The 144,179-nt window shown below is 40.8% G+C and overlaps 1 protein-coding gene and 1 pseudogene across 1 annotated transcript; one reads left to right on the top strand and one right to left on the bottom strand.

The window, feature by feature from the left end:
* Positions 1-24,444: 24,444 nt before the first annotated feature.
* Positions 24,445-94,893, top strand: SLC27A6 (solute carrier family 27 member 6). Its single transcript, XM_012740373.3, has 10 exons — positions 24,445-25,223; positions 37,514-37,717; positions 40,955-41,113; positions 42,516-42,640; positions 64,994-65,188; positions 72,221-72,311; positions 81,908-82,103; positions 83,080-83,177; positions 84,292-84,422; positions 94,320-94,893. The coding sequence occupies exons 1-10, from the start codon at positions 24,743-24,745 to the stop codon at positions 94,494-94,496; spliced, it is 1,857 nt and encodes a 618-aa protein (XP_012595827.1). The 5' UTR covers positions 24,445-24,742; the 3' UTR covers positions 94,497-94,893.
* Positions 55,670-57,449, bottom strand: LOC105857751 (keratin, type II cytoskeletal 8 pseudogene; annotated as a pseudogene).
* Positions 94,894-144,179: the final 49,286 nt, after the last annotated feature.

A 144,179-nucleotide genomic window follows, 5' to 3' on the forward strand; every position in this document is an offset into this window, starting at 1 on the left:
AACTTTGGAAAAGCTTAACATTTCCTTGAAATGTTAAACATAGAGCAATTCCACTTCTAGGTAGATACCCAAGAGAAATAAAAACGTATGTCCACACAAAAACTTGTTCATGATTGTTAATAGCTGCAGCATCTATAATAGCCAAAAAGTAGAAACAATTCAAATGTCCATAAACTGATAAAATATGGTATATCAATATAATGGCATGTTACTCTGTAATAAAAAAGAAATAAAGTACTTATACATGTTGCAACAAGGTGAATCTTGAAAACATGCTTAGTGAAAGAAGCCAGACACAAAGGATCACATACTCTACGGGTCCATTGGTATGAAAAGCCGTTCTGTTTTGTCTGGTGATGGTGAGACAGCTGTGGTCAGAACAAGACTGTCTCAGGAGAGACTTCCTTAACTACCTATCCAAAGAAGTTTCCTAATCCTTTTCTGAACATTGCCCAATTCTAATCTTCTGCATAAAACCAATCAAAATCTGATATTTTCTTAATTTATTTATACTTTATTGCCCTAACACTGAGAAATAATTTATGCAAGCAAAGACCTAGTCTTGTTATTCATAGATGTATCTCTAAGACCAAGAATGGTGCCAGGCATAGAGTTGGCCACTTAATAAATATTTGTCATTTATTAGACATTCACCATAAAGTTATGGGAGAATCAAAGAAAAATATATTAAACAACAATGACTGTTTCTTCATACTGGTGCTTCGTTCTTTTAAAAAAAAAACTTGTGTATTAATTTGTTTAAATTGACAAATAAAAATTATATTTATTTATGGTTTATAACATGATGTTTTGAAATATATACAATGTGGAATGCTTAAGTTGAGATAATTAGCAAACACATTATCTCATATACTTATTCCTTTGTGATGAGAATATTTAAAATCTACTCTTAGAGATTTCCAAGTATATAGTACATTATTATTAACCATAGTCAGCATGCTGTACAATAGGTACTGATATTTTGAACGCCCTATTACACAATGCCTTGTGGAAACCTTACAGCAGCCCTCAGAGGTCAGCAGCATCATTTTCTATTTCTAGAGAGGTTAACAGTTTGCTTGAGATCACACAGTCTGTACCAGAGCCATTTCTAGTTGACATTTTCTCCCTACAAATGTCATGCCTTTAATGATTTCACTGTTCCATAGCCAGCTCTCAAACAAGCACTATTAGGATTTAGTGGTGTCTGGTAATGCTTCAAGAGGAGAGATATTTTTTTATTAAGATTTTTGTGTTTATTGAATTTACTTATCCCTTTTTATAAAGATGTAATTGGTCCCAGAATATCTACTCGTGGGCAAAAACTTGATTTAAACAATCATTAATCTCCATTATGATTAATATAATAGAATGAAAAGGTAAACTTCAGCATGTGTAATTATATACTACAAATTTGTAAACTTGTACTGTCAATAGATATTATTTCTCCAGTTAAATGTAGTAATTCCTAAAGCTTTACTAACAGTTATAACAACAGCATTCACTATTTTCTAAGTTGTTTGGAGACCCCTCAGATTAGCCTAGAGGGATATTTTTAACTGGGTTTTGAATGAGAAGACAGATCTTGTGCAGGTAACTGGGTGGCATGCTGCCCAAAAGCGTGGGCGAGGAGAGCACAGAGTGTTTGGAAAGCAGTGAGCGGTTCACTTTGACAGGAGTCCAGGATGAGCTATATACTGAGAAGAGGTTTGGAGAATGAGGTGAATATTATGATTAATTTTTTTTTTTTTTTTTGCAGAAATGGCTTGGCCAGACCTTCAGAGTGTTTATTTATTTACTTCTCTCCTTACACTCTAGCTAACTAAAGTTCTTCCTTATTCCTAGACAATATTTTAGATATCTCTTTGGGATGCATTCATTTATTCCACTATAGTTCTAATTTTTTCTTTCTGAGATTAGGAAATGTAAATGCACTTAATATAAAGTGGTGAGACTTTAACATGTTCTTAAAAGGTCCATAACTTATAAATAAATCATTAGGCTCCTGTGGCTATTAGAAATGGATAGCTGAGTAAAGAGAAAAAATTTAGGCTAAATAACAGTCTGTTAATAGACTTTCCACTTAATATTTCAAGAGATGATATTATGGCCATGTTGACAGAGCGAGGAGAATTGGAATAACTGCCTCAGGGTTTAAGCCAAGACAAAAAGGAAAGGAAAAGTCTACGATTTATAATGTATTTGAGAGCTGAACCAAATTCTCTTACTGAGTTGGAAAAATGTCACGTTTTTGTTGTTGACAACAACCTGATCAATGTAATTTATGTAATCAGTAATTTATGGTTTGGTTTTTCCATATTGAATGAAAGATACTGCTGACTACCTCTATTGTAATCTATTATGGAAAGCTATGCCATGGGCAAAGGACATGGACAGAAACTTTTCAAAAGAAGACAGAATGATGGCTAACAAACATATAAAAAAAGTGCTCAACATCTAAAATTGTCAGGGAAATGCAAATCAAAACCACAATGATATATCATCTAACTCCAGTGAAAATGGCTTTTATCAAAAAGTCCCCAAAACAACAAATGCTGGCGTGGATTGTAGAGAGATATAAACACTCTTACACTGCTGGTAGGACTGCAAATTAGTACAACCTTTGTGAAAAGTAATTTGGAGATATCTCAAAGATCTAAAAAGAGAAATACCCTTTTATCCAGCAATCCTACTACTAGGCATCTACCCATAGGAAAAAAACCTCTTTATTAAAAAGACCCCTACTCAAATGTTTATAGCAGCACATTCACAATTGCAAAGATGTGGAAACAACCCAAGTGCCCATCAATACATGAGTGGTTTAATAAAATATGGTACATGAGTACCATAGGATTCTATTCAGCTATAAGAAACAATGGTGATATAGCACCTCTTGTGTTTTCCTGGTTGGAGCTGGAGCCCATTCTACTAAGTGAAGTATCTCAAGAATGGAAAAGCCAGCACCACATGTACTCAGCAGCAAATTGGTATTAATGGATCAACACCTAAGTGGACATATAGGAGTAACATTTATCGGTTGTTGGGAGGGTGGTAGGGGGGAGGGGGGATGGATATATACAACGAGGCTATCAATTCAAGATGGCTTGTTGAGCGTCAGTTGTATGTTAAGCTCTGTATTCAATTTGGGGACAAAGAGGTAAATAAATCACATCCCTTGCCTTCAAGAAGTTCACAGTATAGTCCTCTGTGGAAAGCAACATATATCTGCATTTTGGGTGATGATTTTCTCGTAGCTGCATATCCTGTGGACCACATCAAACTAGTCTAAGTTAACGAACAATATTTAATCAGCATATAAACTATACAATTCAGTGCATCCTCTCATGTCAGGAAGAAGTATCCTGCCATGGGACACGAGAAGATCAACATGATAGTATCATGAGATCTTACCCCCACAAAAGGAAAAAACAGACTGGCTCTCAATATCTTCCAATGATATCTTCCAATCTCCTTAATGATAACTCAGTTTAGGGAGACCTGAAAATGAATAATAATGGAGTATGACAGCATTAAAAACGTCTGATATGACAGCAATTTGTGTAGGTGCCAAATTAAATTTCATAAAGTTTTTAAGAAAGAATTTTTGCACAATTGAAAAAATGACGATGCAATTTCCACATGGCTGCTTCTGCCTTTTCCTGTGTTTATAACTGAGAGATACTTCCTCTGTTGTCCACAGGGCTTTTCACCACTTCCACTTAGCAGAAGTGGCCAAATGAATCAGTTGTTTAGAAATTGAGCATTATTTTACATGGAGCCTACCTAACTCACAATGCGCCTAAACACAGCAGTAAGAACACTGACTGCAGCGTGTCAGCGTGAGTGTATAAGCTCTCAGAGGACATCTGAGTGGGTTCCGGCTTGATCGGACAGTTTCCATTAACGAAGCCCTTGCAACACGCTCTCCTCAGTCACTGGGAGTAATTATGGGAATCTGGATAAAGAGTTCCACCCAGCTAGGGATTGGGTAAAGGGAAACAGGAAGAGAAAAAGGAGCCCCCAGGGGGGTTTTGTTCTGCATCAGCTCCTTATTACATTTCTTACAGGTCCCTGAGAGAGGTCCACAGCTCCAGTTCCCCTCTCCAGGCCTGTCCTTCTGACTGGGATGGCTCCTTCCTTTCCCCGGCGTCTGCCCTGTGAAACGAAAGCCATTCTCTAGTCTCCAGTCCCTGAACCAAGGATACAGTCCTTTGGAGCGGTGGTTTTCAACATGTTTTCTTTTCTTTTTCTTTTCTTACTATGACCCATAGCAATAAACATTTGACATCGTAATACAATGAACTGAAACAAAAGTTTTAAGGAACAAAATTCACCCTGCTATGTGATACGCATATTGATATTTTCCATTAATTCTATTAAAAAATGTTAGCCACAGCTCACAGAACTGATTCTGTGGCTGATTTACAGATTATACCTCCACAGTTTGAAGAACTGTGCTTTGAAGGATTAAAAAAATTTTTTTTTAGTAATAAAGTTAAAAAAAGCTTAAAACTAACACAAAATTTTCACATCATTTTGAAAATGTCACTGTACTGGACATTTTGTTTATTTTGACTATTTAGGCTTTGACGCCCCTTCCTATGGAAAATTCTCCACCTCATAAAATTGGAGAGACACGGCCTGTTTCCTACTACAAAACGCCTACTGTCCAGACACCCTCTTTCTCTGGCTTCTTGAAGTCAGGGATGAGCATGTGACCCTTCTAGGCCCTTGGTCTGGAGCAAGAATTTGTTCTGGCAGCTTAAATTAATAGGACAGTGTCCACCATCCACTGGCAAGGGGACCTGGGTGCCGGCGGCTGCACCCAGCACGCAGCAGGAAAGAGACAGCAGTCTCTGCGTCCATGGGGTGTCTGGTGGTGGTGTTTTAGCTGTGGTCATCACGCCCAGCCTTCTTTCGCTTTTGCTTTGCTCATATCTGATTCTCCAGCCTTTCAAACAATTCTTTTTTTGTTTAACTCTTGTCACAGTGTAAGTTGGTTTCTTTGATTTGCACTCAGTTGCAATGAATTTCCGTAAGGTTTATGTAGACATTTAGGGATTTTAGCTTTGCTTTATGCAAAAGAAGACTCTCTTAGAGATTCCTTGCAGAATCCATATTAGAGGCCCAGTGAAGGGAAGGATAGGAAACTGACAGGTGAAAGTTGATTGGGGGATTGATAACATGGCTTTTTGGTGAGAAGTAAGTAGAAGAAGAACTCATCATGGGTTTTTTCACTTTCCTTTCTTAAATAACCTCCTCACTAAATCCTTTCTATTGTCAAAAACCCTGTTGGAGGAGGAGTGCCAGAAAACCGAGATTCCGTGGGGAGGAAAGGGAAGGTAGCCCTGGATGTATCATTGTGGCCACTCCCTTTCACACAAGAGGCCAGTCCCGGGTACGCACAATTAAGGAGCTACATGTGAAATAAAAATACATCTAATGCCATGAGCAGTCATCTAAAGACTAGTGTGAAAAAGCATGTATTTTTTCTCATCAATACCATCATCATTATTATTATTTGTTAATAGACTAGGATATCTAGTTTAATTCATTTATGTCACGGGCTAGATGGCCAGCATAAATTCTCCTGGTTGATTCATTCAGATGGCACCTTAATTTCTGTATAGTTTCTAGTCAATAGGATTGGAATGAGAGGTCCTCAAATACAAAGATGCAGGTTTGTTGATGTAAATGCTTATTAAATTTCACTGTTGCTTTCTTCTTTGGAACATTACGTTTTGACATTTCAACTGTCTGCACTGCACAAGAGAGTTCAGAATAAATGTTTTGTGTATAAAGCTATTACAATTATGTTGAAGATTTTAACTCATACTTAAAATGTCACCAGCCTACTAAATCTGCACTGGATTAACACAAACTTGTAAATGTGATGATCTCTTATGACTGCTTCTAAGTCAAGTGAACACAAATGTATTATTGTAGCAAATAAGCACTTGTGAAATATCTAATGAAACAAACATGAAATACCAGTAAGGCAATAAAAAAGCAGAAAAAGGTAACAATTTCATTTAGACTTTGATTTTTAATTTCTCTTAAGCAGTGGACATTTATATAAATTAATATAAATATTATTCTAATATCAAAAAATCAATTTTCATATTAAAAATTTAGAAAAGTGCTATTTACTTGTATTGAGCTCATGCATTTTCACTTAAAAATACAATCTAAGAAATGTTTCTTCTCTTCAGCTGCATTGTAATAATGAGAAACAGATGTAAGGTACAGATATTGTTCATAAAAATTCTTGTGCAGTAGGGATTTTAGACAAAATAATAAATACATAAAATGCCTATAATTTCAGGCGTGAGTATGGTTAAGGCTGAACTACCTACACTTGCAGAGTTCTGAGATGTGAAGGGACAGGATCTTTGGGGCATTATCTAGTTTATCTGATAAAGTATTACGTGTTGGGGAAACTATATAATTCCTGCTCGGGAGCCACGTGCAGGCGCGGCCCAACAGGGGGAGCAGGCCCGGGCGCGTGCGCACTGCGGGTAGCTCCCAGGAGCGGGAGATGAGCTTATTCTCACGATCTCCACGTTATCAACAAGGAGGAAAATGTTTACAACTTTTAAAGTATGAAGAAATAATTTTAATCTCTGATCTAATTGATTAAAAATAACAGAAGTGTATGAAGATGTTATTGTCTTATTCATTTTATCGTAAATTTCTAAGTGCTGCTGTGTCTAGGAATGGCAACCCCAGAATCTTAGCATGGACAGAGTCCGGAACGATGAAAAGTAGAGCGGATCCTCTTTCCAGGAGAGCCGGCAGTTAGCTCCGGGGACTCTGGGGCGACGCCCGCGCGGCCCCGCACCCGCGGTGGCCGACGTCCCGCGCACACAGCCAAGAGTACGTTATATTTAGGAGACGCTTATAATGTGTTAGTGTTTTCTTTATATTATTTCACAATAACTATGCATGATTAATAATTTAATGTCCACAATAGCGCTTGGTGGTAGGTGGTTAAAGTAAAATACTACGAGGTCAAGTCTCTTTGCCATTACCACAGCAAGGCCAGGTGAAACCCAGGTGAAACTCCTGAACCTGTGCCTGGCTTGCCTTTACTCTGGTTTGAGAAAACTCAAAAAGGCTCATTTCAAATAATATTTTCTTTAGAAAGATTTCTCTGACTCTTTCAAGAAACTCAAGGATTCCTTCCTTTAGGTGCTCAGTATACTTTGTTCATCCACTCATTATATAAACTGTCATACTGGTTGCCCTTTTTCTACCTCCCTTTCCTGAGAGAGGCAACTGTGATATTTCATGCTATATCCCCAGAATCTAGCAATAGCCACTACATAATAGGAACTAAATATATACACTAAAAATGAATGAATATTTAGCATGTTTCTATGGAAATGAAGACCAGCAGGTTTACCATCAGCATAAATAAAATAGGATTTACCATCACCCAATACGAACATCTTGGCTCTGCTTTAATGAGGACAATGTAAGCTAGACTTGGATTAAGTATTGATATGAGGAGTTGAACATGGTCACACTTGGCCAGTCCAAGCCATTACGTGGATGAAATATGGCATATTGCTCAGTGGCAGCATGCCAATGTGTTCCTCTTCACGAGAGCTGCCTGGTGCAACAAGATGTGGCCAGCCTGATCGCTCCCAGGGCAACACGCTGACAGGATGGACTTCTTTCTCGTGCAGGATAAAAGACTTGTTTGGAAATGTCTCCACTTGCTGAGCAAAATGGCCAATCAATGTCAAATGTCTCATTAATTCTCCTAGAAGTTATCCTCTCTTATAAATGTATCTTCTTCTAAAAGAGTAGCTCTTACTCCAATATATTAACACGATGGGATGCGTCTAAGCGAAACATGCAATATAGCTACTTCAGCGGAAACTGCTATTACTCGCAGAATTGCCAAAAAGGCCAATAAATAATAATGTTTAACTAAATTACTTTATCATGATAACATATTTATAAATAAGAACAATATTTAGGTGATAAATTAAACAGTATATAATACATTTTTTGTATAGTACTTCATGTTGCTTATTAATAGAATATATTTGGAACTATCTAGGAAGGAGAAAGGGGAAAAAACGTAAAATAATGACAAAGCTAAGGCTTTCATTGATTCAACGGACTCATATATAATAAACAGCTTTAAAGAATATGAAAAAGCTAATGGGCTTTTTTCTTCATTATTAACATTTCTGATCCTTAACTGAATACTTTATATTTTACAAAGCATATATTTTTTACATTAACTCCTTAAATCTTTACGACTTCCTCCTTTGGGAGTTTTATTCTTACTTTCCAGAAAAGAACATAGAGGTTCAGTGAAGATAGGTTTCTACCTTTTATTTCTATCTATCTATCCATCTAATCAGTTTCTCCATTGAATAATGGAGGTAGCATTGATGATACAGCATCATGCTGATATTCTTAAAAGCCAGAAAAAGAGAATTTTTATATAATGATATTTTTAAAAAGTGACAAGAAAAATAAATGTTATTAATATCATATATGTTAAATAATTATATTGCAAAAAGGAGCAGAACTAAGTATAAGTAGTTACAAAAATAATCTTGTTATACTATACTCAAAGATAAGAATATATCTAATTTATAGTAATAAGGAAACCCTGTGCATGAAGCCAGTTGCTTCTGGGAAAGATGTACTGATAGGATGGGATAAACCTCATGCCTGAGACAACTTAAAAACTGGACAAAACATATGAAAAAAAAAATGGTTCCCTAGGCTTTGGCAATGAAGAACAGTGATCCCCAAGAGATGAAGGAAACAAAGTGAGTGAACCTCAGAGCTGTCCCAGTTTACTGACTGGAGGATGTCAGGACATAAAACAGGAGAGAGGAGAATCTGACAGTTTCCCTGAATTGAGGGGATGCAGCCCAGAATCCAGGGAAGCCAACAAAGCTAGAGGTCGCAAGGCAAAGATAGTGTCAGAGGAGACAAGTGCCCAGAGAATGCTCTCGATCTGCAGAGAGTGCTATTTGCTTCTTCAGCTGAGTTCAGATGAGCGCATGCATGTGAGTACAAGTGTCCAAGGTAGAGGAAAGAGCCAACCAAAAGGATAAGGGAACAACACTCAAATCTCACACCGGGCCAGCAATGATTTCTTTTTCGGCCACACAGAGTGGAAGGCCTCCTCATTCACAGGGCACTAGCAGTCAGAAACATTTTACCACGGTATTAGGGGAAATTGGCCCTACGCTAATCATCACTCTGGTTCTGCCCAATAAAGATTACAAACAAGTCTCAAAAGGCTCAAACTATATCCATTTTTCCTGCAAACAGAAGAAGATACATTATTTACAAGAGCCATAGGAACATTTGTAGACCATATTCTGGGCCATAACACAAATCTCAATGAATTTCAAATGATTCAAATCGTACAAAGTATGTTCTCTGACCACAGCAGAATTAAATTAAGAATCAAAGAGAGAAAGATATCCGAAAAATTAGCAAATATTTATAAACTAAATGACATCTTTATAAAGAACCCATCAATCAAAGAAGAAAGAAAAAGGGGATCATAAAGTATTTTGAACAGAATGAAATTTATACAACATTTCAAAATGTGAAAGATGCACCTAAAGCAATTCTTAGCAGAAAATCAAAGCATTCGAGTTCCGCTTTAAGAAACTAGAAAAAGAAAACTAAATTAAACCCAAAATAAGCAAATAAAGGAAATAAACATCAGAGGAGAATTCAGTGAAACAGGAAGCAGAAAAATAGAATCAATGAAATTAAAAGTTGGTTTTTGAGGAGATCAGTAAAATGGGTAGATTAATAAAATCTAGACAGATTCGTCAAGAAAAGGAGACAGAAGAAACAAATCACTAGTCTCAAGGAGAAGTAATATCAGTTCAGATGCTACAGATACTCAAAATGCTAATGGGTGTATTCGTTTCCTAATTGGCTCTGTAACAGATTACATCATCACAAATTGAGTAGCTTATAACAACACAAATTATTCTCATGCAGTTCTGTAGGTCAGAAGTCAGAAATGGGTTTCCTTTGCTAAAATTAAAGTGTTGGCAGGATTGCATCCTGTCTAGAGACTCTTAGGGAGAATCTGTTTCTTACCTTTTCCAGGTTCTGGAGATTATTGAACTCTGTGGTTCATAGTCCCTTCCTTTGTCATCAAAATGAGCAGTGTAACATCTTTAAATCTCTCTCATTAAAACTCTTTTTGTGTCCCTCTTTCACTCTTAAGGGTTGATTACATTGGGCCTACTTGGATAATCAAAGATAATCTCCCTATCCCAAGATTCTTAATCACATCTGCAAAGTCCCTTTTTCTATGTAAAGTTACATATTCACAGGTTCTGGGGATTAGGAAGTGGATATGTTTGTTGGGCCATTATTATGTCTGGCAGAGTAGATAATACTATGAACAACTTTATGCCTACAAGTAAGACAGTTTAGCTGAACAAACTGGACAAATTCATTCAAAACAAAACAAAACAAAACAAAAAACTACAAAAGCACACAGAAGAAAAAATAGATAATCTAAAAACCCTCTTTATCTATTAAAGACATTTAATATGTAGTCATAAACGCTCTGACAAATAAAACTCCAGACCAAGATCACTTCCCTGATGAATTCTACCATTTAAGGAGAAAAAGAATACTGATTCTACAAAAACTCTACAGAAAATTGTAGAGGAAGAAATACTTCCTAACTCATTCTGTAATAGGGAATATTACCCTGATAACAAAACCAGAGAAACTGCAAGTAAAGAGAGATAAGTGGACACCAATATTGATCATGGACAGAGGTGAAAAAATTCATAACAAAATGTTAGCAAATAAAATTCAACAATATATAAAAAGGATAATATACCATGGTCAAGCAAAATTTATCCCAGGAGTGCAAGGTTTGTTTTTGTACTTGGAAATTAATGAATATGATTCACAATATTTTTAGACTGAAAAAAATGCTATTGATCATCTCAATAAATACAGAAAAAGCACTTGACAAAATCCAATGTTCATTCTAAATAAAAATTCTCACCAAGCTAGGTATAAATGAGAACTTCTTCAACTTGATTCAGGATATCTATCAAAAATTTACCATTAACATAACACTTAATGGCAAAAGATTAAATGTTAGCCTCCTAATATCAGGAATAAGGCAAGGATGTCCATTCTAACCACTTCTACTCAACATTATACTGGAAAATTTGCTAACACATTAAGAAAAAAGCCAAATAAACAATAAGAGCATTCAAGTTTAAAATGAAGAAGTATATCTTTTATTCACTAGTGGCAGGATCTGTGTAGAAAAACTTATAAAATGTGCAAAAAATTTAATACAATTAATAAGTGAGCTTAACAACAGTTGCAGGTTACAAGAGCAACTTACAGAAATTAACTGTATTTCTTTACACTAACAATAAAAAATCAGATATTGAATTTTTAAAAGTATTTATTGTAGGCCGGGCGCGGTGGCTCAAGCCTGTAATCCTAGCACTCTGGGAGGCCGAGGAGGGCAGATTGCTGGAGGTCAGGAGTTTGAAACCAGCCTGAGCAAGAGCGAGACCCCATCTCTACTATAAATAGAAAGAAATTAATTGGCCAACTAATATATATATATAAAAAAATTAGCCGGGCATGGTGGCGCATGCCTGTAGTCCCAGCTACTCGGGAGGCTGACGCAGAAGGATTGCTTGAGCCCAGGAGTTTGAGGTTGCTGTGAGCTAGGCTCACGCCACGGCACTCACTCTAGCCTGGGCAACAAGCGAGACTCTGTCTCAAAAAAAAAAAAATTTATTGTAGTATCAAGAATATGAAATACTTATATATCAATCTGACAAAACCTGTGCAAAATACCTGCAACCAAAAAAACAACAAAAATTATTGACAGAAATAAAAGACTAAATAAAGAGAGAGGTAGGCCGGGCGCGGTGGCTCACGCCTGTAATCCTAGCACTTTGGAGGCCGAGGCGGGCGGATTGCTCAAGGTCAGGAGTTCGAAACCAGCCTGAGCAAGAGCGAGACCTCGTCTCTACTATAAATAGAAAGAAATTAATTGGCCAACTAATATATATAGAAAAAATTAGCCGGGCATGGTGGCGCATGCCTGTAGTCCCAGCTACTCGGGAGGCTGAGGCAGGAGGATCGCTGAGCCCCGGAGATTGAGGTTGCTGTGAGCCAGGCTGACGCCACGGCACTCACTCTAGCCTGGGCAACAAAGTGAGACTCTGTCTCAAAAAAAAAAAAAAAAAAAAAAAAAAAAAGAGAGAGGTATATTTAAAAATCAATATTGGTAAGATTTAAATTTTTTCCAAATTGATCTACAGTTCTAATGAATTCTTTTTTTAATCTTTTTTTTTGTATTTCAGGATATTATGGGGGTACAAACATTTTGGTTATATGTTATGACTTTGCTTTACCCAAGCCAGGATTAGAGGCGTGCCCTTCCTCCATACAATGCTCACCACATTCTTTAGTTGTGAGTTTACCTGTCCCCATCCCCCTAACCCCCAATGAATCTTACTACCATGTGACCACCTTAGTGTTGATCAGTTGGTACCAATTTGATGGCAAGTACATGTAGTGCTTATTCTTCCATTCTTAATAAAAATTCTCCCAGGACTTTTTTTTTGGCAGAAATTGACAAAATTATTCTAAAATTCAAATGAAAATGCAGAGGACATAAAAGAGCTAAAACAGCTTTGAAAAAAAATATTAACATTGGAAGACTAATAATACCTTATTTCAAGACTTATTAGAAAGTTAGAGTAATGAGGACATTGAAAGATTGGTGTATAGGTAGACAAATAGATCAATGGAATAGAATAGGCAGCACAAAAGTAGAATCATAAATATATGGACAACTGATTTTTGATGAAGTTACAAAAGAAATACAGTGTAGAGTGTATAGCTTTGCAAGTGGTACTGGAACAATCAGATATCCATATTTAAAAAAAAGAAGTTATACCCATACCTTGTGCCATAAAAAATTAACTCAAAATAGGATCCTAGATATACATGAAAGACCTAAAACTATTAGTCTCTTAGAAGAAAGCATAAGAGAAAACGTTTGTAACTTTAGGTTAGGCAAAAGTCTCTTAATTGTGATACAAAAAGCATGAACCATAAAAGAAAAAAATGATAAAACTTTATTAAAATGGAAATATTGTGTTCTTTGAAAGACATTCTTAAGACAATGCTTTTTTTTAAAGCCACAGACTAAGAGAAAATATTTGTAAATCACCTATTGATAAAGGACTTTTATCCAGAATACATAAAAATATCTCTCAAAACTCAATAAGAAAACAAAAACACCCAATAAACAAATAGACAAATGGTTTAAGCAGACATTCACAAAGGAGGATATATGATGTATAGAAGCACTTTAAAAGTAGCTCAATATCATTACTTATTAGAGAAATAAAAATTAAAATCACAATATCACTACACAGATATTAGAATGTCTAAAATGAAAAAAATCTTAACATGCCAAGTGTCGATGACGTGTTGGTGAAGCATAGAGCAACTGGCATTGCTAGTGGGAATTCACTGCTGATAGGACTAAAGAACTGAGCACTCTGGAAACTATTCCTTACCCTATGGCCCAGACATATAATTCTAGATATTTATCTAAGAGAATTAAAGCCATGTATGCAGGAAAAGATGTGTACAGTAATGTTCATAGCAGCTTTATTCATAATAAGGCAAAAATTGGGAAACAATTCCTATGTCTATTGAAAGGTGAATGGATAAACAAATTATGGCATACCCCTCCAGTAGAATACTACTCACCTATATAAAGAGATAAACTATTTCAGTGGGCAATAAACAATATAGATGACTCTAAAAATAAATATGCTGAGCAAAAATAGGCAGGCCAAAAGAAAAGAGTGCATATTATATGATTCGTTTATATGGGATTCTTGAACATGCAAACTAATCTATAGTGACAGAAAGTGCTGCAAGAGGATTTGCTCGGGATAGGGCAGGGCAGATGTGGGAGGGATTGTAAAGTGAGGAAACTTCTAGAGCTGATGGATACATTATCTTGATCATGGTGATTATTTCTCATGTATATGCATATGTCAAAACTTACGTTGTACACTTTAAATATATGAAATTGTTTATATTATTATAACGTATTTTGTACCTCAATAAGGTTGTTTAAAAAACAGAACATTTACAAGAAACCTATTTAGTAACCTGAAGAACACTTCAATTTTATTAATAGTTTTCATTATTAGATATTAAAATATATATACATGCATATATATGCTAATTCTTAATTATTTACTTTGTGATGGAGTTAAAACAAACAAAATAATCCACACTACTACTGTGCATGCCTCTGTAGTAGATCCTTCTGTGTGTGTGTTGATGAATCTCTATTTTCAATCCAGTGAATAAGCACAAATTTTTCTGCAAAATCTTCTGCAATACAAGTCTGTACAGAAGCCAGATAGTTCATGAGAGCACATCAGAAAACAACCTACTAGCTTTGCTAAAAGTAGAAAAAGAACTGTGAAGCAAGTGGGATAGGAAGTTGGTGAGTGAGCCTCAGCTTAAGTAAAAAATCACAGCAAAAAAAAAATATATATATATGTAATTTGTATATTCCAACCCTTTTATTTTATCTTCCAAAATCTGTAAAGCCCATCTCATAACCCTCAACTACATTATTAAACAATTAAGAGCCTTCAAGGGAAAAAACAATTCTTCATGAAGACTTGTCAATTCCTTCCTCATTCTAGCTTCACAATGAATCTGAATAATCTGTAAACTTACTCCACCCTTCTCCAAACCCAATGTGAGGAAGTATTCCAAGCACCATGCCTGGGGAGAAAGTGTGGGACTACTTGGGAAGTCTCCATCTTGCCACACAAGGGCCCTCCTGTCTCCCACATCTTTTGCTTCACCGTCTGCCGTTGTCCCTACACTGTCCCTCCTGCTTTACACTCAGGTGGTAGGCTGACCCTTAAATTCTCTGTTTGCAGGACCCTGTTCCCACGTTTGGGAACCCCTTTCCTGCCTGTAGTGGCAGCACAGCCCAATTAATTTTCTTGCACCGATTTGGGAAGTTGACTGCCTCTGGGATATACAGGACCTGGCCTGGGACGTAGAGGAAGATGCTAAAGTAAAACTAAAGATTTAAAAAAGATCTCAGTAATTCAGCAAATCATCTTTTAGTGAATTAAATTTTGATGAATTTTTCATTCATTACATTGCTCTTCAGCACATTGGTGATTTAAAGATCGATCGAGTCTGTGAGGGATGGCTGGCTGCAAAAATTGTGAGACTGGCATACGCCGGTTTACAGACGTTGGGGCCGACAGTGCTTCTAGTGGAAAAGCCCAAGAATGGGTCCCAGCAGTGATATTTCTTTCACATGGGGCTAAGGGCATCTAAAGTGTCAGACAACATTGCTTATTAATCTTCCTGGAGGTATTTTATGCTAAAGAATGACAGGCTCGGACCCTTGGTACTCTGTTGATTACATGGAGCTAAGGAACAATAATGAGCTTGAAGTGGACCCACATCCTCCCATTCTACCTGATAATGCAGCTGGCCATGTGGTTATGTGAGAATATGCCGTACATCCCAGTTCTTTGCTCTTGGCACTGAGGCTGATGAAGAAAAAGGTGCAGCCAGGTAGGATTTGTGGGCCAGAGACAGGAGGGAATGGTGAGGCCAGGGCTCAAATCTTGGAAAAAGGGAAAAGAAGCTTTAAGCATATACTTTCCTGGTAGATTAGCTTGGCCACTGAGCATCAGCCAAGGAACCTCTTTTTTGCTTAGTGGAAGGGCGAAGTAGAATGACTATGGACAGATGAAAGCTTGCACCTGCCAAGGCTCTCTGGTACACATAGACCTGGAGATGGCATGCCTGTTGGCCATGGTTTTGTACATTTCCTTTACCTGCTTTGGGTCCTTTCATTTGTCATGCAGCTTCTCTAAATCCTAGCCTGATGTTGGGATAGCCACAACAACAGTGAGAGGAATAAAAGCTGTTATAATGAAGGCAGTGCACTGATTAAATGCCCGGAGAGAATTAGAGTATGGCAATTTTGTCTCAAAGAAGTGAGTGGCAGTCTAGTTGGTACCATTCTGGAGGTATCTCTCAGCTTTTAGTGTTCTCTGCATTTGCAGAGAGATCTGGACGTGGGTACTGTGTAGAACTATATAAGCACATAAAATTTTTTAAACTAGGGTCCACCAAGAGAAAATATGAATTAGAATTCATTGATCTTATCTCATGTGATCTTGGAAGCCTGAGGACAGGATGATCTGAGCGTGCAGAGCTGAGGAGGATTCATAGCAGGGGGTTGAACTGGGCAACTTTGGCTAATTTGAGTGTGAAGATCAATATGCAGGTCTACTGAGACCAGACCCCAGGGTACATGGGGGTCAAGAGCATGTATCGAAAATTCTTGATCCGCTTGGTCTAGATGCATATATTCTATACAATGTGGGTCATTATACCAGGTGGGCAAGATTAGATAACCCTGAAGCCCAGATTCTCTGTGCTCAGTGTCATCAGCAGTTTGCCAGCATTGTGCCAGAGCAGAGGTGGAGTGCCAGACATCAGCTTTTCTGGTGAGATGGGAATTAATTAACTAACATCCCCTCTGGAGCCTTGCAAGGATGGTCCTGAGTTGCATGCGGCACTCTAGTCCTAGCCTTTGACCGAATATATGGCCAGATGACAGCAGCCAGGTCTAGCTGTGCTTCTGCCCTCTCCAGATACCCCCCGCCTGAGGTGCTCCCTGCGTGTTACTGCTGGAAGGCATCCCCCTTCCACTCTGATTTTTAGAGAAGAGTGCCAGTTACTATGTTTATTCCAGTTTCAGTTTGTTGGAATAGGGTCACAGGATCTAGTGTTGACTATTTCTTGGAGATCCATGGCTGTGATGGAGTAGCAAGCTTTCTCCCTCTGTTTTTGGATATCTTTTATCAACAAAAGAATACATTATCTAATTTGTAGCTCTATTCATGACATTTCCACATTGAAAAGGGACCACATTAGGCCTTTTAAAATCTTTCTGTGAGTTCAGAATCTAATTCTAAAAGAGTTGACGAGTTCGTCCTGTTAGCAAACATCAGACATTCCTTGTCTGCAACCACCAGGTTTTCACTTGATACTATATTAGGCAGCTTGTGGACATCATTGATTCAATGAGCCAAACTTTCTATGTGCCTCCTGTGTCAAATCAGGACACACATTCTTAGAATGGTTTGGAGAACAACATCTCTTTGAAGTATGTGGCCTGGATTTTGAGGCCATATTGCTATTGTATTTCTCATCTCTGAAAAGATCTGTTTGTTTAGTTTAGCTTTTGTCTTACATGGTTTTCTAATTTGCTATGTAATACACACAGGAAATTTAGTATTGCAAGAAGCATAGAACTTATATGGATTTTGAATTATATAGTTTCATGTCAAATAAGACAAAAATTTATATTCAATAGGCATGAAACACAGAACCAAAACCTTTATAATAGATAACATGAACTAACTTGTATATATCTGTGAGAACATTTTATATAGTCTCTGGTATTTCCAATTTAATGAAAAGCAGTCTTATTATAAGAGACTTCTTTTGCACTTCCTCAATACTCTCATGCACCAATGGTATGCAACCCAACAGTACAACCAATATGGAGGGGAAATTGGCAATATCCAGAAAAATCATAGGTTTATTTGCTCTTTGATTTAGTAATCCTATTTCTAATAAGCTACCCTAAAGGTACAGCTACAATGCCATGTAACACATGTACAGACTCATTAATTGTAACACTATTTGTAATGGCAAAAGCCCAGAAACAAGCCTAAAGTCGCACTTTTCAGTAGGGAGTGAGCCAAAAAAGTTATGAAGTTGCCCCACAATGAAATATCTGCAATCATAAGAGAAAATGAAAAAGATGTCTGCATGATGATAGGTTGGGACCACCGGGGTACATTAAGTGAAAAAAGCAAGGCACAGATCACAGTATAAAGCAAGCCACATTCTGTAAAATAAAAGGGAGAAAAAATATTTATATATATATATGTATTTCTTATATTTGCAGAAACAGACATTAGCAGGATGAGCTGAAAACAAAGAAAAATGTATTACTATAAATGCACTGGTAATGAGAGTAGAAGGGCTGAGATGAAAGCCAGATTTTCTGAGATTTTCTTTTTATATAGTTCTTTCTTTTTAAACCAAATGTTTTACATATTTAAAATGTAATATATAGCTAAAACTAAATAAAAAAGCATTTTAAAATTTCAAGTTATTTTGTTAATAACAGGGGTTGTTGTTGCACAAAGTCCTCATTTTGAAAGTTGATTGTTGAGGAAAAAGAATTAAGCATTTATGTCACTTGCTTGTACAAACTCTATTTCAGAATAATCATACAGCTCTCATCAATGAAAGAAAGCTCTTCTTTTAGAAAAATATCAGATAGTATTGTGGAATTAATGATAGAATTTAGGAATTATCATTTTTCACCCTATGAAATAATTGATCTACTGATTAATGCTAAAATAATTGAGTGAAAGATTGAAAGAAAACTGCACATTCATAGGGGCGAAGCATTAACACCACTTGCTGGTACTTGTGCAGTAGCACACCACAGGGCAAACGCAGGACCAGACAGTGGCCCCTGAAACCAGTAGTCAGGGTTATCATCGTCAATGGGGATGTGTTATCTAATTCCCAACAGCCAGATTAGGCTCACCCCTACATACGATGCATAAAGTACATAGCATCATCTACCAAGTATTCTTGCCAAAAATGTTTAAGTCTCATCAAGTGCTAAGGTCTAATTACCAGTTTACATGAAACACAGGGGACAGAGGAACATGTTAAACAAGAGCAGGGAGAAGCAATCAGACTGAGGCAGAAGGTGCAGGTTCTCTTTTACAAGTAAATCTTGGAAAAAAGTAAAGAAGTTGTGATAGGAACCATTCTCCTTACTTTAAAGCTTGAAATAATTTTGGTTTAGACAAATAAATCCTAAAACATATTTTGAAAGGAATTAAATATGGACTAATATTAAATGGTATTAAAGAATTGTTAATTTTATCAGGAGTGATCCATGGTATTATGATTAGGTAGGAAAATATCTTTTTTTCAGAGACACAGCCTGAGATATTTAAGGGAACAATGCCATGTTGTCTGCAATTTATTTAAAATAACTCAAAAATATATAAAACAAATTGAATAAAATGTTAGTCTTTAAATCTACATAATGAGTATATGGTGGGGTGGATCAATATTTTATTTCTACTATTATGAGCATTGAATATTTTTTACTTAATAAAAAGCTAAAAAAAAAAAAAGTAAAATTGAAAGAAAGAACAGCAATTGGCACGACTTCCCTGGCCTCCTTCCTCTTCCTGATGGCCCAGAGAGAGTGACAGCTGGAGAACCTGTCTTGAATTCATAAGAAGAAACCACAAGCGGGTGGAGTCACGCCAGCTCTGGATCACCACTACTAAAATAATTATGATAACTAGTCATAACTAAGCAATTGGGGAAACATTTAAAAATGTTTAAGTGTTGTGATTTGCAGAATATATTGAGATAGGATTTACACTCTAAACCTCAGAAGTCCTACTTTCCCTCCTATATCTTCGAGACTAAATCTTAGACCTTACGGGACATGCAAAAGTAGGGGCCAATGAACAATTCGCTGCAACATTCGGAGCTTTGTTAATTCCTAACTAAAGTCACCAAAGCATTTCTTTGATTTATCTCACTAATGATCAATTGAACTGCCTCTGTGTAGGTGGTTTATATAATAAAATAGGAATGAAGCTGCCCTGAGGACTCAGGCAGTGGTAAAACTTTACACAAATATCTTTTCCCAACAGTAAATCTTACCAATACTAAGGAAGGGGTAATTGTCATAACCAGAAGTATCTGCATATAAGAAAGCTGTTTTAAAAAACCATGAATAAAGTATTAATACATGTATAAACTATCCTCTTGGCAGGATCCTGATTGGCATAAATTTCTAGGCACAGTTTCTAATAAATGGCAAAAATGATAGCTAAATATTTAATTTGCTTGAGAATTATTCTCAAGACTATTATTATAAGATCACTTATTTGGCACTATAAAAATTTTATATTTTAACAAGTGTTTGATGTGTCTGACATGCAGTAAGTTAATAGCACCCAACTCTCTAACCACCCACCTCATGTTTCATGTTGGCGTTGCTTCATGAGTCCTTGTGTGGAAAAATATTCTGGGCAATGGCTATTCATTAATGTAAGTAAACATTAGATTGCAGGGAGAGTAGGCTTCCCATTAAAACTCGTTATTATCAGATCCTAAAAGCAATGATTAAAACCTGAGCAGGACCCTGTTCTGGCAGAGCTGCAAACACATGTGCTGCGTGCAGCGCCTCCCGCGCCTTCGGAGCCCGCCTCGGCACCCACCCGCCCCGCCGCCCCGGCGCCCACCCGCCCCGCCGCCCCGGCGCCCACCCGCCCCGCCGCCCCGGCACCCACCCGCCCCGCCGCCCCGGCACCCACCCGCCCCGCCGCCCACCCGCCCCGCCGCCCCGGCGCCCGCCCCGCCGCCCACCCGCCCCGCCGCCCCGGCGCCCGCCCGCCCCGCCGCCCCGGCGCCCGCCCGCCCCGCCGCCCCGGCGCCCGCCCGCCCCGCCGCCCCGGCGCCCGCCCGCCCCGCCGCCCCGGCGCCCGCCCGCCCCGCCGCCCCGGCGCCCGCCCGCCCCGCCGCCCCGGCGCCCACCCGCCCCGCCGCCCCGGCGCCCACCCGCCCCGCCGCGGCCCTTCCCAGGCTCGCTGCGGTCCTGGCGCTCAGAGCCTCTCGGCCGTTGAAAGCGGCCATCCCGACGATCTGGCACCAACGTGGCATCACTTGGGGTCTCAGAGTCTCGCGCGCGTCACCCAACCTCTCCCGTCCAGGCGGTGCTCGCTGTGGCGGCGCATCGGACCCTCACCGCAGTCAGAACCCTGAGGACAGTGGCGGGGCCTGCGGCCACGCGCCGAATCGGTGTCCATCACATGTTGCTGTCTGTTCAATTTTACTTTAATCTACTCGCTAAATAATGCATCCGCCACAGAACTGAGGCTGCAGACGGGACTAGAAGCGGGTTAGAAGGGAAAGTCAAATCAGAAATGGAGAAGGGGTCGAGGAGAGCACGTGTAGATTGAAAATAAGCTTTTTCTTTTTGAATTGATTTGCATTTAGTCGCAGTATTTTTATTTTCAAATAACATTAAAGAAAAACATAAAATGTCTATGTCTCATACAGAGGGAACTTGAGAAAAAAGGCATTGTCCCTGTCAAAAGTAATGTTAACAGAAATGTGTGCACTATTATGTGTTTATTTCACTTTATTTTAGTTAAATGATACATTTACTCACTTGTAACTAACATTTGCTGTCTTTCCCCCATTTCACAATAATTAATTATTGTAACTAAAAATTATATCTATTTTACTTAGCTGTTTTTGGTAGTATTTAAAAGTGAATATAAAATTTCTGGACAAAATAGAAACAGACACATGGGCTGGTACAGGAACAGACACAAAACTGTTAATGGTCCCAAGATTTTCACCGAGTCCCTCTTCCATGGTGAGATTTCAGGCATGACACTGCTTTGGGCCAGTATAAATTTTGACAACATATATTTGAAGTTCTTCCTAATAAATCAAACTGTTTCTCATTTATGGTGCCAAATATATTTTAGACTCATTTCTATCCATAGTTGTTAAAAATTGAGTTCCACGCCTTGGGGATGGTGTTAGAAAGTCCATGTTAAGAAAAATAAGTGGAACATAATGAATTTTTCCTGAAGTGAATTTTATTCATTTTAAAGACTGTCCTTTATTATAATGGCATTTTCTTCCTTCTTTCTAATGTTGAAATAAATTCTTCCTTTATGAAACAATAGTGACAGTAGATGGTAAGTGTTGTGATGTGTGCGTAATGATTTTAATTTAGCCAAATAAAAAAGAGGCAAACCTGTATTTCTTTACCCATTTATTTTTCCTACCAGGGAGAACTGATTTTATTCATACTGGAAATCCAAGAGTCTGAGACCAACTGCTCCATATTCTGTTCTGTGCTTCAAATGTTGTTATTTAGGAAGTGACTGAATTAGATCAGAGCCAGGGTAGAAAATGATAGGGTTTCAGGGATGCTTTTCACATCGTGAACTTCTTGATACCAATAGTTTGTTCTTTACCTAAAAAGATATGTCTAAATTGAAAAGACCAGAGCTTCTGAGTAAATTTAGAAAGCATTTCCTCATCCACACAAAGAGGTTTTAAGAGTCTATGTTTCTTTGGGGTTCTTCACTATGACTCCAAAGTAATCATTTTCAAAATACTAGTTTTTCTTTTATTAGAGAATCTGAGGTCTGCTACAACCCAGCTGCAAACACAAGACAGAAGGGAGAAAACCCTGACGATGTGAAACAATGCTTAATTATTTCAACATATACAATTAATCATTTATACACACTTATAAGCAGAGAGCTGGGATGATGGTGTCTACTAGAAAAAAAATCTAATTAAATACTACTCAGTTTCTTCACTTTTAGTAAAATTTCATCATTACCCTTTCTATTACCTGTTACCTCTCCACTCTAGCCCCCTCTTTAGGTTTATTTATTTATTTATTATTTTTGATACAGGGGTTTGCTCTGTTGCCTAGGCTCGAGTGCAGTGGCCTCGTCATAGCTCACAGCAACCTCAAACCTCATACTTCTGGGCTCAAGCCATCCTCCGGTATCAGCCTCCCGAGTAGCTGGGACCACAGGTGCGCATTGCCATGCCCGCCAGCATTCTCATCGTGTCACAGAGACAGCGTCTCCCTGTTTGCCTGGCCTCACGTGGTCCTGCCGCCTCATCCGCCCCACGTGCGGGGAATGTAGGCGCCAGCTCTGTGCAACTTTTGGTTTGCAGTCCTGACAATTCTTTAAATCTGCGGTCTCAACGCCTGGGAGGCCGGGCGCCGCCCCCTCCGCCGGGCTCCGGCCCGCGCCCCCCGCCTGGCCAGGCTCCCGCCCACGCCCCCTGCGCCCCCTGGGTCCCCCGCCTGGCCGGGCTCCCGCCCGCGCCCCCCGCGCCCCCCGGGTCCCCCGCCTGGCCGGGCTCCCGCCCGCGCCCCCCGCGCCCCGCGGGTCCCCCGCCTGGCCGGGCTCCCGCCCGTGCCCCCTGCGCCCCCTGGGTCCCCCGCCTGGCCAGGCTCCCGCCCACGCCCCCTGCGCCCCCTGGGTCCCCCGCCTGGCCGGGCTCCCGCCCGCGCCCCCCGGGTCCCCCGCCTGGCCGGGCTCCCGCCCGCGCCCCCCGCGCCCCGCGGGTCCCCCGCCTGGCCGGGCTCCCGCCCGTGCCCCCCGCGCCCCCTGGGTCCCCCGCCTGGCCGGGCTCCCGCCCGTGCCCCCCGGGTCCCCCGCCTGGCCGGGCTCCTGCCCGCGCCCCCCGCGCCCCCCGGGTCCCCCGCCTGGCCGGGCTCCCGCCCGCGCCCCCCGCGCCCCGCGGGTCCCCCGCCTGGCCGGGCTCCCGCCCGTGCCCCCCGCGCCCCGCGGGTCCCCCGCCTGGCCGGGCTCCCGCCCGTGCCCCCCGCGCCCCGCGGGTCCCCCGCCTGGCCGGGCTCCCGCCCACGCCCCCTGCGCCCCCTGGGTCCCCCGCCTGGCCGGGCTCCCGCCCGCGCCCCCCGTGCCCCCCGGGTCCCCCGCCTGCGCCCCCCGCGCCCCGCGGGTCCCCCGCCTGGCAGGGCTCCGGCCCGCGCCCCCCGCGCCCGCCCTCGGCGGCGTCTCCGGGAAACCGCGTCCGCGCCAAACAGGTTGGGGGCCTGGAAGTGATCTAACTGGAAAAAAATCTTGTTATGTTTAAGGACAGAGGGTTTCTATACTTTGCTTTTATTTTTAAATATGGAACGAACATCGACGTAAGCTCCCGCATCGATCGCTGTTTCCGGAGTCTGCAGAGCGCGCGTCTGGGCGCTCCGAGGACGCCCGACACGGCTCGCAGACGCCCGCCCGCCCGCCCGCGCGCAAAACAGCCCTCGTGAAAGGGCGGCGGGGTCAGGGCCTGCCAGCACTCCTCCGCCCCGCAAGACGCCGCCGCGGCCGCGCCGCCCAGTCCTCGCCGGCCGGCCTCCTCTTCCCGCCCGCCGCGCCCGACTCCGGCCCTGCGGCCCGGCCCGGCCTCCTGGTCGCGGGCCGTGCCCCGCGGGACTGTCCCGAGCCCGTCGGAGCCCGTCGCGGGCGGCCGCGCAGGTGGCGCGGGGGGGAGGGGCGTGGCGCGGGGGGGAGGGGCGCGTCCCGGCGGGCGCGGGTCGCCCTGGGGCTGGCGTGTCCCAGGGGCGCGGGGCGTCCGGGGGGCGGGGCGGGCGTCCGAGGGGCGCGGGGCGTCTGGGGGCGGGGCGGGGCGGGGCGGGGGCGGGACGGGCGTCCGGGGGCGCGGCGCCAGGCCACCGGCCCAGGCGTGGCCCGAGCCCCGGCGGCTTCTGCGGGCAGACGCGGGCGCAGCTGCGCGGCTCAGTCGTGGGCACCGCGGTTCCTCGGCCCAGATCCAGCCTCCGAGTCGCCGCGCGGCCGAGCGGGCGGCGCTGCGGGACCCAGCGCGGGCGGAGCCGGTGCCCGCGGCCCTGAGAGCCGCCGCCGACCGACGCCCCAGGCACCGCGCTCCGCGCACGGCCGCCCGCCGGCCCGCCTCGCCCTCCGAGCGGCCCCGCGGTGCGCCCGACTCTGTTCTCGGGACCTCCGCCCGCGGCCCCGGGGCCCCCATGCTCTGGTCATGGCTGGCGGGGCTCGGGGCTGCAGTGGCCTTCCTGCACTTTGCGCAGAAACTCCTGTTCCCTTACTTTTGGGACGACTTCCGTTTCCTGGCGAAGGTGGTGCGCAATGGCATTCAGGTGGGGCTGTGCCAGCGGAGGGGGCAGCTGCTCACCGTGCTGGACGCCTTCCTGAGCCATGCCAAGAGGCAGCCCCGGAAACCTTTCATCATCTACGAAGGCGTCGTCCACACCTACCAGGATGTGGACCGGAGGAGTAGCAGAGTGGCCCGTGTCTTCCTGAACCACTCCTCTCTGGAAAAGGGGGACACGGTGGCTCTTCTGATGAGCAACGAGCCAGACTTCGTCCACGTGTGGTTCGGCCTGGCCAAGCTGGGCTGCGTGGTGGCCTTCCTCAACTCCAACGTCCGCTCCCACGCCCTCCTGAGCTGCATCCGCACCTGCGGGCCCAAGGCCCTGGTGGTGGGCGCAGGTAGAGTATGGGCTGTGGTCTGCGTGCGGAACCGCGCCCGGCTGCTTTTCTGGCCTCTTTTTTCTTTAGAGTCGATCATAACTAATACTTTGGGTGTGTGATCGAGTCTGTATGTTAAGGGCACAAAATAGTTTTGCGATTTATGACAGGGAGTTTAACACCCGCCTCCCTTTTCAAGCACGTTCTCTGTTGTGGATTAGTAATATCACACAGTTTCAGAAAACTTTTGTGAACTTTCTGCTTCCTACCATTTTGAGGGTGGGCGGTTTTACTGTTATTGGTACCTTCAGTGAATGCAAGAACATGGAGAGATAGAACTTGTTCAGTTCCAAATTTTATGAGCTCTGACAAAATGTTTGGTGAGTAGGAAGTTATCTTGACTGCATTGTGGAATACTTACATAGCTCACATTGTAGCTTTATCAAGGGTGACTACATTTACAGAACAGGAATGTTCAATCAGAAGCGCCTGAATTCCTGTCTTCACGTCTGCTCTTATTTGACACTGTCCGCACGCTAGGATTTGCTAGCGAGGTAGGGCTCCCGCCCCGGAGCCAGTAGGCAGGCTCTTGGCAGACGCTAGCGCCTTTCTGTCTTCCCCTGCCCCCATCTGTGCATCATTTTCTTTCTCTCAGTAAGTTCTGCCCTTCCTCTTCCCCCACTTTGGATAGGATGTCATTAGATACAAATATTTATGCAGAACTATGAAGAAAAGTCTTTGACTTAGTGCTGAATTAACAAAGAGCCTAGGAAGATGGGTTGCTTAACAAGACGGAATGGAAATGTGAAAAATGATATTTATTTGAGATAATCTAAAAGGTTTGTGCAGATTCACTATGCATGGGGGTGTGAAGGTACAGGAAGAGGAGGATCCATGGCAAGGACCTTAGTGAAAATATGGAAGTAGTTTAGATTAATAAATACATATTGATCCCTCATCTAGTGCTGCTACATTCACAGAGTGATATGGAAAAATACATTTACACACTGGTTGTCTCTAAAAGTATAGAACTTTCTAGGTAACCATTGTCATATAATATCGGCACGTCGCACAAAAATGGAGTAAGTGATGTACAGACAAAAGGCTAACCCCTCAAGGCTGTCACTCTTCCTAGTTCTCAGCACCCTTCCAGCTCAACTTGTGGCCTGATAAAGTGGCAAATGTTTGCTCTGAAACATTAATTTTATCTTATTTAGGCCACAGGAATAGAAGGTTCAGAGTGTTTCTTGTGTATTGTTTGTTCATTTTTACCACCTGTGCAGGGGCCAAAGTGTGAATTCTGAAGGAAAAATGATCACCATTCATTCTGGATAGACTCTCACAGCATGCCCCACTGCCCACGTGCTTGCTCTGTTTAACTAGATTGATGAATCTCTGGAGCAAGTGCAAACTCCAAATTATGCTCAAAATTGATGAAGCCTTAAATTTCCTTTACAGCAAACTAAGAGGGCCACAATATCCCTGAAAATATTTCTGTGGCCATGATGTTGAAGCCAAGCTGAGAAACATCCCAAGCCAGTCTCCTGAGGGATGCCTCTTAAAGTGCGCGGAGCTCCTTGCCTCTCAACATCCCGTTCAGACTTGGCTGTTGACTGAATTGTTGCTTATTTAGGACTAATTAATCTTGCAGCTTTACTTGTGCCAGCTTTGCTTTGCTTGCCAGTAACTAATTGCATTGTTTCCTTGTATTTGTTATTAACACCAGCAGTCAGTTTTTGTACATAAAAAAAGGCACTTTGGGATGCTGGAGTTTTATGCCAAGACCAGTTAGACAGTTGGTTCAGTAAGTAGGTCGCTGGAGAAATCAACCATAAATTTACTAACCATTCTTTTTGACATTCTTCCAAAACATGAAGTACATATGTTTTGTAAAGATGGTATAATTCTATTTTGATTAATTAATAGATTTTTTGATGAGATGTAGTCACTTTTCATAGTCACTTTTCTGCATTTAAAGCTCTTACCCTAAATACTGTATTCTCAGCATCTTGAGTCTGACCAGGGAACTTTATATATATTATTTTTAGGACTTTAAATTTCTGCATTCTTCGATTCTCACTGGATGTTTCTGTTGGAGATGTACTATTCAATCCTTATATCTCCAGAGAGAGTATATTGAGGTATAAAGAGGAATCAAGTGGTTTACACAGAGATAAGCTGATCTGAATTTCATGTATGGTCTGCCACTCCCTAGCTGTGTCATTTAAAATAACATCATCAGCTACTCTGAGCCTCACTTTTTATTTAGTTGTCAAATGGTGATACTGTTGTCTACTTGACAGTGTAATTCTGAGGATTAAATGATGTAGCTTATACAGTGGCTAGCTGAGTGCCTGATTTGTACTAATTATATCCTTAGTGAATTAAAATAGTTGCTATTAACATTATGATTATAGAGTCATACCAGGACTTGTAATAAGAGATTTCATTTGGATTTTGCTGCTACAACCCAATTCTGTAAGAAAGACTATTATATACACTCTTGTATCACTTAACATTGTGATACAATGTTATCATTGTATTGTTAGGTCTAAGAGAAATGCATTTTTATTATTTCATTGTGTGAACATCAAGAGTGGACTTACACAAACCTAGATGGTGTACCTACTACACCTAGGCCACATAGTGTGGCCTATTGCTCCGAGGCTACAAACTGGTACAGCATGTTACTCTACTGAATACTATAGGCGCTTGGGAAACAGCAGTAAGTATTTGTGTATTTAAATGTATCTAAACATGGAAAAGGCATAATAAAATACAATATTATAATCTTATGGGCCTACCATCATATATGCCTTCCATCACTGAACAAAATGCCGCTATCGCTAACCGCGCTAGCAGTCCATTAATGGCGGAAGCAGGACGCAAGCCCATGTGTGTCTGGCACCACAGTGTGCATTTCTCACACTCAGCCTTGCCGCCTCTCTGAGCAGGCACAGTCTCCCTTTCAATTGTTTTTGCTTCTGCCAGTATTCAAGCGTCACTCCCTTACAGTGAATACATGTTCGGCAGGTGTTAGAAATAAGAACTCCAGGCCCAGTGTCCCCATGGTCAATAAAGGAAAAAGATGGATGCATCAGTGTTTAGAGCACCGCCATTCCCAGCTACTGAGCTATGAAGCTGTTGAAATTTCCTGTTAAAGCCAATTGTTTTATTATGGGATGGAGGTAATCCTTGAGCTATCTGAGTCTAAGATGGAAAAAAATGCAAAATAGCTATTCTACAAATACAACTAAAAATTTAGAAGTGTCCTAAAAAGTAAAATAGATACAATGTAAGGATATCTTAGTATATAGGTAAGATAATAAAAGTTCACATGAGCCATTTTAAAAATCTATATGAATACATAATGCTTTCTATAAAACTTTTTTTAAAGGGTCTTTATTTTCCTCAAACTCTTCCTCTTGTCCTTGAAGAGCAGTTGCCTTTATGGTTGAAATCATTTGGAGAATTGCGGTGGCTTGATTATTAACCAGATCATTTGCCCTGCACTGTCTGAATGCAACAGTTCCTGAAAACTAACAGCTCAAGGCTGCATGCATTATTCTGTGTTTCTAGAGAAGGAGTGGGACTTTTACTTTTGTGTGAAGAGAAACCCCAAATCCTTCAAAGGAGGTTGAACCATAAAACACTATCAAATCTAAAGTAAAAGAGTTCAAGGGAATATGAATGTTGTTTTTTAGCTATCTATTCATAGTTATAATGATGTAATATGTTACATACTAGCAAAGGAGAGAGTGAAATGCGTACTACATGCATGTAAATCTGAAACTTCATGGATGCCTAGTTTGTAGCATTTTGGGAGTGGTGGCTCTAATGCTTAGCAACGTTGATATCGACACAACAAAGAAATCCCATGCTTATCTCTATCCTCAAAACCAGTTACCAAATGGACACTAGAGGTGGACATTTATTAGCAAAATATGCAAGTAAGTTAGAAGTTACCAAGTACTCATATGTACCTGATAGTTTTTTGTTAGGTCTTTCTTTCACTCATTCATTTAGAAAATAAATATTTATTGAATATGTCCTTTGTCCTAAGTCCTGAGAATTTCACCGTGAACAAAACAAACTTCCTCAACTCTAAGAGCCTGCAGTCTAGATCTTGACCTGTTCCTCAAGCCTGTGCCAATATCTGTCTGCGAATCGTCTAAGAGAACTGTATGATTCTCTCAGGTTGCTGTAAATAGCCGTAGTGTACCTGAGGCAGGTGAGTTCAGAGGACGAGATACTGAGAGAAGATAGATAGAGAGAAGGTTAGAGAAAAAAGGAAACGGATGGGGAAACAAAGGGGAATAGTGAGGGGATGGGAGAAGATGGAGACGATGGAATGAACAGGAGCAGAAAGGAGGACACAGTCAAAGTGAAACAGCAGATTTTTAGATTTAGCATCAGAAAATCTGGACTCCAGTCTCCATACTGCCTTGCCTAGATGTATGAGCTTGAGTGGTTTTTTGCCCATTATAACCATGCTTTCCTCATCCTTAAAGTAAGGCTAATTATCTACCTCTCATGGCTGTAGTGAGGATCACAAAAATAATGTGTAAAAACAGTTTGTAATCTATAAAGTACTTTAAAATGAAAGGGATTATTGTTTATCATAATCATTATTTTGGATAAAAATGTCAAAGGTTATACAGCTGCTTGCATATAATTTTTAAATGATATACAAGCACTCCAACATTTTTCTATTTGTACTAAGAAAAGCATAGATCAGTAGATGATAATCTTGGCAGCAGACATTATTGGAAATATTAGAGATGAAAAATTGAGGGGAAAAGTCTAAGTTTAATCTAAAACACCTTAATTTTCAATGAGTGCTAAAGTTTTCAGGGAAATTTGAGATGTCACTTGATACATCTTCTAACCCAAAATATATAGATATTAGGCTTCTTTGCAAGTATTTTTGAGTCTGCAGACCATGTGGGTGGGTAATAATAGTTTTATTAAAATTTTGATTTTTTTTCCTAATTATCTATGTATGAAAAACCTGATGGCAACTTTTATTTTCAGTTTATATAACCTGAATGCATTTTTAATAATTATATCAAAATGCAGTTGACCATCCCAGAAACAATTGAACTATATGGTACAGAATAGTCTTAAATCAGAGACCAGGTTCTGAGTCCTTGCTCTGCAACCTACTAAGCTGTGCTGCCCTAAACAAGTTACTTAATTTATTTGCATCTCTGTTTCCAAAATGTATCACTGCAACTGCTTCTCACAGCCTCCGGCAGTGCTTTATCATAGTCAGCCTTGTGTAAATGGCAACTGTTAATATTTCTGTTAAAGACAATAACATTGAGAATAGCATTTGTCTTGTGGCTATTGCCTTTGGCTTATTCCTGAAGACAGTTATCAGATACCAACCTTGATGGAAACTTCACCTATCACCATGGATGTTTTCTGGCCTGCCATATAAAACCTGTTTGAAATTGGTTCTATATAATTTATAAGAAACAGAATTTTTCTAAAACTTACCAAAGTACTGTGTTCAAGGTCCTGTTTCAAACAAATCACACTATTATTTGAAGCTATCTGGAAATGCTTAAATATATAATAAGTATCAGGAGGTATAACTTAAAAATATAAGGTGAAATAGTTAAAATGACATTTTGGTCAGTGACAGAATGCATATAAAGCATCCCATAAAATTATAATACTGTATTTTTATGTTTAAATATGTTTAGATATGCAAATACTTGCTATTGTGTTCCAATTGCCTACAGTTTTCAGTACTGTATTATAAGTGCTATATGGGTTTGTGGCCTAGGAGCAATAGGCTATACCATGTAACCTAGATGTGCAGAAGACTATACCATCTGGGTTTGATGATCCATGAGTATCATTGGGTCTTGTGTGAATTAAATGTTAAGGACCCAACAGAATACCGGGGCCATGATGTATATTTAACAAATGGTTGCAATCTTTATTCTTACTTGCACAGTGGCAGACAGACAAAGGTAGTTAGAGGTCAGTTTTGCCCAGGCCTCTTTGAGATTTGTCGTGGGTACAGGACAACTAGAAGGAGACCCAGGCAATGTGTTACACAACCCTAGTGAATAAGCCTTAAGCAGCTGTCTTGTTCTCCCCAGTAAGCAGTACAGTCATAACTACTTCCCAACCCTACAGGCCAAGGCTGGAGGAGGGAGGAGGGAGTGGGTATGTTCACACCTAATGGGTGTGATGCGCACCATCTGGGGGATGGACAAGCTTGAAGCTCTGACTCTGGTGGGGCAAAGGCGATATATGGAACCAAAACATTTGTGCCCCCATAGTATGCTGAAATAAAACATAAATAAATAAATTGCATGGTATAATCACAAAACCAGACAGAGAATTGAGTGGGACAGAATGACCTGTCACCTATCAATGGAAAAGGGAAGAATTATTCAACAAATTGTATTGCGATTACTAATTTTGAAAATGATAACAAGTGGCAATATAGTATGTGTCTTAAATTGAAGAGAATAGATTTTGGATTCCAGTGCATGTGAATTAAAATACAGGGTCTATCATTTATCTACTAAGGTAAATTTTTCTAACCTTCAATTGCCTTCATATTCCTTATGTTCAACATCCTTAAAATGGAGCTAAAACATAGTTCTTAGAGTTATCATGGTTATTAATAAACTAATATTTGTAAACATATCTGGTACATTATGATAAAATGAGTTTTATGGCCTTATATGAAGTATTAATATCTGTGTCTCAATATGAATTGCTTTAGAACATTGCTTATTTAACTGTCAATTTTCTTAGAAACCATGGCCTATCCATGCATTCTATGACAAGCTCGTTGAGCTGCTCTACATAGTAGGATGGTAGTTTTGTAGTGAGATCTATAATTTCACTTTGGATTATAGCATTATTTTGCAATATGGAAAGCTAAAGTTAACCATTTGTAGCTGAATTTTATATTAGATTTATTAATGCCTGAAAGTTTAAAGTTGATGTGTTTACCAATGTATTAAGAGCTATAATCAATTGATTCCCTTCCCATACTTTTGAAAGTATTAGCTTTTTTAAAAATGTAGAATAAGATAATATCAAGAATTGTTAGTGTAGCATGAATAGTATAATTCACAGTAATGGTATATTAGAGGGATATATGACATTTCTGCCCATTGATTTTACAGTCTCAGAAATGTGCATAAGAGATATGATATTTAATTTTATTATTATTCTTAGGTTTTTTTTTAGAGACAGGGTCTCACTCTGTTGCCCAGGCTAGAGTGCAGTAGTGTGATCACAGCTCACTGCAGCCTCATACTCCTGGGCTCAAGTGACCCTCCCCCCTCAGCCTTCCAAGTACGTAGGACTACAGGCAAGTGCCACCACTTGTCGCGCCCGCCTCGCCAGCAAGGAAGACGCGGCAACTGGAGTTCTTCTGACAGTGCTTTAATGGGGTTCCCTTTAGACTTACATGATGCGGAAGACCCAGCCCGGCAGCACGCAGGCTGCTATATACCCTAGAAGCACAACCCCTAAGCTGGGATAGGCCGCTCAGCTGTCGAGCCGCCAAAGCATTAGTCCACAGTAGGATCCTTCATTTGCATGCTTGCGCCACAGGGTAACCGACAATTGCGCGTGCGCTGAACTTGTTTACTGCTCTAGGCAAAGCCGGAAACAGGGGCCATCTTGTAATGGCGTTGACACCGCGCCCCACAACCACTCCTGGTGAATTTTTTAAAATATTTTTTAGAAATGGTGTCTCACTATGTTGCCCAGGCTGATCTCAAATTCCTGGCCTCAAGCAATCCTTCTGCCTCCACCTCCCAAAGTGCTGGGATTACAGGCATGAGCCACCGTACTCAGCCAAGAGGTATAAATATGTAGAAATAAGAAGTCAGTTTGTTCAAAAAGTGCCAACAGATCGTAGGGATCATAATTTACCCATTTTTGTACTCACAACCCCACCAAACGCAGTGCCTTGCATGTGGGAAAAAGAGATACATAATTTTTGTAAGAACATGTTGCTATGAAAAGAGAGATTCATTAGAGCATAGAAAATCCAGCTGTGTCATTGTCTTGCAGCGGTTCACCGCCAAGACACATGTCTACAGTAGGTCCCGTGGTGCAGAGCTGTCCCTGCGAGCGGCCCACCCGCAGGCACGGCGCCTGGCAGTGCAGTGAGCGAAGGGTGGAGCAGGGCAGGCGTCACTCTTTCGTGACATTCACAGTTCTAGAGGTAGCCACGGCAGTACATTTCACTAAAGCATAAATCCTCACGAAACGAAGTCAAGTTTCCCTAAAGTATTTAAACGAATGGTATTTTTTTTTGGTCAGAATTCAATATTCAGAATTCACTTTCAAAATGACATGAAAAGATTTCATTTGAATTGTCGTGGCCCGTTTACAGGATGGAGGGTGAACACAGAACACAAGACAAAAACACAGAACACAGAAACGCAGACACACATGCAGACGGTTGACTCGAGTAATAATACATGGGGTCAGTTTTATTTTTATACTCTAAAAAACTAAAGTTAGTTTTTGTATGTAACCACTCAGGCATTTTAGCAATGGCCATAAATCCCCTGGCTCAGAATTTTTAGGTGGTTGCTCTAGGTGCCAGGCATGGATCACCGACCAAGATTAGCAAGGATGAGCAAGGTAGCCACAGGGGGCATTTTTTTATCCCCAGCTTTTTTTAGGGTGATCCCCTAAGATCTTAGGCTGATCCCCGGTGGCTGTGCTTGGCTTGGGTCGCCCCTCTCTTGAGGGGTCTTACCCGTCATTGGCTAACCAGCCATCTTAGGGGGCTCAAGCAGCGATCACAGGAACAGTGTGTTTAGCGTTTGGCCTCCAGACCCCCACTGCCGTGGGGCTGGGCAAGTCAGGTCCTTTGTTATACCTCTTGGCAACAGCCTTGTTTATCACAAGGACCTTGTCCGGAGCACATTGCTTTTAAATGCTCTGGGCAAAACACGTACATTACTCACTAAATTGAATTTTTAAACTAAAAAAATATATGTTAGTCTCCTATAAGAATGGCTGGCGGTGATAAGTAAATCATGATTCTTTATTCCTACATGATTTTAAAATTTCTTTTTCAATTTTCACTATCTTCACCCACATTTCCTACAACTATGGAAGAGATAATTTGGTTGGGCAAAGTTGTATTTGAGAACTCTAAATATCTCAGCTAAACAAATTTAATTTTAGTATGTGAAGAAAATGAAATTATAATTTCTCTGATTCCTTGGAACCTGCTCACTTCCTTTTTTCTTGCCGTAAAAGTTGTCACCCTGTAAAAACTTGCTGTTGGTTTAGGCTCTACAATTCCAACAAAGATTTGGAGCCACAATTAATCACACTGTAACTTGCTTAATGCTTATTTTTTTCAATTGAAACATACTTATCATTAAGAATATATAGAAGTTTGTGCTGTTAGTTTATCATTCCAGATGAGAGATTGGAAATTAGAGTAATAAAATGAGTCCATTCAGTGACTTGTACTTGTAAGTTCAAAATGCCAGAAAGAATCACTAAAACAAAATCTAGAACTAACATTTACAAAGAGAAAGTCTAGATCCTTTTCTTGTCCTGCTTTTTTGTACTTATAACTTCTCTTCCCCTCTGCAGGCCTCCCCATCCCTTGTGGTTTTTCAGTCCTCCTTGCCAAAGTAATCTGTATACAGCAGCATACTGCATATTTTAAGGAGAATTAATTATTTTCTCCTGGATGCTTACATTTTATTTTATTTGGATGTGCTATAGAAATACAGATTAATAAAAAAATTTTAAACCTCCTATCCCCATCCCCTGCAACATATCAACTCCCCATTATTCTTGTGTTTCATTCTGGTTTCTTACAGGTTTTATTTTTGAATTGCCTAGTCCCATTTGATGTATTTCTCTTGTGACTTCTTAGCGATCAATCTAGGTTATAGATTTTGAGAAAGTAAATCATGAGTTTTCTCTCAATTTATTGCTTTGTAGTAGAACTAAACAATGATGGGCAGATGGTTTTTGAGAGAACCAGATGCTGATTTACATTTCCAGGAAAATGTTTAATGTAGTACTCTGAATTCAGATTCAAAGCAGAATATATCCTGTGATTATTTCTAAAGCTTTATTTAAAAAAAATAGAAAAATGTGATTGCTTTAGATGTCCATATTTGCATGTAGAGTACTTGAGCATTCTGATCTGCATTTATTTTACATTTAACAGCATTTTTTTTTACTATTGATTTCTGTTATGAGGTGGTGCATAGTTTCTGATTTAGACTTGTGTTAGATTGCCAACCCTGCCTTGCACCAGCTTGTGACCTTGGTGTATTAGTTTCCTAGGGGTACTATAATAAAGTACCGTAAACTAGGTAGATTAAAACAAGAGAAATTTCTTCTGTCTTAGTTCTGGGGGATTAGAAATCCAAAATAAAAGCGTCTGCAGGGCCATGCTCCCTCAGAAGAATCTAAGAGAATCTTCCTTGCCTTGTCTTAGCGTGTGGTGGCTGCCAAGTAACCCTTGGCTTTCCTTGCATTAACTCCCAAAGGCTAATGCAGTGTTATTGTTTAGTCTCACCAAGGATGTTACTGTATATTTTAAGTACTATAGTATTCAGAAATCCCTTATACCATATATAGCATATGACAGGAATAAGAACATAAAATTGGTGCAGCTATGTAGAATATAAAAGTTGGACTTCACTGTCAGAGATTCATGTTCGAAATTAAGAGAGTGGTAAATTTAAAAAGAATTTAAAGAATATAAATAACTGTGTCTCTCTAGGGAAAAAAAGTGATGCCTCATTTGATCACTCAACAGACTTTAGAAATGATGACTATTTATTTATTTTATGTCCCAATAGGGTACAGGGCACCTTAATACTGAATATTTCCTCACCAAGCACCCACTCACCCTTCTATCTCCCTGCCTTTCCACCGGTACTCTCCTCCACAGCATGTGACTCTTCTCCTACATTAATGGCCGAATTATTAATAAGAAGGTCTGGTCAATCTCACAGACTAACTCAACATAGTCTCACATCAACAGTTGCTCTTTTGTTATCCTTGCAACAGATACTTCCTGAGGAAAGTAACCCTTATCCTTTCTGAACCCTGAATTTCAATCCAGACCCTGGTCTTGTCAGGATTCCTACATCCTTTGGGCCTGAAGGCATCATTCTTCAGGCTATTCTAACTTCTCTTCTGTCATTTCTGCTTGACTTTGCGTCTGTCTGGGCCTTGGATCTTATTGCTACTGACAGTGGGCCCATTCTCATCAGCCACTCTCACATGCCCGCCACAACCTTCCTGCACCCTGGGTCTCACTGCCTTTGCTGGAAGGCATTCTTTTTTTTTTTTAATTCATATTATGGGAGTACAAATATTGTTAGGGTTGCATATCTTGCCCCTGCCCCCTCCCCCACCCTGCTATGCCAAGCTTCTAGCGTGTCCTGCCTCCAGGTGGTGCGCACTGCACCCCCCGTGTAAATGCGTACCCTTCCCTCCTCCCCCCTTCCCCCTGCCCACTTCCCCATTGCAGATTTTTTTCAGGCATTTTGGTTACAATGTATATCTTTATCTCTCCCTAAAAGGGATGGAGGTAATCCCTTCCCCCCACACACAATGTTCACCACTTCCTTAAGATGTGGGTCTCCCCCCCCAAATCCCTGTTGAACACTACCATTTTTTGAGCACCATAGTTTTAGTCAATCAGTACCAATTTGATGGCGAGTAGATGTACAGCCCCTTTGCTGGAAGGCATTCTTTTTCCTCTTTTATAATAGTTTCAGAGGCTTTTATCCTTATTTATTGTGATCCAGAAAAGAAAAGGCATCTCTTAATCTCCTCATGTAACCTTTGGACCACAATGACCTTGTGACCTCAGAGCAGTCGTGGGTTCTTCCAAACACACTGCGTTGCAGCAGAACTTACCGTTGTGACAGACAGACAGATGGATTTTTGGAATAACTAGCTACTGAGGAGCATTTCAAGAAAAATGTTTAGTGCAGTGTCCTGAATTTCTATTTAAAGTATGAAAATACTTTTATTTAAAAAATTGGAGAAAAAACATAATTTGGGTAATGAAGTTTCTAAAATTCAGTCTGAACTGACCTACTTGCATTGATCAATCAGGTGATGGATAACTAAATTTCCCTTTCAGTTTAGTCATGTTGAAACAGAAACATAAAATAGCTGTGATATTATTCATCTGACATGAGAAGGAAATCAGTGTTTTATTTATATTTTATCCCTGTTTCAACATGTAAAAGTAACCCCAAGGTGAATAGTTTGAAATTTAAATTTTATTTACCTATTTCTAATCTTTTGGCTTTCAGACTTGCTTGGAACTGTAGAAGAAATCCTTCCGGACCTCCCAAAAGATATCAGTGTTTGGGGGATGAAAGATTCTGTTCCACAAGGTGTAATTTCACTCAAAGAAAAACTGAGCACATCATCTGATGAGCCTATACCACGTAGCTACCATGTTGTCTCAAGCATCAGGTCTACTTGTCATTATATTTTTACCTCCGGAACCACAGGTATGACCCAGTTCTTTTTAAGAAGGATGCAACAAATTTGCAAAGCAACAGTATTGGGCAACTTTCTGCCAGGTAGTCACCAACCCTCTGAGAAATCATGCATGCAAGAAGACAAGGTTCTCAGACTCTTGAACTTTTAAACTTGGAAGAGAAAGTTAAATTGTTTTCACTTTAATTTGACAAGTCATCATGTTCCTTTGGCCTTTGTCTCATTTGAAAAGATTTTCTTAAAGTTTGGTAGTGCAAAGGTTCACTGGAACATCTGAACACCTTCCTATATCCCCGTGTTCAGTGCGTAATATTTGGCCGCCTTTTTTTTTTTTTTTTTTTGAGACAGAGCTTTGTTGCCCAGGCTAGAGTGAGTGCCGTAGCATCAGCCTAGCTCACAGCAACCTCAAACTCCTGGGCTCAAGCAATCCTCCTGCCTCGGCCTCTCGAGTAGCTGGGACTACAGGCATGCACCACCATGCCCGGCTAATTTTTTTCTATATATATTAGTTGGCCAATTAATTTCTTTCTATATTTATAGTAGAGATGGGGTCTCACTTTTGCTCAGGCTGGCTTCGAACTCCTGACCTCGAGCAATCTGCCCGCCTCGGCCTCCCAGAGTGCTAGGATTACAGGCGTGAGCCACCGCGCCCGGCCGGCCGCCTTTTTTAAGCAAGATCTTTGGTAGCATCTCTGATTCTCAGAGTTCTGATATCTTTAGATAGTGAAGAACTTAGTTTAGATAGTTTCTAGCTATCCCCCTGGATTAAAAAATCTATTAACCTACTTAAAAACAATTCTCTATATTCCTGTGTAAAATGTCAAATCCGAAGCATAATATAGCTATAGCTGCAATTTAAGCACCTGTAGTTTGCAATTCTGATTTTCCTCAGGGGAATTGGATCATGTGACAAACAGGAAGTCTTCAAGGCATCACAGGTTTGGCAGAAGATATAAAATAGAATCAAGTAACTAAACTTCCTCTTTTTAAGGTAAACAACAATAGCAACAACAAAAAAGAATGAAATTGTTTGGGAATTCAAAGAAATGTTATACTTAATTGGTTCCTAGGAAAAATCAAATGGTATTAATGGTGGGCTAAATAGGCTTTTGTAATTAGTTTGAAGATGGTTGGGGATTTGACTTAGACATATTTAAAATATTCTATTACTAATTTTTTGTGCATAGGTAGTATTGTGAGCAAACTACTATTGCATAGTACATTTTTTCTTATTTTTAAAAACTATTTGGTGCTTAATAATCTTTTAGACTGGAGAGTAGAATATATTTTATATACTAGGATTAGAACAGCTTTGTTAAATGAACCAGAAAATGCCGATAAGGGTGTGACTGCTCTGCCAGGCTCAGACAGCTTCTCCCTGAGATTCTTGAGGTCACCTAATCAAACAGGTCTAGAAGATTGAATAATGGTAGACTGAACATGTACATAGACCCTCAGGACTCACATAATGGAACTGGAGATGATAGCAATAAAATTGTAGAAAAGGTGATGATAAATTAATGCGGTGACTGACACAACAGGCCCAAGAAGGTGGAGCTTAAGGTGAAGCCCTGATGAAAGCTGATTTGCTCCCACAGAACCTCAAAACGGCTCTGTCACTTGGGTACCAGGTACCTCAAAGAGCATAAGATAAATGTGGAATTATAATCAGGAAGCTTTATAGGAAGTCGTGTTTAAGAATCAGTTGTAAACCTTGGATTGCTTTGTCCACCCTGGTAGAATGTCTGAGTTTTATTCTCTGGAGAAGCTGAACTTCTGGAAACCCCAGGAAGAACAGAGGTTGAAGAAATAGGGGGGCATAGAAGAAAGTCTGTATACATCTACAGCTAATCTTTAACAATTTGCTAATTTTACTTTTCAAGATTTTTGACTGAGGAATCTGAATAGACCACATGTAAAAATTGAAAAACATTGATAGCATTGGATCCCCCAACAAAATGCCCTGAACAATGAGACTAGTAAATATGTCCCACTCAGCACACAAAACTTCTAGTTAAGATTCTGTTTGTTTGTTTGTTTGTTTTGTGTTTTGGTGTCTTCACTTTTAAATATAAACTGACTATCAATACCTCAACCAGATATTTGAGGAAACCTCTAGGATTTCTCCTAGATTTCTCCAGTCTATCCTAGATCAAATTGAGAGCAATATAAACCAAAAGATAAAAAGGTGTTGGGAAAATCAGAGATAAGCTATATAGGAGAAATTTTCAAAAAAATTATTATCATTAATAACTTCTACAAAATATCAATAATACAAAAATAAGATACTACAAAAAGAAATAGAGAACACAAGGGTTGGAAGATAAATCTCTCAAAAAAGTAAATGAAAAGGTAAGAAAAGGAAAATAGGATAGAAAAATAATTAGAAAATAACTCAGTTCAGGAGGTCCAATCTTCAAAAACATGAATTCCAAAGATGAAAGAACAAACAAATGTCATCAAAGAAGAAAATGAGCAAAAAGAACAGAAATAAAAAAGGAAAGAGAAGAGGATGCAGAAATTATTTTTTTCAAATTTAAAAAGTACCTAGAACTATAAGACATGAGTTTCTAGACTGAAAAGGCCTACACATTTCCTAGAAAAATGGGTAAGTAAGACTAGTGCCAGTACAAATCATCATGTCATAGACCAATAAAAGATTCCAAAAGTTTCAATAAGAAAAAAATGAAAATACCAGGTTGCATGCAAAAGATAAGAAATCAGAAAGACAAAAGATTTCTCAACATGTATAATGGAAGTCAGAATGTTATATAGAGCAATGTCTTTAAAATCCTGCATAAAAATAATTTCTTATCTAGAATTCTATACCAACTATCATTTAAGTGCCAGGGTAAAAAAAAGATATTTTGAGACATGTGAGAACTTAAAAAAAACTTACCTTCTAAATACTCTTCATCAGACAGCTACTGAAAGAAAACATGAGCTCCTGCTATAATTAACTTCTAGAATCTTAGATTTACCCAGAAAGATCGAACTATAAGATTACATAGAATTTGAGATGCTGTCCTCCGCAGCAATGTGTCAAAGTGGTGTTACTAATGTCACCACAACCCCTTTTACAAAGCACATAAAGAATATTTGATGTATTCTGTGTCCAATGCTAGAGTAGTTGATACCAGCACAGCCTTCCTTTCTATTACACACACACACACACACACACACACACACACATACACATATATACATACATACACATGCATATTGCCTGTTCTTTTTTTTTCTTCCAGGTCTACCAAAAGCAGCTGTGGTTTCTCAGCTGCAGGCTATGCAGGGATCTGCTGGACTTTGGGCTTTTGGCTGTACTGCTGACGACATTATTTATATAACCCTTCCTCTATACCATAGTTCAGGAGCTCTCATGGGAATTGGTGGATGTGTTAAGTTAGGTGAGTTTTTATTTTTTTTTTAAATAAGTTTTCAAAATGCTTAATAATTTGGATGAGTGTTTATTAAAGTTTGATGCTCTCAGTAGAGTTGAGAGTGATTGCATGCATATTATGTAATTATAACACAGTATTTATTAAAAGGACACAATTTTATGGCATATTCAGAGTATTTTTTCTGTATGTTTGACGTGGAGGAAAAAAATAAAAGAAATAAAAAAAGCTAAAAAGTAAAAAAGAAAAAAAAAGAAAAAAGTGAAACAATATTTTTGAAGTGAAAAGAGCAGTCACCTGGGTATTTGGCTATATAGCTGGAGCTGGCCATTGACTGGCTTCTCTCCTTGTGGTCCCTCACCCTCAAACAGTCTGCCCCAGCGTCCTTCAATGGCTGTCAGAGTTCCGAGGGAGCACATGTGGAAGCTGCATGGCTCTTGAGGCCTAGTCTCGGGAGGCACATGAATTACCTCACCTGCATTTCACTGATCAAAGCAAGTCAAGGGCCAGCCCAGATCAAGATTCTAGGAATGGGGAAATAACCCCACCTCTTAAAGGGAGGAGGAGAAAATCTACATTGCAAATGTAAATGCTTAGAGGGAACTTTTGAGGCCATCTTTGTGAGCAGTCTCCCCGACACTCAGCCAGTCAGCTGGCAGAGCCTGTGACTCAGTAGACTCTATCCATGAGCATGCAAGGTCAGGGTGTGTGTCAGGCGCTAACCCTAAAATGTATGAATAGAGACCATTTGCTACTAGTCGTATATGTCTAAAGTACTATAAAATAACTTTTTAGAGGAGCATATTTAGAATATGATCAATATCTATGATAAGTAAAGGTAAAAGTCAAGACATTAAAATTTTCTGTGAACACACATTATTGTCAAAATTGTGTTGTTAAAATTAGGTTCTGTAGTTATCGATGGACTTTTTTGTTTATGCTACCATAATAACTCTATCTTACTAATTCCTCACCTTAAAGATATGTTGAGGCTGCCTTAAGCTTTTAAAAATACATAGTATGTATATATTCAAGGTCAAAAGTAACTGAATATTCTTGGTCTCTATGAGGAAGGAACATGACTTTCTACAGCCATGTTCTTATCCATGGCCCTTATCTATGGTCATGCTTTAATATTTGCAACTCTCCTACTTATTTTGACTGTTACTTTCATCTTGTATATTGCAATAAGCATATTTTCAGTCAAAATATAGAATTACAACATGATATTTTAAGGAGTTTATTAAAAAAAGATCAGTGTTTTTAAATGAGTTCGTTGTAAACGATCAATGATGAATTATAAACATTTGAAAGTGAGCAAGTATGTTCCAGAGTAACGTCATTTGTGTTTCACGATAATTCTGCCCTTGAATTTTTTCCCCCTAATGTCTGTGTTTGTCTTTTCTTACAGGTGCCACTTGTGTGTTAAAGAAGAAATTCTCAGCAAGCCAATTTTGGAGCGATTGCAAAAAGTACAATGTGACTGTGTTTCAGTATATTGGAGAACTTTGTCGCTATCTTTGCAAACAACCTAAGGTAAGAGTCATTGTTATCAGAGAAAAAAAGTATTTCAGAAAGAATAAGTATTGAGAGAGAAAAAGTAATTTTTTATTTCTTTGTTTATATTTCACCTTCTTGCAGAACATAATTTAGCTGACTTACAAAGATGCATGCAATACTCCAAGATAAAATAATATAAAACAAGTCAGAGAAAATAAAAGGAGAGTGATCCAGTTGTGCTTTGTATTGTAGATGGATAGGATAGACCCATAATCCAATCCAGTTTGATTTTAGGCTAATCAAAATTTCTATAAACATAACATGCTGATCAGATTATGGAATTAGACACATGCTATGTTTACAGAAAGCAGTTATTCCAAGGTTACAGTTACATTTTAAAATGCTGTTCTTAAGAAAAAAAACTAATGGCACTGATTATACTTGTTTTTATATTTTTTCTTTTGAAAAAGTTATTAGGATATTTCTTGTTTTGTTTTACTTTAAAAAGAAATTTTCTTTGATTTGCACTTGTCTCTACACTTAACGCAATCATTTCTACATTCTTTTGATCAGTTACCACCATCTGAAAAATAGATAAATAAGCAGAGAGCCTGAACTTTGTCTTTATTGGTTTGATTTTTTACCCTCTGAAGTTCTTCTGCTTTTCCTAGACTCATTTATCCCTCCAAATTCTTATTTTTTAACTTTATGATTTCCTTAGGCTATGATGGAGTGACTGTTTCTTTCATTAAATCCACACCAGCCCCTTCAAGAGAGGGCACAGGGGCCTTGGAGACCCACCTGCGGCAGGCTCGAGATCTCTCCCTTGTCACCTCTGCCATCACCACACCTGTGTGAGGTGTAGATGGTGGGCTGGGATGGCTTGTTCTCTCAGGCTAAAATGTGGACACATAATTCTTTTATTAATTGCACACCACTGAGACTGGGCTGGAGGTATTTACATAAGATCTATTAAGGATATGGGCTTACATAGGGAAGACGGACACAGAAAAGAATGTGAAATTGGATGATCTGACTTACAAAATGCTTTCTTTCATTTTGAGCTTGGAGTTTACCAGAGAGAGCCCGCTAGTCTACCTCCTAACCCTCATGCCAGAAGCCATTCGTTTTCATTCTTTGTCTAGAGTGCTAATAAGCAGAGATTCCATAGATCCACGGCCAAGAAATGGAGTTCCAGAAAAATGGTTTAGGTTTTTGAAACTTTTTTCTTTTCATGGAGATGTTACTTCAGATAAAGATTGTTACGTAAAGAGGCCAAATTGAAAAATAATATTGCTACAACTTCATATATTTTCTCTTCTAGTTTTCTTTGTATTCTTTGGTAATGTGATATGTGGATTAGGTTCATTTAAGCAATTGGTGCCCTCCATAAGACTAAAGCCACCTTCAGATGAAGTTCTGGCTTTAGTACAAGGTAGGCACTACCAAATGAAATTCTTCATCTTCTTTCTAACTTGTGAGCCCTGTCATTCCTGTTTCCTTTCATAGCGACATCAGCTTGTGCAAGGTCATTTACTCAGTAAGTGTGGTTGAATGCATGCATGTATTTCCTCCAAAATTTTACCAACTTAATTAATGCTGTAATTAGTATCTTAATGCAGTATAGCTAACACAAGGTCTCAGAAGTGAATGTAAATTATCAAAGTCAATGGATATTTTTGAGATTTTTTGTTATGGCATATTTCCAGATTGCTGTTGAAAGTGGTTTAAGTGATTTAGACTCTCACAATTCGGAGTATGCCCAGGGCCCAGTGTTTTATCAGTGCTGGGTATTAACAAAAATAGTACTTCATGGAAAGTTAGAAGTTCCTTTAAGCCCCCTCAAAAGTCCCTGAAAGGTGGAGATAGGAGAAAAAGCAGGCCAATCTCTAAGGCCTACCTATTTGCTTGGGCTTCTCAAAAACATTTTGTTTGAACAAAAGATACTTCCATTTTTTTTCTAATTTGGAAAATTATTATTTAATTTTATTTATAATTTTATAGACTGGAAACATTAATATTCCTTGTTAAGATTACTGGCAAGGTGAGATAGTTCTTAGCTGTATTTCCCCTTAGAAATATCTCTTCTGAGTCTTTTACTCATTTATCTGTTTGGCATATAATGTTTTACCTTATCTGTTTGAATTCTCACTTTATATAATAAAGGCATTAATAGTTTTTCATATTGGCTATACATTTTTCTCAGGATTTTAAAAATATTTTTTATTGAATAAAATATTCTTTTTACCTCTCTGAATTTATATTGCACTAATTTTAGGAAAATATAGCTTCAGAGAATTTGAGAGAGCTGACAATTTAAAACAATATTTGGTTGCTTTTTAATTATTAATAATTTAATTTTTAATTTTAACTTTTCACTAAATATCTTTGAAGAAAAGCGGAGGTTTAGGAAATAATCTCTAAATGCTTATGTGAATGCAAATTGAGGAGGAGAGAGGGAAATAACTATAGCTTTACCCGAATGACAGCTTAATTTTTTTTTTAAGGCAGATAGGCATTGTACCACCTCATCCCCTTTTGTTGACTTCACTCAAAATGAGCACATGCGGGTTTTGGCATTAAAAATTAAGAAAAGAAGGAAGTCATTCTGTCATGACATCTTGTCCCTTCAAGGACGCCTTGCTGTCCAGCATTTCTTCCCACGACCTGGCCTTGGAAGGAGGCAGGGCCTGCGCCCGGCGGGCTCAGAGGGCTCCAGGCGGCGGCGGTGCCGTCTTCACCCCCAGGGAACCACAACTGAAGGCCTCAGAAGCTATGGTGTGAAGCCCCACAGACAATTATTTAAAAGTAATCCTTAATTTAAATTTTTAAAAAAGCAAAACCACATTTTCTGTAAATAAATTCAGATTTGCTGTCAACTGCAGGGTAAGTAGTATTATATGTTCCAAAGGAGATTTACCTTTAGGTGAAAGTTCCAGTGTGAATTGAGAGTTTATAGGTAGTTGCATAAAAATCCCTAGAGTTGGCTTGCCTTGGCCAGAAGCACTTATCCATTCCCATCCCTCAAACCCTTCCTCCCTGCTGCTTTTTTCAAAACTCCAGTTACGAAAGTTCCTTTGGCATAAACGTTGGATGTGCCTCTTCAAACTGCTGGCAGCAGCACTACTCTTAAAAAGGCCAGAGAGACTGATTCCTTTTAGTCACAGAGAGATGAATAGTTCTTCTCTTCCCCTGAGACTAGGCAAGCAGCTCTTTCCCACTTTCCATCGTCTGAATTGTCTATGTTGCTGAAGTGCCTTTACACAGTCTCTGTTCTTAACACTCACACTGCCTTTGCTGTTGAGCAGGAGGAATGTGGTGGAACTCGGGACACCCGCGGCTCTGGGGGAGCCCTGCTGCCGCGTCTTACTCAGATATAGTGACTGCCTGCAGCGCAGCCAGCGTCCATAGCTGGGGATGTGCCCAGGGAGGGGTCGCACACGCCTCTCACTCACTCCTTCGGGTGGCAGTGTGGACTGGGGCGGCAGCACACACGGGGCAAATCAGGCTGCTTTGCGCGTGGAGCTTATCCACGGGGCGGGGAGGAAACAAACCAGCAAACACGTGAAGAAAAGCCATCACAGACAGTCACAAATGTCACGCAGAAACAAGACAGGACGAGGCGACGGCGAACGATGCGATGCGCACGGTGAGCGAGGGCGCGGCCAGCGGGCGCGGGGTCCGGGTCGGCTCCGCAGAGGCGCACGGTGAGCGAGGGCGCGGCCGGCGGGCGGGGTCCGGGGCGGCTCCGCAGAGGCGCACCGTGAGCGAGGGCGCGGCCAGCGGGCGGGGTCCGGGGCGGCTCCGCAGAGGCGCACTGTGAGTGAGGGCGCGGCCAGCGGGCGGGGTCCGGGCCGGCTCCGCAGAGGCGCACTGTGAGCGAGGGCGCGGCCAGCGGGCGGGGTCCGGGGCGGCTCCGCAGAGGCGCACCGTGAGCGAGGGCGCGGCCAGCGGGCGGGGTCCGGGGCGGCTCCGCAGAGGCGCACGGTGAGCGAGGGCGCGGCCAGCGGGCGGGGTCCGGGCCGGCTCCGCAGAGGCGCACGGTGAGCGAGGGCGCGGCCAGCGGGCGGGGTCCGGGCCGGCTCCGCAGAGGCGCACCGTGAGCGAGGGCGCGGCCGGCGGGCGGGGTCCGGGGCGGCTCCGCAGAGGCGCACCGTGAGCGAGGGCGCGGCCAGCGGGCGGGGTCCGGGCCGGCTCCGCAGAGGCGCACGGTGAGCGAGGGCGCGGCCGGCGGGCGGGGTCCGGGGCGGCTCCGCAGAGGCGCACCGTGAGCGAGGGCGCGGCCAGAGGGCGGGGTCCGGGCCGGCTCCGCAGAGGCGCACGGTGAGCGAGGGCGCGGCCAGCGGGCCGGACGGGGAGCTGGGGCCTGCAGTCGTGGCAGAGGGACTGAAAGGAAAGAGGCCCACAGGGGACACAGGCTGAATGTCTGAGGAGAAGGGGAGTGCAGCTGGGCCGCCCGCTGAGCAGGTCTCAGCATCTCTGTAGATGGATTTTATTCCCATCAGGGGATTTGATAAAAATGAAGAGCTGGAAACAATTATACTACTTTGGTGCCTATTTTGAAGGAAAGCCTACAAAACTCATTAGATTAGGGAGAGGGAGTGAAGGAATGAGTAGAATCAAGGATGAGTCCAATTTTTGAGTTCAAGTGTCCAGGCAAATTAGGAACCATTTGCTGAGACAAAGAAAGCTGAGGATTGAGGAATGAAAATTAAATTTTCTATGGAACTGTTAAGTTTGATATGTTAATTAGGCATCCAGGTGAAGAAGTAAAATAGGCAGTTGGATGTAGGAATCTGGAGCCGAAGGAGTACAGAAGACAGGACCTACTTAACAAAGCAAGGACCTATATTGTGATGTGTATGGATGATGCCTGTTTTTCAAGTTAATATTTATAGTATAACATTTAAACTATATCATTTTCCCATAGTTTGCAATGCAGAGCACCCACATTTTGACATTCTCAAGACATAGTGTATACTTTTTAGTAGTATATTTTCTTAAAATTATATCCCTTTTCTTATTTTGTTTTTATAAAAGGTAAGAAATTCACTGGAAGCCAGAAAACATCCTTAAGATTCTGAATACTTTTATTAAAGTATATTAAAATTTTGACAAAATGTATTATAATTGATTCCCATTATGAAAAGAGAAGCATTTTAAGGCATCTGTGTATTCAATAAATATTTGTTGTTCATTTAAAAACATACAAATTATATTAATTTTTCAATAGTAATGTTTAGACAATTCTGCATTGACCACCTAAAAGTTTGCTAGGTCCTTCATTTGTTTTGGTTTTTTGAGGGTAACAAAATGAAAATATTGAAAGACAAAAATCAAATGATGGTAGTGTGAGATTTTTTTAAGAGTTCAATTTGAAAGGATATCTGCTTTATTTTTTTCAAAAAAGTCTGTCATAATACCTTTCAAGAGATTTTTTTTTGTCATATATAGATAAGATATAGTGATAAGGAAGATGCAACAGTATCAGAGAATAAAATTCCATTAAAGGAGATTGCATGATGTTGCTTTGATCTTGGCATCTTGAACTTGTTCATTTGTTTCACCAGTTATCTTTCGAATGGGTCTGAAGAGAGTCTCAGGGTAACAGCTTAGCATCACCTGTGCCTATTTATTCTTTCTTTCCTATTGAACATGGATGTATTAAAAACATTTGATCTTTTATCATGTTTTCACTTTTGTAGTTTCTATACAACTTCAAGTGTTTTATCATCATGTTTTCTCTTTTCTATATCTTGTAAAAGATGTGGTCTATCAAATCATTAAATTTTAGAAAACTTTCCCCTCACACTTTAGTAACCTTGAAAGATGACAGTTTTAAGTAATATAAACTTTGTTATCAAGATGTCCTGATTTAGTTTCATTACAATTCTCTGTAGTACTAAAATAATTGATTTTGTGAGATCTAGTTATTAAAGTATATTTATACTTTTTTAATTATTTATTTTCCCCAAATACTTGAAGAACACTATTATATGGTATAAGGAAAACCCAGTTTTCCTTAAATAAATTAAAGATGTGTCTACTATTCTCATAGTATATATATGAAATCTTGACAAGGTATCAGAGCCAACTTTTCTCCTTAGAAATTACAAATGTAGAAATATGAGGGACTAAGATAAATAGCTGTTAGCAGCTTAAATAGAATTTAGTGGTCAAGAGTGGAGTTAAGAAGAGGCTATTGCAAAAATTTCTGGAGGGAAATAGTGCTTATTTAAATCAAACCAGCAGTATAGGTGGCAAGATGAGGTTTGATTGAGGATACATTTAAAGGTAGAATCTGTGGCATTTTCTCGTGGATTGGACAGGAGATGTGAGAGAAATGAAATCTTTAAGAGTGATTCCAGAGGTTTTTCTTTTTTTTCCTTTTTTTTTTTTTTTAATCGATCACCTGGAAGAATAGCATTATCATTGACTGAGACAGTCAAGATGGGGGCAAGAACCACATTTTGATGGGAGGAGGGGTTAAAAAGTTGGATTTTGGCCATATTTGAGATAAGATGTCAGATTTCTAAGTGTAAACATCAAGTAGGAATCGAAAGATATAAAACTTGAAATCAAGGGAGAAGACAGGACTGGAGACACAAATTTGAATTAAGTTGTGGATGATACTTGTAGCCAGGAATATGTCAAGGGAGTAAGAACAGAAAGAAAAGAGGAAAGTCTGAGTGTGAGTCCTGAGCGCTCTAATATTTAGAAGTCAGGAAGGTTGAGGAAGATTTAAAGCTATAAATTTGCATCTTGAGCCTGGTTTAGGTGAGTCTAATCTAAAGACATGTACTGATAAATTGGGTCTGACCCTATAAGCTGAAAACTAGATCCTCAATTTCGGCATATTCACTGTGATAACAAAAAACATCTTGTGAGGTCTCTTGAGAGAAGGCTGGGTCTCGGCTCCCAGAGAGCCCCCTCTATTGTGGTCGGTCTGTTTCTACTTGAATTTCCACACTTAAGCTAACTCATTAATCCTTATGTCAACTCTGGATTGTTGTTACATACATTTTATAGATGAAAAAACGGGTTGGGGCTGTTTAAGAAAGCAAGGTAACTGGCCCAAGATCCCAAAGCTTATATGACACGGTTGTTGGTAGGCTTGAATTTCACACTCCCCAACTCTAAGCAGCAAAGAAACCAAACAAATTGCCCCTATGTCACATGGTGAATTAATGGAAAAGCTAGAATTAAATCTTTGATCTTTTTATCTAAATTTACTGCATTTTTCCCCATTGGGAATAAATAATCTAAAATGAAAAATTCTAGTAGTTTGTCATTTGCTAACGATTCTCATGCTTTCTGGAAAGCCCTTATCACAGAGCTGAGACTGACCATTTCTGACCTTGACTTATGTGTCCACAGTCAGGAAGTGAAGAATGGACCATTTAAGGAGTAGGCACTGTGGAAAATAGCAAATAATTAAATAAATAATTCTGGATATAAATTTTCAAAATGCTAAATCAATTGTAAATATGGAAAAATCTTACATACTGTATCTACAATAACAAGATATAACTCTAAGAGAAGACAGGCATAATACTTTCAGAGTTTCTGATTTTATTTTTTTTAGTTATTTTGTGACAAGATACTATAAAATTGTCAATATTCTAATACTATTAAAGTTTTATTTTAAAATGATCATGATCTATTTAAATGAACTTTTACAACCTGTACTGTATGATTTTTATTGGTCAAAGAACAACTATTTTTCAACACCCACAAAAATTACTCTAATTTTTAATAACATTCATAGAAATATTCTCAAACTATTATTTATGCTTTAAAATGGTTTGTTAAACTGAAGGCTGTTATCTGTGAAGGCACCGCCTGCCCAAACCCAGGCTTGAGAAGCAACATTACAAAGACTTTTACTGCTGCTGGAGCCTGCGCTGTCCTTTTAAAGGTCTCTCCTTTTAAAGACTCTCCAATCCTTTCTTAAAAGAAGTCCTGCGCTCCCCCCACCATTCCTTTCCTGCTTCAGTACAAGAAAGTTCCCTCTCCTTATCCCTGTTTTTTCTGCCCCAGGATTTTCTGACATCCTGTTTGCTTTGAGTGTTACTTTGTGCTCCTTCTATAATGCCCATTTAACTTGCTGTCCCTATTGTTTCAATGTATAATAGTGGAGTGTCTTTGAAGAAATCAAATTGGTTTCTTCATTATTGTTCTTATTATTACATAGGGTGTGTGGCTGTGACACACCAGATGTATAATTATGAGTATATTTTAGGGGAAAAGGTCTTATATTTAATAGTCAAGATGGAAGAATCATAATCCCTAACATATGTTGTTTGTATTTTAAATGGTCTTTTAGGAATGAGACCACATTTTTGTGCATTAAATAGCTAGTTATGCAGGGCTAAAGGGAGAAATTATTTTCCCCTTTGTTGACATAATTTATTTTTCTTTTCTTTCTCTCCATCTATTAAAAAACACCTTACTTCCTGAAAAATTAAAGTTAATACACGATTACCTGGTTTTAAACTGAACCCCCAGAGTTTCACTTTTCTGAGGTGTATAAAGAGGTTATTCAGCCTGGATATATTTGAGATTCTCTAAGTAGGATTGAGCACATGCTCTGGAAGAAAGAGACTTTGTTTCCAGGAGGGCATTGTTAGAGGTCTGCATATTTCAGGAAATGAATAACTAAATTCTTGACCTGGTAGGAGGTAGCTACAGTTCAACCACTGTTCCAGCGCATAGCAGCTCGGGAGACCCCACTGGGAAAATAGCTCTCAAAGAACCTTTCAAAGAAACCAGAGCTTTCATTCAAGCTGATTTTACTCCTTTATTGGTATCAACATGTTAGGGACAGAAAAACAAGTGAGAGGTAATGGAAATCAGAAAAACAGAAAGGAGAAAGCAGTTATAGAAAAACAATAAGGAGGATATGGCTGCAGAAAAATAAAAAGAGGGAACGGTTATTTCAGTCTTGAAGAATGGGGTGATTAGGGCATGGGACACTGGCCACCAGTCAGAGAGTGGCAACAACACCATACGCAGGTTATGGCACGTTCCCCACCGTACATGTATTAAGAAAGAATGATGGAAACGTAACCTTTAAGTCATGTCCATACCTGGAAAGAATTCAGTCCCCAAAACAGTGATGTGTAGTTAATCTTTACCTAAACATAAAGCATATAAAAAGAGAAACATAGAAGTAAACAGTATCTTCTCCACTTGTGGAGGCAGACCCATTTCCCCTTAGGAGATGCACTTCACTTTGCGCCCTTAAGCCCTGCTCTCAATCAGTTCTTCACACACACTCGCTCAGTGTCGGGCATCACGGGCCAAGGCTTGTGATCCCTCCAAGCCGGGAGCCCAAGAACTGGAGCAACACTCCAAAGTTCAGCCGTGAACGGAACCCTGACCATCACATCAATTTGTTGCATGGTCCTGAAAGCCAGAAGGAAGTCTAAGACCTTGGGATCTCTGTGTTAAAAGCTGTGACCCACTCAGTAAATTCTCTTTTAAATTTTAAAAGGGATTTTAAAGGGCTGAAGATGGAGTATTTTCCATTGGAAAGTGGCTCACTCTGTGTGCAAACATGTAAGCACCCGACAAAACTGAAGTTTTCTATGTGCTTTTTCAGATTCAGTGAGTAAAGAGCGAAACTACTAAATTTGAAAAAAAATTCATGTTTTTTTGTTTTTGGGGTTTTTTTTTTTGTCCTTAGCTTTTCCTTGGTTTCTTTCTTTGTGTTGGGTGTTTATAGTGCCATTATATTCTTTATTATTGTTGTTTTTTGACAATTTATGTCCCCTGCATTAAACTTAGGTCTTCCTGTTTATCTTAAGAATTTTGTTTTGATGATTTCTTATTACTGAAATCATGGGACAGGCTTGTTAAAATAGAGCATGGGCTTTTGAGGCTTTTTGAGCTGGTTTTCTGCCTTCCTCTTCCCTCTCCCTCCTTCCTTCCCTCCCTCCCTCCTCTCTTCTTCCCACAAACATTATATGTTGTGAACACCTCTTATACACCTGTTGCAGGTAATGCTCTAGGCAATAGGCTACAGCAGAGGACAGACCCAGCCTTCATAGGGCTTACATTTCAATGAGTTCCAATTCTGTCTCTATTTGGCATGTGACCTTGGATCTGAACTTCATTGTCTCCATATGTGAAATGGGAATAATACCTCTCATTCTATAGGGTTATTGTGGTGATTAAAATGAGGCAGCACAGTACTCTTGGATATAGGGCTTCAGACTTGTTCCCACCCTTTTCTTTTCCTCACCTGGCTGCCAGTATGGGTTTTGCTCTTCTGCTGTGCTCTCTGCCTTGGTCTCTGTCTACTCTGGGGCTTGTTATTTGCGTGCGCCCCTGCTGGTGTCTGCGCCCCCCCCTCGTGTCCGCGCCACCACCCCCCGCCCCCGCCTGCCCGTGTCCGCGCCCCCCCCGCCCGTGTCCGCGCCCCCCCGCCCGTGTCCGCGCCCCCCCGCCCGTGTCTGCGCCCCCCCCGCCGCCCGTGTCCGCGCCCTCCTCGTGTCCGTGCCCCTGCTGGTGTCTGCGCCCCCCCTCGTGTCCATGCCCCCCCCGCCTGCCCGTGTCCGCGCCCCCCGCCCGTGTCCACGCCCTCCTCGTGTCCACACCCCCCTGCCCGTGTCCGCGCCCCCCCGTGTCCCCGCCCCCCCCGTGTCCGCACCCCCCCTCCGTGTCCGCAACCCCCCGTGTCCGCACACCCGGTGTCCGCGCCCCCCCCCGTGTCCGCGCCCCCCCGTGTCCGCGCCCCCCCTCCGTGTCCGCGCCCCCCCTCCGTGTCCGCGCCCCCCGTGTCCGCGCCCCCCCTCCGTGTCCACACCCCCCCGTGTCCGCACCCCCCTCCGTGTCCGCACCCCCCTCCGTGTCCGCAACCCCCCCGTGTCCGCACCCCCCTCCGTGTCCGCACCCCCCTCCGTGTCCGCAACCCCCCCGTGTCCGCACCCCCCGTGTCCACACCCCCCTCCGTGTCCGCACCCCCCCGTGTCCGCACCCCCCTCCGTGTCCGCACCCCCCTCCGTGTCCGCACCCCCGTGTCCGCACCCCCCTCCGTGTCCGCAACCCCCCCGTGTCCGCAACCCCCTCCGTGTCCGCACCCCCTCCGTGTCCGCAACCCCCCCGTGTCCGCAACCCCCTCCGTGTCCGCAACCCCCCCGTGTCCGCACCCCCCGTGTCCGCACCCCCCTCCGTGTCCGCACCCCCCTCCGTGTCCGCACCCCCTCCGTGTCCGCACACCCCCCCGTGTCCGCACCATCCCCGTGTCCGCACCCCCCGTGTCCGCGCCCCCCCGTGTCCGCGCCCCCCCGTGTCCGCGCCCCCCCTCCGTGTCCCGCCCCCCTCTGTGTCCGCACCCCCCTCCGTGTCCGCACCCCCCTCCGTGTCCGCGCCCCCCCTCCGTGTCCGCGCCCCCCCTCCGTGTCCGCGCCCCCCCTCCGTGTCCGCGCCCCCCCTCCGTGTCCGCGCCCCCCCCCGTGTCCGCGCCCCCCCTCCGTGTCCGCGCCCCCCCTCCGTGTCCGCACCCCCCTCCGTGTCCGCACCCCCCTCCGTGTCCGCGCCCCCCCTCCGTGTCCGCGCCCCCCCCCGTGTCCGCAACCCCCTCCGTGTCCGCGCCCCCCCTCCGTGTCCGCGCCCCCCCTCCGTGTCCGCGCCCCCCCCCGTGTCCGCGCCCCCCCTCCGTGTCCGCGCCCCCCCCGTGTCCGCGCCCCCCTCCGTGTCCGCGCCCCCCCCCCGTGTCCGCGCCCCCCCCCGTGTCCGCACCGCCCCCCCCCCAGACGCAGGGAGCGCTTGGTGTCTGGGGAGCGGCAGTCTGTCTCAGGGCGCCAGGGCTTACGGGTGGAGAAGCGGACTCCTCACACTGTGGGCGGACACCGCCGAGACCGGGCTTCTCGTCTCGGGACGCCGCGAACCTCACGGCGCTGCAGACCGACGTAGAGAGCCAGCGTGACGCGCAGCTCCCAGGGCGCAGCGCGCGCTCAGAGTCCCGGCGCTTGTCCGCCCGCCCGCCCCGCCGTCCTCCCGCAGGGCGCCGGCGCTGCCCCGGACCGCGGGCCTCCAGCCCGGCCGCGCGTGCTCGCCCGCCCGTCTCCTTTCGCGTCGGTGGAGCGCGCGGCGGCTGGGGCGGGCCGTGCGAAGGCGCGGGAGGCCGCGCCGCGCTGGGCCGGTCTGCGCTGCGCACTGTGCAGACAAGCTGAGCGCCACTTACGTGAGAGAAAACATGGAGCTGCTGTGGGGAGCTTGAGGACCCGGTGTTTGTGGCAGTAGTGTGTTGTGCAGCTAGCCAGATGGTGCTTAACTTGCATTGATACTAAGACGTTTTTGCGATTTGGGCTTTATTTATAATTTAGGGCAGAGGTCAGCAAGCTTTCTCTGTAAAGCATCAAGTTAGTAAATATTTGTGGGTCATACATCTCTATCGTAACTATTTAATTCTGCCTGTGTATCTCAAAAGCAGCCATAATGATGCATAAATAAATGGCTGGGGCTGTGTTTTAATAAAACTTTATTTACAAAAGCAGGAGGCAGGTCAGATTTGGCTCCTGCAGGGTGTAGTTTGCCAAGCGCTGATTAAGACTTTATAATAATATCTTATCATATACCCCTTTTAGGTAAAATTTTAATTCCTGTGCAAACTAGTTTTTTAAAGCTTCTTTTTTTCTCTCTCTGCCTCCATATATGTATATACGTGTGAGAATGTGTGTATCTGTGTGCGTACCAAAAGTACAGATACCTTTTGGGCTTGCTACAGGGCTTCATATAATTTTTGTATTATTATTATAAAGAAATCAGATTATTATTTACATTTATATGTATTTCCATGCCCATAATTTGAATCAAGGAAACAAAAATCTGACAATGTCTGATAATTATTCAATAATCATAAAATACCAGTAATTTATATCATATGTCTTATGTAAATTATGTCATTTATATTTAACTGACAAGTGTTTATATTTGGATTCTCAGTTCTCTTTTAAAGAAAGATTTTAGGGAATTATTTAAAAATATTTTGCAAACATGTGCCTACTGAGTCAGCTTAATGATGTTTGTAAAATTTTAGACTTTTATTAATTGGGGATCTTTTTTTTTTTTTTGGTTGGCAGAGCTAGCTGAGGCTTTATTTTGGAAACAGCAATTGAATTGGTTTTTAGTTGGGGGCACAAGTAAGAGGGGTACCCCGGGCAGTAAACTCCCCCCAAGGGTGGGATGTGGGATGAGGGCTGAGGCTGAGCCTTAGGTGGGTCTCCTGTCCCCTATATTCCCTGGCACAGCTGCCTCCCCCAACAGGCTTCTTGGCAGCCACTCGAGGGGTAGGCTGGAGGGGCCGCAGGGGCCGCTCGCTTGGGCAGGACATCAGAGGACTCGGACACCAGCTTCCCATCGCGGGTCTCGATCTTCTTCACAACCGCAGCCCTGGAGGAGCTGGTGCGGCGGGAGGAGCCGGAGCTCCCACCAGGGCCAAAGCTGGGCGGGAAGGAGCTCAGGCCGTAGCCGAGGCCGGGGCTCGTGAGGCCCCCGTGGGCCGAGCTCAGCCCCCTGAGTAGCCACTGGCGGTCTTCGCGCGGATGCTCGAGTTCGGCATCCCGGCCTCCAGCCGGCTCTCCTCGCCCCCAGCAGCTTGCGGTAGTGGCGACCTCGACGTCCAGGGCCAGCTCGACGTCCGTCAGCTCCCGGCACTCACGCAGCTGCCGCGCCGTCCTGCTTGGCCCGCGGCAGGGCGGCGCTCAGCTCGTCCCCCTTGGCCCTGGCGTCCTCGACGGCCAGCTCCCCTCGCTGCTCGGCGCCGCAGTGGCGGCCTCCAGGGAAGCCCTCTGGCCTTTGAGGCCCTGGGTCTCAGCCTGGGGCCGGCTGGTGTTCCGGTTCCTGTCGGAGAGCTCCGTCTTCGAGCGGCGCCGGCCATCCCGCGCTTCCCGGCCGGAACCTCCGGCTCCTGTGCCTGGTCTGCTGCGTGCCCTCAGCCCGGCTGCGGCTGGCGGCGCCCTCGTGCTGGGCGCGGACCTCGGCGATGGTGCTGTCCGTGTCCAGGGAGCGGCTGTCGTCCATGCACAGAACCGCAGACGTGTCCGAGGCCTGGGACTGCAGCTCACGGTCTCTTCATGTAGCTGCCTCCGGAAGTTGATCTCGTCGGCCCGCCCTTCAGGCGGGGCTCCAGCTCTACCTTGTTCGTGTGAGCTTCATCCACATCCTTCTCGATGAGGACAGATTCATTCTCCATCTCGGTACGCTTGTTGATCTCATCCTCATCCTCATCCTTGAAGTCCTCTGCCAGCCCCTGCGTGCTGCCAAGCTCTGCCTCCAGCTTCAGCTTATCCTGGCCCCGTGTGTCCGGCTGTCGCCGAAGGCTGCTGACGTGGTTTTCAAGCATGCCATCCTGTTGCTCCGAGCCGTCTTCCGCTGCCGCAGGAGGCGCCACTTGGCCGCCAGCGTCTTGTCCTGCTGCTCCAGGAACCGACCTTGTCGCTGAAGGAGGCAGACTTGTTGTTGAGGGTTTTGATCTCCTCCTTCTCCTGGGTGCGCGCGGCCTGGATGTTGGGGTCCACCTCCAGACTGAGGGGCTCAGCAGGCTCTGGTTCACCGCGACGGCTGTGCTGCCCCCGACCCCGCCGGCCCCGGCATAGCCCCCCCAGGCCCAGGCCCAGGCCGCTCCGGAAGCCGCTGCTGCTGCCCACTCGGGAGAAGCCCGAGGAGCTGACGCGGGCACTGGGCCCGCTGGTGCACGAGGGCTGCTGAAGGCCCGGGGGCCAGAGGGGGACATCCTGTAGGACTTGTGGGTCGCCCTGATGGACATGATGGAGGCTGGAGTGGAGGCAGGCGGGCCGAACCAGGAAGAGACTAGAGAAGGAGCGAGAAGCTGCTTCTAGGTGGGCAATTGGGGATCTTTTATTTGCAAGTTAATAAGTATCTTGAATAGATTTAAAATTAAACTTACATGAAATCTGAGTTGACCATAAAGAGGTAAATCATTATGCAGAATAAAAAAGGTTACATCTTTGTTATAAGTTCATTCTAGCTGAGTTGTAATAGTGAAATGTAAGGAAGAGAAAAAGAAAGTAATATAAGGATTTATTTGTTGTTGTTTATGAGATGGTAAAGGAGATTATAAATTACAAATTAGAATTTTTAACAAGAGCTGAGAATGATATATTTAATTATAAAGGTAAACATTGACTATAATATTAATAAAAATGAAATGAAAAGAAATACTTGTAACCATTAGAAAAAAGTGTTAATTTTCCTAATATATTATCAAATGACAAGTATTCAACTTGCTTAAAAACAAAGAAAAATAAATTAAATAAACAATACACTATATTTTTTAATCAAATTGACATATTAAATTAAATAAAAATTATTAGTCCTTGTGCATTGAGGAGGTAGCCACTTCACCCTCCTCAATAAGGTATAAATAGGAATGTCCTTTTTAGCCAACAATTTGGTAACAAAGTCAAAAAAATTTACAACTATTGACTTCTTCCAGGGATCTATCTATCTATTTATGAGGTGCAAAAATTTATAGATAATATTCACTCAGTATTGTTTATAATAGTGAACATTTAAAAACACTGTTGCAATCTAAAATAGGTTACAAAGAAATAAATTGTGGTATAATTATATGATAATCACATAAGCATGAAAAATCAGGTTTTTAAATGATAATAGTTAATGGTTTAAAATAATAGTCAGAATATATTAATAAATCAGAATGTAGAGCCATAATGCAGTGTGATTATAACTTTTAATGTATATATTTATAGATATATAAAAATAATATTGGCATAGTAGGATTATAGATTCTTTTTCTTTTTGAATTGTTCTGTGTTCTCTAATTTTCTATGATATATGTGTATTTCAACAAAAATATACATTTTCTTTTCCCCCACAACACCAAATAATAGATCAGTTGATATTTCTTCATACCTCTCAAAATATCTGCATTTTCTTTTAAAAGGACATAAAAATAGAATAAAAATATCTTGAGAGTTAGAGAATTGCATTTGATATATCTGGATAAAATTCTTGATCCTAGTTTTGATAATTTGATTTTTAATGTTAATTGAATTATTTAGGATGATTATTTGTTCTTATTAGTAAGCTTATATAACTATAGCCCACACAAATTAAACTCTCTGGAATTTGGTTCATAAGCCGTCTTCATATTGGTTTCCAGAGAATGTCAACACATTTTATAAATAATGATACTTGCTAAAACTCATCTATGAGACCTGAAAACTCATCTCTGAGACCAAGTGTTATCCATGTAAAAGATTATTCTCCGTTCAAGCAAAATGAATGCTAAGATTTGCAGTGTTACTGTTTTATACAGGAAAATAGTAGTGGAAAATCCCAGAGCTAGTTCTATGCCAGGTAGTCAATATCTAACATGACCATAGGAGGTGGAAACCAGGACAGAACTGCTCTGGGTTATTATATTTAGTGGTAGAAATGAATACTCTCATCTTGAAAGGAGCTGCTCTGATCTGATGAGTCTTTTAGAGAAAAGAATCATTCTGCAGAATGATTATCTTAAACCCCATTGATGTAGGCCTAAGGAAATCAACAAGTAAGGGTGTTCTTTCGGATGATTCTACAATCTTGGCCATCTCTTATTTTGTTTTTATTTTTATTGCATTTTTTTAATTAAAGTAACACCTTTATATAGCTACTAAAATGAAATAGTACTCTCAAGATACTCTACATTATCAATATTTGATCTCTAGAGGTAAGCACCTTTGATTCTCATAGGTATTTTTTGTTACTACTTATCGCTATATTTCTGACTAAAATATATATATTCTGCTATTTCTTCATTTTTCAATTTTACCTATCAACTACTTGGCTTCCTACTCACATATTCACACACATGTTTATTCTCTCTCTCTATAGCATCAATATAATTATGATAGTTTTAAAACATGTTCATAACCATTTTTTAAAACTATTATAAGAAATGATAATATATAAATTTTATTCCCAGCTGAGACATATAAAGTATTCACAATTATAACTTTTTTCAACTTTTTATTCCTTATAAATAATTGCCTTCTTTTTACTTTTTAATTTCATTTTCTAATGCCTATCACTAATACATATCAACCTTTCCATCATAGCTGAAATTTATCAGTAAGATTTAATAATACTTTTAGTAGTTTTAATATATTTTATTCACTTTTTTCTTGAAGGCTAGAGTGCTCTATCAGTTATTGTCCTTCTGAATATGAACAATATTCTGATTTCTACCACTATAAATCGGTTTTGCCTGTTTTTTAAAAGCTGGCAAAATAAATCCATTTAATCTATTATTAAATGGAATTATACATGTGTATTCTATTGGCCTTGCTTCTTTTATTCAACACTATGTCTATGATATTCATCTTTGTTTTGGGGTGTAGCAATAGTTCATTCTTTCTCATTGCTTTAGAGTTGTGGCAGGCACAAAATGGCCATGCCCTAACTCCTGGAACACGTGGGTATGTGTACAGTAGAGACATTCACAATAGGGGTGGATGCAGTCTAACTTATGAGCCTTTAAAGCAGAGCTCCTACTCTGGCAACAAGCAAGGGAGACCCAACAGAGGAGAAGTTGGAGATTTTTGAAGCATGGCAAGGATTCAATGTGTTATTTCTGGGTGTCCTATATAAAGACCCACATACTAGAGAGAGGTCTCTAGTATCTAAGAACAGCCCCTAGGGGATAACCAGCAAAGAAGGGTCTTAATCCCATACTCTCCAGAAACTAGGTTCTGGTAAGAACCTGAAGGAGCTTGGAAGTGCATATTTCCAAGAACCTCTCAGTAAGCGCCCCGCCAGACAATACCTTCATTTCACTTTGTGTCCTGGATCACAAATAAGTTGAACCAATGTGGACTTCTGACCTATAGGAATTATCAGATAATTAATTTGCATTATTTTAAGCTGCTAAGTATGTGGTAATTTGTGTGGCAGTAATATAAAACTAATACAAGACTGTTCCATTGCATCACTATAACACAATTTTTTTTAAAAAGTCTATTTTACTATTGACAAATTTGGATCACTTCCATTTGAGAGTAACTATAATTAATGATGCTGTGAACATTTTTGTATATGTCTCTTTGCAAATGTATGTAAATATTTCTTTCCATAGATACTCAGGAGTAGAATTGGTAGATCATACTTTATGAATATGTTCAGCATTAGTAGATATTGGCAAGCATTTTATCGAAGTGGCAGTACTAATATACACTCCTACCCTTGGTCGTGAGAGTCCCCATTGCTCCACATCCTTGCTAACATTTTGGTGGAAATTTTTTGATGGAAAATTTGTAGTGTTAAAGAAGAAATAGTTCGCTATTTTTGTAACTGTTTATTACTCATAGCATTTTGATTTGCATTTCTCTGATGATTAATGATTTTGAGAATATGTTCATATGCTTATTAGATACTTGGATATTTTCTTTGAAGAATACCTGCTCAACAGTTTGTCAAGTAGTCCCTGAATAGTAGCATAGATACTTGATTGGCTTGTCACACTTCCATAAAACCAGTTGGGAAGGAAACAGTGAGCCCACGTGGATTTGCACAGTTTATACTCGCAGCACAGAAGGCTTCCTAAGCTTCCGTTCACATCTCCTGTTTGCAACAGTTCCCCGTCCCCATATGTGCCGTGGGGTCCAAGGTGGCCCCAGGTGGTTGCTATGTTTGTGGCATAGGTGTGTGCCTCAGCTGAGAGACGCTGCCCTTAGGAATTCCCAGTCATTTGAGGGGCTGCTGGCAGAACTGCCCTTTCTTTTTTTTTTTTTTTCTAACTTGAATTTTTTTTTAATATCAGCATATTATGGGGGTACAAATTTTAAGGTTTTAAATAATGCCCTTCCCCCCTGCCCCCACAAGTCTGAGTCTCCAGCACAAGCATCCCCCAGACAGTGCACATCTCACTCATTATGTATGTATATACCCACCCCCCTCTCCCCCCCACCTGCCCAATACCCTATTACTGTAGTACCTATGTGTCCACTTAGGTGCTGCTCAGTTAATACCAGTTTGCTGGTGAGTATATGTCGTGCTTGTTTTTCCATTCTTGGGATACTTCACTTAGTAGTATGGGTTCCAGCTCTAACCAGGAAAATACAAGAGGTGCTATATCACTGTTGTTTCTTAGAGCTGAATAGTACTCCATGGTGTACATATACCACATTTTATTAATCCACTCTTGGATTGATGGGCACTTGGGTTGTTTCCACAGCTTTGCAATTATGAATTGTGCTGCTATAAACATTTGAGTGCAGGTGTCTTTTTTGTAGAGTGTCATTGGATCTTTTGGGTAGATGCCCAGTAATGGGATTGCTGGATCAAATGGTAGATCCACTTGTATCGCTTTGAGGTATCTCCATATTGCTTTCCACAGAGGTTGAACTAGTTTGCAGTCCCACCAGCAGTGTAGGAGTGTTCCTATCTCTCCGCATCCACGCCAGCATTTATTGTTTGGGGACTTTTTGATAAAGGCCATTCTCCCTGGAGTTAAGTGATATCTCATTGTGGTTTTGATTTGCATTTCCCTGATGATTAGAGATGATGAGCATTTTTTCATATGTTTGTTGGCCATTCTTCTGTCTTCTTTAGGAAAGTTTCTGTTCATGTCCTTTGCTCACTTTTTGATAGGGTTATTTGATTTTTTTATTGCTGTTTTTCGTGAGTTCTAAAAATATTCTAGGTATCAGCCCTTTATCAGATGTGTAGGATGCGAAAATTTTCTCCCATTCTGTAGGTTGTCTATTTACTTTCATGACTGTTTCTTTGGCTGTGCAGAAGCTTTTTAGTTTGATCATGTTCCATTTGTTTATTTTTGTTGCTGCTGTGATTGCCTTTGCCCTTTCTTTATATCTGAGAAAGAGTTAATAAAAATATGTAAGCACATCTTCTCCCAGAAGAGGAGGGAAGGTAAACAAATTTTCTATTTCTAATTATTCTTTTCTATCTTGAAAAGTAAATAAATTTTCTTTGTTATTCAAAAACTAACTCTAGCTTCCAAGGCTGTTTGCTACACAAATATCCTTGAAAAGATAGTCTGATATAGATATAAAATATATGGGCATAAACATATACATGTACATATTTATTATAGTTCTATGTATGCCTATGTACATATAAACATATATTACATAAATATACATATATCAGCCTATCATTTGTACATGTATAATTTTTAATACTATAATGTATATACTATTTGCTGTGTAAACATCTTTGAAAAGATAGTCTGATATAGTCAGATGCTGCATAACATAATTTTTCAAATCAACAACAGAACACTTTTACAACAGTGGTCTCATAAGATTGTAATAGTGTATTTTTGCTGTACTTTTTCTATGTTTAGATACACAAATACTCACCATTGTGTTACAATTTTCTGCAGTACTCAGTACAGTAACATGGTGTACAGGTTTGTAGCCTAGGACCAATAGTCTACACCACACAGCCTAGGTGCATACTAGGCTGTACCACCTAGGTTTGTGTAAGTACACTCTATGATGTTCACACAAAATGCCTAAAGATGCATTTTCCAGACCATATCTCTATTAAAGATGCATGACTGTATATATTAGAATATATATACATGTTAACGTGTATATATATGTGTGTGTGTGTGTGTATGTATGTCATGAAGAATTGTCTCCTAATAGACTTTTGCCTATTTTTCTATGTGGTATCTGCCTTTTTCTCATTAATTTTGAGAAATACACACACACACACACACCCCTACACATACATAAACATATGGAGCATAGCTTTTCAAATATTTCTTCTTTAACATGATAAATTTTCCTCAAAGCATTGCTTTTGCTGCATACCATGATTTTTATTATGTCTTATGTTTCTTATTCAGTTTCAAAATATTTTCTAATTTCCATTGTAATTTTTTATTTTATTTTGATTTGTTTAAAATAGTGTTGATTATCATGCATACATTTGGAGATTTCTAGTTTTTGTAATTGGTTTCTGATTTAATTTTATTGTGGTCAGAGAATGTACTTCTGAGTAAAGTTTAATGCTTTGAATTTTGTTAAGTCTTGCTATAAGACTCAATATGAGGTCGCTCTATTTTGATAAATGTTTCATGGGCACTTGAAATGAATATGTGTCCTTCAGTGATTCATTATACTGTTCTGTGTACATAAATTAGGTCAAGTTGGCTATTTTTCTTTAAACTTCTATATTCTTATAATTCTTTTACTGCTTATTCTATCAGTACCAAGAGAGATAAGTTAAAAATACATTTGTCTATTTCTCCTTTTAACTCTGTCAATTTTTGCTTCATATATTTGACTATGTTATTCTTTGAGTAGAAATTTAGGGCTGCTATCATTACAGTGAATCGATCCTTTTTTATTATTAATTGTTCCTTTTTATCTCCAGAAATGTAGACTTAAAGTCTACTTTGTTTGATATTAATATGATTATATTAGCTTCCTCTTGAGTGATGGTTGCATGATATATCTTTTTCCATTCAACTACCTTCAATTTTTGTGTCATCTAATCATTTACCATCACTATATTGATAATATAGTTTTACTCTAAGTTTAGGTCGGTATATAATTCATGTTAATTAACATAGTGGTTATTGAATATAGAATAAAGTGTAATCCTATTTTTCTTTTAATTCTAAAATATGAACTAGAAATAAAAATATGAAAATATTGCACATTCTAAAACAATATTTACATATAGTTGTCATAATTTTTTTGTTTGTTTTGAGATGGGGGTCTCACTATGTTGCCCAGGCTGATCTCAAACTCCTGGCCTCCATGGTCCTCCCACCTCAGCCTTCCCAGTAGCTGGGATTACTGGAACGTGCCACTGTGCTTGGCTTTTCATAGCATTTGAAAGACAAATGTTATATTGATTCTATGGCCTCAATGTATTGATAACTCTGTGCTAGGCACTGTGTATTACTATACACTGCAGTATATAAGTAGAATAGGTTATTATCTTTTTTTTTACAGATGAATAAACTGACAATCAAATTGAGAATCAATGTCTTGTTCAAAATTTTATAGCTAATAAATCATAAACCAGGGAGTATAAACTCAAATATTTTTTGTATTTTTAAAGTAATGCTTTTATTCCTGGAAAATGCTTTCTTCCTTAACTGACATCTACTGAAAAAAGGCTTCAGTAATCTGGAATTTAGAATGAGCTTCTCCCCAGATATAGGGAAACACAGACTGTATTACCCTTGGCCAGTGCTAACTTTCACTAGCTATTGGACATAGTTCTGCAACAGACTTACATGATTATCTTTTTTACTCCCCTTCTATTATTGCATGCAACTTACTTCTAGGATATTTGTCATTTAAGTAATAATAATGAAAAAAAAAAGAATTGGGAACTGACATTAATTACAAGTAAAACTTTTTCTTCTAACAGAGAGAAGGAGAGAAGGATCATCAAGTGCGTTTGGCAGTTGGAAATGGTATGCGGAGTGATGTATGGAGACAATTTTTAGACAGATTTGGAAATATTAAGATGTGTGAGCTTTATGGAGCTACTGAAGGAAACATTTATTTTATGAACCACACTGGGAAAATTGGATCAGTTGGGAGAACAAATTTCTTTTACAGAGTAAGTACAGTAATTTCTTTATAAAAGAAATACATCAAGGTCTGGTGACTTTCTTTGTTGTGCTTGTCAATTATGGTAAATATCACTTTTTTTTTAGTTGAGAACTTCTATAAATAAAGTAGTGGCCTCTAGGTGAGAGAAGGTGCTATGGGTTATGCAAAACTCAGTCATCTCCCACGGTTTCCCTCTATAATATGGGGATAACAATGTCTAATTTTTTGTTCAGTTTTTAAATATAATGATATATAATGTATTAATAGCATGCATAAGTCCTGATATGTATTGAGGATTTTCATTCCATTATTTCTAATTTTATCATTCATATCATTCAAAAATTCTGTACAGGTTCTTAATATATATATTTTCTTAAACTATTAATATTAATATGTCAAGATAACACTAAAATCCTAAAAGAAGCCAAAAAAACCACCTATTTATGAGTAAAAAACTAGTCGTTGGCTTCTCAATAAAAACCACAGAAGATAAAAGACAGTGGACAATATCTTCAACTGGCTTTGAGAAATTACTGGTAAACTAGAATTATATTCAACAGTAATATTTTTTAAATAATAAAGGTAAAAATAAAAATTCATAAAGCAAAATTGATATAACCTCAAGAGGAAACAAATCTTCAATAATGCAGACTTTTTCAGTATATAAAGGCCCCTGCATCTAACAACTTCAAAATACCCATTCTTTCAAGCACTTATGAAACATTTTATAAAAATTACTGGGCCACTTAAAGGAATTCCAACAAATTTCAAAGGATCAAATAAGCATAGATTATGTTCTTTGGCAACAGTTTGAGATAGAAATAATTTTTTTAAAAAAGAAAACTAAATAATCTCCTATGTATTTGGAAATAAAACATTTCTAAATTGCCATGGGTTGAAGAAAAAATCGTAATAGAAATTAGAAGATATTATGAGCTCATAATAAAAATGTTACATTTACAATCTTGTGGAATCAGCTAAGAACAGCTGAAAATTTGTTGGGTGGAGCTAAATATCCATATCTGTAAGTTAATTTAAAGAAACTAAAATAAACTCAAAAGGAAGGAAATAATAAAGAGCAGAAATTAATGAAATAGAAAAGAAACATTCAGTGAGGAATATCAAAAGAAATATCAATATAATATTTTTAAAAGTAAAGAAGTGCATTCTGATTGTTAGAACACATAGTATCAGAAATGGAAAGGGGGACATTGCTAGACGCTTTTGGCCAGGGGTCCTCAAACTTTTTAAACAGGGTGCTAGTTCACTGTCCCTCAGACTGTTGGAGAGTGCGGCGCACATTCCACACATGGCGCTGTGGGCCCCGGACCAGTCGGCTGCTAAGCAGAACAGGCAGCGGCAGCAAGAACACCCAGCGGGCCACATGTGGCCCATGGGCTGTAGTTCGAGAACCCCTGCTAGGCATTAAAACAATAAAATATGATTTTATTTAGTTTAATGAGTTGATTTTATTTAGTCGAATGAGTTCATATCAATAAAGTTGAAATTAAGAGATTACTTTGACAATTTTCTAGAAAATACAACTTACCAGTACTGACAAGAATTATCGCACTAAATAAAATAAACATACCCCAAAATTTTACCATAGCTCTAGATAGCTTCCCTGTTAAATGTCCTGAATATTAAAGAGCAAATAACTCTAATCTTACAGATTCTTTCAGAGAATACAAAAGGAGAGAAAACTCCCCAGCTCACTTTTTGACTCCCAAACCCGAAGTGATGGTACAAGAACAGAAGGTGACAGGCTGGTGCCAGTCACAGACATACATATATGAAGCAAGGCTTTGGGTGTTAATCTCTCTCCCCTCAGGTGTGTTTTCTCAGTGGCCTCACCGGTGCCCTGGTAGTGGCACTATACCATGACATTGCTGTTGATGTTTCCACAGAGCCATACTCAAACTTTTGAAAAGAGCTTTAAGAATTCTGTAGTGCAAACTTTGGTGCATTTGTATCACTTGCATTCCTAGCTTCTTTAGTTTTATAGATTAAGACTTCTGCATAATAAACTGCCCTACATCAAAGAACACCTGGAAGCAACAAAAAACAAGTGTTTGGTTTTCTACTCTGTGGAGATTTTCTTTTTAGTATCTGGAATTGACGCACATGTTTTCATCCGCAGTGGTTCCCTTTTTAGCTGAGCTGCCTAGTCATAGCTGTTGTAAATCACACTAATGTTCTAATCCTAAAGAAGGTGCGAACTGTTTTTATAATGCATTATTTTAAGATTTTGAGGGTCTAGTTGACATCTCAGAAATGTACTTGTATTCTGAACAAAAGTATTTCAGGGAAATTTAGTACTGACATTGCTGAGTTTTTCATTCCTTGCAGTTAATTTCTCAATTTCATTGCACTGATTCCATTACAGATTTGGTAATCACATTGAGCCCTCTTTGTACAGCTGAATCATACTAAAGTAACCTTTCAATAAGAGCACACGAAGATTTATTTTGTATTACTGATTTGACTTCATTATAATTTTCTAATGTTTTAAATTTTCTATCAGACAGTAATAATATCAATAATATAAAAAGTCATTTTTTTGTCTCTGATTTATTAGGAGAACTTGGTTTTCAACTCAGTTTTCTTTTTCAGTTTGGAAATGAAAAAAAAAAATCCTACCTAATACTATACATATGCTAGTCTTTTATCATTTTATTCACATGCTTTTTTGTTAGATGGCAGGTAGTCAGAAAAAGTTGCTCCAATAATTGTTTCATAATTAAGTGGAGAGATTGGCCAAGTGTGTCTCTCAGAAATGTCAGCCGGATGCGAGCTCATGCCTGCAGCCGCACAGGGAAAACTGCCTCCAGCACAGACGGAATGTCACAAGGGAAGGAGGAGAATAAGGCAGTGACACAGAGTTCGTGTGACCCCAGTGTTCTTTCCATGTGCTGCACTTAACTATTTAAATGCATAAAACTGAAGAGATAGTGTCCCACATGTGCCCCAAGGCAGATAATATAAAACTTTTGGTGACAATGTATTTGAGAGACAAACCCAAGTAAAATTATGAGCTTCCTTCTCTTTCCTACAGTATTTTTTCCTGGGGAAAATAATTAGGAAGGGACAGACATGAAATCCATAGATGAAATAAAGCTTGAAATAAGGAATAAAATCAGTCTAAATAAAAGCAACTGAAAAAATATAAATTCACTTCAAGATAGTAAGTCCTCTGAAATGGCCAAGAAATGTTTAGAAAAACAAATTCCTGCAGGCTCAAAAAAATTGCTATATTATTCTCTATAAAAATAAGAGCTCAAATGAGAGGAAGGATCAAGGAAAATATAAATCAACAAAAGGAATGCAAAAGTAAGCAGGATCAGCTCAAAGAAAAAATAGAATAAAGGATGAACATATCACAGGAGATGAACACAACAGTAAAGGACTTAAAAATCAGCAAGACCATAAGCCCTGCAGGGGCAAGCTGGGTAGGGTTGAGGAGTCACATAAATACAATAAAAAGAACAAACAAATGATAATTAAAAATTAAGAAAAAGGATTTTGAAAACATAGGTGGTGATCTGACGTGCTTAATTGGTGTTCCTGCAGAAAAGAACAGATCAAAAAGAAAAATAATTATTTCAGCCCTAATAAAAGAAAACCTCCTTAAAGTAAAGCACTATAGTCCTGCAAAAAAAATATGCGGTACAAAATGAACATCAGAAAAATATATCCTGGTGAAATTAATGAACAAAAATTAAAGAACTATAAGGAGATGATGAGGCAGAAAAAGCAAAGGATGTATAAGACGTAACATGGTAAAGATGGGAAATATCTCGGGCATCTCTCAAAATAAAAACGAAACACTCAATGCCAGGAAAAAAAAATGAGAGAAATGTCTGTACCTAACAATTTTAGTTCTGGCTAAATGGTTTCTCAAGTATAAAGGCATCCAAGATGTTTTCTGAAAATCTTAATATTTACAGGAATATAATACTTTATCAAATTCACTGAGAAATTCTGGTCAACCTGAAGATAAAACGGAACTTAGAAATGAAGGATCACCTCCAGTTAAAATGTTGATGGTGAACATCGAAACCATTTACATATAGAGGATTGAACAGCTCTGAATTATATTTACACAGGGAATAGGAATATAAAACCCAACAATATAAAAATAATATAACACTAAGAAATGGAAGTTGGGTGGGAGGAGAGGAGGCAGTATAAGTGGTCTTTCACAGTGGTAAATCCATGGACACACTGTAAAGACAAAATATAAGATTCATAAAAAGGCTCATTTCTTAAACATTTTCATAAGATTTTTTCTTGTCTTAAAAGTAGGCATCTTTTAGGGACAAGGAAAACTAGCCAACTATAAAGTAAGGGAACAGTCTGTACAAGACCACCCTCACTTCTCACGTTAGTTGGGATTTGGGGAGTCCCTGAGACCACTCTTTGGTTTCATAATTTGCTAGAAGGACTCACAGAACTCGCTGACAGCTGTTACATTTGGATTACAGCTTATGACAGCTAAAGGGTACAGGTTAAAATCAGCCCAGGAATGAGGTGCACGAGGCAAGATCGAGGAGGGTAGCAGGATAACACTCTCAGTCGTCCTTTCTTGGGGAGTCAGAACGTCATTGCACTCCTAGAGTTGATGTGAGACAATACACATGGAGTATTAGCAACTAAGGAAGCTCACCTGAGATTCTTGTCCAGAGTTCTTTGGGGCTTGGTCATGCAAATCTGGTTGACTTCTATTTCCTGCCCTCAGGAAGGCAAGCGGAGTGACCCAAAGCCCCTACTCTACATGGCATTGTTGGTGAGGCACAGAGATCCTTTTCCAAACCATGTTGTTACTATCTGCTTGGCCCTAAGACAAACAAAGACACTTCTATCAAAAATGACAATCCAAAGGCTGATAGATTACCTCCCAGAAGATGAGGTCAGACCTGTTTGTAGGCAAGGCTAAATTCTTTACTACACAGGGACGGATATCTCAGTTCTAGGCCCAAGTCTGCCACTACTTGACTTTGTAACTTTAACAAGTTACTTTCCTTTGGGTTCAAAGTCTCCTCATGTCATAATTGAGGAAATAATTTTGTGTTCCTTTTCCAACTCATAAAGTTACAAAGCTGCATATGCACATAAGGGTACATAGAGAAAGTCCCAGGGCTGACTGTCATGATGGGCCCACCTGTGGTTGTGCTCTGGAGATGTACACACATACGTGGACATGAGCATTTAGGGATTTTGAAGGTAAGAAATCTATTTTTTTATATGTGTTACTATAATGCAGCCATTTCTATAATCTTGTAGGTAGAGACCTCTTGAAACCAGGAAGAAGGGAAATACTTCTAACTGAGCATTAATGCTCTGATTCAGACTCCTTCTAGAGGTGCTGTGATATATTTAATTTCATTTGGATTATAAAATTATTCAATTTTTGACTGTCAAGTTCCCTATATCTGATAACAGACACACTGAACAGTAATTTAATGTGGAATTACTCTCACCCGTATATATGAAATAACACTAAAGCTGGTATCACAAGTTGCTGGGTGATGAAATAAAGCATGTTAACACAGGAGAGAAAGAATGGATAATGAACAGGACCATGTTCTCTTTGTTCGAGATGATAGAGGCAGCTCCTGAACTTCTGGAATCTTTCTTTCTACTAGTCCATAGGCAAGTGGCCAATATCCTATTGTCCCGATTATAGACAAAGACAGATCAACAAGGTATCAGCTTGCATTTCAATAAAGAATTTTTACGTCTAGAATAACAATGCATTTGCTTCACTGCCTCTTTCATTGGCCCTAATCTTAAAATGGGATAATATTAATTTCTACTTCCTTGAGGGTTTAGGGATTGCGTTAAATGTAGCTCTTGAGCTCTCAGCACAGTGCCGGCACACAGCAAGGGCTCAGCAGTATTAGTCGCTGTCATTTGTATTTTAATTCAAATTGTGGTTCTAGTTTCATGCTAATTCGACTAATATTAAAAACCATAAATGTTAGTGCTTAATTTTTCATAATAAATAACACTCTCACATTTATCTCACCAATATTATTCATCTTTCCCACTTACTTGCTCTATTAATAGATTTGTTCATTTCTCTCCTTCACTCTCTCTCGCCCTTTTCCCTTCCCTCTCTCTTTCTCCTATTCTTTCTTATTATTTTCTCTCACTTCATTTTATTACCTTTATGTTAGTTTACTATGTTCTAATTCAGCTTAATAAGATTACTGGTTTCATTGGTCAGTAAAACTTCAGTTTTCTTATAGAAAAAGTGAGGGGGTTAAACTAAACCCAACCTGAAATTCTTCCCCAGGGTCAAACTTTGGTGGACATGCGAATCTCCATAACATGGTAACAACATGGACATTACAGGGCAGGCAAGCTGGAGATACTTGTGATGGGGAGAGAGTTGATTAGCTTGGCTGCCAATGGGATGAGGATGCTCTAACAAATCTGTCATTTTACACCACAAAAACATAACTAAGTGTTAGTTTAAAGGCATTAAGGTGAAAAACCCAGGAGAAAAGGCCAAAGTAGTTTTCAAATAACTGTACTTTTTAGGCATTTGGTCACTTTTCTAAAGACTATAAGGAAAAAAATGAGCCACAAAAATCTTTGTATTCATATAGAGCTTACATTTTAGTTTTATTAAAACTTTCCATTTCAAGGGTGACTGCAAAAATGATCCTCTTACCTGTAGTTGGTAGAGCTTGTAACTGAATGCCTAGAGTGTGTCTATGTCTTGGCATCATTCATTCATGATTAAAATTAGTGGTGTTTGGCTAAGGGAAAGTGCAACACAATAGAAATGAAATTAAATGCCAGTAAGTGAATGTTGGTCACTGATACCTTCAGTTTTGATTTTCAGATAATTTGTTTGATTTTGTATCCATAAAAGTTATTTGTTGTAATTCTAATATTATAATTATTTAATTTAATTTAAATAGTGTAATTATTCATATTCTAATTATTTATTTCAATTGAGCATAAAATCTATTACCAGTAGATGTCATTACATAAATAACCAAATGCTTGTTTAATTTTATTTCTTCAGCTTTTTTTCAAATTTGAATTGATAAAGTATGATTTTCAGAAAGATGAACCCATGAGAAATGAACAGAATTGGTGTAGCTGTGTGAAAAAAGGTAAGACTTGTATGTAAAGAGGTCTCCTCAAGTGAAGTTTCTCAAATTCCACATAGAGTTGTCCCTCATTAGAGCAATTGGGTCCAGGACCTCTGGTGGGTATCAAAATCGACAGATTCTCAAGTTTCTTATATAAAACAACATAGTATTTACATATAGTTTACATACATCCTCCCAAATACTTTAAACAGATTACTTATAATAGCTAATATAATGTAAATGATATGTAAATAGTTGTACTGTATTTTTATTTTTATTTATTTTATATTTTTTATTTTAGTGTATTATGGGGGTACAAATGTTAAGGTTACATATATTGCCCATGCCCCCTCCCCCCTCGAATAAGAGCTTCAATCGTGTCCATCCCTCAAATGTTGCACATCTTACTCATTTGGTTGTATATATCCATCCCCTCCTCCCCCCACCACCCTCCCAACAACCGATAAATGTTACTCCTATATGTCCACTTAGGTGTTGATCCGTTAATACCAATTTGCTGCTAAGTACATGTGGTGCTGGTTTTTCCATTCTTGAGGTACTTCACTTAGTAGAATGGGTTCCAGCTGTATCCAGGAATATACAAGAGGTGCTATATCACCATTGTTTCTTAAAGCTGAGTAGCATTCCATGGTATACATATACCACATTTTATTAATCCACTCATGAATTGATGGGCACTTGGGTTGTTTCCACAGCTTTGCAGTTGTGAATTGTGCTGCTATAAACATTCGAGTGCAGGTGTCTTTTTCATAAAGTGACTTTTGATCTTTTGGGTAGATGCCCAGCAATGGGATTGCTGGATCAAATGGTAGATCTACTTGTATCGCTTTAAGGTATCTCCATATTGCTTTCCACAGAGGTTGAACTAGTTTGCAGTCCCACCAGCAGTGTAGGAATTTTCCTCTCTCTCTGCATCCATGCCAGCATTTGTTGTTTGGGACTATTTGATAAAGGCCATTCTCACTGGAGTTAAGTGATATCTCATTGTGGTTTTGATTTGCATTTCTCTGATGATTAGAGATGTTGAGCATTTTTTCATGTTTGTTGGCCATTATTCTGTCGTCTTTTGAGAAGTTTCTGGTCATGTCCTTTGCCCATTTTTTGTTAGGGTTATTTGATTTTTTCTTGCTGATTTTCCTGAGTTCTAAATAGATTCTAGTTATCAGCCCCTTATCAGATGTGTAGCTTGCAAAAATTTTCTCCCATTCTATGGTTTGTCTGTCTGCTCTCTTAACAGTTTCCTTGGCTGTGCAGAAGCTTTTTGATTTGATCAGGTCCCATTTGTTTATTTTTGTTGCTGTTGTGATTGCCTTTGGGGTCTTCTTCATAAATTCTTTGCCTAGGCCAAAGTCTAGAAGGGTATTTCCAACATTTTCCTCTAGAATTCTAATAGTTTCACACCTAAGGTTCAAGCCTATTACCCAGTGTGAGTGGATTTTGTGAGAGGTGAAAAGTGTGGATCTTGTTTCAGTCTTCTACATGTGGCTATTCATTTTTCCCAGCACCATTTATTGAATAAGGATTCTTTTCCCCAGTGTATGTTTTGTCTGCTTTGTTGAAGATTAGTTCGCTATATGAGGATGGTTTTATATCTGGGTTCTCTGTTCTGTTCCACTGGTCAATGTCCCTGTTCTTGTGCTAGTAAAAAGCTGTTTTAATGACTATACCCTTGTAGTATAGTTTGAAGTCTGGTAAATTGATACCTCCTATTTTGTTTTGATTGCCTAGAATTGATTTTGCTATACAGGGTCTTCTCTGGTTCCATACGAAGCATAAAATTATTTTTTCTATATCTGTGAAAAATGATGATGGTATTTTGATAGGGATTACTTTGACTCTGTAGGTCACTGTGGGTAGTATAGATATTTTAACAATGTTGATTCTGCCCACCCATGAGCATGGTATATTCTTTCATCTGTTTACATCCTCTACTATTTCCTTCTTCAGTGTTTCATAGTTCTCCCTGTAGAAGTCTTTTACCTCCTTAGTTAAATATATTCCAAGGTACTTTATTTTCTTTGTTGCTATTTTGAAGGGAATTGAGTCTTTGATTTGGTTCTCACTTTTACTGTTGTTGATTTTTATGAATGCCTCTGATTTCTGTGTATTGATTTTGTATCCTGAGACTTTACCAAATTCGTTTATCAGATCAAGGAATCTCATAGTTGAATCCTTGGGGTTTTCTAGGTATAATACCATGTCATCATCAAACAGTGAGAGTTTGATCTCTTCTGCTCCCATTTGGACACCCTTAATTCCACTTTCTTTTCTGATTGCTGTAGCGAGGACTTCCAGCACTACGTTGAACAGAAGTGGAGATAGTGGGCAACATTATCTTGTTCCAGTTCTAATTGGGAATGCTTTCAATTTTTCCCCATTCAGTATGATATTGGCTGTGGGTTTGTCATATACGGCTTGTATCATTTATAGGTATGCCCTGTCTATGCCTATTTTGTTGAGCGTTCTTATCATAAAAGGGTGTTGAATTTTGTCAAATGCTTTCTCTGCGCCTATTGAGAGGATCATATGATCTTTGTTTTTGCTTCTGTTTATATGGTGAATTACATTTATAGATTTGTGTATGTTGAACCATCCCTGCATCCCTGGGATGAAGCCCTCTTGGTTGTGATGAATTATTTTCGTGACAAGTACCTGGATTTGATTGGCTAGGATTTTGTTGAGAATTTTTGCATCTATATTCATAAGGGATATTCGTCTGTAGTTTTCTTTTTTTGTTGCATCCTTCCCTGGTTTTGGTATCAGGGTTATGTTCGCTTCATAAAATGTGTTGGGGAGGATTCCATCCTTCTCGATGTTGTAGAATAATTTCTGCAGGATAGGCACCAGTTCTTCTTTGTAGGTGTGGTAAAATTTGGGTGTGAAACCATCTGGTCCAGGACTTTTCTTTTTAGGAAGGTTTTTCTATTGCTGTTTTAATTTAAGTACTTGATATTGGTCTGTTCAGGACTTATATTTCTTCCTGGTTGAGCCTAGGGAAGCTGTGTGTTTCTAAGAAATTGTCCATTTCCTCCACATTTTCCAGTTTGTGTGCATAGAGGTTTTTGTAGTATTCATAAATGATATCTTGTATCTTCATGGCATCAGTTGTAATTTCTCCTTAATTTTTCCTGATGGAGCTTATTAGAGATTTTTCTTTTCTGCTTTTCGTTAGTCTACCAGTGGTGTGTCAATTTTGTTCATTTTTTTCAAAGAACCAACTTTTTGTTTTATTAAACTTCTGTATAGTTTCCCTGTTGTCAATTTCATTTAGTTCTGATTTTATCTTAATGATTTCACTTCTTCTGCTGGGTTTGGGGTTGGTCTGTTCTCTTTTTTCCAGATTTTGAGATGATTCATTAGGTTGTTTATTTGTGAACTTTTCGACTTTTGGATATAGGCATTTATGGAAATAAATTTTCCTCTCAGGACTGCTTTAGCTGTGTCCCACAGGTTTTGGTAAGTTGTGTCACCTTTGTCATTTAGTTCAAAGAATCTTTTTATTTCCATCTTGATTTCCTCATTTATGAAGTGATCATTCAGCAGAAGGTTGTTTAGTTTCCATGACTTTGTGTAGAAATCAGGACTCCTGTTAGGATCGATTTCTACATTTATTCCATTGTGGTCTCAAATGATACATGGTGTAATTTCTATTTTTTAAAATTATTTGAGATGTGCTCTGTGTCCTAAGATATGGTCAATCTTATAGAATGATCCATGAGCTCATAAGAAGAATGTATATTCAGTGGTTTTGGGGTAGAATGTCCTGTAAATGTCAGTCAGGCCCATTTGTTCTAGGGTTCTGTTTAAGTTCATTATTTCTTTGTTGATTTTCTGTTTGGAGGATCTGTCCTGTGCTGTCAGTGGGGTGTTAAAATCTCCAACTATTATGGGGTTGTTGTTTGTCCATTTGTTTAGATCAAGTAGAGTTTGATTTATGAATCTGGGTATACCAAGGTTGGGTGCATGTATATTTAGAATTGTTATGTCTTCTTGTTGAACTGTACCCTTCATTATTATATAGTGATCTTCTTTGTCTTTTATTACTTTTGTTGATTTAAAAACTAAGTTATCTGTAATCAGCACCACCACACCAGCTTTCTTTTGGCTTCGCTTGAAATATCGTTCTCCACCCCTTTACCTATAGTCTAATTGCATCCTTGCAGGTTAGATGTGTTTCCTAAAGGCAGCAGATACTTGGCTTGTGTTTTTTTTTTTTTTTTTTTTTCCCATTCGGCCAGCCTGTGTCTCTTGAGTGGGGAGTTCAAGCCATTCACATTTATTGAGATAACTGATAGGTGGGGCAGATTTCTGTTCATTATGTTGGGTTGAGCTTTGTTACTTTGTTTTTTCTCTTGAGCCATTGTAGTATCTGGGCTTTGATCTTTAGCTTTGAGTAGATTTACACTGTTTTGAGTACTTCTTGAAGGGCTGGTCTTGTCTTGGAGAATTCCCTCAGTCTTTGCTTATCTGAGAATATCTTGATTTCTCCTTCATATACAAAACTTAGTTTTGCAGGGAATGAGATTCAGGGCTGGGCATTGTTTTGTTTCAGAAGAGTGAGAATGGGTCCCCGGTCTTTCCTTGCTTGTCAAGTCTCAATAGAGAAGGCTGGTGTTATTTGAATTGGCTTTCCCTTATATGTCACTTGCTTCTTTCGTCTTATAGCTCTTAGAAGGTACTGTTTAGTTGATATTTTGGTCAGTCTAATGACTGCATGTTGTGACATCTTCGTATTTGCATTGAATCTTCCAGAGTTCCTCTGAGCTTCTTGAACTTGCATATCGAGATTTTGAGCAAGGCCTGGGAAATTTTCCTCTATTATATCTTCAAATAGCCTGTCCAACCCTTGAATGTTTTCTTCTTCCCCTTCTGGTAACCCTATGACCCTCACATTAGGTTTCTTCACATAATCCCACATCTCTTGTAGGCTTTGCTCTTTTCCCTTGTTTCTCTACTCCATCTCTGTGACTGAATTATTTAATTGGAAGGTGTTATCTTCAATCTCTGAGATTCTTTCTTCTGTTTGATATACCCTGTTCTTGAGGCTTTCCACTATATTTCGTAGTTCCATGAATTGATTCTTCATTTCCAGGAGTTTGGTTAAACTTTTCTTCATTGTATCTATTTCTTTAGTGAATTTTTGTTCCAAGTCCTGGAGGCTTTTTGTGGTTTCTTTGTGTTGGTTATCGAGTTGTTCTTGTAGGTCGTTGAATTTTCTTATGATCCATATTTGAAATTCCTCTTCTGTCATTTTGGTTGTCTGATTTTGGTTGGTGTCCATTTCTAGGGGGCTGGTGCTCCTCTTTGGGGGTGTGGTTTCCATTTGGTTCTTCATATTTCCAGAGTTCCTTCACTGATTTCTTCCCATGTTGATCTGTTGTTGCTTTTTTCCTTTAGGTTTTCATTTGGGTATTCATACGCCTTGTTTAGTTTCTGAGCTGGTTGGTGTAGTCTGTGGGTGAGGTTCGACCACTCCCTGTATGATGAGTCAGTAGGTGCCATGTAAAGGATGTGCAGGATGCCCTCCCTGTCAGTAGGTGGCGCTTGCTTGGAGGAACAGGCTATGCTGTTGTTTTTGTGTCCTGTAACCTCTCTTGTTCCTCTAGAGGGGCACTCTAGTGCCTCAGGTGGTGGGTGGGGCCCTGGGACTTCCAGGTGTGTCCTTTTCTCCCCCTCAGTGAGGACTGTTCTAGGAGAGAGTCTGGGCGGAGCTGGGTTGGGTAAGCCTGCCCTCAGGCACCACCAATGTCGTTAGCAGGGGTCAAAGTTCTGTTCTCTGCTTCCAGCAAAAGCTGTCAGGGAGGGGCTGGAATGGTCCAGCTCAGCCAGAAAGTCTTCGTGTGGGCGTGGGGCTGTCTGAGACCCGAAGTCTGGAGCGGGCCTCACTTCTTTCCATCCTCCCCAACTCCACAGCTACTCCTGGGCCTCTGCCAGCAGGCCAGACCACACGCCACCAGGCCTCCCCGGATTGTGATGCCGGCGGGGAGATTCCCTGCGGAGAAACGCTGCCTGGGCTGGGCGCACGGCCTCCCTTTGGGAGGAGGGTTGCCCTGTAAGATGCTGATCTGCCCCTGAAGGCACACACACCTCAGTAGGCTGTTCACGTATATCCCTTCTGTGTTCCGGGCAATGCGAGACCTCAGTGGACGGGATCTGGTCTGCAGGTCTGACCTCTGGGCCCCAGCATTCAAACTGTATCCACACCAGGGAGAGGAGTGCCGGTCTCAATTCACCCACAGGGAGCCCAAGCTGGGTCTATGTCTCTCAGCCTCAGGGTCTGCCCCATTCTCCTGGGATCACCAGGCCAGCAGCACCTGGGAGGGCTGGCAGGTAGGGAGCTCACTGCACGAGTTCCCCTCAGTCAGCAGTAGGGCCCCAAAAGGGAAGGTCCCATTCCCTGGAGGTGCCTCAAGCTGGTGGCTGTATTGTCCCTCTCAGCAGCCACGGATAAGTTCAGTGGAGGGGAGAATGAGGCAACATGGCGCCTGCCTTGCAGCTTGGGTCTGTGCACACAGAGGTGCCCGAGGGAGTTGGGAGCCTGGTGCCGTGTCCGCTACAGGCTTACCACTCACTGGCGGTGGCCGTCTCTGGGCTGGTGTCCGAAGGTCTCTCCACCCGCTGGGGAGCCCACCAGCTGTCTGAGATGCAGGGAGGGGAAAGTTAAGTGCTCCACCTACCCTTGCCACTGGTCTCCAGGCTACTCGGAAGTTCTCTGCTTCCGATTCTCCTCCCGTGGAGTCTCCCGTGGTCTCAGGTACCCCTCCTTCCATCCCTCGTCTGATGTATGCTTGTCTTCTTGCTTCTTTCTTCTAATTTCTGCAAGAATCTGTCTTTTCTGCAGAGACACTCTGTCTGGTGGTGCTTTTCCTCCGCCATCTTGATTATCCTCCTGTATTTTTAAATTCGTGTTATTTTTTATTGTTTTTTCCCAAATATTTTGGAGCCATATTTGGTTGAATCCATGGAGGCAGATATGCAGATACAGAGTACTGACTATAATACTAAATTAGCAGTAGTAGTATTTGCTGACGAAAAAGTGACTAGGTTCACTATATAATTTGTCTTCTTTGAATTTTGGTACTAATGGAATGGTTGAATTATTAGGTGTTAGAGCCCCAACTGGGTCACCAAGTTGATAAATTGTTAAAATTAAAAAGTGGTTACTATTTGGCTCATATTTTCTTTAATCCACCACTTATATTTTGTAACAATGACATATATCTAATGTCCTAGATCTCTTGGGAAAATATGATTGAGGAATTAATGAGATGTAGCTCATAAGACCATTATTTTATTATATCACCCTATACTACTATATTCAAGAAAGAAACAGGAATTTGCAGAGTTTTGCCCTGAAGGAATGTGTGGACTCAATGGTTCACTTATTAGAGGCTGCTATCATGGAGGAGCTCTCAAATCTCCGGTAGGGATTTTTCCAGGAAGGCTTCCCAGTATCTCAAAATCTGTGAGCTTCCCTGTATCTTGAAACACAAGGCAAGGCAAATATGACTCACAGGATGGAAGCCAGACACAATGAGTACACTTTGCCTAGAGGTACACCCCGGTGGTTATAAACAACCTGTTTTATAGAGATGGGTTTCTTGCTCTCTCCTTTTGGTCTACCTTTAAGTCCACAATACTAATCAAGGAAATATAGAGTCACTATACCTCTTTTGTTATACCTCTGTTAATTGACAACTACCTCTTAGAACTTAGAAGTTAGCCACTGAATGACTTTGTACCTATTTGTTCACCTAGATAGATTAGAAGCCCTTTGAGAGGACTTTTGACCCCTACCTACTACCTGTTTCCCCTAGCAACTGCATTCCCTGATATGCAAATATGTTACCCTGACAACCGATAATTGATGTCTGTGATTATAAAAACCTGTGTGAATCTAACCATATTGCTGGACATTCATGGGGATATGTCCAGTCTCCTGAGTGACCCTGCTGTTATATCTGATCTTTTTATATAAAGCTATATACCTTAGTCTCTGTGTATTCTTTTATTCTATTTCCTATCAATTTCCTTATCCTCTGTAGAGACCCCTATCTTAGGTACCTGGCTCTGTGGGAAGAAGTAGCTGATCTCCTAAGGGACCTGCCTCAAATACTGTCCCCCGCATAGATCACCAAAGTATAATATAAAAATTAATTTATGATTCTGGATATAGTAGAAAGTCAGGCCAACTTGAATTTTAACCTAAGCTCTGACACTTAAAAACTGAGCAACTTTGGGCAGGTTAGTCAACCAGAGTCTCATTTTCTTCATATGTAGAAAATAGGTGACAATATTTATTTTGTGGTTATCATTGACAAATGAGATTATGTAAATTCCTACAGAAGGCCTGGCATGGGACTTGGTTCCTTCCTCCCTCTCTTCTGCCTGTCTATCCCCTCCTCTACCAAGGTAGATTTTCTTACAATTTTGGGTTAGAAATTCCAATGAAAGCATGTGCCCGTATTAACTTGCTGTTATGTATAATCAAACTAGAAAATAAAATGTAGAGATGTACACTTAAAGTTCCAGTCTGAATAAATCTGGCCAAAATTACTTTTTACTGCTTCTGGATATGTTTAAATGACATTTTAATGAAAACTTTACTTCAAATGTATAGATGAAAGTTGCAGACCTGTTTTATTTTCTGGTAGCTGAAAGATTGAAAAAATATTACAAGCTTTATCTATCAAAAAACAAGTCTCCCAAATTTCTGTATTTGAAGCCTAAGGGCATTTAGCAAGTATCTTCTCTAATTCAACTCTATGGATACTGTCCAAGAAAAAAGCACTTTCTGAAGGTATTACAAAGAACTTAAACACACTTTTATAGTTTTTATTTATTATAATTACAATAATATCTGATATTGGAACTTGAATCTCAGAACTGTGCTTATACAGCCTCAGAGTTTCTTTAAAAACCAGTTGACCCCAAATATCTGCTTTACTATTTTCGAATTCTCATTATGAGCTACTCCAGTATTTTTGTTTCCCTTAAGGCCTTATGTCTTCACAATGTAAGACAAAGCAATAAGCTTTAATAAGTAAGCCCCCAAATCATAGAGATGTAATTTGAGTTGTATACTTCATTCCTCTGGGTGCTAGGTCCTTCCCTCTGAAATAGCGATTATAATATCAATTTCAAAGGATTTATATGAAGAACAAACAAGGTGACAGTTGCAAAGGGCTCATGTAAGTGCCCAATAAACATTGCTATCATCATTTTATTAAAATTGTAATTATGGTTGTTATTATGGTTGTTATTTATAGATGTCAGTGTTATCATGTACATAATCCAAAACAAAAACAGCCACTGGTCTATCCACCCAGGAAGTAAAAGAAATTTAATGCATCTTTTCTTTCCATTCAGTTCCCTTTTGGTTGGTTTTTCCAAAGTAGTTTGTGTTTGTGGTAATTGGTAAAAGGATGCACTAGGTGTAGGTACCAAGTATAAGTGACGTCAAATCTAGAAATACATTCAGAGGAAAGTGAGATGACCGATATTGGTTGTGTTGGCCAGATATAATTTAGATATGTGAGTGGTGTGTGTAATAATAATTTTAATCAGATAACTGCAAAGATGCCCTTCCCTTGCAGGAGAACCCGGACTTCTCATTTCTCCAGTGAATGCAAAGCATCCCTTTTTTGGTTATGCTGGGTCTTACAAACATACAAAAAACAAATTGCTTTTTGATGTTTTTAAGAAAGGAGATGTTTATTTCAACACAGGAGACTTGATGGTCCAAGATGAGAATTTCCTTTATTTTTGGGACCGTATTGGAGATACGTTCAGGTATGAAATATCAAAGGATGCACAGCTCGTCTGTGATTGTGAGCCGTGCTTCTATAGAGACACCAGAGACCACACGCTCGTTAGCTTTTAGGGCAGGCAGAGCTCCATAATGTTCTCTCACTTAAAAATTTATTGGCCATTTTTTCCTAGATTGAGCTACAAGTTAAATTTTGATGTAAAATTTTATAATTATTTTAATGAGCCAGTTTAGTTCAAATCAATGTTCTCCTTTTTTAGGATATAAAACTGGCAGACAGATGAGAAATCTAAATGGTAGTGTTAAAACAGAAAACCAGTTTAGTCAAATATGGTCTAATTCTTAACCTAATGATAAAAAATTAGAACAGCAAAATTCCCCTATGTTACATTTTTAAAAATTCTCTAAGATTATTTTAGGCTTATGAAATTATTTCGCTTTACTAGCCAATGACTAAGTAAAGCATTCAACAAATGCTTGAATGAATAAGTTACTTCCTATATCCTTGCCTTCTTGTACTATACTCTAAACTCACTTTATGCAAAATTATGTTAATTAAAATAAAATATTTATGTGCATTAAAGGAGCCTTAGGGTTTAATATCTAGAAATTAAAGTGGGCGAGTATACTGAAAGACAACTGTAGCTTTGCTTTCGTCAGAGACAGGGAATGATTTGCACCTAACTGTTGTTATTTTACAAAATAAAGATTTTTGCAATGATAATCCTTATCACTACTTTATTTTCATGTGTATTATAAAACATTTTACTGTAAGCAATTATATTAATGAGATATAAAGTCATTTTAACTGAAAAACAGATGCTGATTCTGTTCAATTACTGACAATGTGCTTCCTTAGAAATATCTTTCATTTTGAAAACTACAATTAGTATTGATTACTGGATGCTTAGAGGAGCCAAATGCAAGACATTAAAACTAAAACTGGCTATCTAGTTCTTCAAATACAGGTGCACTAACTGGAATTTGTTTTTTATTTAGATGGAAAGGAGAAAATGTTTCAACCACAGAGGTTGCAACTGTTACTGGAATGTTGGATTTCATACAGGAAACAAACGTCTATGGTGTGGCCGTGTCAGGTATAACTATATTTCAGATTTTGGAAAGATGCTCAGGATAGAATGTGATACTGTTCTTTAGTTTTATAACAATCTCACTAATTCAACATTTTAATTTTTATGTATTGAGATAAACATCTGAGTCTTGTCTTGGCAGATAATGCCCTTGACCAACCTAACAAACTTCATGGTCATATCAGGGGAAAGGTACCAATTGAATTTTAATGCCTGTGTTTATTTTTAAGCAGAGCTTGAAAACTCTGGTCAGTGACTCACTGCTTGAAAATTATTATAGCTTTTCAGTAGTCTGTTATCTTTCTCTTTATGACTAGAGTTTGTACATGTAGTACATACTAAACAGGAAGGTGATACACATTAAATATTTAATAACACTACTTGTATGTACTTAAGGTGGGTCATTTAAAAAATATTTAAAATTTTTTTCTCATTATTTTTATAAATATGCATATGAGGATCATCTCAGGATACTGAAAATAGCACAGAAAAGTGACTTATTTAAAGTCACAGGACAGCCATTCTCCATTTTCCAGCTGATGCTTCTAAGTGCAGGGGATGCGAGCTCTGGGAGTGTTTCGGTATGGGAGCGGAGAAAGGGGATGTTTATTTAATGCTAGAGAAAGGCTACAGAATGTTCTGATGCCCTGTAAAGATCCATAGGTGATAAGCAGTCAATGAGCTGTGAAATTAATTATGGAAATACTGGTTTCTGGTTTCTTAACTTAAAAATATTCCCTTTAATTTTTTTTTGCATTAATGCGTAAAATGTACATTTCTACATCTGCCTTAAAATAAATGTTTCCTTTCTTAATATTTGTGTTAGTGGTGTTAGGATGTAAATTATAGTTAACTTACAGTGTTTTCCATTCCATCTATTTTATTTCTGTAGTGTAGACAGGAATAGACTCTGGTCTTCTTTATTCTTAAATTGTTTCTAGAGAGCAAATAATATGCTCAGGGAAGAACACAGATCCCCTTATGCTAGGTTGCCTTGTTATCACTGCAATAGATTTAATGTCGCTATAATGATTAGTAGGTAAGTAACAGAATTAATTTTAAAAAATTAATCTAGTAATTACAAGATTGACTCTATTTCAAACTTTTTTTTTTTTTTTAGGTTATGAAGGAAGAGCAGGAATGGCTTCTATTATTTTAAAACCAAATAAGTCTTTAGATTTGAAAAAAGTTTACGAGCAAGTTGTAGCATCTCTACCAGCTTATGCCTGCCCAAGATTTTTAAGAATTCAGGTAATTTTACTGTTTGAATTTACTATCAAGTTTAAGACCAGAACATCAGGAGGTAGTTTCATTGTAAGAGCAGTTAGGAGCATGAGGACGCAGGGCTGGTGCCGCGTCTGGTGGCCTGGTCCACAGGGAGCACGACGGAATGCTGGGCAGATGTGTCTTTGTCCTGATTATAGAATTGCTCTGCTCCTCTTCAGTCAGGATCTCAGAGCAGAATGTCCCAGCGATAGTGGCAAGCCAAAGCCGTGTCTTACACATGCCTTGTGAAGACATTTAGTGCTAAGTGCCTAAAATTAGGTTCTACCAAGGAGACATCAAGTAGTCTGCAGGATGTATGCAAAACCTAAATGCAATTGGCTTTGAGCAACTCTGTTTTTAAGTTTCTTGTCATTCTGTTCAACCTCTCCCTCACCTGGACCTTGTATTTAGGGAATTCTAAGTTTAGTTATTTTTGGATGAAGGCTCTCTCTTGTTAGGTTACTAGTATAAAGTACATTGAAAAGAAAACAAATTTACTTAACTACTGGGTAACTTTAGTTACTCAACCATTGATTATCTGTTAACATCCAATCACATAGACTTTTTCTGAATATATTTGATATATCACAATTAGATCCCCAATGGAGCAATAGACTGTATCATATTCAGTTTTAAAGCATTTACCAAGCAATCCTCATAGCAAAGTCACTACTTGTCCAATGAGACATATCATCTGAACTGCCATAAATACATATTTCATTTTCATTTTTTACTTTTCAGAGTTTTTATATACATTGTCTCAGATTATTTTCACAACAATCCTCTGTAATACTAAAGATAAGTAAATATGAAGCAGAACTAATATATTTTTATTGAAACTTGTATAGAAATGGCTGTATATTTACATACAGTTATAAGAAATAACAGAGAGAGATCCTGTATGTCCTTTACCCAGTTTTCCCCAAGGATAAAATTTTACAAATCTATCACAGTGAGGATATTGACATAATCTACCCATCTTATTAAAATTTCTCCTATTTGACTTGCACTCATGTATGTGTATTTTCCATACACCTTATCGCCCATGTGGCTTCATGCATCCGTGACCACAGTAAGGATATGAACATTGCAACACTCCAAGGATCCCTCATGTTGTCCTTTTATACCCACATGCACCTCCTTTCCCTCCCTCCTGACCCTACCCCATAAGTAATATATTTTGATGGAATAGAACCTTGATACAGCAAATACTATTTTAAGTATTTTCCCCCTATGGCTACTTAAAATTCACTTTCATTAAGCTGAAGAAAATATTTTGGCATAGGACTACTCTAGAAGACTACATTAGCCTTGAACAAATTTAGAAAATATTTCAGGAATATTAAACACCTAAAAAGAACGTGGGCCATGACTGTTATGTTTATTACAGTATTTTCTATACTTAACACAAAGCCTGACACTTTATTTATTGAATAAATGTGTTATGATAATAAATAATCTGATGAAAGGAATGCAAAAGTAAAAGTTACTTCTAACAAAATGAGTAAAACTATCTTATTAAAAATTTAGTGCAAATTAAAAAAAGAACCCTTTTTGTCAGTAATGTCTAAAAATTTTTTTAAATGTGCTAATACTCAGTATAGCTGGGATAAAACTAACTTTGTCCATTCCTTCTGTTTGTGGAGACACAAGTTGTTATAAGCTCTCTAGAAAACAATTTGGTGATATGTGATCAGATCCCTAAGAGTTTGCATATGTTTTGACTTATAATTTCACTTTCAGAAATTTATCCTTAGACAGTAATCAAAGATGCATAAATGTTTTATATGAAGACATTTTTCAAAGTATTATTTATGGTAGTAAAATTTTGATATTCTCCCTAAGTTGAAGAATGAGGGCAAGGCCACTTAAAATATAATTAAATGAGATCTTATAAAACCATTTTTAAAAGTGCTATTTTGAAGAAAATTATAGGACCTAGGAAAATATACTTTGTATAATATTAAGTTTAGAAAAAGCAGGACACCAAACTGTATGAACACAGCAGGCTTCCGGTCTGTTAAGAAAGAGGAAAGCACATGCGTGGCGGGCGCAGCCTGGCGGGCGGGCGGGGCGAAGCTGAAGCCAAGTCCGCTGGAATTAGTCCAGAAGGGTGAAGGAAAGTAGCCGGGTCACTCGGAATTTTACGTGGGTCCCTACGTGCCATCCCATTTAAACAGGTTGTTTTCCTGTCCCTCAAACTCCCACAAAGAAATATGCTGTCTCCTTTAAATGCCTTAAAGCAGAGATTCTTAAGCTTTCTAGATTCGTGGTGCCTTTAGTGTCTCAGTAATTTTTTTTATAGCACTCTTGGGTCAAAACAAATACCTAAACCTTTGTTTATTCACTAGTTAAAACAAATACATAAGTGTTTAGGTTTAACAAATTAGTAGCCATTTGAAAAAATAATGTATATCAATCAAAAGGAAAAATACTTTCATCTCGTGTTCAAATGAGCACAGTCACTCCCTATGGAGATGTAAGATGGGCACTGTGCAGTTCTTCCCCAACTTAATTCCATGTTCCAACATGATTTTGGGCTGTACTTGCTTTTTAGTACAGCAACCACCAAAAACCCAATTTTGCAAAGATATGGCTTCATTGAATGAAAAGTATCATAAACTACTTTGAAACTATAAACTACCTTGAGCTGGTAGTTTGTGAGTGGTGACCAGTGGGACCACAGATACCAGTGGGTTTCCCTTGAAAACTTAATGTATTCTGTTAGGCTGCTGGAAACTCACTGAGGTGTTCCCAGTTTGGGTTTTAGGGTATCCTGTACCCCCTGTGGTTCTTGCAGTATGCTGCGTCGTATAATGATTTGTGTATAATTGTAGAAATTGCTTTTATCTCCTTAGTGTCTCATAGCATTCTCTATACATAATATTGAATTGGCATTGAATCCAAGAGATAGCCTATGTGTTTTTTTTATTACTTCATATTATGGGGGTACAGATATTATTAGGGTTGCATATCTTGCCCCTGTCCCCCTCCCCCACCCCACTATGCCAGAGCTTCTAGTGTGTCCCGCCTCCAGGTAGTGCGTACTGCACCCACGTGTAAGTGCATGTCCTTCCCTCCTCCCCCCTTCCCCCTGCCCACTTCCCCATTACAGATTTTTTTCTCAGACATTTTGGTTACAATGTGTATCTTTACCTCTCCCTAAAAAGTCATAGAGGTAATCCCTTCTCCCTACAATGCTCACCACTTCCTTAAAATGTGGGTCTCCCCCCTAAATCCCTATTGAACACTACCCTTTTTTGAGCACCATAGTTTTAATCAGTCAGTACCAATTTGATGGCGAGTAGATGTGTAGCCCATTTTCCAGATCTTGTGTCATCTCGCTTTGTATTACAGGCTTAAGCGTAATCCAGGATAGCATAAACGGTGCTAGCTCACTGTCGTTTCTTAGGATTGAGTAATGTTACACTGTGAGCATATACCACATTTTAGTTATCCACTCATGAATTGACAGGCACTTGGGTAGTTTCCATGACCATGCAAAAGTGAATTGTGCTGCCATAAACATTCAGGTGCAGATGTCTTTATAATAGAATGTCTTATGCTCTTTGGGGTAGATGCCCAACAATGATATTGCTGGGTCTAATGGTATTTCTATTTCCAGCTGTTTGAGGTATCTCCAAATTCTCTTCCACAGAGGTTGCACTAATTTGCAGTCCCACCTGCAGTGTAGGAGTGTTCCTGTCTCTCCGCATCCTCGCCAGCATTTGTTGTTTTGGGATTTCTTGATACAGGCCATTCTCAGTGGGGTTAGGCGGTATCTCATTGTGATTTTGATTTGCATTTCTCTAATGATTAGAGAATTTGAACATTTTTTTATATGATTGCAGGCCATTATTCTGTCTTCTTTGTAGAAGTTTCTGTGCATTTCCATTGCCCAGTTCTTGATGGGATTGTTTGATTTTTTCTTGTTTATTCTTTTAAGTTCTAGGTAGATTCTTTTTATTAGACCTTTATTGGAAGTGTAGCGAGCAAATATTTTCTCCCACTCTGTGGGTTATCTATTTGCTCTAATGATCATTTCCTTGGCAGTGCAGAAACTTTTTAATTTTATCAGATCCCATTTGTTTATTTTTGATGCTGCAGTGATTACCTTGGGGGTCTTCCTCATGAATTCTTTGCCTAGACCAATATTTGATAGGGTTTTCCCAACATCTTCTTCTAGGATTCTTAAACTTTCATGCCTTAGGTTTAGATCTGTTATCCATCTGGAGTGAATTTTTGTGAGACGTTGGGATCCTGATTTGCTATTCTACATGTTGCTAACCAGTTTTCCCAGCACCATTTATTGAAGAGAGAATCATTTCCCCAAAGTATATTTTTGTCTGCTTTATCAAAGATTAAGTTACCGTATACAGATAGTTTCATCTCCGGAATCTCAGTTCTATTCCAGATATTAATGTTTCTGTTCTTGTGCCTGTACCCGGCAGATTTAACTATTATTGCTTTATAGTACAACTTGAAGTCAGGAAGACTGATCCCTCCCAGTTTGTTCTTCTTACTTAAGATTGCTTTGGCTATACATGGTTTTCTCTGGTACCATACAAAGCGAAGAATTATTTTTTCTAGGTCTGTTAAGAATGCTGGTGGTATTTTGATGGGGATTGCATTGATTCTGTAGATCACCTTAGGTAATATTGACATTTTAACAATATTGATTCTACCAAGCCATGAGCATGGTAGATTTTTCCATCTGTTTAAATCATCTGCAGTTTCTTTTGTTAGTGTTTTGTAGTTCTCCTTGTATAAATCTTTCATATCTCTCGTTAAGTATACTCCTAGGTATTTAATTTTCTTTGGGGCTATAGTAAAGGGTATTGCATTTTTGATTTGAGTTTCTGCTTGATGGTTCTTGGCATATATGAATTCCGATTTGTGTGTATTGATTTTATACCCTGAGAATTTACTGAATTCATTTATCAATTCTAGGAGTCTCTCAGAAGAATCCAGGGGTTTTCAAGATATAATATCATATCATCGGCAAAGAGGGAGAGTTTGATCTCATCTGCTCTGACTTGGATGCCCTTAATACCCTTCTTGCCTGATTGCTATAGCTAGGACTTCGAGCACTGTGTTGAATAGGAGGGGAGAGATTGGGCATCCTTGTCTAGTTCCGGTTCGAAGAGGGAATGATTTCAATATTTCCCCATTTAGGATGATATTAGCAGTTGGTTTGTCATAAATGGATTTGATAAATTTAAGGTAAGGGCTGTCTAGCCTATTTTGTTAAGAGTTTTTATCATAAAAGTATGTTGTACTTTGTCAACTGCTTTTTCTGCATCTATTGACAGAATCATATGGTCTTTGTTTTTGCTTTTATTTAGGTTTTCACATCTATATTCATGAGGGATATTGGTCTGTAATTTTCTTTTTTTGTTGCATCCTTTCCTGGCTTTGGTATCAAGGTGATATTGGCTTCGTAGAATAAGTTAAGCAGAATACCATCCTTCTCAATAGTGTGTAATAGTTTCTGTAGTATAGATATGAGTTCATCTTTGTATGTTTGGCAGAAATCTGAGGTGTAGCTATCTGGCTCAGGACTTTTCCGTTTGGAAAGGTTTTTAATTACTTCTTCAATTTCTGAGCATGTTATTGGTCTGTTCAAGAATCCTATTACCTCCTAGGTGAACTTAGGGAGGTTGTATGAGTCCAGGAATCTGTCCATTTCATCTTCATTCTGTAGTTTTTTGGCATATAGGTTTCTATAGTAGTCAAACATGATGTTTTGTATTTCTGTGGAGTCTGTTGTGATCTCTCCTTTTTCATTTCTTTTTGAGTTTATTAGAGTCCTTTCCCTTTGAGTTCTTGTCAGCCTAGCCATACCAGCTTCTGGTTTGTTGATCTTCCATATAATTCTCTTGTTTTCCATTTCATTTACTTGAGCTTTGATCTTAGATATCTCTTTTCTTCTGCTCGGATTGGAATTGGTTTTCTCTTCTTTTTCCAATTCTTTGAGTATATTCATTAGGTTGTCGGTGTATACTCTTTCTGTTTTTTGGATGTGAGCATTTATTGCTATTAGTTTTCCCCTCAGATATGATTTGCTGTATCCCACAGGTTTTGGTAAGATGTGGCTCCATTGTTGTTTTGTTCAAAGAAGTTCTTGATTTCCCTCTGAATTTTTTCCTTGACCCAATAGTTATTCAACAGTAGGTTGTTTAGTTTCCATGATTTAGTGATGTAGTGTGTATTTCTGTTAAATTTGAACTCTAATTTTATACCACTGTGGTCAGAGAAGGCACATAGTATTATTTCTATTTTCTTGAATTTTTTGAGGTTTGCTTTGTGGCCTAATATATGATCAATCCTGGAGAAGGACCCATGGGCTGCTGAGAAGAATATAAATTCAGCTTTATTTGGGTGGAGTATTCTGTATAGATCTGTCAGACCTTTTTCGTCAAGAACTTTGTTTAGGAACCTTATTTCTTAATTTCTGTTTGGAGAATCTATCCAGTTCATTTAGTGGTATTAAAGTCCCCTGCTATTATGGTAGTGTTGTTTAAAGTGGTATTTAGCTCAGACAAGGTTTGCTTTATGTAATTGGGTGCTCCTGCATTAGGTGCATAAATATTAAGAATTGTTAGATCTTCTTGTTGGATTTTCCCTTTCACCATTATGAAGTGGCCATCTTTATCCTTTTTTACTTTTGCTAATTTGAATCTAATATTATCTGTGAATAATATAGCTACCCCTGCTTTCTTTTGATTTCCATTTGCCTGGATGATAGTTTTCCATCCCTTGATCTTCAGCCAGGTGGCATCTTTATGGTTTAGATGTGTTTCCTGTAGACAGCAAATACTAGGCTTGTGGAATTTTATCCACTCTGCCAGCCTACGTCTCTTCAGAGGACAGTTTAAACCATTTACGTTTATTGAGAGGATTGAAATTGGAGTAAGATTTCCATTCATATTGATGAGTGAAGTACTGTTGCTTTGTCTTAGATCTTGAGACATCATGAAGGTCGAGGTCTAGACTTGAATTCTTTGAGGATTTTATTTGGAGGAGTGTCTATTGCCCTGTTCACCGTGGAAGGCCCGTCTGAGAATTTCCTGTAGGGCTGGTCTCATCTTTGCATATTCCTTCAGCGATTGCTTGTCTGAGAAGGATTTTATTTTGCCCTCATAGATGAAACTTAATTTTGCCGGATAAATAATTCTAGGTTGGGCTTTGTTCTGTTTTAGAAGATTAAGGATAAGGCACCCAATCCCTCTTGGCTTGTAAGGTTTCAGATGAGAAGTCTGCTGTTAGTCTGATAGGCTTTCCTTTATAGGTTATGTGTTGTTTCCACCTTGCTGTACGTAGGATTGCTTCTTTCACATTTACTTTGGTCAACTTAATAACCACATGACGAGGCGATTGCCTATTCGCATTGTGTCTCCCAGGAGTTCTGTGCACTTCTTGTATTTGGTTATCCAGATTTCTAGGTAGGCCTGGCATATTTTCCTCCATCATGCCATAAAATAAGTTTTCCAACCCTTGTGAATATTCCTCTTCCCCTTCTGGAATCCCAGTTAGTCTGAGATTTGACTTTATTACATAATCCCACACTTCCTGTAATCTTTGGTCTTGTCTCTTGTTTCTGTGTACCCTTTCTTCCTCTAATTTGTTTAGCATGTAGGTACAATCTTCAAGCTCTGAGATTCTTTCCTCAGCATGATCTATCCTGTTTTTGAGGCTTTCTACTGTATTATGGAGTTCCTTGAATGTTTCCTTCATTGCCAGTATTTCTGCTTGGTTTCTCTGAATTCCTTCTATACCTTTGGAGAATTTTTTATTCATTTCCTGGATTGTTCTTGTGGTATTTCTATGTTGGGATTCTATTTTCTCTTCAGTTCTGTTGAGCTTTCTAAGAATCCATATCTGGAATTCTTCCTCTGTTAGTTTAATCATATCATGTAACTTGTTGTCAGTTGGTGAGGAATGAGTATTTTCTTTTGGAGGTGACTTTTCTCTCTGATCCTTCATGATTCCTGATGTCTTTCACTGGTTCTTCCTCATCTGGATACTTTGCTGAGGACTAGAGCTTTGGAACTCGATTATGAGCTGTGTTCTTGAGTTCCAAAGGAATGATCCTTGGAAGAGCTGGGGAGTATGTGTTCTGGTCCTGTATTGTCTAAGAGGAGTTTGAGACTGTTGGATTATCTTTGACCTGATGTTTTTCACCTTTTGTCCACAGTGTTTAGTGGGTTTGTGTCCCTTGCTTAGACACCCAAGGGATCGTTCACTGTAGTGAGATGAGACCAGTTTCCACCACTAGGTTGAAATGGGGGCACTGTGTTAAGCACTGAGTTTACTCTTTCTTTTGATCTCTGTGGTTTGTGGGAAGGAGTCAGTTATACGTATCCCAAGATCTTTGTATTGTGCTCTAAGCCTCTAAGTAGGATATACCGGTATCTCAGTGTTAAGCAAATGTCTTGCCACTCCCAAGGGTTCCTCGAGTCCTCAGGAATAGCAGCCTCCTTCGCTACTCCGCCTTGCTACGATAGGCTCTGATCTCTGGGCACAGATGGCAAACAGTTAAATGCAGCAAGAAACCACCCAGGTTCTAGCTTGGGAGATAGCCGCCGAACAAAACACTGCTATCACCTTTCCACCCTTTTAAATTCAGGTTCCGAGTCTACCTGCTGGGTTAGGGCAGAGGGTAGACTGAGCTCACTACCAGGGCAGGCCTCCACGGCGTTTCCAAGCTATGGGGTGGCGGTGGCAGGCTCAGGCAGTGCTGATGCCGCGTGCCCCCTGTTTGGCGGAAGGCTGGGTTGGGTTTGGCAGGCTGGCTTCAAACGACCCCTGCCCTGCCTAATTCCCCTGCTTGCAGAGACCCAGTGGTTTATGTGTGGGGAACTGCCTTCTGTCTACCCAGCGCCAGTCAAAGCTTCAGCAGTATCCAAAGGCAAAGCCTCCTTTAAGGTGGAGTCCCCACTTCCTGGACCTGGAAGCGTCCTGAGGTGGAACGCCCAATTCGGCACTCGTTTCTGGGGTGCGGGGAGGCGGCCACTGAGTCCAGCACCTGCAGGCTCAGCTCCTGCGCCTGCTTCAGCGAGCGCTGGGGCGCGAATGGCTGCCTTCTCCAGAGGCGGAGCAGGCCTGGCCTAGGGCAGCGGGAGCCCGAGAAACGCCTCGCGGAGGAGCCGTCTCCCAGCCGCAGGGCGGGCCGCGGCGGGGCTGGGGGGCTGCGGAGCGGCTGCTGGGTCCAGACCCTTCCCGCACTCCATCTGCCCGCAGCGCCTCCCACCCTTCAGGCGCGTCTGCCGGCGGGAGGGGCGGGCAGGGGGGGTGGGGGGGCAGGGTGGGGCGGGCAGGGGGGGTGGGGGGGCAGGGGGGGGCGGGCAGGGGGGGCTCCCTGCAGGGAGGAGCCTCCTCCCCAGCCCGCCGCCGCCGCTCCCTCCCCGCAGTTTTTCCCACTGGGGTTTAGTGGAAGAATTTCGGTTCACCTTGGGTTATTGTCCCCGATTTCCGCATCCCGGCGTGTCCAGAGCAGGCGCGGTGACTCGCGTGGGGTTGTCCGTCCTCTCCACCTCTCACCCTGAGAGCCAGGAGGTCAGCCCTGTCCCGCCACTTCTCACAATCAGCCTATGTGTTTTAGACCTACTTGTAATCAGTTTATTATGTTCATAGTTCTTATATATTGAATGAGTTAATATTTGAGTAAAGTTTACAGGTAAGTCAAACTAAAGACTTAAATATGCTACAAGGTGATTTTTTTATTTCTAACATTTTTAGTAGTAAATGTAGAGAAGATTATTAGATATAAAACGTTATTGTTAAATATTATATTCTATAGTGTTAAATATTTTAATTACATATAATAGCTCTTATAGATAATATTAAATGCATCCACTCATCTTAGTAATTGTTTTATAGGATAAAATGGAAATGACAGGGACATTCAAACTACAGAAGTATCGACTGGTGGAAGATGGATTTAATCCACTGAAAATTTCTGATCCACTTTACATCATGGATAACTTGGAAAAGTCTTATGTTCCATTGACCAAGGAAATTTATGATCAAATAATGTCAGGGGAGATAAAGCTTTAAGATTTTGTACAGTGATATTTTCATACACTTTCCTAGGAAGAGTGAGAAGAGAGTATGGTATTCTTCATTATGAAATGGGGAAAGGGAACTAACATTAATTATGTGCTATATTTCCTTAATATAGAAGAGAATTTCTTTAATCAAGTAAAACTTTAATTTGTTTTAATTGACATGGACTTTAATTGATTATTGTTTTTACCCATTTGGGGATTCAGTGCACAACTAAATATTTGTCTTAACATTAAATATTTTAAAAAATGAATAAGTGGCTAACAGACAGTAAAAATGTTTTTTCTAGTATGTACAATTTCTGGTTTTTAATAAATGGTTAAATTTTATTGAAATATTACATTTTTATGTGTCCTGTCCTATAACTCAATAAAATCATCTTCATTAATATGTGTTTTGGGTTTTTGTTCTGATATTTTTTTACTGTAAATTTCCAAAGGAACTGACTAAATGCACCCACACTCATATCTCCTTTGTTTAAACTCACATTAAGATGATTGATAGAAGAAATATAAAAATTTGAAACGGCACAGCAGAAAAACTGGTAAGCTCAAAGCATTTAGGAATTTTTGAAGATATATAAATGGGATCAAATTGACAATAAAACCAATAGAGCTGTTGTAACCACTAATACTACAGGGAAAGAATAGAACAGAACCCTGGTGTTATCACCAGGATCAAGGTCAGAAAAGGCTATGAGTTTGAACAGGTTTGTGAGTAGTTAACTGGGAAATTCATTACAAGGATAGTCTAGTGAGCACAGTTGTACTTATCCTAAGCTGGAAACACCAAACTCCTGTGTCTCCTTTAAGCCAGAAACACAAAAGCTGTTGCCACCCAGCCAGGTTCACTCACCCACTGCCCAAGAGGAAGCCAGTCTACAGAGACAGCGGGGTTTAGGAAGAGAGTTTATTCTGCATAGTGCTGAGTGGGGAGACGGGAGAAATTTATCAAATCGGCCTCCCTGAGGACTCGGGCGATAAGGTTTTTAAGGATAGTTTGGCAGGCAAGGGATCAGGCAATTAGGCTTGTAAATTGGGGCAAAATTATAAGAGCATAGAAATCATTTTGTGTTGTTTCATCATGTATGTATCTAAACTATATCTGGCCAACACAGCCAGTACTGGTCATCTCACTTGCCTCTGTATTTCGAGATTCGCCATCACTTACTCTTGGCGCCTACATCTAGTGCGTCCTTTTACAGACTACCACAAACGCAAACTACTTCGGGAAAACCAACCCAAAGGTAACTGAACGGAAGGAAAAGATGCGTTACATGTGCTTTACCCCCTGGCTGGACAGACCCGTGGCTGTGCGGTTGCCAGAGTCGCCGGCGCCAGAGCCGCCCACAGCCGCGCGGTCGGCGGCCGGAGGCCTGTCCGCCTCTCGGTTCCAGCGGGAGACTAGAGCGCCCTGCGTGTCCGAGCACGGTCGCCTCCTAGCGGGCCCTGGCTGGCTGCAGCTGGCTCCGGTGTGGAGGGGTATGCCAACTTCTCTTTGATTTTCTTTAAAGACAAACAACGAAAGACGGCTGAACCGGCGCCTCATTAGTGGGCGGCACGAACTGTCTTCTGGCGAGGGCAACTTCCGGCGCTTTCCCGAGCGGGACTTCCGAGCCTGGCGGCGCTGCGGGAGGGCGCTGCGGGAGGGCGCTGCGGGAGGGCGCTGCGGGAGGGCGCTGCGGGAGGGCGCTGCGGGAGGGCGCTGCGGGAGGGCGCTGCGGGAGGGCGCTGCGGGAGGGCGCTGCGGGAGGGCGCGCGGGCGCTGCCCCGGGAGCCCGAGGGGCCGAGCCGGCAGCGGGCGGAGGCAGCTCTCAGCCTCCCGGCCCTGCGCCCGGCCTGCGCCCCACGCTCGCTTCCCCGCCGCGCAGGCCGGGCCGCGGCGCCCCGAGAGAGGCGGCCCGCAGCCTGGCCCTCCCGCGGCCTCGTGCCTTCGATTCTGAACATACGTGTTGTTGGTTTTGCTTTTGGTGGTGGTGGTGGTTTTTTTTAAACTGACCACTTAGAGCAAATACCTTAGTTACCTGTGGTTTCCGTGCCCTGTCCCTGCCCCCACCAGTTGTGAGTGGAGCGTTTCACTTTTCTGTGGCCTATGTAAAGAGTCTACACGGCCCAGGCAGGAGGGTGGAAGCAGCCACCCAGAAGACCCGCTGGACCCTTAGGGCGATGGCTTGGCTTCAGACAGGCGCTGAGTTTTCGCAGGAACAATCTGAACGGAGAAGGCAAACAGCGATAGGTGACATTCCCTGCCCAGCTCTGCTCACGGGAGGAGTTTGGTTCTTCCCCTACTCTTGAACATTGGTATTCAGGTAAGGCATTGATGTTATGGGAAGGAGGGAAGGAGGGATGGAGGGAACGAAGGGGGGAGGGAGGGAAGGGAAAGAAGGGAAAGAAAGAAACAGTATCAAATTCCCTATAACCTATCAGTGTCTTCCCAAACCCATCCTTCCAACCGGAAACCTGGCTGTCCCTGGAGGGTACCATTTTACTTTTGGTTTATGAAGGCAGAGCTTTTAACTCTCATACACACCATATGTTGTTGTCAACAGGTGGTTCCTTGAACCTCCGAGTCCCTTCCAGACTATCAGGCTGTCTGCTCCCATGAGGGCCACCATCTAGCTTTAGCATCCTCACCTCCTGGTGCCTCCACCGCATTTTCTGATGATTTCATCAAAGGGCTTGACACTTTCTTCTCTCCCCAGTTTGTGTCATCATTCAATAGCAAGCTCCATCCAACCACCTCAATTTTTCTCCACTATGAGTATATCATACTTTTCCATGCTTTTCCAATCTTCCATTCCCCACCCCACCCCCAGCTGATGGCTCTCTTTGTACTAATTGAGAACATACAGGTGATCAGATGAGGACACCATCATCTTCACAGTATCCTAAGTAACTTATATATACACGCAGTTATCTCTCTTCTTCTTGCCATGGAATATATGTTCCTTTTGCTATCAAAAGCCATTCTCAAAATATATATGTTCCAGAACTCATGTTCTCTCTCTCTTTAAGAATTTTTCCTGAAAGTCAGCAGGATGGTAGGATAGAAAGCTCAGGACTTTCCCTCTACCCACAGACATACCAAATAAACAGCTACACATGGATTAATTTCTTTTGAGAAAAATCCAGAAACTACTTGAGAGACTCCTGCACACCAGGCACTGAGAAAATACCTGCATCAAAATGGGTAGGAAAATATGAGATATAATCTCACCATAAACCCCACCCTGCCACAGCACTGTACACTCAGGAGGGAGCCCCACCTTTCAGCTTCTGCCTGGGAGTGAAGGGTCCTATGGGACCAGCTCCTGACTTGCCTATTTCTGGCAGCTGATGGGGCATGGCATTCACTAGATCCCCAGGACCTAAAAGAACAAAGAGGCAGTTTTAAACAGGGTCTGTGCAAGCATTTCCCATTTGTCTTCCCCCTGGCTCAATGCAGAATTAGCAGGCAATACAACTCAGCTTCCAGCTTCTTCCTGGAAGGGGTTAGGTTGCACATCTAAAGTCCTGACTTTTCCAGATGCTGCCTAAGTGTCTGGCTTCTAACTAGCCTGTATCTGTGAGCTGATATGGCAGGCAATTACTAGTCCTCCAGGCACTTGAACAGGCGTATGGGGAATTACCATGGCTTTTCCATTCTAGCTTGGTTCATTTATAAAACTAAGTCTCCAACTTTTCCCTGAAAGAGTTGGACCTATATCTAGCACTTGCTAGGCCCCTGGGGAAACGAGAGAGCAGAGCAGTGGTTCAAAGGAGCATGCGATTCTGAACCAACCTGCAGGCACTTGCCACAGCTCCCTTTCTCAGCCTCATGCAGAGCAAGCCAGTGGTAGACTCTAGCTCCGTTTCTCCCTGAGGAGAGAAGGAACTGTGCCACCCGTCTCACATCCCAGCTTCTCCAGCTGCCACTCTGGGCACTGGCTTGCACCTTGCGTGTGTTGGGGCACTGATGGAATTTGGCATACACTAGTCTTCTGGGGCCACTAACAACAAAGACAATGGTTTGGATGAGCACAAGGGTTTGAGAGGCACTCAGAATATCTGGCCAGGCTCATTGGTAAGGTTCATCTCTGATATAAGGGCACACTGTGAAGACTTGGAGAGGTTGCTGTTTTGTTTAATGCATAGAAACCAACACAGAAAGTGGAGACAGTATGTTCCAAATCAAAGAACAAGACACATGTTTAGAAATCAATCCTAATGAAATGGAGATCTGTGATTTTTCTGACACACTTCAAAATAATGGTCTTACAGATGGTCTCCAAGGTCAGGAGAGTAATGCATGAACAAAGTGAGAATTGCAACAGATAGAAAATATTTAAAAGTACCAAACAGAAATCATAGACCTGAATAATACAATAAATTAACTGAAATATCAACAGAAGGGTTCAACAATAGGCTAGATCAAGCAGAAGAAAGGACTAGTGAACTTGAAGACAGGTCACTGGAAATCATCTCATCACAGGCGTAAAAAAAAAGAACTATAAAAAAAAGTGAATGTAGGGACTCATGGGATGATGCCATCTCCATTTGATGATGAGGTGTTGCTGTGCCTGCCCATATGGCTTGGCGGGTCATATAACGCCCAGTTCATGGCAGGCAGCTCAGGTCACATGGTATAATAACTCGGTGGTGCACGATCAAGTGTTCAGTCTCTACTAAGGCACAGTAGGAGGCCAAGAGCTGTCTCTCAAAAGAAGAGTAGTTATCTTTAAATAATATCAGGGTCTTGCTCCCAAATCTTGAAGGCTCACACTGTGATTCACGTATGGGGGCTCTAAATAGCACCCCCACCTGCCACTGTCACTTGGAGCCCCATCAGATCTACTGGATCATTTGGCACATGCGGCAAAGCGGCTTGTACAGCAGCCTGGCCCCGTTGGAGAGGCTTCTGTTTCTCAGGGGTCCCCTTAAAACTAGTAGCTTTTTGAGTCACTTAGTAATCTGGCTGAAATTATACCCCAAATGCAAACAATGTTAGAGACAAAGTCAAATGACAAGTGAAAAACTGGGGAAATATCTAATTCACGTCACAGATAAGGGATAATTTCTTAAAGATCTCCTAGATACTGTCAAGAAAAAGATAAGCAACACTAGATAAACAGGCAAAAGATATGAACATAGACAATTAAAAGAAAAGAATCCCTTAATTGTGTAAAAAGAAAAAAAGTCCAACCTATTCATTATAAGATAAATACTTACTGAAAGTACACTTATCAGATTGGCAAAAATTCCCAAGTTTCACAACAGATGGCAAGGAAATGGGGAATCAGGCCCTTCATATTTTGCTCGTGGGAACATAAAATTATATAACCCTGTGGAAGTTGGTTTAGCAATATCCATCAACATTATAAAATCATGTGTCTTTGACCTTGACCCAGCAATCCCACTTCTGGGAATTTATTCAGCAGATGTACCTAGACTTATAAAGAAAGAACTATTTACAAGGCCATTAATTTGAGCATTGTCTGTAATAGCACAACATTGGAGACAGTCCAAGAGCCCATTAATAGTGACTGCTTAAATAAACTATGATATGTGCATCAAAAACTACTATAAAATGTAAGCAGCTCTCTATATATTAATTTAGAAAGATCTCCCATAAATTGTTAAGTGGAAAACTTAAAAGTATTAAAAATCTGTAAAGATACAGCTTAGACATGCTGGACATGATGCAAGTGTCATGGCTGCTTGTATCTCAGCTGAGACCTGATGCAAAACCCTTTTTCCTCTGGGGCCCACACAAACCCAGAAGCCTTTTGTACCACGCAATATTCATGAATATGAAATGTATTGCTTCCAAAACCCTAGGATGTATTGGACTATTTTCTTAATAGTAAGAGGCCTAAGAAGCAAAAACTTATCCCTTACTTTGACGAAGATATCCCAACTGGACATTCCTTAGAACTAGACCACTTTACCTCTAAAATCTTTGCTGATATATCAGGCTCTTGAATCTTTGTAGCATTTATCTGCTACCTTCTGAAGTGCGTGTAACAGACAGAGGCACGGCTGCTAACATATTTGCTGTTTTTTGATCCACCTGTTGTTTTAAGCCAAGTTCCCAGTGAGCCACTGTCATCCAGCATGATCCCTCTGGTTTATGCAGGGACCAAACCGGTAAACTGGTTGGAAATAAGACAGAGACTACCACCCCTGCAACATTTAAGTCTTCGAGAGTGGTGCAAATCTCTGCCATTCTTCCTGGGATGTAATACTACTTTCAATTTTGATGTCTAACTTAGCCTGAGGAAGCAGAATCCAAGGACTTCTATTTGTATTTTCCTTTTGTAGTTGATCTTACTCTATAGGTGAAAAACTGATATATAGGTTGTGCTACTTGCATGGTATATTCATTTTTATCATATATTCTAGAACTGGGGAATGACCGCAAGCTGTGTCTGTGAACCCATTTGAGCCACTGTGAGATGCACCTAGGCCAATACTTGCTTTAATTCCTGTTTCTTATTCAATCCTATTCTAAAGGGAAGGATATGATTTACTGTAGGTCCCAGCACATTAAAATAAGCCTTTGATTCAACAGTCTTAAAAAGCTTTGAGTATTCTCTTTCCTTGAGTGAAAAGCCACATAGTTTCCTTAGGTGAATGGGAAATTACTACTGTATATAATCACCCAAGTATTGCAGTATCTTTCTTCATAGGGACCCAGTTGCTTCTGCAGTCAAAAAGGGGTTATCCTGAGGAAGGGGCAGAAAGAGGAAGAAATGTTGATTGGCCTCCCCAAGCGCTCCTTTGAGGATGTGAAAGTCGGGGAGAGAATTTATGAGAGAGAGAACATAAGAAATGGAGTTCCTACCAAAGATCCAGTTTACCATGATGAGAAGTAGAGGGGAAGGGCAACTTCCCAATTTTAATATTTAAAAGAACTAAAGTCCTTAAGAGAATGTAAAAAAGAGGGGTTCAGAAAGAAAGCGACTTCCATCTAGAAAATATTTTCTCTGGCCTTAGAGAAGGAGAGATGTATGAGAACTGATGAGAATAGTTCTGAAACAGAGTGATTTCTACAACTTCAGTTTTGTCAGGATAATGAGAAAGCCATTGGGCTTTAAGAGACCTGGTGGCTGGGAATGAGGAGCATTTCAGTGGATAATTGCATGGTTCTTTGCTGGGAAATCAAATGAAGCAATGACTATTTCAGAGACTGTTGCATGTCAGGTAACCCAACACCTGCCTCTCTCCAAGTGTTTTTAGCACATTCTCAAGAACTTAGACCTGATGTCCAGGGAAATGGTAGGCGAAAGAGGCCAAAATTGCCTGAAATGAAGTGTTGCTGTTTTGTCTTTTAAAATGGAAATTAGATTAATTGTGGTTATAACTAAAATTTAAATTGCTTCCAGGATAGCTTTAAATTCTTAGCATAAGAAAAATGACAAAAACAAATCTCTGCAGGTAGCTACTCAAAGGATCATCAATCTATTAAATATTATGCTTCTTGGGGACTTCTAGTATGATGTACAACTGAGATCTCTTAGGATTGACAGATATTCTGCCTCTTTCTTTCTGTTTGTAAATTAGGGCTTGAATAGGAGGAACAGCCAAGAGATGTCATCAGCCTCAGCATGCATGACGGGTGAGGACACAGGACCAGGGCAGGGAGGGTCACGCTGACACAGACTGGGAATGCAGCTAAGCAGCTAGCTCATTCACTGTTTCGATGTGGCTCTTCTTTGTGCTGTTTCTTGAAAGTACTATTACCTATAACTAGATGTCTGAGTCCAAAATGCCATTTTTTTCTACCAACATAGGTTTTATAAATTGTCAATAACATAATGGAAAATTGAAACAAAGTCTCTATACATTAAGAGGTTCAGTATTCAGACTAGATATTATGCCGGAGCCAGCCGGCGACGTGCGGCACCTGGAGTTAGGGGGCGAGGCTGAGAAATGAAGAGACAACAAACAGATGGGGATGGGAGGACGGAGTCCTTGCTGACTGCCGCACCGCGTTTATTTCAGTTGCTGTATTTATACAGATAAGAACAAAGGAGGCGCGAAATGCATTGGAATAGGTGGTGCATGTCTTCATTAAACCAGAAAACAAAACAGTTCTTGTTTCTTTCACCCTTATGTCATTTTGACAGCCCTTTCCCTTGCTTAAGCAGTTTTCTAATCTACAACTTAACTTTTTTCTGATATCAAAAAAGCTACAAATACTCAACTATGATCACTCAGACAGTTCAAGGAAAAGAGCACCCAAGCGTAATTAACAATTCTGAGAAAGGAGTGTGCAGTGCCTGGAGGGGGGGGCTATAAGCTATGAGGGCTGTGTGCACAGGATGACTTCAGGGACCTTCTGTAACTGCTACTGCTATCTCCAGCACCCTCCGTGAGCTAGAAGAAAGGCCAAGAATGTCAGAGCTCTGAGTTAAGGCGCCAGGTGCTGTGTCTCAAGGACCCCAGTGTTCCGGGCAGCAACTGCACTTTAACTCTCCCGTGTTCGGGACAGCTCCCGACAATATTATATTCTCATACAAACAAGCTAAAAACGTTGAGGATGACACACGAAAGCTTATGCCAAAGAGGCAATAATGTAATGAGTAAATCCCTGGCTGACTGAGTTTGGCAAACAAAAAGACAATTATTTTCTGATGTTATCATAGAAACCCAGTAAGGGAGAAATATGAACTAATTGGTTTAATCAAAGATAAAGATGAAACCTATGTCTATAAATCCTGCATTAGTCAAATATTTAGGTGATTAATAAGCAACAAAATCTGTTAAGCTTAAAAAGGAAGTCTATTCTAAAGTATGAAGTATATTTTAGAAAGAAACAAACAAACCCATGAATCTGTTTAGCCTACTGCAGTACAAACACAGTTTCAGAGAGTAAGCACTTAACAAATCTTGTCCATATGACAGTACAACAAATCAAACCCCTTCTTTGGGGTTTTGCAGTTCTCCTTTCTGGCACCACAAGATGCTCTAGGCTCACCTTCTATATTACTTGCCCCAGTCCTAGCTTCGGCCATTCCTGTTTCCTGTTAGCAAGGAAAAGGAAGAACCCTTCCCACGCTGCTGCTGCTTCTAGGCCCTGCCAGCTGACAGGGAGGAAATTTGCCTGCTTATATGAACTGTGTGCATGTACACATCTACGAATATCTCAGTATGTAGCTGTCTGCATCTACATTAAGCAAACATGAATTCTTACTTCACTGGGTCCCAACTCCAAGTCATGGCCAGTCGGCTCATTCCAGCGCTCTCACCTTGCTTAGCTCAGCTGCTCTCCGCAGGACGCCCTGGCCCCCGCCTCCCTCCCCCACAGCTGGCAGTTTCCAGGGCAGAGGAAACATGAATGACTCTGTAGAAGTGTTTAGCATACTGATATTCAAGTCTTTATTCAAAGTGTGTGATTTTGAGTTAAAGTCATGAGCACCAAATGAAGGCTAGAAGACAAACACTAATTAAAATTGCTAAAGTTACGTAGATCTTTTTGTCAAAAGCACGTTAGTGAATAAGCTTAGACCTATAAATGGAATTTTAATTTCATATTGCTTATATATTGGGTAATTCTGGAAATATTGTCTTTATGTAGGAGAGAAATCATTTTAATATTCTATAAATGATATAGAGAATAGCAATATTGCTTTTGATTATTAATCTGTAGTGATTTTTATGTCTTTAAAATTTTTCTGGCCAAATAATGGCATCTGTCTACTGGCCCACACTGCAGATAAGTAAGCTTAACATGTGGCAACATATTTTCTTTTATTATAATAAATGAATTCTGAAAATTAAATTCATTGCCACCTTGACTTTGCTGCATCTCGTGTCTAGTCATTATGACTTCCTATTTAAAACTCTCATAAGTTCTTTTAACTTATAAACTTCATAAGTGAAATGAAACTGGAGTCAGGATCACTGTGTTCTGTTTTATCGCAGCTTTGCCTTTCTACTAGCAGAGTGGCCTTGGCAAACCACCTCTCTAAGCCTTATTTTCTTCATCTGTAAAACAAAGATTATAAATCTACCTTACAGAAATATTATAAGGATGAAATGAGCAAGAAATATGAAAGCCTTGAATACACTCAATTGAAAAAATGTTTGTCACATCTCTCTACAGAAAATAAAAATCATGTGTAGCCTTCATTTTGCGAAAACAGAGATGCCCATTTTTCTAACCTTAGGACTGTATTGTGCAGCATCATTTCTATTGAATCAACAAATGGGCATATTAATTTATAAAAATGGTATTTAAATTTATAGCCATTTACTAATTCAGATAATAATTGAATTTATGAGAGTGCAAATGACAAAAGATAAATTTACTTTCCCATAGAAATGTGTTTTTAGAGAAAGGTAACATTCCTAAAGAGATAGATTACCAAACTTTATTAATCAAGACATGATAACAACTCTCATAATAAATTATATTCCTATGTATTATTCATCACAAAGCCAACTAAAGTGTATATCAATCAATCATTAAGTTCATGCAGGAATGAACAGCATACATTATATTCATTTGCTTTTATTTAGTAGACTCCAAGGAGTTGGCAAAGGCTTAGAGGAGGAGCCTGAGAAGGAATGAGTTGGGCATATGTCTAGAAAAGACTACTCAGAGCTCCACGCTGAGGCAATCGTCCACTGGAGTGTGACTGGCACGATGCAGGGGCGGCAACCTCTAAGGAAAAAATGTACATGATGAAAGCCAATATGTTTAATTTCCTATGCCTATCTTAAATGGTGGTGGTGATGACGATGATTTTACCCTCTTCCATTCATAAGGAACACTAAGGTTTGTGTAATTTACTTTGGCTCAAATGGTACAACTGGTTGGTGTTGGTATTCCCTTCACCAACGACTTGTTAATAACGGCCATGAGCCTCATATTCTGGTTAATGAGGCACAAGGGCAGGGTTTCTGGGGAGTTCTGGGAGAGTCCTTCCTTACATTTATAGGAGCACAATGGAAGTCAGCCCCTCCAGCCAGATGTGAGGAGGAGGCATGCTGGCCTAATGTTGATGACAGCCACGTCACAGTTGTGAAGGTGGGAGTGGGGGTCGGGCTAAGGACAATCTAGAGAAGTGCGAGTTGAAGTTGAGAGCATTGCAAAGAAATGAAGCAAAATCTGATTGGACCACTCCTGCAATTCATTCCTCATTTGGACTTCTAGTTGTGGGAGGCGATAAAGTCCCTTTCCTTTGAGTAGGGTTCCTGTCACCAGTTACTGCGAGCGTCATTATGCGCTTGCCGTCTACTAAAACACATCAGGGACTTTCAGGAGACCAGCTAAGTTGGTTCATATGTCAGTCAAACACAGTGCCTGACAGAATTAGCAGCAGTATTAAGACATAACCAGGAGGAAAGAGAATAAAATTAGAAGTAGTCACTGTTGTAAAGAAATCATTTAATATGAACAAATTGTGCCAAACATTAACCTATGTAAATGGGACTTTAAAAGATGAATTAAATAGGTTTCAAGCACCAGAACAGATTGTGTGAGTAAGAGTGTCTTTATATTGCTTTGTTGTTCTCTGGGTATCAGTGGTTGGCTGCTATGTGTCAAGCACTCACTATCTGCTGAGATCAGCCTGTGTGGCCCAAGTAAGTATGCCCAGGTGGCCATTTTCAGACAGTTCCCTTTCTCTTTGGTAGTGATGGCCAACCGAGACCAATATAGTAGTGCCCTCTTATCTGCAGCCGATACGTTCAAGACCCCCAGTGAATGCCTGAAACCTCAGACAGTACCAAGCCCTATACTGTATGCTGTGATTTTTCTATACACATATACCTATGACAAAGTTTAATTTATAAGTTAAGCACAGTAAGAGATTAACAACAATAACTAATAATGAAATGTAATAATTAAAACACACTGTAATAGAAGTTACGTGAACGTGAGCTCTCTCTCAAAGTATCTTATTGTACTGTATTCACCATTCCTGCAATGGTGTGAGCGGATACATTGCTACATGATGAGATGAAGTGAGGTGAATGGTGTAGCCACTGTGACAGTGTTAGGCTACGATTGACCCTGCAGTGATACATCAGGACAGTCAGCTGATCTGGGCGATCCTAGATCATCCGGCCATGCCGATGTCAGTGGTTGGATGTCAGGAGCAGTGTCAATGGTTGGGGATCCTTGATTTTTTTTGCTGAAAAATTTGGAAGAACATTGTCATCGAAAGTTGTTGGTCTCTTTCTTTTTAGCTCACCAAAGTGTTGCTGCAGAAGTTGTAATCATTTGGTGATCATATGGTGACTTTAATATTCTATTCCATCAAAGTATCATGTTCCATTATATTGTCCTTCAATGTCTGTGCAACCATAAACACTTTGGCAAATTTTGGTAATGTCTACATTGCTTATTCTGCTTCAGTTCCTCCTCCTCCTCCATATTTCTCTTCCTCTGAAGATGACTCAAATTCTTCCAAGTTCTCATTTGTTAACAGTTCTCCATGACCTTCACCTTGTTTTTCCACTTCTTCATCAGCCATGTGGGCAAATCCTTCTCCATTTATCTTGTTGTATGAATGATTTCCCTAATTTCTCTATCAATCTGCAGAAAGCCTTTAAAATCATTTGTGACTTCATAAGTTCTTCAAGTAGGCATTTATAGTTTCTGGTTTTAATTCAGCCATTGCAACTTTGATGAATGGTTTTGCAACAGTAATAGCAAATGATTTCCAGCCCTACTTCATGCCCAGATTGGAGTCTGCCTCCACGGCTGATTGAAGGCAATCAAATTCCAGGTGGGTAAGTATAACCTTGACAAACCAAATGATGCTTTAGTCACTGGACTGAAGTAATAAGGTAGTATTTTGAGATAAAAATACAACCTAAATGTTTTCATTTTCACGGCAAAGAGATTCAGGATGGCCAGGTCCATTGTCTGTTATTAATAGCACTTTAAATTCCAACCCTTCCTCTTCCAGATGTTTTTTCACTTCTGAGATAAAGCATGGTTGGAGCCATTCCATAACAAAATGACTGTCACCCACTGTTTCTGATTATATTGCTGAACATGGCAGATAACTTTTGGTTTTGTTTTTTGAGAGCATGTGGGTTCTTCATTCCGAATCCCACATCTGATTTGATGGCGTGCCCTGCGGCATTGCCACATGGTGCCAGAATTCACCTGTCCTTCCATGCTTGGTGCCTGGTGTCTGCCTCCTTTGCACTTTGTCACCATAGGTTCTATTAGGCATCTTCTTCCAGAAGAGCCCCATTTCATCACCAGAAAACTTGCTATGGATATTTTCCTTTCTTCTTAATAAACTTCTTCAATCCTGCCAGAAATCTGGCAGCAGCTTCTTTATCAGCAGTTGAAGCCCCTCCAGTAATTTTTCCTGTGTATTTTGCAGTTCAAACCTCTTCCTGTATCTGTATCTCTACCTTGCATTCAATGACTTGGTATCATTCATTTCAGGGACCCCTTGCTGAAGTCCTTGTATAGGCTCAATGTTTTCTGGAACAACAGGTTGCTATCAATCAGAATACTTTTTCTTTTTTGTTCATGTTTTCCACCCACAAATTTAATGCCTTTTTCATCTCAACTAAGCATTTAACACACACCACAACTGTACTTTTGCCATCTGAGGTGAGACAGCAAAACCAGCATGAATTTCTTTTCCCTCTTTCACAATTTCATGGATAGAAGACTTGTTCTTACCATAGGTTTTAGCAGCATCAGCATATGATTTTTTTCTTTCCTTATCAAGTTGATAACTGTCACCTTTTCACTAAAGGAAGCACTTTATGGCTTCTCTGTGGCATCTCTGAGTTGTCTGCATCACTACTCTTGTGCCTTGGGGTCATTATGAAGTAAAATAAGCGTTATTTGAACACAAGAGCTGCAATACCGCAATGGTTGATCTGACACTTGTGATGGCTACTCCGTGACTAAGGGGCTGGGGCTTCTACACTGGACATGCTGGACAAAGGGATACATCACAGCCCTGGGGGCAGCACAAGATTTCATGACACTACGCAGAACAGCATGCAATTGAAAACCGATGAATTGTTTATTTCTGGAATTTTCCATTTATTTTCAGACTACAGTTGACCTCAGGTAACTGAAACCCAGGAAAGCAAAACTGAGAATAAGGGGGGACTACTGTATGCTTTCTGTTCTGTTAGTATACAGTTCCCTTCATAGACTTCATTCTCCTTAGAATGAAGCAGATTCATTACTTACACCAGGAGAATATGACACCTTCATAGCTAGTGCCTAAATTCTTTTCCTGTGACTGTATAGAATAGTATTTAAAGTATGCTTTGAAAGATACAGTTATCTAGCAAAAACTCTGGTATTACCTTCACAACAATCCAAAAATATAAGTTTAATAGAGAGAGTGAGAGAGAGAATTCCCTCTCATAGTATTTGGTAGCATCTGAGGTTTAGGATTGAAAGTCTTCAGTAAGGAGAGAGGCTGAGGAGGAGGAGTTCCCCCTTTGTGTGTACTTTTTCCCCGAGGTAAAATTTTTCAACTATCCTGTAACTTGACAACAAGCATTAAGTGTGAGTGAATTATTTTTCGGCCCAATACATTTCATTCCTCATAACATCTAAAAAATATAAATTTTAACTTATGTTCAAGAAAAATTTCAATAAATAAAATTTCATACACACAAAAGAACTGGTTAATTAGTATTTTTCTCACTCTCTCACCTGTGTAGATAAGTTTCTATTCTAACTGGAATTATACTCTTGGACACTATTCTTTCTTAAGTATATATATTTTTGCTTCACAGCTCACCTAATTTCAAGAATTCTGCATAAAGAGCCGCCCTCATATTCACTCCCACACTCGTTCGGCCTTTCTTTGTTGTATGAGTCTAAGGCTAAGATGGCACACTCGATCCCACCCACAGTTACCCGGGGGAGGGCGCTCCGCCGCCGCAACAGGCGTGCTTCAGCTCACGGTGGCCGCAGTCACGCGCACACAGTCATCCTTCAGCTCACGGTGACCGCAGTCACGCGCACACAGTCGTCCTTCAGCTCACGGTGACCGCGGTCACGCGCACACAGGCGTCCTTCAGCTCACGGTGACCGCAGTCTCCCGCACACAGGCGTCCTTCAGCTCACTGTGACCGCGGTCACGCAAACACAGGCGTCCTTCAGCTCACGGTGACCGCAGTCACGCGCACACAGGTGTCCTTCAGCTCACGGTGACCGCAGTCACGCGCACACAGACGTCCTTCAGCTCACGGTGACCGCAGTCACGCGCACACAGGCGTCCTTCAGCTCACGGCCGTGGTCACGCGCACACAGTCGTCCTTCAGCTCACGGTGACCGCGGTCACACACACACAGGCGTCCTTCAGCTCACGGTGACCGCGGTCACACACACACAGGCGTCCTTCAGCTCACGGTGACCGCAGTCACGCGCACACAGGCGTCCTTCAGCTCACGGCCGTGGTCACGCGCACACAGTCGTCCTTCAGCTCACGGTGACCGCGGTCACACACACACAGGCGTCCTTCAGCTCACGGTGACCGCGGTCACACACACACAGGCGTCCTTCAGCTCACGGTGACCGCGGTCACGCGCACACAGGCGTCCTTCAGCTCACGGTGACCGCGGTCACGCGCACACAGTCGTCCTTCAGCTCACGGTGACCGCGGTCACGCGCACACAGGCGTCCTTCAGCTCACGGTGACCGCGGTCACGCGCACACAGGCGTCCTTCAGCTCACGGTGACCGCGGTCACGCGCACACAGTCGTCCTTCAGCTCACGGTGACCGCGGTCACGCGCACACAGGCGTCCTTCAGCTCACGGTGACCGCGGTCACGCGCACACAGGCGTCCTTCAGCTCACGGTGACCGCGGTCACGCACACAGGCGTCCTTCAGCTCACGGTGACCGCAGTCACGCGCACACAGTCGTCCTTCAGCTCACGGTGACCGCGGTCACGCGCACACAGGCGTCCTTCAGCTCACGGTGACCGCGGTCACGCGCACACAGGCGTCCTTCAGCTCACGGTGACCGCGGTCACGCGCACACAGTCGTCCTTCAGCTCACGGTGACCGCGGTCACGCGCACACAGGCGTCCTTCAGCTCACGGTGACCGCGGTCACGCGCACACAGGCGTCCTTCAGCTCACGGTGACCGCGGTCACGCACACAGGCGTCCTTCAGCTCACGGTGACCGCAGTCACGCGCACACAGGCGTCCTTCAGCTCACGGTGACCGCGGTCACGCGCACACAGTCGTCCTTCAGCTCACGGTGACCGCGGTCACGCACACAGGCGTCCTTCAGCTCACGGTGACCGCAGTCACGCGCACACAGGCGTCCTTCAGCTCACGGTGACCGCAGTCACGCGCACACAGGCGTCCTTCAGCTCACGGTGACCGCAGTCACGCGCACACAGGCGTCCTTCAGCTCACGGTGACCGCACTCACGCGCACACAGGCGTCCTTCAGCTCACTGTGACCGCGGTCACGCAAACACAGGCGTCCTTCAGCTCACGGTGACCGCAGTCACGCGCACACAGGTGTCCTTCAGCTCACGGTGACCGCAGTCACGCGCACACAGACGTCCTTCAGCTCACGGTGACCGCGGTCACACACACACAGGCGTCCTTCAGCTCACGGTGACCGCAGTCACGCGCACACAGGCGTCCTTCAGCTCACGGCCGTGGTCACGCGCACACAGTCGTCCTTCAGCTCACGGTGACCGCGGTCACACACACACAGGCGTCCTTCAGCTCACGGTGACCGCGGTCACACACACACAGGCGTCCTTCAGCTCATGGTGACCGCGGTCACACGCACACAGGCGTCCTTCAGCTCACGGTGACCGCGGTCACGCGCACACAGTCGTCCTTCAGCTCACGGTGACCGCGGTCACGCGCACACAGGCGTCCTTCAGCTCACGGTGACCAAAGTCACGCGCACGCAGTCATCCTTCAGCTCACGGCCGCAGTCACGCGCACACAGGCGTCCTTCAGCTCACGGTGACCGCGGTCACGCACACAGGCGTCCTTCAGCTCACGGTGACCGCAGTCACGCGCACACAGGCGTCCTTCAGCTCACGGTGACCGCGGTCACGCGCACACAGTCGTCCTTCAGCTCACGGTGACCGCGGTCACGCACACAGGCGTCCTTCAGCTCACGGTGACCGCAGTCACGCGCACACAGGCGTCCTTCAGCTCACGGTGACCGCACTCACGCGCACACAGTCGTCCTTCAGCTCACGGTGACCGCAGTCACGCGCACACAGGCGTCCTTCAGCTCACGGTGACCGCAGTCACGCGCACACAGGCGTCCTTCAGCTCACGGTGACCAAAGTCACGTGCACACAGTCATCCTTCAGCTCACGGCCGCAGTCACGCGCACACAGTCGTCCTTCAGCTCACGGTGACCGCAGTCACGCGCACACAGGCGTCCTTCAGCTCACGGTGACCGCACTCACGCGCACACAGGCGTCCTTCCGCTCACGGTGACCGCACTCACGCGCACACAGTCGTCCTTCAGCTCACGGTGACCGCAGTCACGTGCACACAGGCGTCCTTCAGCTCACGGTGACCGCAGTCACGCACACACAGGCGTCCTTCAGCTCACGGTGACCGCAGTCATGCGCACACAGGCATCCTTCAGCTCACGGCCGCAGTCACGCGCACACAGTCGTCCTTCAGCTCACGGTGACCGCAGTCACGCGCACACAGGCGTCCTTCAGCTCACGGTGACCGCACTCACGCGCACACAGGCGTCCTTCCGCTCACGGTGACCGCACTCACGCGCACACAGTCGTCCTTCAGCTCACGGTGACCGCAGTCACGCGCACACAGACGTCCTTCAGCTCAGGGTTACCGCAGTCACACACACACAGGCGTCCTTCAGCTCACGGTGACTGCAGTCACGCGCACACAGTCGTCCTTCAGCTCACGGTGACCGCCTTCACGCGCACACAGGCGTCCTTCAGCTCACGGTGACCGCCTTCACGCGCACACAGGCGTCCTTCAGCCTACGGTGACTGTAGTCACGCGCACACAGGCGTCCTTCCGCTCATGGCCGCTCCTGTGTTAAGTGCATATATATTTAGGATTGCATATATATAGATATTAGGATTCATCTTCTTGATGAATTTCTCCTTTTATCATTACAGAATGACCATCTTTGTCTTTTTTTTAACTTATTGATTTAAAGTCTATTTTATCTGATAGGAGAATAGCTACACCTGCTTCATTTTGGTGTCCATTCGCATGGATTATTTTTTTCTATTCCTTTTCCTTGAAATCTATGAGAATCCTTGCAAGTTAGATAAGTTTCTTGGATACAGCATATATTTGGTTGTGTTTTTTCATAAACTCAGCCAATCTCCTTAACACAGGAGCTCCCTGATTCATAAAACAAATTCTACTAGATCTAAGCAAAAACATAAACAGCATCGTCACAATTGCTGGGGACTTCAACACTCCACTGACAGAACTGGACAGATCATTGAACCAGAAGATCAACATAGAAACACTAGATTTAAATAGGACTCCAGAATAAATGGATCTAAGCATATATCTACAAAATATTCTACCCCAAAAGTGCAATATACACATTCTTCTCATTAACACATTATATCTTTTAAATAGAGCATTAAGATACTTTGCATTCAATGTTAGTATTGATATGTGATATACTGTTCTGTTTATCATGTTGATTGATACCTAGTTTCTTGGTTTTCTTCTTTGTGTTACTGTTTTATAAGAATTGTGAGCTTTAACTTTCGGGTATTTTTGCCCTGGTGGGTATTGATTGTTCTGATCATGTATAGAGCACTTTTAAGCATTTCCCATATGGCAGGTCTAGTTGTGACAAATTCCCTTAGTGTTTTCTTGTCTGGAAGGACTTTAATTCTCCTTGACTTATGAAACTTAGTTTTGCATGATACAAAATTCTTGACTGGAATATATTCTGTTTAAGAGGACTAACAATGGGACCTAAATCCCTTCTGGCTTGAAAGGTCTCTGCTGAGAGGTCTGCTGTTAATCTGATGGGTTTTCCTTTGTAAGTAACTTGTTGCTTTTGTCTTATGGCTTGGAGGATTTTGTCCTTCACTTTAACTTTGATCAGGCTGATGACTGTATGTCTTGGTGATGTCCTGTTTGCTACGAATCTTCCAGGTGTGCGATGACCATTTTTTATGTGGATATCTAAACCTCTAGCAATACTAGGGAAATTTTCCTCAATTATTCTCTCAAATAGGTTTGCCATGCTTTTTGCTTTTTCTTCTTCACCCTCAGGGATACCTAATATTCTTATATGAGCTCTCTTTTCATAATCCCATATTTCTCACAGTGATTGTTCATCCTTTTCTATATTCTTTACTGACTCTTACTAGAAATACTTGTCTTCAATCTCTGAAGTTTTTTCTTCTGCTTGGTCTAGTCCAGGTGTCCTCAAACTACAGCCCATGGGCCACATGTGGGTGTTTTTGCCCATTTGTTTTTTTACTTCAAAATAAGATATGTGCAGTGTGCATAGGAATTTGTTCATAGTTTTTTTAAAACTATAGTCCAGCCCTCCAACAGTCTGAGGGACAGTGAACTGGCCCCCTGTTTAAAAAGTTTGAGGACCCCTGGTCTAGTCTGTTGTTAAAGCTTTTTGCTATATTCTGAAATTCCCTAGATTACTCCTTCATTTCTTTAAGTTCTATTATCTCTTTTTCTAATGTTCTCTATCTCTTTAGTGAGTTTTTTGTTCATGTGTTGAATTATTTTTTTTTAGTTTATTTGAGATAACTTTCCACCATCTCCTCAATTCCATTCATCTTACTTGCTACCCATAATCTGAACTCCATATCTGTCATTTTAACAATTACATTTGGGTTGGAGTTCATTACTAGAGAGCTATTGTGATCCTTTAAGAGTGTCAATATAGCCTGTTTATTCATGTTTCCAGAGTTTTTGTGCTGGTTCATTCTCATCTGGAACCTCTTTCCTCAGCTCAAAACAAATAGCAGGTATGGTACACCTGTTTTCCTCTGCTGGGACTTCTGTTGCTTGGTGAAGATAGGGATGGGTTCCTGGATGGGTTGTTTGGGTCCTATTCTGGAAGCTTGATCCAGCAGGAGAGGGGTGAATGCCCTGTGAACTTTAACAATGCTGCTATGCTGCATCTCCTCCATTCCCTTATGGTTGTCACAGGGCTTCTGTGGCAGAGCAGGCCCATCGTGCAGGTCATGTACACAAGGCAGGGCTGGATTGTGGTGTGGGGCATGCATGTGGGACTGAGGAGTTCTACTGGGCACATGCATGTGGATGGACCTGGGTGGCTGAAGTGCCACATACACAGGCAAGGCAAGTCACCTGCAGGGTGTGGCACATGTGTAGGGCATAGTAGGAAGACAGGTGGAGCGGGCCCCCAGTGCTGATCTAGAATTTTTAATGCAGACATGAATTTTCATGGAATCTAGGAAGCAGTGCATTAGGGAAAAAAGGAATCTGTGTTTCTCAGCTACAATATGAGGGAAAAGGCATTTTGAACAGCTACCTATAGCTAGACAGTGGTTCCCAGGTGTGGTCCTGGAGCAGTAGCATCAGCATCACCTGAGAACTTATTAGAAATGCAATTCTTAGGCTCCACTCCAGATCTCATGGAACAGAAACTCTGGGGGCAGGGCTCAGAAGTCTGTGTACTAACAAGCCCTTCAGACATTTCTAATGCCAAAATGTGAGAACCACTTATCTTTCTATCTGCCTAGAGAGCATTTTGAATTGGTTTTGTATTCATGAAACAATACTCAAATTAAAAGTTAGTTTTCCAAGAGTGGGAGGGAGACAGAAGGAGAAAAGAAGGAAGGCAAGGCAAATTAACAGAAGAAAGAGAAATTAATTTGATTTTTCTTTTTGTGAACTAAAATGCTCAACCCCTACCAGCTGACTGAATAGACCCCCTCGTGGCCAGAGGAATATTCAAGGGCAAAGTTGCCTGCCAGGAGGAGGGAGGTCAGACAGGCCTTATCATGCCCCCCTCCCTTCTTGGAGACTTCCTTTGTAACCCATTAACAGGCCTAAGGGTATGCAAGACAAACCTGCAGGCCTTCAATTTGCAACAAAATAGTGGCTTATCTCTGGTAAACAGTTTATGTTAAAACATTCCATGTCTTTAGACAAAGCTTCATGTCTTTAGCCAATTACAATCTAAAGAATCTTTAAACCCACCTATAACCTGTAAGCCCCCTCTGCTTCGAGATGGCCCTCCTTTTTGGGCTAAACCAATGTATGCCTCCCACACATTAATTTATGGCTTTACCCATAACCCTTGTCTCTAAACTATATAAAAACCAAACTGTAACCCAGCCACAGTGAGTCCACTTGCCCAAGGCCTCTTGGCAGTGGCTCTGGGTCATGGTCCTCAAATTTGGCTCAAAATAAATCTCTTTAAAATTATTTTGCAGACTTAGGTTTTTTTCCATTAACATTTTTCTTTTTATCTCCTTTAAAAAAATTAATATAATTATTTCCTACTCATTTGTGACCACAACTAATTATTTCTTTCTAGGACACAAGCTCTTACCCAGAGACCACGAGGAGGCTGTGATAAGGCTTCCAAGGGTTTATGAGCCTCTTAGGCATTTTCCCTGTCATTACATTTTTATCCTCAGGTAATAGTTCACTCTTAGCTAATTTACTGTAGTCTGAACAACCAAATTTATAATACCAAGCATGTTCATTAAAGTCAAATTACATTAAAACAAAATGCATTGGCTGGGAGTGATTTAAAGTAAACACCCATGGGCACAGTAATCTCTCTAATACAAAAATGTCTTTGCTATCCTAAGTCAACATATCCACTCAATTCCAGCATGGCTTTTCTTAGTTTAAAGTTCAATCAGCTTCACTAGGGTCTTGATTGCTAAAAAAAAAAAATAAATAAAATAAAGTTCAATCAGGTATTCCAAAATCTAGGATCACCATATGACAAGTGCTGAATGGGAGACAACAGGTATGAACCATGCAAACAAGGATGTGTGATTTCGATCTAAATTCCAAAGGCAAATGTAAATAGGTGAGATTATCAGGTGCAATGAATTGTAGCAAATGTCTCAAGCCCCTTTTCTCAGCTATTATTTCATATCACACTTTTAGGAATGTCCTCCTTTTTGACTTCTGCCATCTCAAACATTCACCCTACCCTGACCACTAGGGTTTGCTTTCCTTGATAAACTAGATACCCTTGAAGTCTAAGGGCAGTCCAACTGATAAGAATATTGTCATTGTGGAGCTTCAGCAACTCCTTTCCATCCTGTAATCATAATTCAAGCTCAGTCTTGCATACAATATTATTTTCTTAAAATGTTGTTGGATTTGTTTGCAATATAAATTATTTTATTTTGAGTCTTCATTATATGGATAACTATTAAAAGTTATCTTATTTCTCTTATTTGTAACATTTGTACTAAAAATAAACTTCAACTGAGTTTTTAGAGTGCAGCTTAATCAATGTATTTTGCATATTTTAGGGTCTGAAAGTGCCTCATCCACAGTTAACTTTGTACAGACATGTTCACACCTGTACCTTTATTAAACAATCTTTATTTACCTTTGTTATTAAAAATGCCATACAGTTTTATGGCCAACCACTTCCCATTACTTTGCATCAAGATTACTCTTTCTGTCTTGATATTTTTTCCATCAGTTCTAAACTTTTTCTCCTTTATTTTATCCTACCTGTCTCCTTGGTCCACTTCAGTCTCCAGGTTTAGCTCCTTCTGAAGAAAACAAACAAGCAAACAAAAAGGGCCTCCCTCGATTTTGCCTCCTTTTATGGATACCATCCATAGCCGAGATTCTTGAAAGTCACAATTCAATTCATTCATATACATGCTCTTGCTATTTCAATTTCCTTACTTCCTTTGCATCTTAACTCACTGAAATCTTATTTAGATTCCATAATGATGTTAAAATTGCTCTCCAGGGGCGGAGCAAGATGGCGGACGAATAACACCGCCAGACAGAGTGTCTCTGCAGAAAAGACAGATTCTGGCAGAAATTAGAGGAAAGAAGCAAGAAGACGAGCATACAGCGGACAAGGGCTGGAAGGAGGGATACCTGAGACTCCGGGAGACTCCAAGGGAGGAGGCTGCGGAGGAGAACTGGAGGCTGAGACCACCGGAGCAGCCCGGAGACCAGCGGCAAGGGTAGGTGGATTTGCTGTTTCCCCTCCCCTGCATTCAGGACTGCTGGTGGGCTCCCCAGCGGGTGGAGAGACCTGCGGACACCGGCCCAGAGACCACCGCCGCCTGCCAACGGTGAGCCTGTAGCAGACGTGGCACCAGGTTCCCAACTTCCTCCGGGCACCTCCGTGTGCACAGACCTGAGCCGCGCAGCAGGCACCATATTGCCTCCTCCTCCCCTCCACCAATCCTACCCGCGGATGCCCAGAGAGACAATACAGCCACCAGCCGCAGACACCTCCAGGGAACGGGACCTTCCCGTTTGGGACCCCACCCGCCCTCCCAGGTGCTGCTGGCACCGTGTTCCCAGGAAAACGGTGCCGACTCAGAGGCTGAGAGACATAGACCCAGCTTGGGCTCCATGTGGGTGAATTAGGACCAGAAATCCGCTCACTGGTGGGAATACAGTTTGAACTCTGGCACCCAGAGGTCGGACCTGCAGACCAGATCTCCTGCACCGAGGGCTAGCATTGCCCGGGGCACAGAAAGGTTATACGTGAACAGCCTACTGAGGTGTGCCAGGAGGAGGCCGTGCGCCCAACCCAGGTGGCATTCCAGTGCAGGGAACCTCCCCGCCGGCATCACAGTCCGGGGAGGCCTGGTGGCTTGTGGTCTGGCCTGCTGGCAGAGGCCCAGGAGAAGCTGCGGAGTTGGGGAGGGTGGAAAGAAGTGAGGCCCGCTCCGGACTGCGGGTCTCAGACAGCCCCAACCCCACACACAGACTTTCTGGCTGAGAGGCACCATTCCAGCCCCACCCTGACAGCTTTCCCTGGAAGCAGAGAACAGAACTTTGACCCCTGCTAACGGCATGAGGGCAGGCTTACCCAACCCAGCTCCGCCCAGAACGAGAGCTGATAACAGGACTCAAAATTAACACCATAGCCTGTTCCTCCAAGCAAACGCCACCTACTGACAGGGACGGCATCCTGCACAGCCTTTCCACGACACCCACTGACTCAATATACAGGGAGTGGTCCAATTTCACCCACAGGCACCGCCTAATGCCTCAGAAACTAAACAAGGTGTGTGAATACCCAAACAATAACCTAAGGAAAGAAACAACAACTGATCAACATAGGAAGAAATCAGCGAAAGAACTCAGGAAATATGAAGAACCAAACGGAAAACACACCCCCAAAGAGGAGCACCAGCCCCCTAGAAACGGACACCGACCAAAACCAGGCAACCAATATGACAGAAGAGGAATTTCGTATGTGGATCATAAGAACACTCACCCAGCTGCAACAACAATTCAATAACCAACACAAAGAAACCACAAAAAGTCTCCAGGATATGGGAAAAGAAATAGACACATTGAAGAAAAGTGTAACGGAACTCCTGGAAATGAAGAATCAATTCAAGGAACTACAAAATACAGTGGAAAGTCTCAAGAACAGGGTAGATGAAACAGAAGAAAGAATCTCAGAGCTTGAAGATAACACCCTCCAACTAAATAAATCAGTCACAGAAATAGAGCACAGAAACAAGAGAAAAGAGCAAAGCCTACAAAAGCTGTGGGATTATGTGAAGAAACCTAATGTGAGGGTCATAGGGTTACAAGAAGGAGAAGAAGACAACACTCAAGGGTTGGACAAGCTGTTTGAAGATATAATAGAGGAAAATTTCCCAGGCCTTGCTCAAAATCTTGATATACAAGTTCAAGAAGCTCAGAGGACCCCTGGGAGATTCAGTGCAAACAGGAAGACGTCACGACATGCAGTCATCAGACTGACCAAAGTATCAACTAAAGAGGCCCTTGTAAGAGCTGTAAGACAAAAGAAGCAAGTAACATACAAGGGAAAGCCAATTCGAATAATATCAGACTTCTCTAATGAGACTCTACAAGCAAGGAGAGACTGGGGCCCCATTCTCACTCTTCTGAAACAAAACAATGCCCAGCCTAGAATATTATTCCATGCAAAACTAAGCTTTGTATATGAAGGAGAAATAAAAACATTCTCAGACAAGCAAAGGCTCAGAGAATTCACCAAGACAAGACCAGCCCTACAAGAAGTACTTAAAACAGCGTTACGCACGGAATATCATAATAATAACCCACGGATATGAAAACAACCAAAACCCAAAGATATTAAAGGCCAGATATTACAATGGCTCAAGACAGAAATCATAGCAACAACATCCAACCCAACAGAATGATCAGTAATCTACCTTACCTATCAGTTCTCTCAATAAATGTGAATGGCTTAAACTCTCCACTCAAGAGACATAGGCTGGCTGAATGGATAAGAAAATACAGGCCAAGTATATGCTGTCTTCAGGAAACACATCTAACCTGCAAGGATGCATATAGACTAAAAATAAAAGGGTGGAGATCAATATTCCAAGCAAGTAGAAGCCAAAAGAAGGCTGGTGTGGCAGTTCTAATTTCAGACGATTTAGTTTTTAAACCAACAAAAGTAGTGAAAGACAAAGAGGGTCATTATATAATGGTGAAGGGCACAGTCCAACAAGAAGAGATAACAATTTTAAATATATATGCACCCAACTTAGGTGCACCCAGATTCATAAAGCAAACCTTACTGGAGCTAAGCAAATGGATTAATAGCAACTCCATAATTGCCGGAGATCTCAACACCCCACTGACGGCACGAGACAGATCCTCCAAACAGAAAATTAATAAAGAAATAATGGACTTAAACAAAACTCTGGAACAATTGGGTCTGACAGACATCTACAGAACATTCTACCCAAAATCCACTGAATATACGTTCTTCTCATCAGCTCACGGGACATTCTCTAAGATTGACCATATCCTAGGACACAAAGAAAATCTCAACAAATTTAAAAAAATAGAAATCATACCATGTACCTTCTCAGATCACAGTGGAATAAAAGTAGAAATCAACCCTAACAGAAACACACATTTCTACACAAAAACGTGGAAACTAAACAACCTCCTACTAAATGATCATTTCGTAAATGAAGAAATCAAGATGGAAATAAAAAAGTTCTATGAAGAAAACGACAATGGAGAGACAAGTTATCAACTCCTCTGGGACACAGCTAAAGCAGTTCTGAGAGGAAAGTTTATCTCCATAAATGCCTATAACCAAAAGGCAAGAAGATCACAAATAGACAATCTAATGAAATGACTCAAAGAGCTGGAAAAAGAAGAACAGGCCAACCCCAAACCCAGCAGAAGAAGTGAAATCAACAAGATCAAATCAGAACTAAATGAAATTGAAAACAGGAAAGCTATTCAGGAGATTAATAAAACAAAATGTTGGTTCTTTGAAAAAATAAACAAAATTGACACACCATTGGCTAAGCTAACGAAAAGCAAAAAAGAGAAATCTCTAATAACCTCCATCAGGAATAAAAAAGGAGATATCACAACTGATCCCAAAGAGATACAAGATACAATTTATGAATACTACAAAAATCTTTATGCACACAAACTGGAAAATGTGGAGGAAATGGACAAATTTCTAGAAACACACAGCCTCCCTAGGCTCAACCAGGAAGAAATAGATTCCCTGAACAGACCAATCTCAACAGCTGAAATAGAAACAGCAATTAAAAATCTCCCTAAAAAGAAAAGTCCCGTTCCAGATGGCTTCACACCTGAATTTTACCATACTTACAAAGAAGAACTAGTACCTATCTTGCAGAAACTATTCCACAACATCGAGAAGAACGGAAACCTCCCCGACACCTTTTATGAAGCGAATATTACTCTGATACCAAAACCAGGAAAGGATGCAACAAAAAAGGAAAACTACAGACCAGTATCCCTAATGAATATAGATGCAAAAATTTTCAACAAAATCTTAGCTAACCGAATCCAGACACTTATCAAAAAAATAATCCACCACGACTAAGTGGGCTTCATCCCAGGGATGCAGGGATGGTTCAACATACGTAAATCTATAAATGCAGTTCACCACATAAACAGAAGCAAAAACAAAGACCACATGATTCTTTCAATAGATGCAGAAAAAGCTTTTGACGAAGTTCAACACCCTTTCCTGATACGAACACTTAAGAAAATAGGCATGGAGGGGACATACCTTAAAATGATACAAGCCATATATGACAGACCCATAGCCAACATCATACTGAATGGGGAAAAATTGAAATCATTCCCACTTAGAACTGGAACCAGACAAGGCTGCCCACTATCTCCACTTCTGTTCAACATAGTGCTGGAGGTCTTGGCTACAGCAATCAGACAGGAAAATGGAATCAAAGGTATCCAAATAGGGGCAGAAGAGATCAAACTTTCACTGTTTGCTGATGATATGATATTGTATCCAGAAAACCCCAAGGATTCAACCAAGAAACTCCTGGAACTGATCAATGAATTTAGTAAAGTTTCAGGATACAAAATCAATACACAGAAATCAGAGGCATTCATATACGCCAACAACAATCTAATTGAGAACCAAATCAAAGACTCAATTCCCTTCACAATATCAACAAAGAAATTAAAGTACCTAGGAATTTACTTAACCAAGGACGTAAAAAAAAAAAAAAAATGTCTATGCAACCTAAACTGATCTACATATTCAATGCAATACCTATTAGAATCCCATTAGCATTCTTCACAGATATAGAAAAAATAATTTTACGCTTCGTATGGAACCAAAGAAGATCCCGAATATCAAGAGCAATTCTAGGCAACAAAAACAAAATGGGAAGCATTAATATGCCAGATATCAAACTATACTACAAAGCTGTAGTAATTAAAACAATATGGTATTGGCACAAAAACAGGAATATTGACCAGTGGAACAGATGTGAGAATCCTGATATAAAACCATCCTCATATAGCCATCTAATCTTTGACAAAGCAGACAAAAACATACGCTGGGGAAAAGAATCCCTCTTCAATAAATGGTGCTGGGAAAACTGGATAGCCACCTGTAGAAGGCTAAAAGAGGACCCACACCTCTCACCTCTCCCCAAAACCAACTCACGCTGGATAACAGACTTAAACCTAAGATATGAAACTATTAGAACTCTAGAGGAAAAAGTTGGAAACACTCTCCTAGACATTGGCCTGGGCAAAGAGTTTATGAAGAAGTCCCCAAAGGCAATCACAGCAGCAACAAAAATAAATAAATGGGACATGATCAAACTACAAAGCTTCTGCACAGCCAAAGAAATAGTCATGAAAATAAACAGACAACCTACAGAATGGGAGAAAATTTTTGCATCCTATGCATCCGATAAGGGACTGATAACTAGAATATACTTAGAACTCATGAAAATTAGGAAGAAAAAATCAAATAACCCCATTAAAAAGTGGGCAAAGGACTTGAACAGAAATTTTTCTAAAGAAGACAGAAGAATGGCCAACAAACATATGAAGAAATGCTCAACATCTCTAATCATCAGGGAAATGCAAATCAAAACCACAATGAGATATCACTTAACCCCAGTGAGAATGGCGTTTATCAAAAAATCTCCAAACAATAAATGCTGGCGTGGTTGCGGAGAGAGAGGAACACTCCTACACTGCTGGTGGGACTGCAAACTAGTTCAAACTCTGTGGAAAGCAATATGGAGATACCTTAAAGCGATACAAGTGAATCTACCATTTGATCCAGCAATCCCATTGCTGGGCATCTACCCAAATGATCCAGTGACACTCTACAAAAAAGACACCTGCACTCAAATGTTTATAGCAGCACAATTCATAATTGCAAGGCTGTGGAAACAGCCCAAGTGCCCATCAATCCAAGAATGGATTAATAAAATGTGGTATATGTACACCATGGAGTACTATTCAGCTCTAAGAAACAATGGTGATATAGCACATCTTATATTTTCCTGGTTAGAGCTGGAACCCATACTACTAAGTGAAGTATCCCAAGAATGGAAAAACAAGCACCAGATATATTCTCCAGGAAACTGGTATTAACTGAGTAGCACCTAAGTGGACACATAGGTGCTATAGTAATAGGGTATTGGGCAGGTGGGAGGGGGGAGGGGGGCGGGTATATACATACATAATGAGTGAGGTGTGCACCATCTGGGGGATGGTCATGATGGAGACTCAGACTTTTGGGGGGAGTGGGGGTATCGGCATTTATTTAAACTTTAAAATCTGTACCCCCATAATATGCCAAAATTAAAAAAAAAAAATTGCTCTCCAGATGTTCTTAATGGTGGACATATTGTTAATTCCAATAGGCTTTATGCCATGTTTCCCCGAAAATAAGACCTACTCATAAAATAAGCCCTGGCAGGATTTCTAAGCATTTGCGCAATATAAGCCCTACCCCGAAAATAAGATGTAGTGATGGGCGTAGCTACACAGCGCATCTGCATAACCTGTGCATTTCATTGCGGAGCAGTAAGGAAGACGAGCAGCCCTTCTCCTCTGCCCCATCGTGACAGCTACTATCCCAGAGGTGACCAGAAAGGTGCGCAGCCCCACCAACAAGGTCGGCTCCCCGCCAGGTCCCGGCATCCTGTGCGTGCTCAAGCTGAGGCTCTGAGGGGAAAATAACACATCCCTTGAAAATAAGCCTTAGGGTGTCTTCTTGAGGAAAAATAAAATATAAGACCCTGTCTTGTTTTAGGGGAAATACGGTAGTATCATCTGTTTAGATTTACAGACTATTTGATAACTTTGAGCACTTATTTAAAAAAAAAACTCTCTAATTTCTTGATTTCTCATCTAGTGTTTTCTTTTGGTTCTCCTCTATTTCATCTCCCCTCTTTTTTCATTTCTCAAACATTCTTTTTTTTTTTTTTTTTTTTTTTTTGAGAAAGAGTCTCGCTTTCTTGCCCAGGCTAGAGTGAGTGCCATGGCGTCAGCCTAGCTCACAGCAACCTCAATCTCCTGGGCTCAAGCGATCCTCCTGCCCCAGCCTCCCGAGTAGCTGGGACTACAGGCACGAGCCACCATGCCCGGCTGATTTTTATATTATATATATTAGTTGGCCAATTAATTTCTTTCTATTTTTATGGTAGAGACGTGATCTCGCTCAGGCTGGTTTTGAACTCCTGACCTTGAGCAATCCGCCTGCCTCGGCCTCCCAGAGTGCTAGGATTACAGGCGTGAGCCACCGCGCCTGGCTCTCAAACATTCTTAAACATTGATATATGTCTGGATTCCAGCCTGTTGTCTAGCTGATCACAGCCAATGTCATCAGTATCCATCCACCTAATCACTCAAGTCAGAGACTATATAATAAGACCTTTAAGTACATCTCTTCATTATCTCCCTTCATTGATTACCCTTCCTCAACACCCTTCACTGCCTTGCTAATTCATACTCATTATTCAACAGTCATCAGGGACTTTGTTTTTACCAGGAAATCTTCCATACTCTATAAGGAGTTTTCAAACAGAACTACATTAAGCAAAGCTGGAGGTATCAAAATAAAGTAACTGAATCCCTCTGTTGTCTTTGACAACACACTTTTTACTCATGCTAAGAGAAGCAACTAAAACCCTTGAGTTATTTAAAACTCTCATTGAAGTTCTGGTAGCTGTCTCATAGAGCTCGTTACCTACCATCTGGCTCTGTTTTCATTGTCAAGGATGATCAAGCATAACAACTGTGAAACTGAGACGGGAGGAATATTCCCAAGAGCCTCCAGTTCAACAGTATTCGCATACTAGGAGAACTGCCGGCTATTCTAGAGCAAATACAAGGGCCCATAGTCGATCTTAGGAAAATCAAGAAAAGTGGAATTTGTTTTCTGTACATATCCACCCTTATTTCTGCACTTCCTTTCAGCTTTTTGTTGCTCCCATCTCTCTTGTATCTTCCAGATTATAAACATGTGGGGTTCACTTGTTGCAGATCCCTATTCTATCTATGACTACTGTTTTTCCTCAGGGTTAGCTAAGTTAAAGGAAGTGGATGTTGAATATCCTTGTACAAGATGTGTGCCCATCTTAATACTGATGGAATTGGGAATTTGGTACTAGAATGAATCTGTTAAACTTTTTAATTATAAATATTAAATATAATATTAATGATTGAACTCAGAGATTCCCTGACTTTTAATAAGACTTTACACTGTTTTTTAAGTGTAAAATTTATATCCTTATTTTTAAGAAGTTTAAGAATTAGAGAAACTATTTTAAGTAGATTAGAAAGAGGTAAAATGAGAGCTCTTATGCCATGTTTAAAAACAATGAGAGGAATTCCCTTAACTGGTGGCAGCAAGCTAGTAATTAAGACAAATCTTCCCACTAAGAAAAACTAGAAAATCTGCAAAAAATATGTTATAAAACTGTTCTTGAAGTGTTCATGTTTTTAACAAGGTAGTAAAGAATTACTAGGTGAGAAGACAGAAATGCAGAAAATGGCATTTGGGGTTGCTTTGGTCCAGGGATCCTTGTTGAAAGAATTTCTAGATATGAAGTGAACGTCAAACTCCAGAGCTCACCAATGATGGGGACCCTTATAAACACATCCCACTTTAGATTAGGGCTCAAAAGATTATGTTTTAGGAATAAGGGTGAACTAGAAATGAATCAGCTCTTGCAGAGAGTGTAGAATAGCTTTAAATCATTTAAGAGCTTCTAAAAAAATCCAATTCTAGCACTTAGTCCATTTACATTTAATGTAATTAGTATTTGAGTTGATGCTAGTGTCAATAATGTTTGAGTTAAAGCCTATAATCTTGCACTTGCATTCTATATATCCTGCCTCTTTGTTTTTCCTTTTCCTACTTTTGTGATTTGTTTTACTTTCTTCCCATTTATCTTTCTCTAGCATAAATTTTATCTCTTGATTGAAGATTGAGTTTTTTAAATCTATGGATTGAAGTCTTTCATCAGTTTTGGGAAATTCTTAGCTGTTATTTTTTCAATTATTCCTCTATCTCAGTGTCTCTTTTTTCCTTCCTGGGACATCAGTTAAATGTATGTTAAAACTTCTACACAAACATAACTTACTTAAACTAATACAAAAAGAAATAGTAAGTATGAATATTCTTCCAACTATTAAGTAAATTCAATCTCTAATTAAAGACTTATTATATAGCTAAAATAATTAGAGTATTGTCACAGTGCTGCAAAGAGAGAAAAATAGAACAAGGATGAGACTAGGAACCCCAGAAACATGCCCATGTGCCTGTGGACATCTGACTTGTGAAGGCAGTAGCACTGGAGAATGTTGGCAAAATGACATTGATTGCAAAATATTATGCTGGTAAAATTGGATATTCACATGGGATAATAATGAAACATGTTTCAACACCATGCCATAAATAAAAATTAATTACAAATTGATTGCAAATCTAAATGTGAAAATCAAAACAGTAAAGTTCTTAGATAATAATATCTTTATGAATTAAGGATATGAAAAATCTAAACAGAACCAAACGCTAGTTATGAAGAAAAAGATTAATCTCTAATTCAGTTAAAATTAAGATCTTATGTTTATCTAAATTTATCATTAAGAAAATGAAAGTTCAAGCCACAGAGTATTAGGAAGTATTTTTCCTCTGTGTGTGTGTGTGTGTATAAATGTTAATATATACACATATATGTATAAAAAGAGAGAGAGACAGAGCGAGCTCACTTTTTTTTTTTTTTTTTTTTGAGACAGAGTCTCACTCTGTTGCCCTGGCTCAAGTGCTGTGGCTTCAGCCTAGCTCACTGAAACCTCAAACTCCTGGGCTCAAGCGATCCTTCTGCCTCAGCCTCCCGAGTAGCTGGGACTGCAGGCATACGCCACCATGCCTGCCTAATTTTTTTCTATATATTTTAGTTGGCCAATTAATTTCTTTCTATTTATAGTAAAGATGGGGTCTTGCTCTTGCTCAAGCTGGTTTCAAACTCCTTATCTTGAGCAATCCTCCCGCCTCGGCCTCCCAGAGTGCTAGGATTACAGGCATGAGTCCCTGTGCTGGCCGGGAGTTCACTTTTTATTGAAAAGAATACATAACCTTAAGTAAATGTCTAGAATAATAAAAGTGTATAACTTTATATTAGTAAGCCTTCTTATTTTTGCATTTTACTCTCTGTGCATGAATGTTTTTATATTCTAATCATGATATTCATAAAACCTTGGGTTCTTTTAACATAGATATGTTTTGATTTTTCTACATTTTCTATTTTTAAAGTCTTCATAGATATAAATAAGATATCATTTATGTATAGCAATATTTGGTGCTTGTATATTAATATTTTAAAGCAAAAAGTGATAACTAAAGGTAGCTTATCTTTTATGGGTGCAAAAAAGTCTGGCACAAGTCAATGATACATGAGAAATATTTGTAAGTTTTTAACATTTTATTTGTCTACATTAATTATTTCCCTATTTAGTTTGGAAAGTAGAAGAGTAAGTGTATAATGATGAGGACTGAACTCTGATATTTTTCTTTTGCTAAAAACTCTTTCCTAAGGAGGCCAGCTGGGTCAGGCTGACAAATGGTGAATTCCTACTAAGCGGCTTTTGTTAACCAAATAAAGCAGTGGTTTACTTCCCAACCTGATTCTGGTATGGCATTAACATCACCTAAAAGATAGGAAGCCCCTGTCTTAACTCAAGCATCCTAGCAGATGCCTATCATAAATTTAAAATATCTTAACTCACGCATCCTAGCAGGCGCCTATTGTAAATTTAAAATGTCCTCTTGTCTGGACCTCCCAGAGTGCTCATACCCTTATCGTAAAGTAAGCATATCCTTTCTGGTCTTTTAGATAAAGTCTAACTCTCTCAGCCAATTGCCAGCCAAAGAATCTTTAAACCCACCTATAACCTGTAAGCCCCCGCTTCGAGATGTCCCACCTTTTTGGGCCAAACCAATGTATGCCTCTTATGTATTGATTTGTGACTTTGCCTGTAACCCCTGTCTCTCTGAAAATGTTTAAAACTGAACTGTAACCCAGCCACAGCGAGCCCACTTGCCCAAGGCCTCTTGGCAGTGGCTCTGGGTCATGGTCCTCAAATCTGGCTCAGAATAAATCTTTTTAAAATTATTTTACAGAGTTTGGCTTTTTTCCATCGACAATGATAAAACAACATAGAACATTTAAAATACATTTCCTTTAAAGAAAAATTTTATAAAATTTTGTAATGAATATTTTGTAAATAAAGGTACATTTAGCTACAGTTTCCCATTTTCCCTATATGTGGAAACTTTTGGGACTTATTATAAATTATGAAAAATATTTAATTGCAAGAAAAAAATTTGTTTTTAATTTTAAAATTCCAGCAGAACATGAATATAAAACTCATACCATGATTCTTATTTGAAATTCATCATGGAATATATTGTTAGGGACCGACCTTCCACAGCCCCACCGGACAGAAGAGCAGAGACATCGAGGATGCAATCACACAAGAGGAGGTTTATTTTCTGGCTAGCCAGGGTCCAAGCCCCAGAGCACCAACGCAGTGGCCACTCTCGCAGGCAAGGACCCCGACCGGAACAACGGCATGCCTTTTATCCCCATGGTGCACAAGCTGCGCACAAGCCGACTACGCATGGATCATGCGTTGACCTTTAAAATGATTGGTTGCCCACTACTGCCTTTTGAAATAATTCGCGGGTTGGTTGCCCTCTATTGCCTGATGGGCCAGTCGCCCGTGCTTCAATGACCTCATCCCATAATTCCCCTTACAGCGGTGTAGCAAGCAAGCAATGACCAGAAGCAAAGGTTTGCGGTTAGCTCCTTGCCCCACCCAAGTAAATTCCCAACAATTGGAAAAATTCCTCTGCCCTTTCTCTGCCCTACAATATAATTAATATTAATAAAAATATTTAAGTCTCAATGTTATTGGATATAATGTGTGAACTAAAGTACAAATTGAAGGCTCAACTCCCAGGTCAGACAGGCTGCATCATGCCCCCTCCCTTCTTGGGGACTTCCTTTGTAATCCATTAACAGGCCTAAGGGTATTCAAGACAAATCTGCAGGTCCTCAATTTACACAACAAATCCATTTCTGGTGGCTTATCTCCTTATGTTAAAACATTCCAAGCCTTTAGACAAAGCTTCCTGACTTTAACCAATTATAAGCCAAAGAATCTTTAAACCCACCTATAACCTGTAAGCCCCGCTTCGAGATGTCCCACCTTTTTGGGCCAAACTAATGTATGCCTCCCACATATTGATTTATGACTTTACCTGTAACCCCTGTCTCCCTGAAATATATAAAACCAAACTGTAACCTAACCACAGCGAGTCCACTTGCTCAAGGCCTCTTGGCAGTGGCTCCAGGTCATGGTCCTCAAACTTGGCTCAGAATAAATCTCTTTAAAATTATTTTACAGAGTTTGGCTTTTTTCTGTTAACAAATGTAAGACTATGGCCAAGGGGACTAAATTCTATTCCACATTCTGCCACTTAACAAATTTTAGAACCTTGGATAACTTCTCTGTGTATCTTTTATCATATAAAAATTCTTATATGACAAAGGGTACAAATTGTATTTACATTACATTTTACATATCTGTGTACATGACTTTATATGTGTACATGCACAGAAATATGTAAATATATAAATGGTAAGGCGTTTCTCTACTAAAATTTGGTTTTTCATGTTTTATATTTATTGCTTTGCCATCTACATAAACTTGTTCTCAGTAGTACCATTTCACTACAAAAAGGGTAGTTTTATTTTAATAATAACTAGTCACTGATAACCAATTACTTGTCAGGCACTGTATTAGGTGCTGCTACCAGAATGCAAGAATATATGAACAATTATTATTTTTTTTATTTTGTAGTAATTTTCAATAATTGCAATCTAGGTGAGTGCAAGCATTAATATACAACTCACCAGGTGACGTTAAGATTCAGGCTCTGATTTCAGAAGTTTCAGAACCCAACACCCCAGCTGGCGTCCATATGCTGGTGCCCAGACCAAGCTCTGCTATCCTGGGTGTGGGCCCTCCTTGACTCACTTCTGTTTAAAAGTTCTTCATGGTTTTTGCTTTTCAAGTGCTTATTCCTTTTGGTATGTTGCATTCTATACTTCCTCCTAGATGGCTTCACTATTTCCTGATGTTTGTTATTCCTCTTGGAGTATAATCTACATATTAAAAGATATCCCCATGCTCTCTCATTTAGAATTTATTTTTCGGCCAATTGTGTCATCAGTTATTGAAAACAATTATGTTATATTTTTGTTCGGACAATGTTTTTTATCTTTTTATAAACATCCCCTTTCCTTTTATAGATCTATCTTCTGTAAGGGGAAGGCTCAGTTGAAACAAAACAAACTAGATTCCTGAAGCACAAATACTAGACTTCGCTCCAGATGAGCTCAGAGGCTGCCGATTGCACAGGCAGGAAGAAAATGAGGTGAAAATAGATGAGAGATGCATTTGCTAAGAGTCCTGGAGTTTAAAATTAGTCAACCTCCAAGGGAATTTAATTTTGCAGTTTTAAAAACTGAAAGACAAGCCTGGGATAAAAGTAAACTGTGTCATACCCTAGTGCCTGTCTATCTATACGTGCTGCACAGGGTTTTAACTTCAACACATTTGACAAAGTACTGAGTACTGACACGAGGAGCTCCTTGTGTCTGTTTTCCAGGTATCATTGTAGGCCTAGGTGAGGTTGAATAAAATGCCAGGGCGCCTCTTGATCCTGCTCAGTAGTAAGGCTCACAGAAAAACCATGGAACTGGCAGTTTCTAGCAGTTCTTAACTTCCTGAACTGGTCTCTTGCTGCTTCCAGCTTTATCAGGCTTACCTGGTTCGCTTAAAGTAACGTATGGGTGTGTGAGTGTCTGTGTGTGTGTGCTGGAAGGTAATTTGTCTGTTTTTGTTGATAGGTCTCTATATTATGAATAGCCACGCCCAAACCCATGGCAGAGAGTGATGAATTTAACACAGTGGTCCACAACATTGAGCTTAAAGCCGTGACTGAGTGCTTGCACAGTTGCCTTACTTGGGGTAGGGACGGATGTATTCTGTGTGTGGCACAGAGTGCGAACCAATTGAATTGATATCTAGTCACCAGAACAGCAGTCTCTGGTGGTCACTGTGCCAATTACCAAATATGTCCACTTTGCCTCTTTCAGGGAGTATTGTGGATGGCACATAAGTTCCCCTGGAAGTTACTGGTGGCCACAAGATTTGCCTTAGACTTTCGAGTGTGGTCAGAAATGATGCCCGGTTGACCCTTGAACAGCGGAGCCGAGCTGTGCCAGCCCACTCACATGCAGGGGCCTCCACTTCTGCCGCCCTGAGATGCAGCCCCTCCTGCTCAGCCTGCCCAACGTGAAGACAAGAGGATAAAGACCTTTCGGATAATCCACTTTAACTTAATAAATAGTAAATATATTTTGTCTTTGTTATGATTTTCTTAATACCATTTTTTTTCCTCCAGCTTACTTTATTGTAAGAATATAGTATGTAATACATATGTAACATACAAACTCTGGGTCAATCAACTATTTACGTTAAGGGTAAGGCTTCCAGTCAACAGTAGGCTATTAGCAGTTACGTTTTGGGGGAGTCAAAAGTTATGCATGAATTATTGACTACACAGGATTTGGCATCCCTAACCCCTGCAGTGTTCAAGGGTCAATTTGGGGAGGAAGTTCTGGTGGCCAAGGAAGTGTCTATCTCCTTGAGTAACTATATTGGATGGAGACAATATAATGTAAGCAACAAAAACATTATGCCATTATGATTAGTGATTATATTTTATTGCAATATAACTTAGCCCCTCTTTTGACCAATGCAGACTTTAATTTGCTCCACCTCTGTCCTCTTAGTGTTTTCTGACTCTTTTCATCTTTTTCTCTCACCTCTCCTCTACTTCCCCCAAGCTCTAGTGCTTGTTTCAATCTGTACCTCCCAATGTGTGGGGGTGAGTAAGCTTTTGCAGAGCACATTAATCGTCAACACGTAAGTAGCCACCAACATCTATTCTTAAGATCAGCCCTGGTAGATGTCACACTACTCAAACATAATTCATACTGACAATATGAATTGTCTCTATGTCATCTGGAAATGACTCACATCAGCTAATGACTGGCCTTCTAAGTACTGGCCATATGTTTTTGTTGTAAATACTATTAGCTGATGGACTGTAGCCATTATCTAAATTAGCAGATATTTAAGCTTGGATGAGCAGCACAAAAATCCTCGACAGTTGGCCGCATGTTTAGATTTTGTTGTCTTTAGCTTCAGGGAAGGTGAATTGCAAGAGGTTCAGTGGCTTGCCTTTCTTTGATCTGTGTGGAATGTACATTTGTTCTCACATTTGTTCTCAGAAATCCCTTTAGGGAACCACATGTATTAATCACAGTAAAAACAACTGGAAAATTATAATTTCCCACCAGAGTTATCACATATTAGTTTGATTTTTTACTTTATTTGTTAAGTAGTACATCAGACCACAAAATGGACAATGATATTTGATATGTTTATATCTTAAAATTACTTTAGTTTTGAGAATATATATATTCTCATGTGTATATATATATATATATATATATATATATATATATACCTCTTTGGAAATAAGTAAAAGACAAACACAAATATCAAAGAATTAAACAGTTAATATAAGATAAAATCTAAATGTCCAATAAACATATGAAATGTTTAACCTCATAATTGGTGAGAGGAAAATTAAAACCACAGACAGATATCATTAAATACCATAGGATTGGCAAAAGAAAAAGGGAGTGGAACATTTTAAAGCATTGGCAAAAATATATGGAAAATTGGAATTTTTATATTTTAGTGCAATATAAACTCAGTAAGAGTGATTTAGCTGTTAGAGCTGGTTTCCCTCAGCCCCAGGAACAGAGAGGCAGAGTCACCGAGGCTGCAAATAACAAAGGAGTTTATTGGCGAGCTCAAGCCAGGGTCCAAGTTCCAGAGCACCAATGCTGAGGCCTTCCTCTGGACCAGGACCCTGCCCTGGGGCAAAGGTTGAGCTTTTATACTTTTCTGTGGGTTACATACGCAGGACACACCATCCCTCCTCCCCCATTAGTTCATTCGCTCTTTTAAAAGTGGCTGATCGTGTTGGCTCCTAATTGGTTGGCTCTGAGGTTGTGTTGGCTCCTGATTAGTCAGTTCTGAGCCCCGGGACTCTCCAGTTGTAATCAGTGTCATTTCAGTGAAGTGAAGGACCCTCATAGGGGAAATCGAAACTTAGGCCCACTCCAGGAGGTTCAGCCTGTCGTGGAGTCACTCCTACTCCCATTCCTGTTCTACATAGCAACATTATATAAACCTCAGTATTATCATATCCTACAACCTAGAAATTTAACTTCTGATAATGAACTCTAAGGAATCTATTGCATATGTTCACCAGGAAGGAGATACATAAAAGAAATGTTCATTGCAAAATTTCTTTGGAAGAACAAGCAATTGGAAACTCCTTAATAACCATCTATGGTGTTGAATTAATGGGTTGTATTATATTCATTCAGTAAAATACTATGGAACTTTTCAAACAAATTGGCTAGATCTATACAATCAATGTGGATATAGGATATGTAATATTTCATAGGAAAAAACAAATCAAAGTTGAATATAATTTTAAGAATTCTGAATAATCATATTTCATACAAATATACTTGCATTGATAGAGTAAAATGCCTGATCAGGATGATATACACAAACTCAAAAAAATAGTTTCCCCTGGGATAAAGGGAGAGGTATTAGGTAGGGTTGTAAAAGGAATCTCAACTATATCTATAATATTTTATTACTCAAAAGAAGTTTTAGGTAAGAAACAGAACAGAAGCGGGGAGGATCAAGATGGCGGACGAGAAACACCGCCAGACAGTGTCTCTGCAGAAAAGACAAATTTAAGCAGAGACTAGAAAAAAGAAGCAAGAAGATGAGCATACAGCGGACGAGGGCCGGAAGGAGGGGTACCTGAGACCCCGGGAGACTCCACGGGAGGAGGCTGCGGAGGAGAACTGGAAGCTGAGACCACAGGAGCAGCCCAGAAAACAGCGGGAACAGTGGGTAGATCAGTAACCTTTCCCCTCCCCTGCATCTGGGACTGCTGGTGGGCTCCCCAGCGGGTGGAGAGACCTCCGGACACCAGCCCAGCGATGGCCGCTGCCAGATAGCTGTAAGCCTGTAGCGGACGCTGCACCAGGCTCCCAAATCCTTCGGGGCACCTCCATGTGCACAGACCCGAGCTGCGCAGCAGGCACCATATTGCCTCCTTCTCCCCTATGCCAACCGTACCCGCGGCTGCCCAGAGAGACAGAGAGACAATATAGGCACCAGCTGGAGGCTCCTCCTGGGAAAGGGACCTTCCCTTTGGGAACCCAGAGCTGACTAAGGGGAACTCAGACTGTGAGCTCCCTACCCACCAGCCCTCCCAGGTGCTGCTGGCATGGTGATCCCAGGAGAACGGTGCAGACTCAGAGGCTGAGAGGCATAGAGCCAGCTAGGGCTCCCTGTGGGTGAATTGGGACTGGCACTCCTCTCCCTGGTGGGAATACAGTTTGAACTCTGGGACCCAGAGGTCAGACCTGCAGACCAGATCCTGTGCACCGAGGTCTAGCATTGCCCGGGGCACAGAAGGGTTATATGTGAACAGCCTACTGAGGTGTGTGTGCCTTCAGGGGCAGATCAGCATCCTAGAGGGCAACCCTCCCCCCAAAGGGAGGCTGTGCGCCCAGCCCAGGTGGCTTTCCTGCGCAGGGAACCTCCCCGCTGGCATCATAGTCCGGGGAGGCCTGGTGGCGTGTGGTCTGGCCTGCTGGAAGAGGCCCAGGAGTAGCTGCAGAGTTGGGGGGGATGGAAAGAAGCAAGGCCCGCTCCGGACTGTGGGTCTCAGACAGCCCCACCCCCACACGCAGACTTTCTGGCTGAGCGGGACCATTCCAGCCCCGCCCTGACAGCTTTTCCTGGAAGCAGAGGACAGAACTTTGACCCCTGCTCACAGCATTGGTGGTGGCTGAGGGCAGGATTACCCAACCCAGCTCTGCCCAGACTCACTCCTACACCAGTCCTCACTGAGGGGGAGAAAAGGACACACCTGGCAGTCCCAGGGCCCCACCCACCACCTGAGGCACTAGAGTTATCTCTACAGGAACAAGAGCTGATAACAGGACACAAAAACAGCAGCATATCCTGTCCCTCCAAGCAAGCACCACCTACTGACAGGGAGGGCATCCTGCACAGCCTTTTCATGGCACCTACTGACTCATTATACAGGGAGTGGCCGAATCTCACCAACAGACACTACCTACCAGCTCAGAAACCAAACAAGGTGTGTGAATACCCAAACAAAAACCTAATAAAAAGAAACAACAACGATTGACATAGGAAAAAATCAGCGAAGGAACTCAGGAAATATGAAGAACCAAACGGAAAACACACCCCCAAAGAGGAGTACCAGCCCCCTAGAAACAGACACCAACCAAAATCAGGCAACGAAAATGATAAAAAAGAATTTCGTATGTGGATCATAAGAACACTCACCGACCTGCAACAACAACTCAATAACCAACACAAAGAAACCACAAAAAGCCTCCAGGACCTAGAACAAAAGTTCACTAGAGAAATAGACACAATGAAGAAAAGTTTACCTGAACTCCTGGAAATGAAGAATCAATTCAGGGAACTACAAAATACAGTGGAAAGTATCAAGAACAGGGTAGATCAAACAGAAGAAAGAATCTCAGAGATTGAAGATAACACCCTCCAACTAAATAAAACAGTCACAGAGATAGAGCAGAGAAACAAGAGAAAAGAACAAAGCCCACAAGAGATATGGGATTATGTGAAGAAACCTAATGTGAGGGTCATAGGGTTACCAGAAGGGGAAGAAGAAAACACTGAACGGTTGGACAAGCTATTTGAAGATATAATAGAGGAAAATTTCCCAGGCCTTGCTCAAAATCTCGATATACAAGTTCAAGAAGCTCAGAGGACCCCTGGGAGATTCAATGCAAACAGGAAGACGTAACGACATGCAGTCATCAGACTGACCAAAATATCAACTAAAGAGGCCCTTCTAAGAGCGGTAAGATGGAAGAAGCAAGTAACATACCAGGGAAAGCCAATTCGAATAACACCAGACTTCTCTAATGAGACTTTACAAGCAAGGAGAGACGGGAGCCCCATTCTCACTCTTCTGAAACAAAACAATGCCCAGCCCAGAATCTTATTCCCTGCAAAACTAAGCTTCATATATGAAGGAGAAATAAAGACATTCTCAGACAAGCAAATCTCAGAGAATTCACCAAGACCAGCCCTTCAAGAAGTACTCAAAACAGTGTTACCCACAGAACATCATAATAAAAACTCACGAACATAAAAACAACCAAAACCCAAAGATAAAAGGCCAGATAATACAATGGCTCAAGAGAGAAATCAAAGCAACAACATCCAACCCAACAGAATGAACAATAATCTACCTTACCTATCAGTTCTCTCAATAAATGTGAATGGCTTAAACTCTCCATTCAAGAGACACAGGCTGGCTGAATGGATAAGAAAATACAGGCCAAGTCTGTGCTGTCTTCAGGAAACACATCTAACCTGCAAGGATGCATATAGACTAAAGATAAAAGGGTGGAGATCAGTATTCCAAGCAAGTGGACGCCAAAAGAAGGCTGGTGTGGCAGTTCTAATTTCAGATGATTTAGTTTTTAAACGAACAAAAGTAGTGAAAGACAAAGAGGGTCATTATATAATGGTGAAGGGCACACTTCAACAAGAAGAGATAACAATTTTAAATATATATGCACCCAACTTAGGTGCACCCAGTTTCATAAAGCAAACCTTACTGGATCTAAGCAAATGGATTAATAGCAACTCCATAATCACCGGAGATGTTAACACTCCACTGACAGCACAAGACAGATCCTCCAAACAGAAAATTAATAAAGAAATAATGGACTTAAACAAAACTCTGGAACAATTGGATCTGACTGACATTTATAGAACATTCTACCCAAAATCCACTGAATATACGTTCTTCTCATCAGCTCATGGGACATTTTCTAAGATTGACCATATCCTAGGACACAAAGTAAATCTCAAGAAATTTAAAAAAATAGAAATCATACCATGTACCTTCTCAGATCACAGTGGAATAAAAGTAGAAATCAACCCTAACAGAAACTCACATTTCTACACAAAAACGTGGAAATTAAACAACCTCCTACTAAATGATTACTTCATAAATGAAGAAATCAAGATGGAAATAAAAAAATACTATGAACAAAATGACAATGGAGAGACAAGATATCAACTCCTCTGGGACACAGCTAAAGCAGTTCTGAGAGGAAAGTTTATCTCCATAAATGCCTATAACAAAAACAAAAATCACAAATAGACAATCTAATGAAATGACTCAAAGAGCTGGAAAAAGAAGAACAGACCAACCCCAAACCCAGCAGAAGAAGTGATATCAACAAGATCAAATCAGAACTAAATGAAATTGAAAACAGGGAAGCTATTCAGGAGATTAACCAACAAAAAGTTGGTTCTTTGAAAAAATAAACAAAATTCACACGCCACTTGCTAAGCTAACAAAAAGCAGAAAAGAGAAATCTCTAATAAGCTCCATCAGGAACAAAAAAGGAGATATCACAACTGATCCCAAACGGAAACAAGATATAATATATGAATACTACAAAAATCTTTATTCACACAAACTGGAAAATGTGGAGGAAATGGACAAATTTCTAGAAACACACATCCTCTCTAGGCCCAACCAGGAAGAAATAGATTCCCTGAACAGACCAATCTCAACAGCTGAAATAGAAATAGCAATTAAAAATCTCCCTAAAAAGAAAAGTCCCGGTCCAGATGGTTTCACACCTGAATTTTATCACACTTACAAAGAACTAGTACCTATGTTCAGAAACTATTCCACAATATAGAGAAGAACAGAAACCTCCCCGACACCTTTTATGAAGCGAATATTACTCTGATACCAAAACCAGGAAAGGATGCAACAAAAAAAGAAAACTACAGACCAATATCCCTAATGAATATACATGCAAAAAATTTTCAACAAAATCTTAGCTAACCGAATCCAGACGCTTATCAAAAAACTAATCCATCACCACCAAGTGGGCTTCATCCCAGGGATGCAGGGATGGTTCAACATATGCAAATCTATAAATGCAATTCACTACATAAACAGAAGCAAAAACAAAGACCACATGATTCTTTCAATAGATGCAGAAAAAGCTTTTGACAAAATTCAACACCCTTTCATGATATGAACCCTTAAGAAAATAGGCATAGAAGGGACATACCTAAAAATGATACAAGCCATATATGACAGACCCATAGCCAACATCATATTGAATGGGAAAAAATTGAAATCATTCCCACTTAGAACTGGAACCAGAGAAGGCTGCCCACTATCTCCACTTCTGTTCAACATAGTGCTGGAAGTTCTGGCTACTGCAATCAGATAGGAAAATGGAATTAAAGGTATCCAAATAGGGGCAGAAGAGATCAAACTTTCACTGTTTGCTGATTATATGATATTATATCTAGTAAAACCCAAAGATTCAACCAAGAAACTCCTGGAACTGATCAATGAATTTAGTAAAGTCTCAGGATACAAAATCAATACACAGAAATCAGGCATTCATATACGCCAACAACAATCAAATTGAGAACCAAATCAAAGACTCAATTCCCTTCACAATAGCAACAAAGAAATTAAAGTACCTAGGAATATACTTAACCAAGGACATAAAAGACCTCTACAGGGAGAACTATGAAACACTGAGGAAGGAAATAGCAGAGGATGTAAACAGATGGAAATCCATTCCATGCTCGTGGATCGGCAGACTCAACATCATTAAAATGTCGATACTACGCAAACTGATCTACAGATTCAATGCACTACCTATTAAAATCCCATCAGCATTCTTCACAGATATAGAAAAAATAATTTTACGCTTCATATGGAGCCAAAGAAGACCCCGAATATCAAGAGCAATTCTAGGCAACAAAAACAAAATGGGAAGCATTAATATGCCAGATATCAAACTATACTACAGAGCTGTAGTAATTAAATCAATCTGGTATTGGCACAAAAATAGGAATACTGACCAGTGGAACAGATGTGAGAATCCTCATATAAAACCATCCTCATATAGCCATCCAATCTTTGACAAAGCAGATAAAAACATACACTGGGGAAAAGAATCCCTTTTCAATAAATGGTGCTGGGAAAACTGGATAGGCACTTGTAGAAGGCTAAAAGAGGACCCACACCTTTCACCTTTCACAAAAATCAACTCACTCTGGATAACAGACTTAAACCTAAGGTATGAAACTATTAGAATTCTAGAGGAAAATGTTGGAAACACTCTCCTAGACATTGGCCTAGGCAAAGGGTTTATGAAGAAGTCCCCAAAGGCAATCACAGCAGCGACAAAAATCAATAAATGGGACATGATCAAACTACAAAGCTGCACAGCCAAAGAAATAGTCATGAAAGTAAACAGACAACCTACAGAATGGGAGAAAATTTTTTCATCCTACGCATGTGATAAGGGGCTGATAACTAGAATATACTTAGAAGTCACGAAAATCAGCAAGAAAAAAATCAAATAACCCTATTAAAAAGTGGGCAAAGGTCTTGAACAGAAACTTTTCTAAAGAAGACAGAAGTATGTCCAACAAACATATGAAAAAATGCTCAACATCTCTAATCATCAGGGAAATGCAAATCAAAACCACAATTAGATATCACTTAACTCCAGTGAGAATGGCCTTTATCAAAAAGTCTCCAAAAAATAAATGTTGGCGTGGATGCTGAGAGGAACACTCCTACACTGCTGGTGGGACTGCAAACTAGTTCAACCTCTGTGGAAAGCAATATTGAGATACCTTAAAGTGATACAAGTGAGTCTACCATTTGATCCAGCAATCACATCGCTGGGCATCTACCCAAAAGATCCAAAGACACCCTACAAAAAAGACACTTGCACTCGAATGTTTTATAGCAGCACAATTCATAATTGCAAGGCTGTGGAAACAGCCCAAGTGCCCATCAATCCAAGAATGGATTAATAAAATGTGGTATATGTATACCATGGAGTACTATTCAGCTCTAAGAAACATCGGTGATGTAGCACATCTTATATTTTCCTGGTTAGAGCTAGAACCCATACTATTAAGTGAAGTTTCCCAAGAATGGAAAAACAAGCACCACATATATTCACCAGCAAATTGGTATTAACTGAGCAGCACCTAAGTGGACACATAGGTACTACAGTAATAGGGTATTGGGCAGGTGGGAGGGGGGCGGGGGGCGGGTATATACATACATAATGAGTGAGAAGTGTACCATCTGGGGGATGGTCATGCTGGAGACTCAGACTTGTGGGGGGAAGGGGGGGAATGGGCATTTATTGAAACCTTGAAATCTGTACCCCCATAATATGCCGAAATAAAAAAAAAGAAACAGAACAGAGAATGCAAAGAGAAAAACAGTAAAATAATTACTAAAAATTCAAAAATATAGAAAGCCAAAACAAAAAAGTGAATAGTCCTAGATAATAGTGATTAAATTTGTTAACCTAGTTACATATATAGTCTTTACAAATATCTCCTGCTTTTTAAATTTATATTTTATAAATATTTGCCTATAGTATTATCTAAACTTTGCAATAACTTTTAAATGACTGTATTCTACTGAGTATAGTCTACAGTCTACATGTCACAGTCTACTGTGACATGATTAACCTATTAATATATTTAGATATTCCAGTTCAATAGTAATAACTGTAATAGAGATATATTTGTATATAAAACTGCGAAATAGCAATAACAGTAACCATTTATTAAATGATTACTTTGTAACAAGTAATTTAGGTAAGTTCTTTAAATACATTTTATTTAACCGTCACTAAATCCCCTTGGGAAAGGATTATCTGAACTATAAGATGAGACAATTAGTAACTTGGCTTAAGAGCCGCAGTTTGCGCGAGCCAGAGACAGCAATGCAACCTGAGTCTGCTCTCCTCTGCACGTCAGTGCCCTCAGCACTAGCCCATGCGACCTCTATAGCTTGTCTTGGGTATAATATTCAGCCTGTTTTCTTTCAAAAGTTCTGCGTGGCAGAGATTGTTAGTTAATCAGCAAAAGATCAGTTTCTCTTGTTTTAGGACATATTCTTCGACTACATTCTTAGTCTCTCTTACAGGTGGGTGTGTGAGGTCAGAGATCTCCAGGGGCAGTCTTTAGGGTCCTTACCCTGAAGATCACGGAGGCGTCTGCTAGGAGTCTGACAAGTTTGATGCCACAGATGTTCAGTTGGGAAAACTCTTTCCTGGGATCTAGAGGTTGCCCAAGAAGCTGTAAGTAGGCTCGAGTATCGTGGATATGGGAGTCTAGCAAGTTGTTCCAGAAGGGTCTGTGTTTAAAAGTAAAAAATGATAAGGAGTATCTACAAAAGCTTATGCACTGCTTATTGACAAGTCAAACATGATCTTCTTTTGATGGATTGGGTAAAAGCCCACTAGTTTAGCAAATACCTCAACTGCATAGAGTTTATACAGCACACATTTCTCATATTACTCGGAAAGCCCTGCACTTAAAGTGATTGCATTGTGTGAGATAATAAACGCCGCAGTGGAACAGGAGTCCTGCCAAAGACGAGAACATGGGAAGATTCCATAACCGAGGAGGACCGCCTTTAAAGAAGAAACCTCTTTTCATTTGACTTCTATTCTGGCACACTCTGTCTGGGGAATTCTTCTACATGGATTGGTTTTCCATTTACTTCTGGTGGCAGCTAGTTTTTAAAGTCACAAATTTCTTGAGTTCAAATCCATACACTTTCACTTAGAGGCTATTTGAGCTTGAGTAAGTTATATAACCTCTCCATGCCTCAGTTTTTTCATCAGTAAATGACGATAATCACAATACTTAACTCAATGGCTGTGTGATGAAGTGAGTTATAGGTACAAATACGGTAGCAGGCTGACTTATGGCTCCCAAAAATATCTGGTCCTATTCCCTTGAACCTACAAATGCGAACTTGATATGGTAAAAAGGGTCTTTGCAGATGTGACTAAGTTAAGGATCTGGAGATGGGGAGACAGTCTGGCCAGGTCACAGGTGTCACAGGTGTCCGGACAGGAGAGAGACATGGGGCTCAGCACACACGGAGACAGAGGAAGGTGGCGTGAAGGTGGACACCAGATTGGGACTGATGCGACCACAGTCCAGGGAGAGCCTGCAGCCACCATTGGCTGGACGAGGTGAGGAACGGGCTGGCCGAGAGCCTCCAGAGGGAGCGCTCCTCTGTGTCTTAATTTTGACCCAGCCGTGTTGATTTGGGACTTCTGGCCTCTCGAACAGTGAGAGAATGCATTTCTGTTGTTTTAAGTCACCTAGTTTGTGATAATTTGCTACAGCAGCCACAGGAAATCAATATGAATGCTTAGATGCATGCCTCTAACATCCTAAGCATTATAAGAGTGTTTGCTGTTAGTATTACAAGAAAATGGCCAGAGGTTCATTCTCTAAAGTACTAAGAACTAGGACACCTCAAGGACTACTAACTGTATGTTTTCAAGGAACTTGTTTCTGCTTGATTTTAGAAAAGAGCTCCAGTTAGAAGGTCACTCTGATAAGGGAAGTGAGGAGAACGTGCCATTTGGCAGCCCCTCTACCAGTGGTGCTTTCATCCAATGTGAGAGGGTGGAGAGGCCTGTGCAGCATAGCAGGATGCAGCAGCCAAAGCCTTCTCCTTCTGCTTAATTAAGATGCCCTATTTATATTCCTGACAACAATATCACCTGGAAGGGTATGTGAGGTATTGGTCAAACCTTTGAAAATAGTGCCTGTAAGCAGTGGACGGACCTAAAATTTGCTTCCCAAAGAATGATAAAAAATGCATGGAAGAGAAAGGTGGTCTACTGTAGTGATTTAAAATAGCCTTTGGACTCTTTTAAACTGACTCCCTGCTGAGTCCCTCCTCTGCAGGTACAAGCTACATAAGCCCAAATAGGCCATTTCTCCTCTCTGAGTGTCAGCATCTCTGTAGACTACTGGGGCAGGGGGAGGAGGAGTGGAGGGAAGACAACATTGCCTCATTGATAATTGTACGAATCAGATTAAATAATACCTGTAAAGTGCTTAGTCTTAGGCCTGATTAGCACTAAATATTCAATGAAGAGTATCCCCAAAAAGGTGGCACCAAAGCACTACTTTGTTCAGAAACCTGGAGTGTGAAGTAGACATTGACTTACAAGGCTAAGGGAACTACAACATTTGTGTATAATACTCCCATTAGGTTTTTTTGTTTGTTTTAGCCCCAAAGATTATTTTCTTTAAAGCTTAAAAATCTAATAGCACAATGTTTGGGACTTGGAGTGCTTGTTCCTGAAAAGAAAAGTAATTGGAGATTAAAATATTTCAATCAATTTTTAATAAATTTAAATTGGAAAAAAACCCCTGCATTTGATAATAGACACTGGCATCAAAGTAATATTAATTATAGAAATCCTATTTGTTCTAAGTTTAGGCTCCAGAAAGGAGGTTATGAGATGTCACTTAAATTATAGCCATATTTTAAAATTTAACAGAGATGACAGAATTGACAATATAAAATGTCCACAAAGGCCACATAGAAAAGTCAGAAATGTATTACTTTAGTGGAGAAAACAC

The sequence above is a fragment of the Microcebus murinus genome, chromosome 11 (assembly GCF_040939455.1).
Source record: "Microcebus murinus isolate Inina chromosome 11, M.murinus_Inina_mat1.0, whole genome shotgun sequence".
In the NCBI taxonomy this organism is placed as follows: domain Eukaryota; kingdom Metazoa; phylum Chordata; class Mammalia; order Primates; family Cheirogaleidae; genus Microcebus; species Microcebus murinus.

What these genes read in the sequence shown, in the direction of transcription:
- SLC27A6 (XM_012740373.3), top strand. Translation starts at nt 24,743, where the DNA reads ATGCTCTGGTCATGGCTGGCGGGGCTCGGGGCTGCAGTGGCCTTCCTG. An exon ending in TGGTGGATGTGTTAAGTTAG is followed by an intron (nt 41,114 to 42,515) that starts GTGAGTTTTTAT and finishes CTTTTCTTACAG; the next exon opens with GTGCCACTTGTGTGTTAAAG. An exon ending in CGTATTGGAGATACGTTCAG is followed by an intron (nt 82,104 to 83,079) that starts GTATGAAATATC and finishes TTTTTTATTTAG; the next exon opens with ATGGAAAGGAGAAAATGTTT.